Below are 109,516 nucleotides of genomic sequence, written 5' to 3'. Positions count from 1 at the left end.
ATTTTATAATTGAAGAAAGTACTCTAGAAAGCATTAAGCCTTATCACTAATGGAATTATTTTGAAAGTGAAAGTGACAGAATAATAATAATGATATTGTATTTATATTGAATAATTAACTGAAATTCGTTGGCTATGTCTAACTTTATCTATTTTGATAAATTAAGTATTGTTAACGTTTCCTATACATTGACTAAGGCTAATGATAAACAGTTATGCTGGTAGTAGACAATTACATACTAGACAATATATATATCAATAATTATCAATATAATGTCAACAGACATGTCTGTTGTCCAGAAATAAGATAGAATAACAAAATTAATATTCGAATTCGTCCATATCATAACTAATTTGAAAAAACACGGAGATGTTTTATATCATTTTAGAAAGAGGTATAAATCACCCCTGTCAGGGAGTACAGAGTTGTGTTTAATTCCTATCTAATAATCTTCCCAGTTTTAACGTCTCCGATTAACACTTAACAATGAAGTCATTTAACCTTACACAATGTCATTATCAATGAAATAGACATGTTCTAGAATTGAATATAAAATCGATAGTTTAATTACATTATGAATTAATGAAACAACTGTGAGAACATTTTACTTGACATATCGGGCGTCAGGTTTTGTCTTATACAAAGATTGCTTTCATATTGATGCTGAATACAATCTGACACGCGTTAATTTGTAATTTTAAAGAGTAAAGAGTTGTTGTTTCCAAGTAAGGCAAAATAATGCCAAAGAGATGTCATACTATTGTCACGTGATCTAAAATGTGTCCACGTGTCCTATTGTGACTGAGACGTATGCATGTGTCAATTCCATTTGTTTAGTATATGTCAATTAAGGAATATACGTGAAATAAAAACAAATATACATGCCAATCGTGTTTGAAATAATAAAGATATCCCCTCATCACTTATTTGTTGTTATGGCTACATCACTGCTCGCCCTATAGCAGGATAACTAATGGCTACATCACTGCTCGCCCTATAGCAGGATAACTAATGGCTACATCACTGCTCGCCCTATAGCAGGATAACTAATGGCTACATCACTGCTCGCCCTATAGCAGGATAACTAATGGCTACATCACTGCTCGCCCTATAGCAGGATAACTAATGGCTACATCACTGCTCGCCCTATAGCAGGATAACTAATGGCTACATCACTGCTCGCCCTATAGCAGGATAACTAATGGCTACATTACTGCTCACCCTATAGCAGGATAACTAATGGCTACATCACTGCTCGCCCTATAACAGGATAACTAATGCCTACATCACTGCTCGCCCTATAGCAGGATAACTAATGGCTACATCACTGCTCGCCCTATAGCAGGATAACTAATGGCTACATCACTGCTCGCCTTATAGCAGGATAACTATTTCACGAATTGTTAATGTCTGAAAATGTAAAATAATAATCCACCCAGATGTAAAGGTATTCAGGAAATGCAAACACACTCACTACTTCCTCTTGGTAGTTCTAGTGGTCTCTTAATTTCTTTTGTATGAACTATTCAATTAGTTATGCCATGTGGTGACACCGTATTCATATCAAAATGCGTCTCGATAATATATGTGTGTGTCTTAATGTGTTATTATTGTTCTGTACTTTGAGGGGGAAAAGTACCAAATAGACTTCAAATTATCAGGAAATAATCTATCACATCTTCATAGCGCTATCGCTAGCAATGACCTGTCACTTTGAAATTTATAATATTGTTGACATGCAAAGAGAACTGACCATTATGGGGAAATAAACCAACAAATCATCGCCATAGACCACTGCCCTATCAGTGCTGGCCTTGTGTAGGAGACTTTTCATAAGAGAATCCGTTTTACTAATTATTAAGATAAAATCATGTTATTGTTAGTGATCCAATAGTTAAAACTTAATTTGGTATGAATAGATCAATAATAATCATTATTAAATCGGTCAGGACGTATTTCATGTAATTCTAATCAGTGCAGATTATGGCGGAATCAATGATAGGCTTAGGTTTTAACAACCTGCAATCTTCATCAGTGAGGCGATATTGACGACGGGGAACAAGTCCTGTCCGATCTAATAACTATTGATATATTTGTACCAAATCAAATTTTAACTATTGGATCTAATAATAAAATCTGGTAACCAATTCATACGACATTAACATTCTAAAGCTAAACACGATAACTAAACTACTACCATATTTAGACCTGTTATGAATTAAGCTATATATATCTTCTTAATCAGGACGGCGAAAGAAAGTATCCGCATGAACTACTGTACGAAATGCACTCATTGGCCTCTCAATCCACTTATTCGCCACTCAATTCACTCATTGGCCACTCAATTCACTCATTGACCACTTCACCACTCATTGGCCACTCAATGCACTCATTGACCACTTCACCACTCATTGGCCACTCAATGCACTCATTGACCACTCCACCACTCATTGGCCTCTCAATCCACTTATTCGCCACTAAATTCACTCATTGGCCACTCAATTCACTCATTGACCACTTCACCACTCATTGGCCACTCAATGCACTCATTGACCACTTCACCACTCATTGGCCACTCAATGCACTCATTGACCACTCCACCACTCATTGGCCTCTCAATCCACTTATTCGCCACTCAATTCACTCATTGGCCACTCAATTCACTCATTGACCACTCCACCACTCATTGGCCTCTCAATCCACTTATTCGCCACTCAATCCACTTATTCGCCACTCAATTCACTCATTGGCCACTCAATTCACTCATTGACTACATAATCCACTCATTGACCACTCAATTCACGCATTGGCCACTCAATGCACTCATTGACCACTCCACCACTCATTGACCACTCCACCACTCATTGACCACTCCACCACTCATTGACCACTCCACCACTCATTGACCACTCCATCCACTCATTGACAACTCCATCCAATCTTTGACCACTCAATCCACTCCTTGTCCACTCAATCCAATCCAGGGAAATGATGGCGCGTGGCAAAATCGATTGTGGGCTGCAAAATAAAAATGAAACTGACTGTACTATGAGATTTAATGGCGACCATATAAAGCACGTCCAGTAGACAAGGCAGAGTCGGACGAATTAACTGTAAAACGGAGTTATATTTTCATTAATCCGCATATCAATTAATTTAATTCAATTTAATTAATTTAATCTATTAACTAATTCATGTTGAAAATCACGTGCATGTCTTCTTTACAATCATTTAACATCCATATGACACAACTTCACCTCTGAATATGGATATTCCCGAATTTCCTTATCATGAGACCTGCCGGAGGTGTAAAATACGTCGCTCGCAATCTCTTCGTAGACCTCACCATATATTTCATAACCTCATTTCTGCACGAGTAGGCCAACCTTATTTTGTTTGGAAATGTTCATGTCTGCGAGGGCAGCTTTGGAATAAATGACAATAGATTGATTCATGTTACTGCTTCTTAAAGCAAAATGCTCGAAATGAGTGTTTAATTATAAATCGGGGCAAACATGTCTGATTTGAACAAAACTGTTCTCCAGACAAAGGCAATGATATCAGAAGGAATTACGTGCCATTAGTAGAAAAATGATAGAATTAAATATATATATACATACATAAACAACAACAAAAACACAAGAATATGGTATATGGTATATACAATATATTGAAATAGGTTATTTAAGTGACAAAAGACAGAGTGGGTATAGACAGATATAAATCATACTGGAATATACTACACTTGCTAGGGGACCACATTGGGCACCATTTATTATACACAAGTATGTATATCTATGATTTAGCTGATTAGCTAGTCTCTAATGTAATCTAAATCATTGCTGCGGAAGAAACAAAAATGTATAATTGCTTTTGAAACAACCAAGTAGCTACTAAGTTCAATTTCTTAAAATAATGAAAAACAGAACTTCCCTCGAAATTATTCCGATCACAATACTGTTATCAATTCTACATTATGTATGGATTGAGAGAAACGCCTCATGCAATTAAGGAAGTAGTGCGTATTATCATAGATTCAACATGCAGAACTTGTCCTGTATTACAGAAATATCGGTGTTGTTACAATTAAAAGGCATTTGCATTAAACTTATTAACACAATAAGACTTTAAACAATGACTGTCTCTCACGTGAATTCTACTCAGCCACATGATTCACAATAGACTATGTTTACTGTACAACTGGGACCCACTCATACAACTGGAGTTCCTCCCCAAATTGTCCACAATGTCATCCGTTGCGGCTCCATAAATACAACCGATGTATCTTATACATATCACATATTTATGGTGGCTCGTTAGGGCCAAATATTAAATCTCGTATTCTCGCAATTTCAATCCTAGGTCGAAAACGCGAGAATGCTAAAACGCGACGGTGAGGGAGCGAAAACGCAAGAATACGAAAGAGCAAAAACTCGAGAATGCAAAAACTCGACGGCGAGAGTGTGAATACGCGACGGCAAAAACGTCGTCCCCGCACTCTCGCTTTCTCGCGTAAGAAGTCCTCTTATTTTCTGGAGGAAATTATTTATAGGAATACACAGTACGTTAGATATACATGTACATGTATATATACGCGAGGGAAGCCCAATCTCGCGTTCTCGTTGAAGTGGGAGATTAATCTCGCGTTTTCGCCGTCGCGTTTTCGCATTCTCGCGCTTTTAGCTCTTTCGCATTCTCCCGTTTTCTCTATCTCGCCGTGGCGTTTTGCGCATTCTCCCGTTTTCGACCTAATGTCGAAATTGCGAGAATGCGATATTTTATATTTTTTATCCCTTACGTGCCACCATACGTATTACATACAACGTATGTTATAGTTTATCTAGTATTTCTTACATTTAGCGATTACAACTCTTGATTTTCATCTCATGCCCGTTTTATCTACTTCTCATATTGTTTAAATGCATCATGGTTTCCTATGTATCATTATCCTCTCGACGGTGAGCACGGCGTTGTCCTGGATTGTTGACGCGATAGTAAAATTGATCTAACGTGAGGCAGTTGTTGTCGCCAAGGCCCTGCACTCAAATATCCACGGGGTTGAATATAAACACGAATATTTATCATAGAATATTGTCTTTCATGCAAACAAAGTCATTTCTGAATTATTCTGTTTCATTCTGTAGGCCATACAGTGTTGCTGTGGGATATATATGAAATGCATTTTGTAGACTTTGATCTTTCCAGCCAAGTTATTATTCAGATCAATTTTGCCATGTTTCCCTCTGTGGTAGTAATGGCTACAATATACTTTTGACCTTTTCTGTCCATTAGTCCATCTCTGATAGATAATAACGTGTTATACATACAAATACGATCATTAGAGGCTGTCGTGTTAGCTTGGTCAGCACTCTAATGTCACGTGTATGTCAGAGGGACGTCTACCTCTGACCACTGGAATCAACAATGACAGACTGATGATGTACATGGTAATTACTCCACGGTATCACACATATTCCGAATAGAAAAGACATCCTTGTATCCAAGCTTGTATTGTAGTAACCTCTATCTGTATCCACAGAACTGGTATCGACAGAACTAATATCCCTATACGGTCAATAACAATAAACTATATGACATGGTATTTACACTGGAGAATCTGTAATGATGATGACGACCCACGGTTTATGTTGATCCCGGACGATGTCTAAATAAACTCTGATGTTTCGAAATGACTTTGGCTCAATATTGGGCGGCGGCGGTTTTCTCGTAACTTTGATAAGAAGCCGTGGTGTTGTACCCACTACGAATGTCTAGCTGAGCAATCCTGATGCTAAACAGGATGTCTTACGGAGACTTCATCTCATTCCTCTAAATAAGGTTTTATAACATATCCCAATAATAGCCAACGCAGATTAACCTTGGTATGCAATCGCCAAGGATGACTCATCCCGAAATCCGTTGAAATACGTATAAATATTTCAATTATTTTGACAACTATGATTTTTCTTGCAATCCTCAGTGGATCCTCATGCATAGATACATGAGTAAAATTGGGTATTGTCAGGTACAGCACTTAGAGTTATAGAAAGAAACATAGCAGCAAAACATATTCAGCATGGAGGCTGTGAGGATATGTATAAAAAAAGACGTTCGAAATATAAGCTCCATAGGGTAGTCCTCAGATTGGGTTTGTTTACCATTCAGGGATAGAAAGACATCGTACACGTTGTTACACAGTCCAACAGATAGACAATGACTTAAAATGTAGATGTGTAACGACCAGGAGAATCAGAAGGGACTGAACAGCAAAACGAAAGGCTGTATGTACATCCTTAAATTACAAATCTATATTTTTCTTCTGGGACATTTTTGTGTAGCACCAGAGGTATGAAACTTCGCAAGGACGGTACAAACACTTTACATCACACAGCAACCGTCATTTAGAGTTCTGTAGGGAACTTTCTATGCTGGTTTTGAAGGAAAATAAGGATTAGGGACACAAAACGCTACAGCGTCAACACACAGATGATAAAACGGGGAGAGAAAAAGAACATAAAAGCTTAAAGAATCTAACTAATATCTGTATGAAATATTTTACACTATACAAATTTACCTTTCAATTTAGAAGAATGGTATTAGTATGCCATTTTATGGTTGCATATACCGGTATGTGTTACGATGTGTTTGTGTTGGCCTGTTTCTTATTTTGGCTTCCTCATATATATCACTGTTATATATGAGTGGTTATACATCAATGTCAGGTTACACTTGCTCATCTAAAGGTGATATATATAAACAGTGTAATTTATGTGATTTGTCATAATTATATCGAGTGTATGTTATGCCTGATCGTGCATAAGTTGATCAAGTATTTTGTTTATTTCTACTGGGATTCATTGTCATGGTACTGTATAGTCCCCCTCCCCGACTAACATCAGAGCTCCTGTCATAGTGAAAAGCTGTAAGGAGTGCTGGAAGAACGTAGCACAAACTTTTGACTTGATCAAGTACATTATGACCTTTCACAATGCTGTAGACAATCTCTTCTTGTTTCCTTTTCAGTTGATAATGATAGTTCTGACTTTCATGATCATGATGTCTTTTGCGATTTCCACCATATCTTTGGGTCTGCACAACATATTGGCAGAATACATTTGTTTTATTTTCTTATGCATTTCCGGCTTTTCTATTTTCAGCGTTAGGATTGACCTGTGTTACACGAGATCTCTTCAAGTCACGTGAGCGAGGTCATTACAAATATGACCGCAAAATGTATTGAAACTCGGACTTGCATTATATAATAGGTGGATTGACCTGTTAATGTGAAGTTAAATGTCGAAATATTACCAAGATCTGAGTACCAGGATATGTAATACAAAACTAATATCCAACACGGGTCAGGAGTTGAGCTTTACAAGAGAGGTTTCGTGTAATGATAATATTCTATTTTGACCGATGCATTACGTGTTTGCTTGATGTAATATCAATCTCTATCATGATACAAATGTAACTTCTTATCTATCTTAACCATTCAGAATACCACAATTCGTGCCGATCGAATTGACTGAAGCCAGTTTAATTGCAAATGGTCTGTAATTGAAAAATAGGAATTTTTCAACCAGTTTTGTGGTAAATGCGTTCACAAAGATTTGATACTTTTGTAAACTTCGGATGAATAAAACAATGTCTTAAATCACTTCCAAATAAGTGTTGAAAAGTCGTCTTATCCTTGTTTTATCTGATCACCATGTCCGATATTGCACCGTTTGCAGGGAAATAGTTCACGTTAGATCTTTATAGTCTTCTTTCAATCACGTTCTATTTCATGCTAGCAAAACATTAAAACTCGTTGGCGCTTTCGTAATCAATCCATCAATTTTGCGATAACAACTCTTGATTTTGTCACCGTTTCCATCTCATTTTGTCTCGTTTTATCTACTGTTTATATGATTTTAGTTCGCCACGATTCCCATTGCGTCCTTATCCTGTCGAAGGTGAGCTCCGGTGTTGTCATGGTTTGTCGATACGATTGCAATATTTATTTGACGTGATTTGTTGCACAAGGCCAGCGTTCATATATCCACGAGTTCGAATATAAATACGATTATTTGCCTTAGTATATTGCATTTTATGCAAACCAAGCCATTTCTGAACCATTCTGTTTCATTCTGTAGGCCATACAGTGTTCGTTGTTGTGGTTTATATAAAATGTATTTTATAGACTTTGATATTTCAAGCCAAGTTATTATTCAGATGAATTTTGTCATGTTTCCCTCTATGGTTATAATGACTACAATATACTTTTGACCTTTTCTGTCCATTAGACCATCTCTGATAGATAATAATGTGTTATACATACAAATACGATCATTAGAGGCTGTCGTGTTAGCTTGGTCAGCACTCTAATGCCACGTGTATGTCAGAGGGACGTCTACCTCTGACCACTGGTATCAACAATGACAGACTGATTATGTATGTGGTAAATACTCCAAGGTACAACACGAAAAGACATCCTTGTATCCAAGCTTTTATGGTAGTAACCTCTAACTGTATCCACAGAACCGGTACTGCTGCCATGGTCAGACAGATCTGGTATTTCTCTATGGTCAATAACAATAAACTATATGACATGGTCAGACAGATCTGGTATTTCTCTATGGTCAATAACAATAAACTATATGACATGGTCAGACAGATCTGGTATTTCTCTATGGTCAATAACAATAAACTATATGACATGGTCAGACAGATCTGGTATTTCTCTATGGTCAATAACAATAAACTATATGACATGGTCAGACAGATCTGGTATTTCTCTACGGCCAATATCAATAAACTATATGACATGGTCAGACAGATCTGGTATTTCTCTATGGTCAATAACAATGCACTGTATGTGTTTGCACTGTATAGTCATATATTGATGACGACACGCGATTACGATGTCTTAATACATTTTGTCGGCATTTCAAAATGACCATTTCTCAATAATGGATACTTGTGGTGCTTTAGTAGTTTTGACGAGAAGATTGTTGCGCAAACCACGAAAGTCTAAAAGGAAAATCCTGATGCTGAACACAATTTTGAAAGATTACCTAGAGCTCATCTCTCGCTGCCATGATAACCATGGAGGTACACACAAAACTATATGCAAAGCTGATCAATCGCTAAGGAAGACATTTTACGAAAAATCGAAATGTTTGCCGAACTAGAATTGATCTTGAAATGTTCAAAGTGGATCCGGTCCAACCATCCTGAAACATAGACACATGCGTAAATGGAGCTTTGGTCACGAACAGCACATCAAGCCATAGAAAAAAAAACATAGCAACAAAATATTCATTTTGTAGGCATGCTGTGGTAGTACGGATGACAAAAATTGGAGACGATCAACAAAATCGGTTCCAAAAACTGACGAAAGCGGAATGCACCAATTTAATGTTCCGATTTACCAAACGTCAAACTTCATCAAGGATTACAGTGGATTGTTCTGTTTTCAGGTGGTGTCTTATTTCTGTTGGCACTCAGGAATAGACGAATCGACCCTTACAGACATCGCAGACGTTGTCATACCGCCTAAACAGATATAACTCAATAACGATATACTGTACTGTACGTACGTAACGACCAGGAAGATGAGAAGGGGAAGAACATTTTACGAGAGCGAAATGCTTTGTACATTCTTTAATTAAAAATCGATATCTATTTCTCTACAGTGGTATATTTGTCTGGCACCAGAGGTATGAAATCTTCACAAGGACGGTACTAACACTTTACATCACACAACAAACGTCATTCTGTAGGGAACAATAATCGACTTCTTACAATGGGAAGGGCATTTCCATTGTTATTTTGAAGGGAATTGGGTCACATCATACTTTCGTGTTAACACACAGAAAATAAACACGTAAATCTACGTATTATGTATCGTCTATTTTATTGTATATTTATATTTGAGTTGATGTACTTGTCATTTTGGGTTGCTCATATATCGGTATTCAATATGAATGGTATGTATGTTTTCTCGCAAAGTAGTGTGTTTAATATGATTGGACATGCATCGTGCTCGCTCATAACTTCACTTCATCTTTTACCAGTTGGTAATATACTTTCCCACCTAGATCATAAACTTGTGCGGACTTATCCATCAGTATGTTAATTATTATGCTTACTGTCTGACGTATCGATATCAAGTACTGTTCTTGAGAAATTTATTTTTGTGACATACGAGAACGAATGAAAATGATATATATCTTCAATAATTCGATGCATTTCTATATATATGACAAATAAACCATATCTGCTCTGGCTCTGCTGAACTCCGTACATTATTATAGGAAGTGATCGTTGATGTCATCACTTTAACTTGACACCAACTGTCAGAAGATTTTGAGATTTTGTGACGTCCATGTTGATAGGAATCTAACATCGCGACACGGCAACGGTTAAACCCTTAAATGATCAAGGCATCACCATGTAAGACAAGACCTCGAATGTAGTGTAGCATATCCCACAGGCACAACAACTATCAATAAAACGAGAGAGTCTGTTTAAGTTTTAAACAATGGTTCAGAAAAAAAAATCAAAAAAATCTTGAATGCTGGTTTTATAAATAACGACGGGAAACTATGTTTTGTGCTTTAAGATGTACGCACTTTGGCTATATTCTAACATAAACATTTTCCTGATGAAAATGCACCACACAATATGTAGACAGATATATCTGTATAACAAACTCCTTCAAAGACAGCAATCGGATTGGCTAGATGATAGCTGGAAGATGAAACTGCTTTTCTCACGCTAGGAGTGATATTTACGTGAGAACTGGGATTTCAACTTTTCAAACTTCCTAACAAATATGCTTTATTCCTATCGATTCTCGTATGTATAAGATCACATAATTGGACTCCAGTGTTTTTATTAAAAATCCAAAATCATCCATTCCCGTGACACATACATCATTCATGCCTTGAGTCAGACTGCTGGGAATAGAACACATTCAATACGGCAACTGGAAGTGTAAGAGTTTACAGATGATGAAAGTTATTCCAAAGTAGTCCAGTAATATTTGATAACAAATGTAAACAGCTGTCAAAGACCAAATCAGAAGCCCGTTGTGAGAGTGTTGATACTGGTGTTACATCTGCATAAAAAACCCAAACAAACAAACATAGGGGTTTTTGCTTTCTACAGTGTATTTTAGAGGAGGCGTCCAATGTGGGACACTTTGTAGAATGAGGGGTCTTACTTTCTACAATGTATTTTGTTTAGAGGAAGAGTCCAATGTGGGAATTTTTGTAGAATGAAGGGTCTTACTTCAAGTTCCTACAGGGTATTTTTTTCTAGAGGAGGCGTCCAATGTGGGACACTTTGTAGAATGAAGGGTCTTACTTCAAGTTCCTACAGGGTATTTTTTTCTAGAGGAGGCGTCCAATGTGGGACACTTTGTAGAATGAAGGGTCTTACTTCAAGTTCCTACAGGGTATTTTTTTCTAGAGGAGGCGTCCAATGTGGGACACTTTGTAGAATGAGGGGTCTTACTTTCTACAATGTATTTTGTCTAGAGGAGGCGTCCAATGTGAGACACTTTGTAGAATGAAGGGTCTTACTTCCTACAGTGTATTTTGTCTAGAGGAGGCGTCCAATGTGGGACACTTTGTAGAATGAGATATTTTTACTTTCGACAGTGTATTTTGTCTAGAGGAGGCGTCCAGTGGGTGACACTTTGTAGAATGAGATATTTTTACTTTCGACAGTGCATTTTGTCTAGAGGAGGCGTCCAATGTGGGACACTTTCTAGGAAGAAATATTTTTACTTTCGACAGTGTATTTTGTCTAGGGGAGGCGTCCAGTGTGGGACACTTTGTAGAATGAGAGATTTTTACTTTCGACAGTGTATTTTGTCTAAAGGAGGCGTCCAGTGTGTGACACTTTGTAGAATGAGAGATTTTTACTTTCGACAGTGTATTTTGTCTAGAGGAGGCGTCCAATGTGGGACACTTTGTAGAATGAGAGATTTTTACTTTCGACAGTGTATTTTGTCTAGAGGAGGCGTCCAATGTGGGACACTTTGTAGAATGAGAGATTTTTACTTTCGACAGTGTATTTTGTCTAGAGGAGGCGTCCAATGTGGGACACTTTGTAGAATGAGAGATTTTTACTTTCGACAGTGTATTTTGTCTAAAGGGGGCGTCCAGTGTGGGACACTTTGCAAGTCCTTTCCATTGATTTCTTTCTTCTGTGCCAGTCTTAATATCAATGGACATATTCTATTTTCAAGTTTTATGACGTCATAACATGTACACAACACAACCCCGGTGCGAAGTCAATATTTACAATCAAACTTAGTAAGCTAGTTAATCTCGGTGCAACAGTAATCATTCTCGAGGTATCGTAGTCTTTTTCATTCTATAGAAACCCCATTGATTGTATATTATTTCAATGAATAGTTTCCCCCAAACCACGTCGGGTTTAATTTTCTTGTCTGTGTTTTTTTCTTTGAAGTAAAGCGATTGAATGTCACACTCTGATGGTGTATTCCTAACTCGTGATTATAACGAACAGTTTCAATACGAGTCATGGACTATCAATCATGATTGTCAACAGGTCGCTTTTAACACAAACTTGGAAATCTCAATAGTCAATATAATAAATAAAAAAAACGTCCTTAACTGACATAGCGAAGAGGGAGACTTCCATGGAGATGCAGAATAATTTACGTGTAATTAAAAGTAAACGATTTAATCGAGATTCGATTATTTTGTTACTGTTCCGAACAGACCTGTTACATAAGATGTCAGGTTTCTGCTCGTTTGTCACTAGTGTTACCAGTAACGTGCGAAAACCTTGGTCTCTTGGCCCTGGCACGTGTGAAACCCTTGGGCCCAAATATCGCTAGTAAGTCTAACGTGTGTATTCCATGGTAACATCCTAACCATTCATGTTTGTAAGTCACTGAAATGAAAACCTTAATCTGCAATCAACAACAACGCTGACATGGAGAGTGTTCTTGTCGCCCTGTCGGTCCGCGGGGAACACCAGGCACGGAATCTCGGCTTGTCGCCAAGTATTTGCAGCACCAGGGCTTGTCGTCTTCTTACGGGAGCCGGTTAGTGCCACATGAAGTCAACTTTTCATGTCGGAATTACGAGATAGCTAAGTCGTTATTACGACATACAAAGTCGTAATTACGACATAAACAGTTTGCTTCATGTGGCACTAACCGGTTTCCGTATCTTGTCATGTGATACCAGGGGAGCGTTGATGGCCATATCTACTCTACTAGCTCCTATTGTCTATAGGAACAGTTTAGCACGTGAAACAAAATAGCGATTGTGACGAATTTCGTTTCATTTTGTCTAATCGTTCCATTGATTCGTCTGACGTGGTGACGTTTAGAAGGTATGATGCAATGTAATTGCTAGATCACACCCCTCCCCTACTCCTATCATTCAGAATCGTCTCTCATTTACTGCTCAAGATTTCTATGTCACACCTAGAGTGTGTTTTAAAACACCTAGAGGGTATGACAGATCTCCAATGCCGGCAACAATACAGTGACTCCATGAAAACAATACAGTGACGTCACGGCAACAAAATAATGACGTCACGTTAAAACTGTGTTACATAACAATATATTTTGTTTATCTATCCTGAAACCGGGTACAACATTCAAATCTTAATATTTACATTTTCACTACGCTCGGCCACAATGAACATAGTAAACTCAGATCACTTCATTTCCCGTTGAAGATTTTGGGTCGAGTGCAAGCTTCTGTTCTGAGAGACGAATCACTTTCTTGCCGGCGTGTGGTCATTTACTGAGTTTACAATGGCGATCGAGTTATGTACCGCCTCAGACTTGAATGCACTTTCATTTTAGAATTGTGTAACATTGTTATAAACGTATATGAACACAAGTGGAATAGCCGCTTCATGTGCTAATAAAAATGCCAGTATAATGCAGACAATTTAGAAAACAGGATCTGACAGAACACTGACACTCCCAATAGCACCGAGCTCATGACCTACGTAGCGCAGTAGGTCTAACGTTAGCTGTATCTCGAATGCCATGCTTGATACAATTTTAGTGGTCACAGAAAAGAAACCTCAATTTTAACACTATTTAGCAACACAAAACAGACTGGTAGCAGCAGTATGCTATATCGAGCATAGGGACAAATTATTGTCGCAATTTGACTCAATCTAAAAATATGGAGGACACGAGTTTCCGGCCGTCGAATACCGCCAATTTTCAAATCAATATTTCTTTACTTACTATTATCAGAATGTACATCCCATAACGCCAATGCGACAATGAAATCCAATATTTCAAGAACACCATGTACATCATCAGCTAACCTGCGACTAAAATCCACTTTGTTACACTTTTACTCGAGCTCTGAATAGCCCGGCTATTAGACTGCATTACATACGGTAACAGGTTTTTTGTTTTTTTTAAGAATTGCCAAGCTAAATTCTAATACCAGGTTATCTGCCCCTAGTTTGAAACTCAGACATATCCTAGGGATCAAAATCATAAAGCTCAATTTTATTTATAATTTTAATATTCTAGAGACAGGGGCCCAGTCTAGGTAACAGGGGTTCGGCGTTAAGTTTTGAGTAACATATGACATCTATAAATAATCAAAAGACTAAAAACCCAACATTCATTCATATTATAAAACCTTACAAAATTTTTTCAATGCTTTAGAGAGTATATAAACACTGTTTTTAATGTTGTGATATTTCACTGAACTGTCGTCACGTTAACCTTGTGCTCTCTGTGTCTCGAGTGACCAAATCACACACATATTACACTGTATACTGTCAACACTGCACTTTAAATTCGTATTTATATGTGTATTGCTAAGTTTTTAATTTATAATATCATAAATATTTGTTATAAATGAATATTTTACCTTGAAAATATCGTATTTATGTGTATCAACATCGTAATAATCAAAACGTGTATGGGACTATATTTTGTGTTGCCTTGGCGACAAAAATAGCTGACTGTCTGCTGTTCCACTTCTGTGCACACATGTACGATAAGTATAACAATGTTACAAAGTGACGCACTTACTTCACACCGTTGCGATCGAATTTTGCAATCTGGTGGAGGGAAATGAACCTCGTGCAAATGGTACATGAACTGCGAAGCAGTTCACTTCATTTGCACGAGGTTCGCAGTTAACTTCATTTGCACGAGGTTCACTTCCCTTCATCAGTCCATGCAAACAACAAAATTGACAGTCCTTAAATGTCGTATGTCCTGCTACACAAAATTCAAAACCTGAATGTCGCATGTCGTATTCCGAGCTACACAACACTCAAAATCTGAATGACGTATGTCAAGCTACACAACACTCAAAATCTGAATGACGTATGCCGAGCTACACAACACTCAAAATCAGAATGACGTATGTCAAGCTACACAACATTCAAAATCTGAATGTCGCATTCCGTATGTCGCGCAACACAACATTCATTTCTGAATGTTGAATGTAGCTACAAGACACTCAAAATTTCCCTCGTTTGCTTGAAAAAACATCATAACCATGCTTCACGTGAAATTAACTCATTCCCTGACCTTGAGCTTTGACCAAGTTCCCTTGACATTTGATGTGGTCGAGTCAGCAATATTAATCGATTTCGCAGGGCGCGTTGAGTTACGAAATTTTAAACCATTTGTAACGGGGTCAGTTTTCAACGGGGTCCATATTCCACGAGGTCCATATTCCACGTGTCGGAGTGAAGAATGCGCTCCCGGCGGTTTGTCCAAATATGTAGTTCTTCTAGAAAATTTTCAATGAAAAACGCTTCACGTTATTGTGTCAGTTACAATAACAAACTGCTTTTTGCTAGTGAGATTTCCTGTCGAGGGCCTCATAATTGCGGAATAAACTGAAGAAATAACAAAGGTTTCTGCCACTAGGCCTACGGAGATCAACAAGATATCGAAAAATTATTCTGAGTGTGACAATGTCTGACCAGTCTATGCTGGTACGGATACAGATAAGGAGTTGGATATCAAAGCGGAAAATGAAAATGTGATGAATTGGATACAGAGGCGTTAGCGCGACGCTCCTGAACTCATCGATAAAATTGACAACAAGAGATCCCAGAGGGATCTTGGCGCCCACCATTGAATGATCTTCATAGGTTCCATGTCAGACTGATCTTTTCTCTACTTTTCCCTTCATTTTACTAATCTGTGCAAATTGAGACATCCATCCAGTACTTTTCAAACAAGGGAATCCTAGCTATATAAGAAATCTGAGATTGAACGATAATGGCTGTTTGTTTTCCAGGTTGTTTTCAGGACAGACTGGTCCAAAAATGCAATACAAAGGACCAAGGGGAACCTACTTATGAAATTTGAGAAAGATCCATTCAGTACTTTGAGAAATAGAGATAACAAACTTCAATTGTCAAAATTCAAGATGGCGGTCTGTCGGCCATATTGTTTTCCAATTGATCTCAAAATACAACAAGCATAATGAGGCACCAAGGGGAACCTCAAAATGAAATTTGAGAAAGATCCCTTCAGTATTTTCTCAGAAATAGCGATAACAAACTTCAATTGTCAAAATCCAAGATGGCTGCCTGTCGGCCATGTTATTTTCAGATTGGTCTCAAAATGCAATATGCATAACTAGGCACCAAGGGAAACTTACATATGAAGTTTCAGAAAGATCCATTAAGTACTTTCTCAGAAATAGTGATAACAAACTTCAATTGTCAAAATCCAAGATGGCTGCCTGTCGGCCATGTTGTTTTCAGATTGGTCTCAAAACGCAATATGCATAACAAGGCACCAAGGGAAACCTACATATGAAATTTCAGAAAGATCCATTCAGTACTTTCTCAGAAATAGCGATAACAAACTTCAATTGTCAAAATCCAAGATGGCTGCCTGTCGGCCATGTTGTTTTCAGATTGGTCTCAAAACACAATATGCATAACTAGGCACCAAGGGAAACCTACATATGAAATTTCAGAAAGATCCATTCAGTACTTTCTCAGAAATAGCGATAACAAACTTCAATTGTCAAAATCCAAGATGGCTGCCTGTCGGCCATGTTGTTTTCAGATTGGTCTCAAAACGCAATATGCATAACTAGGCACCAAGGGGAACCTGCATATGAAATTTGAGAATGATCCCTTAAGTACTTTCTCAGAAATAGCGATAACAAATTTCAATTGTCAAAATCCAAGATGGCTGCCTGTCGGCCATGTTGTTTTCAGATTGGTCTCAAAACGCAATATGCATAACTAGGCACCAAGGGAAACCTACATATGAAATTTAAGAAAGATCCATTCAGTGCTTTCTCAGAAATAGCGATAACAAACTTCAATTGTCAAAATCCAAGATGGCTGCCTGTCGGCCATGTTGTTTTCCAATTGGTCTCAAATCGCAATATGCATAACTAGACACCAAGGGGAACCTGCATATGAAATTTGAGAAAGATCCCTTCAGTACTTTCTCAGAAATAGCGATAACAAACTTCAATTGTCAAAATCCAAGATGGCTGCCTGTCGGCCATGTTGTTTTCAGATTGGTCTCAAAACGCAATATGCATAACTAGGCACCAAGGAGAACCTACATATGAAATTTGAGAAAGATCCCTTCAGTACTTTCTGAGAAATAGCGATAACAAGAATTGTTTACGGACGGAGGGACGGACGGACGGACGGACGGAGGGACGGACGGACGGACGGACGGAGGGACGGACGGACGACGGACCACGGACGCAGGGCGATTTGAACAGCCCACCATCTGATGATGGTGGGCTAAAAATGCTGACCGTTATCTACCTAATTCGGATGCTGACCGGTATCTACCTAATTTGGATGAATTGAAAATGGATGACAGAGGATCGGATCACTAAGATGAAGGAAATTTGCACAAACCGGCCTAATTATGCAGTCACGGTGGAGTCTGGTTTAGACAGAGCCCGCGGTAGTACTTTTTAATACTAGAAATAAGCAATATCTCCTCTCGACGACCAAATTCAGGTCCTTTTTACTTGCCTTCCGGATTTCCTTTCACGTTTTGGCCGGTCATCATAGTAGTTATCTGTTATATCCGTTTGTTCGGCTGCCCTAGCCATATATTACATCATAGAACCCAGACATGACGTAATGCCAATGGAGATCCCGTTACATGTATTTCTCAAAAATTACACACTCGGTTTTGTCATTGATACAGCACACAGGGGATTGAAAACTTCTAGCCAATAGCCATTCCTGACACTCAACACAGGGACTCGAAAACTCTGCACCCAGTGCTATCACTAACACTCCGCATAGGGACCTGAGGAATGTCAAACTTCTTTATCCTTGAAGATTGTTCAGTCATGGGACCTGAGGAATGTCAAACTTCTTTATCCTTGAAGATTGTTCAGTCATGGGACATGAGGAATGTCAAACTTCTTTATCCTTGACGATTGTTCAGTCATGGGACCTGAGGAATGTCAAACTTCTTTATCCTTGAAGATTGTTCAGTCATGTTAACGTTTTAAATGATCACCATTTAATTTTGTTCCTTATATTTTCGTAGATTGAGCTTCGAATAACGTGAAGTCTTCGGTACAGTATATTTCATCAAATTAATGACAGAGGTTTTATTTTTTCAAAGAAAGATTAAACATTTTTACAAAGAGATCTGAATTAGCTAATGACGAAGGTTTATGTGAAATAATGAGTGTAACCTCATAAATATTTCATGTTGAAAAGTCGGCTAATTGGTTTGATGGATTCCCCAGAGCTGCCCGGTCATTTGTACAGTCAATCTACGTTACAGTATACACGTGTATAGTGTGTATATAATACACTACACGATATCGCATAATCCCATCATATTATTAATTCAAGGGGTGCTGGCCAGATCTCATGTCTGGACCCAGGCTGCTCCGGTATGTCGATATTCGGGCCATAGATAACAAAACATACGTACAATGTACTTGTATAACTGAATTTCATGCAAATATATTTTCTAATTAAACAAAGGCACGATAAAAACAGATCCCAGGGGGATCTTGGCGCTTACCATATTGAATGATTCTACAATGTGTAGGTCGATCTTTCTCTACTTTCCCTTTCTTTTCTCCTTAATTTTTTTTATAACATAATCATATACAATCAACGTAAGGTTTAAGAAGAATCTGAGAAATAGCGATAACAATCTTCAACTGATAAAATTAAAAGGTGGTCGCCATTCGGCCATTTTGTTTTCCAGTCCAGACTCAAGGAAAACTTATATGTTTTGAAATTTGAGAAATATCCTACCAGAACTTTCTAATCCGATCGAAAACGATATTGCAGACATGCAGCCATCTTTGATTTGACAGTTGAACATGTCTTTCCCAAAAGGACAACATGCAAATGCGGGATAACTTTTGCATATGTTTTCCTCGCCAACAAAATGATTCGTGCTGTAAATGATGACAAACACTATTTCCATGAAATACATATGGTAAAAGGGTAAACAAGTGAGAAAAATAATTAAAAGAACAGCACACATACTTTATTGCTATTTTAAACATTTCATTCTTTCACACAATAGAACACTCCTTCCACTTGTACACGCTGCACAGCTGACCAGAAATAGAAGACGGGACGGTGTTTATCAATGGCGTCATTGATGACTCGTGTTCGGGATTTGTACGATCATGACTGGAATATGGGAATGGTGTAGGATATAATCACTGGTACTTCCCAGGAATGTCCGTCGAAATGTTCCCAGACCACGACTTCCGGTGACGATGTAATCCACTTCCTGTTCCCTGGCAGTACGCACGATTGCTTCACCTGACTCTCCAACGGCCCGGATTACCTGACCGTCCATCTGTCGGAAACATGTTTAAATTCTTTAACACGTAAGCCTGAGAGATGTATGACTAGGGATGTGTTTTGAATACGATTAGTAAACATTTCCATATATGTAAAGACAAAAACTGACAAAAGCCAAAACTAACTTACTACACAACCCCAGGTAGATTTAGGTTAACTACTCTGAAATAGACTATAATTCTTGTCACAACACTTCCCTCTTTATAGGATTTAGAATGTGGGCAAATGGAGATACAGTCTGAATGTAATGAAATGAAACCGAATACCACAGCTACTTTGGTATCCATCATGATTGCATGTAACAAATCTAAGAAAAACAAAATATCTTACAGGGATTTCAGCGCCCACCATCAAATGTCCCTTGTCTGGTATATTAAACATTTAACTTTATTTATTTCACAACCGTTGTGAAACAACTCATATCACCTATCATTATCAATCACTCTTGTTGGCGAATGGAGCGCGCCTTGGTGAAAGGAAAGTGTCATCACTGTCCCACCCGACAACTCATGTTTGTGAAAGTTTGGATTTTTTTTTTCTCTTCTGACAACCTATGACTATAAAAGGACAAACATGAACGTACACGTGATATTATAGAAGATAAATAACTATTTTATTGATAAATAAATGAGATAATGGTGGGCTAAAAGGAAGGATACGACAAAAGGGAAATAACTCCCAGGAAATCCCTGGATAATTACATAGTAGGTATATTATTATGTACCACATACCATAGACCGTTTGATCATCTCTGTAAATTTAGCCAGCATCAGTTTGATCCTGTTTTCTTCTTCCGAGATCATCCTCATTACAAGGTTCGTGTCCAGAGACATCACAGCTGTAAAACATGTAATTAACTTTAAGATTTTTTTTCAACATGGGATATTTATCGACAGTGTATCAGTTTTTATCTATAAATACACCAGAAATTGGAACTCAGATCAGTTGGAAATACTTGCCAGGACTACCTTTATCAATGTAGTCAATGACATTGTATTTCGTCATACAGTAGAGTTACAATCGAACGTTACTTTTCTGACATGGTTTATGTTACGTGTGAACCCTACCTTGTCAATGCCAAACTTTATTAGGTATTTTGTCTTACTTAGAAGTCAGTCGCATGATTTCGTATATGATGTCAAATTCTGTCTAATTTGATAAACCGTATATATGATGCCTATGTAATATATTACTATATCTAACATCCTGGTCACAGCACCAAATATGATCAAATGATCAAGTTTCTGGGTTTTTTTCCCTTTTTTTCTGGAGATTCTGAAGTGTGTAGTTTGAAGAACGGAGTCCAACCTTTATGTTGTACTTATATTGCGCGTGTAGACCTTACTAACGGGCCTTAGAGAACCGACAAAAACTCTTGACTTATATCTACAGTAAATTTGACAAGGAACACGTGACCTATTAAAAGAGGTAGACGACAACTGGTCAGACGGAGACGTTGCTGACCTTCGAGAATGTTACATGTGGTACTATAACACAGGTATATTAAATACCGTTACATGAAATGGCCATGTACACTTCACACGTAATCAATCTACATATTAAGCCATTGGGTATAAATTGCTATAAGGTCCTCGGTGATCTGGTCCAATATAAAGTAATTTTGCTTCGTGTACAATAAAACATGTTTAAAATGGAAACAACTATTTGTCAGAACAGTTAATGACTCTGTAATTATATGTCTAAAGATCAAGTTATTTATATGAGGATAAGAGACTTTACAACTCACGTGTATGGACGAGGCCCTTGTAGTCAGCCACATGGCAAAGGATGACGTGGTTACCTCCCTTGTGACAGAAGTCGACGTACCCTGTTAAAAAAAGTATCTTTAAATTGTGGCCAGAGAAATGTCAAATCTCGCTTTGGTTTAAGGTGTTTTATGAGACTCTTTTGTGTGACCTCCTTTATGTGCATTTAACAAAGTTTAACAAAACCATCAGCCGCCATGAACTCTAGTATACCAGTCTGCGCAGACAATAAAGTGCTTAGACACATTCAGATCTATCAGAGTTATTTCCCTTAGAGGTAGATATAGGTAGGTAGTAGGTAGATATAGGTCAGTAGTAGGTAGATATAGGTAGGTAGTAGGTAGATATAGGTAGGTAGTAGGTAGATATAGGTCAGTAGTAGGTAGATATAGGTAGTAGGTAGATATAGGTCAGGTAGTAGGTAGATATAGGTCAGTAGTAGGTAGATATAGGTATGTAGTAGGTAGATATAGGTAGGTAGTAGGTAGATATAGGTAGGTAGTAGGTAGATATAGGTAGGTAGTAGGTAGATATAGGTAGGTAGTAGGTAGATATAGGTAGGTAGTAGGTAGATATAGGTATGTAGTAGGTAGATATAGGTATGTAGTAGGTAGATATAGGTATGTAGTAGGTAGATATAGGTATGTAGTAGGTAGATATAGGTAGGTAGTAGGTAGATATAGGTAGGTAGTAGGTAGATATAGGTATGTAGTAGGTAGATATAGGTAGGTAGTAGGTAGATATAGGTCAGTAGTAGGTAGATATAGGTATGTAGTAGGTAGATATAGGTATGTAGTAGGTAGATATAGGTAGGTAGTAGGTAGATATAGGTATGTAGTAGGTAGATATAGGTATGTAGTAGGCAGATATAGGTATGTAGTAGGTAGATATAGGTCAGTAGTAGTTAGATATAGGTAGATAGTAGGTAGATATAGGTCAGTAGTAGGTAGATATAGGTCAGTAGTAGGTAGATATATGTCAGTAGTACATGTAGGTAGATATAGGTAGGTAGTAGGTAGATATAGGTAGGTAGTAGGTAGATATAGGTCAGTAGTAGGTAGATATAGGTATGTAGTATGTAGATATAGGTAGGTAGTAGGTAGATATAGGTAGATAGTAGGTAGATATAGGTAGGTAGTAGGTAGATCTAGTTAGGTAGTAGTAGATATAGGTCAGTAGTAGGTATATATAGGTAGGTAGTAGGTAGATATAGGTATGTAGTAGGTAGATATAGGTATGTAGTAGGTAGATATAGGTAGGTAGTAGGTAGATATAGGTATGTAGTAGGTAGATATAGGTAGGTAGTAGGTAGATATAGGTCAGTAGTAGGTAGATATAGGTATGTAGTAGGTAGATATAGGTAGGTAGTATGTAGATATAGGTCATAGTAGATGTAGGTATGTAGTAGGTAAGATCTAGGTATGTAGTAGGATAGATATAGGTATGTTAGAGGTAGATCTAGGTATAGTAGGTAGATATAGGTATGGTAGTAGGTAGATATAGGTCAGTAGTAGGTAGATATAGGTAGGTAGTAGGTAGATATAGGTATAGTAGGTAGATATAGGTAGGTAGTAGGTAGATATAGGTAGTAGGTACATGTAGATATAGGTAGGTTGTAAGTAGCTATAGGTATGTAGTATGTAGATATTTGTAGGTAGTAGGTAGTATTGTTACATAACTTTCATAAATTTCATTTTATTTTAAAATGCCCATGTTATTCTGATATTCGTAAGAAATATTTGCAAAAATTACTATTTTAAAAAACCAAGTATGTTAAAATTGATACAATTATTTAACGGGCAAAATACCAAGGAATTAGAAAAATTGGCCAAATACATCAAAGTGGCAAATGCCAAAAGAGCTTCTTTAACATAGTTATGCTCTCCGAGTATATTGTCTCTGGCACGAATTTATGTTTTTTGTGTGTTTTGTCTGATGTTGTCAAAGTTATGTAAAATTTGTATATTATGTATGTATATGATACTGATGAGTCAAAGTCAATAAAGAACTTGAACTTGAGAACTTGAACATAAAGTCTTATTGCTAGAAGAAAACAATTACGGATACATATTTGTTGATTTCCCTTCCCAAACTTGAGACATTTTAGTAACGTATAAAGTGTATTAAGTGAGGATAAATTATCATTAAGGAAAGTCTAAATACAATGTATATTGTTTTAGAAAACAGAAATGATATTTTTTAAGAGAATTAATAAATAAAACTGAACTTTTCCAGAGAACAGCGCCTTACTTTCCCACCGCTGCCTAATAAGGACAACCCTTTTAGCTAACCATAGACTTTATTTCAAACAAGCGATGGCAAAGGTGATTTAGAAAACATCCCGCTGTTTAAATGTCGACATTAGTATTGTTTGTTTTATAACCAGTGTAAACAAACTATTGTTTTCTTGTTTTTATTCTTAACAGTTGTTTGATATCAAAATAAGTATGAAAAATGTTCAGCAAAACTAGATTATATCTAAATTTTAAGTTGTCATACCAAAGTTTATCAAATCGAATTCTACAAGATTGTGATTATTTTACGAGGGGTTCTCATCCCGTTTGTCAGACTGATTCCCACGCGCAGTAACCGCTGACTTTGGCAGTTTACTGACAAGTATCTATAAATACATTTCGTCACGGTACAGAACGGAGAACTGAGTGACCAATATATGACTGACCTCCCTTCGTCCTGGCGCTTTTACTACCTGCCAATCCGATCAGATAATATTATTTTGTGTCATGTATGTTGTATAGGAAACGTAAGTGCTGTAGCAATATGTACAGTTTTAAATCGAAGGACCTTGCAGCATTTCGGGCTGAGTCGAAACCGAAAATGGCAATGGATGCGTTCGTGTATGTTATAGTTACCATGAGTGGAGGAGGTTTTACGTTTATGTATGTCATAGTTACCAGTTTATGTATGTTATAGTTACCATGAGTGGAGGAGGTTTTACGTTTATGTAAGTTATAGTTACCATGAGTGGAGGAGGTTTTACGTTTATGTATGGTATAGTTACCATGAGTGGAGGAGGTTTTATGTTTATGTATGTTATAGTTACCATGAGTGGAGGAGGTTTTACGTTTATGTATGTTATAGTTACCATGAGTGGAGGAGGTTTTACGTTTATGTATGTCATAGTTACCATGAGTGGAGGAGGTTTTACGTTTATGTATGTTATAGTTACCATGAGTGGAGGAGGTTTTACGTTTATGTAAGTTATAGTTACCATGAGTGGAGGAGGTTTTACGTTGATGTAAGTTATAGTTACCATGAGTGGGGGAGGTTTTACGTTTATGTATGTTATACTTACCATGAGTGGAGCAGGTTTTACGTTTAGGTATGTTATAGTTACCATGAGTGGAGGAGGTTTTACGTTTATGTATGTTATAGTTACCATGAGTGGAGGAGGTTTTACGTTTATGTATGTTATGTTATAGTTACCATGAGTGGAGGAGGTTTTACGTTTATGTATGTTATGTTATAGTTACCATGAGTGGGGGAGGTTTTATGTTTATGTATGTTATAGTTACCATGAGTGGAGCAGGTTTTACGTTTATGTATGTTATAGTTACCATGAGTGGAGGAGGTTTTACGTTTATGTATGTTATAGTTACCATGAGTGGGGGAGGTTTTACGTTTATGTATGTTATAGTTACCATGAGTGGAGGAGGTTTTATGTTTATGTATGTTATAGTTACCATGAGTGGAGCAGGTTTTACGTTTATGTATGTCATAGTTACCATGAGTGGAGGAGGTTTTACGTTTATGTATGTTATAGTTACCATCAGTGGAGCAGGTTTTACGTTTATGTATGTTATATTTACCATGAGTGGGGGAGGTTTTACGTTTATGTATGGTATAGTTACTATGAGTGGAGGAGGTTTTATGTTTATGTATGTTATAGTTACCATGAGTGGAGGAGGTTTTACGTTTATGTAAGTTATAGTTACCATGAGTGGAGGAGGTTTTACGTTGATGTAAGTTATAGTTACCATGAGTGGGGGAGGTTTTACGTTTATGTATGTTATACTTACCATGAGTGGAGCAGGTTTTACGTTTAGGTATGTTATAGTTACCATGAGTGGAGGAGGTTTTACGTTTATGTATGTTATGTTATAGTTACCATGAGTGGAGGAGGTTTTACGTTTATGTATGTTATAGTTACCATGAGTGGAGGTTTTATGTTTATGTATGTTATAGTTACCATGAGTGGAGGAGGTTTTACGTTTATGTATGTTATAGTTACCATGGGTGGAGCAGGTTTTACGTTTATGTATGTTATAGTTACGATGGGTGGAGCAGGTTTTACGTTTATGTATGTTATAGTTACCATGGGTGGAGCAGGTTTTACGTTTATGTATGTTATAGTTACCATGGGTGGAGCAGGTTTTACGTTTATGTATGTTATAGTTACCATGGGTGGAGCAGGTTTTACGTTTATGTATGTTATAGTTACCATGGGTGGAGCAGGTTTTACGTTTATGTATGTTATAGTTACCATGAGTGAAGGAGGTTTTACGTTTATGTAAGTTATAGATACCATGAGTGGAGGAGGTTTTACGTTTATGTATGTTATAGTTACCATGAGTGGAGCAGGTTTTACGTTTATGTAAGTTATAGTTACCATCAGTGGAGTAGGTTTTACGTTTATGTATGTTATAGTTACCATGAGTGGAGCAGGTTTTACGTTTATGTATGTTATAGTTACCATGGGTGGAGCAGGTTTTACGTTTATGTATGTTATAGTTACCATGGGTGGAGCAGGTTTTACGTTTATGTATGTTATAGTTACGATGGGTGGAGCAGGTTTTACGTTTATGTATGTTATAGTTACCATGGGTGGAGCAGGTTTTACGTTTATGTATGTTATAGTTACCATGAGTGGAGGAGGTTTTACGTTTATGTATGTTATAGTTACCATGAGTGGAGGAGGTTTTACGTTTATGTATGTTATAGTTACCATGAGTGGAGCAGGTTTTACGTTTATGTATGTTATAGTTACCATGAGTGGAGCAGGTTTTACGTTTATGTATGTTATAGTTACCATGAGTGGGGGAGGTTTTACGTTTATGTATGGTATAGTTACTATGAGTGGAGCAGGTTTTACGTTTATGTAAGTTATAGTTACCATGAGTGGAGGAGGTTTTACGTTTATGTATGGTATAGTTACCATGGGTGGAGCAGGTTTTACGTTTATGTATGTTATATTTACCATGAGTGGAGGAGGTTTTACGTTTATGTAAGTTATAGTTACCATGAGTGGAGCAGGTTTTACGTTTATGTAAGTTATAGTTACCATGAGTGGAGGAGGTTTTACGTTTATGTAAGTTATAGTTACCATGAGTGGAGGAGGTTTTACGTTTATGTATGGTATAGTTACCATGAGTGGAGCAGGTTTTACGTTTATGTATGTCATAGTTACCATGAGTGGAGGAGGTTTTACGTTTATGTATGTTATAGTTACCAGTTTATGTATGTTATAGATACCATGAGTGGGGCAGGTTTTACGTTTATGTATGTTATAGTTACCATGAGTGGAGCAGGTTTTACGTTTATGTATGTTATAGTTACCATGAGTGGAGCAGGTTTTACGTTTATGTATGTTATAGTTACCATGAGTGGGGGAGGTTTTACGTTTATGTATGGTATAGTTACTATGAGTGGAGCAGGTTTTACTTTTATGTAAGTTATAGTTACCATGAGTGGAGGAGGTTTTACGTTTATGTATGGTATAGTTACCATGGGTGGAGCAGGTTTTACGTTTATGTATGTTATATTTACCATGAGTGGGGGAGGTTTTACGTTTATGTAAGTTATAGTTACCATGAGTGGAGGAGGTTTTACGTTTATGTAAGTTATAGTTACCATGAGTGGAGCAGGTTTTACGTTTATGTAAGTTATAGTTACCATGAGTGGAGGAGGTTTTACGTTTATGTAAGTTATAGTTACCATGAGTGGAGGAGGTTTTACGTTTATGTATGGTATAGTTACCATGAGTGGAGCAGGTTTTACGTTTATGTATGTCATAGTTACCATGAGTGGAGGAGGTTTTACGTTTATGTATGTTATAGTTACCAGTTTATGTATGTTATAGATACCATGAGTGGGGCAGGTTTTACGTTTATGTATGGTATAGTTACCATGAGTGGAGCAGGTTTTACGTTTATGTATGTCATAGTTACCATGGGTGGAGCAGGTTTTACGTTTATGTATGTTATAGTTACCAGTTTATGTATGTTATAGTTACCATGAGTGGAGCAGGTTTTACGTTTATGTATGTTATAGTTACCATGAGTGGAGGAGGTTTTACGTATATGTATGTTATAGTTACCAGTTTATGTATGTTATAGTTACCATGAGTGGAGCAGGTTTTACGTTTATGTATGTTATAGTTACCATGAGTGGAGGAGGTTTTACGTTTATGTATGTTATAGTTACCATGAGTGGAGCAGGTTTTACGTTTATGTATGTTATAGTTACCAGTTTATGTATGTTATAGTTACCATGGGTGGAGCAGGTTTTACGTTTAGTGGTTTTTTGGAATTAAGCGGGACAGGCTAAACACATACATGAAGTTACGCGTAATTCTTGTTTTCCAAATTTACGTTGATATTGCTGTCATTAACTGGGTAGTGAAACCAGTTCCACCAGTTTCTAAGTAAAAACTTCTTTTAAAACAATTTGACTTGAGTGTCATGCTACCGTGTCAAAATTTGATATTTCAACATGATGACACTATAACATTGCCCTTCAATGTCCTCTATCATATCGGGAATAATCCGTGGTCGTCAACAAGCCACACCAGTGTGAAGATATACTTGGTGTACATGTATCTCTACAGCTTATTTCCGGGGCCAGATCTGTCATACCAAGACTGTATCTCACTACTTACAACACACTGTACTACACTCTGTGGTATACTAACACATTCAGAACAGTTTGCAGAGTCTGTGGGGCTCATTCTGAACTGTTTACCGGCCCTCGACCTAATACTATCCCAACAATTCGGTAAAAGGTCATGTTTCTGTTAGCTAAAATGTTACATTTGTGTTAATCTAACCTCCAAAGTGAAATAAAACTTTCTAGGCCTAATGATCACATGGCAGGCATAGTATGTCTGGTAATAAGGCTGTGTCTAAAATAGTATATGACGCGCTTAATATTACACTAGTGAGACGTCATAGATGACGTCACACGCTTGTATCGCTGTGTATGTAACATCAGAGCGGAGAATATAAAGGGTTTCACTTATTTTCTAACTGATATGTGAAAAACAAAATATTACAGTCGTAACAATTCGTTGTTGTATTTCTAAACCCAACAATCGACAAGCTATTGAACTCAATCAATATGATAGTGATATAATCCGCTTTATGGAGATCGCTTCAAATACACATAGACTGGATATACTCATTACGTCCATGTGATTCGACCATGTCGAAACACTCTTAAGGATATATTTGTCTTTCATGTGCGCCGCCTTTATCCCAATTCCTGAAATACACCCAACAAAATATTCTGAACGTTGAAATTTTGGATCATAAATCAGTTACCATGAAAAGAGTCTTAGATGTCTGTAATTTTGCGAGCCTTGGTAAGTAAAACATTGCACAAAAACTTTGAGTTGAGATTCATAAAATCCAATGTGAAGTGAAACTGACAAAAATTTGGTAGTTTTAAGAGTGAAAACGACGGTGACAAAATAAAACAGTCATTCCATCCACAACGTAACGTCATTGTTCATATTGTGACGTCACAATCAATGGCTGACTGGCGTGGCCAATGAATAACGCTCCATGTTACGTATATTACAGTGAAACAAAAAGTGGATAGCATTGATAATATTACTTATATCTTGGACAAACACGACTTTAAGTTAGAATGTTAAGTGATTTCTATCCGTAGCGAGGTTATTCCGTCTGCTGTGCGAATAACGCCCCACTGCACCACGGTGTGTAGTAAACCCACATTATTTTCGGAGAGGTTTATCTGTGTACTCCACTAGTCTCAAGGTAGACAGACACTTCCTTGTAATCTACAACTTTACATGGCTAGAAATAGAACGCTGTAAACACCGTGATATCAAAATACATGTATAGGTTATATAACGGATTTCGTCAAAACTACCAAGGCCCTAGGTTATAACGAATTCTCGGTCCTATCGGCTGTCGAATTTAGATCACTGAGTGGGTTATACATGTAGTACTACCGCCTTATTGTGTAAAACAAAGTTCTCCTGTGTTTGTATACACACACACACTACTAGTATGCATACATGTAAGAACACACGTACGTACAATTAAGGCTGACCAAATCAACGTTAGCATAATACTTCTAAACTCACAATTAAAAGCATACTCTGCATTTTCGCTGCCGTCCATGGCGATGAGAACTTTCTTAGGGCTTTCTGTAGTTTGTGTGGCCATGTTGTTGAAGAGTTCAGAAAACCATCTACAACTCTGAGGGTACCGTTGTGTACAGTATTAATGTTAATGACTGTGTTGATGCACAGTACGTCATCATAACGCGCCACAGTCTACGTCACCAAAACATGTGCATACAATGTTCTTCGTTTATCTATTTTTATCTATTAAAATGAACAGGGTAAATAAATGTACGGTACCAACTAAATGACACATCCTCTTCGTTACTTGGACGTTTAAGAAAAGTTTTCTTTCTTAGTTAAATAGCTTGTTGATCACGGCTTTACTTTATTTAAACTCTGGACATTATATCGAGGTTTTACTTTATTCAAACTTGGGACATTATATTGTGTATTTACTGTAAATAAACTAGGGACGCTGTATCGAAATTTTACTGTAAATAAACTCGGGACGTTATATCGAGATTTTACTGTAAATAAACTAGTGACATTATATCGACGTTTCACTTTATTTAAACTAGTGACATTATATCGATGTTTCACTTTATTTAAACTAGTGACATTATATCGAGATTTTAATGTAAATAAACTAGTGACATTATATCGACGTTTCACTTTATTTAAACTAGTGACATTATATCGAGATTTTAATGTAAATAAACTAGTGACATTATATCGATGCTTTACTTATTTAAACTAGTGACATTATATCGATGTTTTACTTATTTAAACTAGTGACATTATATCGAGATTTTAATGTAAATAAACTAGTGACATTATATCGATGTTTTGCTTATTTAAACTAGTGACATTATATCGATGTTTTGCTTTCTTTAAACTAGGGAGATTATATCGAGGTTTCGCTTTATTTAATCTTGGGGCGTTGTATCGAGGTTTTACTTTATTCAAACTAGTGACATTATATCGAGATTTTACTGTAAATAAACTAGTGACATTATATCGATGTTTTACTTTATTTAAACTAGAAACATTATATCGAGGTTTTACTTTATTTAATCTTGGGGTGTTATACGGAGGTTTTACTTTAAAGTATCGAAGTTCCACTGTATACAAACTAGGGACATTACATCTAGGTTTCGCTTTATTTAAATAAGGGACATTGTATCGAGGTTTCGCTTTCTTTAAAGTTCCACTGTATACAAACGAGGGAAATTTATCGGTATTTATTTAATCTAAACTATTTATATGAGGTTTAACTATACGTGGTGTCAACACGTCCTTAGTTAGTTATTGTTCCGGTTTATAAAATAGTTTTGTTCTCAGTCTTAAAGGTAAGATTGATGACACAGGTATTTAATTGAAAAACATTTAAGGCTTCAAGAGTGTGTTTATTGTGAGGGCAATGATTATAAAATTACTAGGTGATATTGTTCCTAATCTTATTTATTCGTTCGTTCGTTCGTTCGTTCCTTCGTTCGTTGGTTCGTTGATTCAGTCATTGAGGCATTGTTTAACTAGTTTTGTCGGGGACGTTTTCATTGTCTACCTTGAATTCTAATCTATCTTTGTGTTTTTGTGGTTTTGTTTATGTAGCTGTTTCTCGGATCAACACTAATCCTATAACTTTGTAGTAGCGTGTGTTCCTTCGGTAACAATTGTTTGACCATGTTACATGTTGTTATTACTGTATCTTCCTTCCTTTATGTTAATCATTAATATTATTTATGTCAGTGAAACTAGTCTTCCTGTTGAAATATCCTATGCAATATATATAAGACAACCTCGATCAGTTAAACTACATTATAGTTATAAAAATACTTAATTAGTTTAGAAACAATTAACAACTATGAATTGGACACGACTAAAGCGGTTAATTAATTGTTAGCGTCGCTCTTATCATAAAAATAAAACGTTACTAAAGACAGATAACGAAGTAGGTTCACCCTGTCTGATCCTCGTAATGTGTGTAAATTGGTGTGAAATGTATCATTTTCACTTTAATAGACGAATAACTACTTACATAGGAGATATGTTCGGGGGTTGGAATGACTACATTTTAACGTGGGGATGCGACTGATGAAAATCACTAATTAAACTCACATTTGAGCCGTAATGCAACGGTCAGCAGTCGCCCGGGTTAGACCCCCCGACCGCGAGGAGGAGACGGGAATTGACTACTAAAATTTATGGCTTTGGAATTGCCTTACACAAAACAATAGACGGGGCTATCTGTTGGTCACTATATCCCCAGATTTCGGCCAATCCCAGCCACTTGGCCATCTTAGACAGACAGGGAAACAGCATCCCTTCCTGGAGTAACATTGCCAGAAATCTGAAAAATTATCACGTTTACAGAAATGGAGATGGACCGGGTGAGTCGAGGTGTCCAAAGAGACATTGAAGACAAGAATGTATCGTTAGATAAAAACGATAAAGACGTCTTAGATGAAAGTGACGATGACGAACCTATCGATCTGACGATGGAGTGTATTAAAGAGGAACCGATATCGGAAACGGCACGGAGCACAGGTGAGCGATACAGGCGAAGGAAAGTGTGTGAGTTTCAAACTTCTAACCAAAAGTGTGTCGTCAGTGAGGAGACCAAGCGGAGAACAGCCAACATCCAGGAACGTCATCGTATGCAGAGAATGAGCTCGGCACTTCAAAACCTCAAAGACTGTCTTCCTGACGAGTTCAAATTATACAACAAGAAATTATCTAAGATCCGCACACTACGGGTAGCCATTGGGTATATTCGAGCTTTGGAATCAATGTTAAAGTCAGCCCCGACACCTGTAAAACAGGAGCAGCTTCCTATAGGGACCACGGGGGTCCCCGGACCTAATGCAGCGTACCTAGCAGCCCTTGGAACCTGTACCCCACTAGCCTACCCGACTCCCGGAACAAATGACGTCATGGAAGCTATGTACCCCAATCCTATCAGGTATACACCCTACTTTCCTGGTTCGCCATATTGGCTGACAGAGGGTCTACAATCCCCGGCTACCCGGATGCTGGCTCTTCCATCATGTTGCGAAACACCTATCTTCCCTACTCCAGATGAGACTCCGGGGCCTGCCACACCCAAGTTCACACCCATTTACAGCAAACTCCCGGTTCATAAATCGGACGCTGGATCACATCGTCTGTCCCATGTTGCTAAGAGACTTGTCCGTTCGTCCGTATACACTTCTCCATTCGGGGACGGACGCAACACTAATGAACTGAATACCAGTTTTCTGAGTGCCGGGAGTGAGGAAGTGGCGGAGTCGGATGAAGTTGCTGGACGGGATCGTTTTTCCGGTGATTGCTGTTTCGCCATGGAGGGTGTGTACCCACTTCCCCCAGACGATATCACACCCGACCATCACCAAACCGGATACACCAGACGTTGAATAGGTAATATAGTCTTGTAAAAGTTTATTGTGATGGTTTTACTAAATATTCTAATTTATCTTACTGCACATTTTTTTTTCATTTTTCAAAGAACATGCATTAATTATTTACGAGACATATTTCAATGTATAAAACAAACTAGGGCTCTCCCTTGCAAGATACAGTGTGTAAACGAACCGATACCTGTTAAAATGTTCATTGAAGACAGATTTGATCATTTGATTCAAAAATAAAATACAGTGAATCACTTTTTCTTTATTCTTGAACTAAAGAGAAACAAGACAATGTACATGAGTGATTAGATAAACTAACCCGATTTTTAAATATAAATATAATTCTTTGCTTCAGTATTTAGATCCATAACTATAACATTTTAAACGTTCGATTGATAAATGTACATATCTATGTTATTAATTATACAAAAAGAGTGTATGCTTGTTTTTCATTTCGAGATATCATCCTATACGTGCCTGACAGTATCTCCAAGACAAAATCCGTCTGACATTTTGTTTATCTAACTATGTGGACAGAATTAGTACACAGCAATTATATAGAGGAGAGTGTTCAAACGTTTTACATTTATATACAAACCTTAAGTAAAACGAAACAGCAATAATATACGATATATATGTATGATGTTTTTGTTGAAAGTTTTTTCTCAAACTACGAATTAATTGCGGTTAGATGCTGGTAGAATTAAGTATTCGGGACACTGGCTGAACACAGTTCTAGAATAGAGCCGGAACAGGGACGTTAAGCACCATCAATCGTACAAGTAATCACATACAGTCTGTACTATGACAGGGAAGACCTAGATTTGATTAATTAAGCATGGAGTTATCAAAAATATTTAAAAAAAAAAAAAAAAAAAAAAAAATAGTCTCCTATAAGTTGTCTAGCAATGCTTATAAATTAATGTACTAATTACATAAATTGGAAACACGAGTTTTAAATGGATAAATTATGTGAAAACTATATTTTTTTAACTTTGCATGTGTCATCTAGACGACAACTGTACTCCATGTTTAAGTCTAAATTTCAAATTAAAGAATGTAAGCGAACGAAAAATATTGTAAAAGTCCGTACATCAAATTTGCATTTGCTCTTAGAAACAGGACGACGGGCTAGGATATCGTAATGATCGAATCTGTCCTTTGTACTCCAATGGTGTTTGTGACGAGTATCATTATTCATTTATCTGTAAATATGAAATAGTATGCCAAATTAGAAATTTATACATTCCAAACTTTTATTGTGCATACCCTAATCTGACAAAACTGAACGTTTGTTGAAAGACTTGAAAACAAATTTTAGAGAGTGTATAAGATTTGTTGTGTTCCGCCATCTATTTGCTGTTTATGTTCGACCTCTTGTAACACACATGTGTATGTCTAAGTGATCAATAAAATCTCAAATCTTAAATGGAGACATTTCAATATGATACCGAGTCAAATAAACAACTAAAGCTCAGATATGTTGTAACTTTGTTTATTAAACACAACAAACAAGAAAACATGAAGTAGGATCATATGTATCACTGGGAGATAGCATTCATCTTATCTAAATATCTAGACAGAATATATCATATAAAACTGAATCTGTGAAACGGAAATTATTTAAAAACCTATATAAGTATTGAATTATTTGTTTTACCTGTCAGATGTAATGTAGAGTTGACAAGTTGTGTCAGGCCGACCTAGATCGCGGTATGAATTTCGCAGATAACATTTATACATTTGTGTAAATAAATTTGTTGAGTATTTATTTTTGAAATATATTTAATGACTGCGATTACAGCATTTCCAGCTTTACGGTATATCTGTGTATGTTAGTAGGATATTTGGTTTCCAGGCCGGTGTGTATGTTAGTCGGATGTTTGGTTTCCAGGCCGGTGTGTATATTAGTATGATGTTTGGTTTCCAGACCGGTTTGTAGGTTACTAGGATGTTCGGTTTTTGGTTTCCAGGCCGGTATATGTGTTAGTAGGATGTTTGGTTTCCAGGCCGGTGTATATTAGTAGGATGTTTGGTTTCCAGGCCGGTGTATATTAGTAGGATGTTTGGTTTCCAGGCCGGTGTATATTAGTAGGTGTTTGGTTTCCAGGCCGGTGTGTATGTTAGTAGGATGTTTGGTTTCCAGACCGGTGTGTATGTTAGTAGGATGTTTGGTTTCCAGGCCGGTGTATATTAGTAGGATGTTTGGTTTCCAGGCCGGTGTATATTAGTAGGATGTTTGGTTTCCAGGCCGGTGTATATTAGTAGGTGTTTGGTTTCCAGGCCGGTGTATATTAGTAGGATGTTTGGTTTCCAGGCCGGTGTATATGATAGTAGAATGTTTGGTTTCTAGACCGGTATATATTAGTAGGATGTTTGGTTTCCAGACCGGTGTATATTAGTAGGATGTTTGGTTTCCAGGCCGGTATATATTAGTCGGATGTTTGGTTTCCAGACCGATGTGTATATTAGTAGGATGTTTGGTTTCCAGGCCGGTGTATATTAGTAGGATGTTTGGTTTCCAGGCCGGTGTATATTAGTAGGATGTTTGGTTTCCAGGCCGGTGTATATTAGTAGGATGTTTGGTTTCCAGGCCGGTGTATATTAGTAGGTGTTTGGTTTCCAGGCCGGTGTATATTAGTAGGATGTTTGGTTTCCAGGCCGGTGTATATTAGTAGGATATTTGGTTTCCAGGCCGGTGTATATTAGTAGGATGTTTGGTTTCCAGGCCGGTGTATATTAGTAGGATGTTTGGTTTCCAGGCCGGTGTATATTAGTAGGATGTTTGGTTCCCAGGCCGGTATATATTAGTAGGATGTTTGGTTTCCAGGCCGGTGTATATTAGTAGGATGTTTGGTTTCCAGGCCGGTATGTATATGTTAGTAGGATGTTTGGTTTCCAGGCCGGTTTGTATGATAGTAGGAGGTTAACGTGCTGTCCAATATTGCGAAATCGCAAAAAAATATTTGAAACCACAAAATTATGACACATTGCAGCAGTAAACAGAAAAAAACAACATAAATTAGTCACTAAACTGTAATTGACAATTGTTTAAACACACCTACATTATTGTTTATCTCCGGGGATCATTTACCGATACTCACTGTTTTTAAGTGGTTTGTAGCTACGACGTGTCATTACATACCTATGTCGTGGGACAGTAAAACGCCAGCTTACATGTATTAACACTTTGTATCCCGCCCATGTTAATTTACAGTAATTTAGAAAATATTATAAAAACACTGACACATGGTGTTATAATATATGGTAGAAATATACTCGCTCAGTTTTACATTCTTAATTATTATTTGTATACAATTTTGATGGTAAATTTAATTTTAATTTTTTCGTAAAAAAAAGTTTAGATTATGTCAAATCTGCAATAAGGTTATGACGTATGACTATGAGAGTTCTTTTAGATATAATATTAGGTATATACCTGTATGTTTTTACCGTTAAGTTATAAGTTATCATTTTTGCGATTTGGACTCAAATAATGTAATTATCTTGAATTATGTTCAAGAGTGCCACAAATGTCTTGATAATTTAACTGTATATCGTTAGACCCCAATAACTGATTCTTAATTTTACAAGTGAACTGTTTTATTACAATATTTCGTGAATATAAGCTACAGCTAATAGTCTTAATTACCGTATGATCCCCGTGTCGTCTTGTTTGTCGATAACAGATTCCTCCCTCCGCGCTTCCGGCTATACCAATCACGCGTGCGCAAGTGGCGATTAATTAGCGATTTCACGCTAATGGCTCTCCTCACACTCTTCTGTGACTGTCTCAATCACTTAAGTGAATCCATCCATCTAACATCCCGTCCCCCGGGACGTCAAGCCTCCTGATTCCGGGACGATGAAATGATTGTTTAATTGGGGGTCATAAAATGATTAAGTTGGTCCCTGTTGGAGGGGGATCGTGAGAGATGTTATCCGGTAGTGTGATGGTGTGAGACTACGACTAATGAGGGTAGACAGGCCAGGACAGAGGTTGTCAGCTCGGTACTTTACATCTCTTGTCTAACTGTATTAGCGAACCTACGAAAATAAATGGATTTCTGCTCGTCTATTGTGTTTCTATTCTTTAAAGTTTTTATCAAACGCCTCCAATAAAGCACCGAACAGTTTAAGTTTCTGTGATCTTAAATAGCCCTTTCTTTAACTTTGAGAGGAAAAACAATTTGCTGTATTATTTATTGTTTTATTGTATATGTAGGAAACCACGGTATGGAAAAGTTCCGCTAGTCCTCTACTCACCGCTATTTACATTACAGTGGCACTGTCCATCTTTGAAATACTCAAATATAGTTGAAACTAAAAACTTTCGTGTTGTGTTTTGACGTTTAAAACTTTATTTTTCTCAAAACTTTTTTTTCACATCAATTTAAAGCATGTCATTTTCTTGAAGCGCACCTAAACACAAATAAAGGCGATTTGATACAGTTTTCAGTCGTCATGGCCGTCTAACTTAAAATTGAATTCCTCGTGCGTCTTGCGCTGTTGAGCGTAGACCACAGGGGTTTGTAATGCTTTTGTAATGATACTTATAAACCAAAGTGTGTAAAGAAAATGTATGCATTCATTTAATAGACCGGAATACGGTCGCTCAGCTCGTCCTAAAATTTAGCTTTCACTTTTGTACTGTTTGGCCACGGACATGTTGTTAGAGTAATTTTGACAGCCCATCGACGACTAAAATATGATTTAAAGTCAAATAAGAAACATGTAGTAGATGTCTAGATAGGCATGTGTTGAATCATGGAGCGTGCAGAACACTGACATCAAATTCTATCTTACAAATATATCATTGAAATGTACGAGTTATCTCCCATGGAACTCTCCTGAATTGTCGCCTCTTCAAACCCGTCCGTAATCGTTACAAATTGTTTCCTACCCCACGTCTGCTGACCTCACACCGTCACCATATATTTTATAATTATTTTGATAATACCATTGTTTTTTATCATCTTGATTTCTGTGTAAACTCTGTACAAGAGTTGTATTGTAGGGAAAGGTTTCGACTTGTACAACTTATACCAAATCCCGTCGTTAAAAACGCAATGGAATATGTTTATATCAGAACCACATTGATATGCATCATTATCTAATACAACATATCGTCGTTTATCTTTTGTTTGTGTGATATTTATTGTTTGAAGTATATTATATGTGTTCTTGTTTTGTTTACTCTAGTGGAAGCTGGAGATGTACGTCTGGCCAGCTGATCGGAGAGCAGAATCATCCGAAACTCATTGTTTGCGACCAGAAGTAGACTCTTTCCTTCAGGAACCAGTGGACTTCACTGAGAGGACAGTGCTACTAAATGTCAGATTTCCTTGTTTAAAGTCTTTTATGTAAATAAAATGTATGTAATTGTAATAGTAGTTTTCATTTATTACCCATTAGTCAGGGAAATTAATCAATTAATTAATTAATTAAAGAGCATAGATTAATTCATCAGTTAGATATCATGATCTTAGACTGTTTTTGTCGGGAGACATTTTGTTCTGTTTTTGTAAATCTTTGTTCACATATGACCCAACAACAATTTAAGTTCATAAGAAGTGTAACTTGTACATGACGGGACATTTCAGTAATTAGAATAATTTAGGACATAACGTTTTTACCCTGCCATATCTATAGTACAGTCATGCATTGTGAATTATCTCCAAGTGACCTGGTAGACAACAATAGTACACATATATACTACGCTTTATATTTATATATATATATCTGGTTACAAGTTCGCGTGCCGACCACCTATGTTAGATAGTAGCGAATATATATTAATGTAATCCTCGTGTTCAAGTCACGGGCGATTCAAATTTCTTTTGACATGACATACTTTGATACCGATGGATTGACCAGGTATATACGAGTAGCAAATTTAATGTAGAAATAAAATGGATTGATAATTTTATATCTACTTTCTTATTATCTTGAATGGTAAAAATATCAAAATCTAAAACGGTGTGTGGGGCTATTAGAACGAATATTCATATCCTGGCTACACCGCTCTCCGGCAGCTAGGATATATCTCGATTACCGACACACATATCTATTAGTGAACCATGTGCGTAAAACAATAAGAATATTTCTGTGAAAACGCCAATGGAATTGTTGTTTTACAAGTATCGAAGGACGGCCTTAATTTGAATTGATTCAATCTCAAAAATCGAGTAATCATTTGGTAAACATGACAGCAAAACCTGAAAAAATGAGAAAAAAATGTTACCTATTTGACGTCATCAAATCATGCTGGTTATCTCACATTAGGAGTAGGACAATGGAGTGGTACACCAGAGTAGGATGGGATACACGCGAGAGAAACAACTAGATTGTAGGGGTGGTGTTTAAAATCACGAAGTGATGGAGCCGAGTACCAAAATCCCAGAGTTCAGTGAGTGCAAAGAACGATAACTCGTGGTAGAAACTGGTTTTGTACACCCATACTATGCCGTTGTAACACCTTTTGTAATCTTAAATGTTAATATCCTGTATACATGGTAATACATGGTAATACATGGTAATACATGATATACATAGTAATTTATGGTATATATCTAACATTGCTGCTTGCTTACCAAACTCGTGGCTAGAGACTCGGAGAGCTGTTCAGTAATCTGTTTACATTGTACAATAGATATTTGGGCTATGTGAGTTATAATCTTACTGGTGGCTAAATCTAGGTCTAGACCTTGTTAGTGGTGAATGTATAAGATTCAGAGAGGCAACCTGCATCAAAAAGTTACTGACGCAGAACTAATCAGGGGGGATAACCACAGGCATACCGACCACTCGCTGTGAGCGACCTTGGAACACACAAAGGGTATTATAGTTTAATTGTGTATTCTCATTTGTATAGAATTTGAACTTTTCTGGTGACTGTTATTAAATACGATGATGAGGGAGTTTCCTTACAGCTTTGACCTGCTCAAACCAGTGTTTCCATCCAAAAATGTTGGGGTTTTTTTTTGGGGGGGGGGGGGGGGGGGGGGTTCTTTTTTTCTGTAGGAGAAAATTTCACACATTGAATAAAAATGGGATCAGATAGAACTTCAACGTAATAGACACAGCACATGGTTGCAATAAAAGCTAATTTTATCTATGTACCTGGATTGAGAATGTGTGTCTGTCCCTGTTGGGGTAACTACGCAGTTGTGCTTATAAAAATCTTATTCTTAAAAAAACATGGACAATATAGTACATCATTAAGATTTATGTAAATAAGTAAAAACTTAAAAAAAAAAAAACAAGAAAAAAAAACAACAAAAAAACACACACACACAACATAAAAAAAGGAGATTAATATAACTACAGTATTAATTGCACTTTGACATGAACTAAAATATCATATTACATCCAAGTTCGTATCATGATCCAATGTCAGGCGTCGGACAACCAGTAACAAACCTGTGAAAGGAATGTGACACATGTGATACGTGTTAAGATACAGCGAAGCATGACGTAGTACGTGTATCTGTACATAATAGACACGTGCACACTTACACTGACATTAACGGACAAGCGTTCACAGACACCGCAAGGTACATCTCGGGGGCGGTGTGTCAACTGGTGCAACATGTAGCAGTCATTTAAAACCTAATTTGAGATGTATGTTTTAGTTTTATTTTTATTTCTTATTTTTATTTTTTCAATTCTGCACCAAATTCTAAAAAAGTCGGCGGCGATGAACACTTTAAACCAGGAAATAGTTAGCGAGTGTAGAGAACACGACTGTTAGATGAGAGCTGATTTACAACCATTGTATGTGGTAACCGTGCCCAGATGTATGGTCATCACACATTTGTCACTTTAAAGAATTTCTCTTGTTAGTAGAGTACATACTAAAGTCATTGGATCTACGAAATTCACGTGAAAAATATATATGTCCTGTTTTCAGTAGACGACTCTCAGGATACAAACATAAAAAACAAAAACAAAAAACAACTTTTACATCGCTTTCGTTTAATTATAATAATCGTAATTAGTGAGATATTTGTTTAAACAATATTTTTGTTATTAACTTTCAAGTACACACATTACAATATATAAATCGGATATATTATAGGATAGGAAACCAAGCTAAAATCTTATACTAATTCCTTACCTATTGAGATATTGACGCTTGTTTTCCGTCAACTCAATATTATCGTACAGATGTGTACCTACCGATTTCCAACATAAAAACATACCACTTCTCCGTAAAACTGAAGGTAAAAGGAAGTCTCGTACGTTTTTTCTGTACTCCTAATACAGTTATATTAATTAAAACAGATGGTGTTTTTGTGTGACATATCGTATATCCTATTTGTATAAGTGTCGTATATAATAGGAGAGGGAAATGCTGGTAGAAAATGCAGAATGCACTTGCGGTAACCCTTACGAAAATGACTTTCATTTTTTCTTTGATTGTCCACATTATGATATACAGAGACGTTAACTTTCTTACATCTACATTTAGACACAATCATAATTATATTCAGAAATGTGCACATGTTTATAAAAACAAACAGCATATTAGATAATATATACAATTATTTTCTTCTGCACTTCCTTTGCCTTTGAATCTTCGGAGAACAATGTTAAAAAAAACATTTAATTGTTTGAACTTTTGTAATAACTTGGGAAAGGGCATTAATAATGTCCTATACCGTACTATACGGTCGCTCCGGACACTACACGGACGCTCCGAACACTACACGGACGCTCCGGACGCTCCGGACACTATACGGTCGCTCCGGACACTACACTGACGCTCCGGACACTACACGGACGCTCCGAACACTACACGGACGCTTCGGACACTATACGGACGCTCCGGACACTATACGGACGCTCCGAACACTACACGGACGCTCCGGACACTATACGGACGCTCCGGACACTATACGGACGCTCCAATCCAACCCAGCTAAGCTATGCATACAAATTGTTTACTTCCTCCTTCAACAAAGTTTTCGATGCCAGAACCTATACCACAATTTGTGGATGTGTGTTAAGGCCAAACAGACAAGGCCTAGAATTTTGACTGATTTAAACATATACAACGGATAGGTACAACTTATAACAGCTTAAAAGTATTCCTTTTATTTATAACAAGACGTCATTATATAAAGGGTTACTACAAGCACATGCGGCATTATTTCCAATCGAATTCGATTTTTGTTCTGAATTATTTTACATCACAAATGGACGTTAAACAATACATTTTTCTGATTTAGACAATACATTTTTCTGATTTAGACAATATAGACAATACATTTTTCTGACTTAGACAATAATTTTTTCTGGTGTCTCCCTTACAGGGTTTTCCTAGCCATTGTCTTTAGCTGCTGCGTAACCTGTCAACTTCCGGTTCTCATTTCCGAACCAGTGTTATTTTCTTCTGTGTCAATTTATGTGTGCTTTTGTTAAAATTAAATCTGATCTGCCAAACGTGAAAAAATTTGTTAATCTGGTTAGTGAAATATTGACACTTGTGATCTTTTATACAAAGCTGCCTGAGTACCATCACAACAAAGGGGTATTTATGATAATGTTTATGTACATTTCCGAGATGATATACACATCACCTGTGTTGACTCGATAAGTATAGTTTAGTACAAATGATCGTATGAATGACTTACAGATGATTAACCTCACAACAATACACACACTACTGCACACACATCTATTCTTAACGTGGTTTTTTATGAAGTGAACAATTTTCTGGGCACTTTCTCGGCCATGTAATCTAATCGACATATATTGACAGCCCCCTAAACGACATGTCGTGTTGCTGTACATTAACTCTAACAGGATGAGTCAACTGATATCTCTCGTTTTGGGGTTTTTTGTTCAGTTTTAAGTTTCCACATTTCATACGCCCCGCTGTGCTGACAACCTGTACCTCCTCCCCACCCCCGGGTGTACAGTCGTGTAGAAGTGTAGAGTGACCTGCTGTGACCGTACACCGACCTAGAATCAGTGAAGCTTGTCGTCACAGGTGCGAATCAGCACCGTCGGCACGCGATTACGGTACAGGGGCGGAGGGGGCGTACGACCGGGGACTATTGCTCGTCGGTTCGCTCTAACATGGAATTACATTTCTACTATCTAAGGCTCTGGCTCAAATAGGACCAGTCAGATTTCTATGGACAGAGGGGAAACTGTGTCTTTATTCGGAAATAATCCGGCATACCCTGGGTGTCCCTTGTTAAAGCTGCTGTAAGCTGGATTAATATGGATTTGTCATCCGAGAGCATTGGTAAACCGCTGAGGTAGCCTCAATTTAATCCAAGGACTTTATTTTGTCTACTTTCTTTTATACAATGTTTATGGATTGTTGAGATAATGTAAACATATGTATACCACACAGTCACAGGATACCCACTCGACAGGGAGGTGTGACTCGGACACCCTCTCCTACTGACCAGTGACCGGAGAGAACGCGCATATCCTCAGATACCAGGGGACAAACTTTCGGTATAGCAACAGTATATTTTCACGACTTCGTGGTGTGTTTTTTTTGTATTTGTTATACAAGATGTACGTTACGTCATCATGGATAATGTGTTTACTTTTGGTGTCCGTGGTGATTTCGGAAAAACATGAAATCCGAATTGTGGACAATGGGTACACTGGAATAAAAGTAGTCATTTCGGACAAGGTACCAGAGACTCCCGGACTGGTCAACGGAATTAAGGTAAAATGTAAACCCTTTCTGATTTTTTTAAAGTAATAACCACGTGGATATCATAGTAGAAACTATTAGATAATTATTTTATTGAAATTATACCAAATGGGATTGTCATATCTGAATTAATGAAAACATCAGGTACTAATCACACAAAAGCTAAACATTATATGTTGTATGTAGTAAGGACGTGCTAATGTCCGAATTTAACAATAGAAATATGACATTAAAGCTAAAACAAATGACACAGTTATCGTATGTGTGACCTCTGTCCGGATTAAAGAAAGAACCATAGAAAGGAAGGCGTGAAATCAGCTGTCGGGGGGGGGGGGGGGGGGGGGGGGGGAGTCCTTTTATTGACCTCCTTAATGACGTGCCGTTGATAATAATGGGGAATTACAGGGTTTAGGTTTTTCTAACATAATAACTAACCTAAATGTAGTTACATGTTAACATATTGTATGCATAATTGGTGTGAATTTAAACAAAACACGTCGCCAACTTACACAAGACAAGCATACCCAGCCCACGGTATAGGATACGCACCATTCGGTCGGAAATATGTGACAAGTCCCTTTGACATTGCAAACGTAACTAAATACTAGATTAGACAGACACAATGTTCTACAATATAGTATACAGCGTAAAGTATAGTATATACCATATACCGTAATATTGTATACAGTCTGTACCATAGTATACACCACATACTATAATATTGTATACAGTCTGTACCATAGTATACACCACATACTATAATATTGTATACAGTCTGTACCATAGTATAGTATACATCATATACCGTAATATTGTATACAGTCTGTACCATAGTATAGTATACACTATACACCGTAATATTGTATAGTCTACCATAGTATAGTATACACCATATACCGTAATATTGTATAGTCTGTACCATAGTATAGTATACACCATATACCGTAATATTGTATACAGTCTGTACCATAGTATAGTATACATCATATACCGTAATATTGTATACAGTCTGTACCATAGTATAGTATACACTATACACCGTAATATTGTATAGTCTACCATAGTATAGTATACATCATATACCGTAATATTGTATACAGTCTGTACCATAGTATTGTATACACCATATACCATAATATTGTATACAGTCTACCATAGTATAGTATACACCATATACCGTAATATTGTATACAGTCTGTACCATAGTATTGTATACACCATATACCGTAATATTGTATACAGTCTGTACCATAGTATAGTATACACCATATACCGTAATATTGTATACAGTCTGTACCATAGTATAGTATACACCATATACCGTAATATTGTATACAGTCTGTACCATAGTATAGTATACACCATATACCGTAATATTGTATACAGTCTGTACCATAGTATAGTATACACCATATACCGTAATATTGTATAGTCTGTACCATAGTATAGTATACACCATATACCGTAATATTGTATAGTCTACCATAGTATAGTATACATCATATACCGTAATATTGTATACAGTCTGTACCATAGTATAGTATACACTATACACCGTAATATTGTATAGTCTACCATAGTATAGTATACATCATATACCGTAATATTGTATAGTCTACCATAGTATAGTATACACCATATACCGTAATATTGTATACAGTCTGTACCATAGTATAGTATACACCATATACCGTAATATTGTATAGTCTACCATAGTATAGTATACATCATATACCGTAATATTGTATACAGTCTGTACCATAGTATAGTATACACCATATACAGTAATATTGTATACAGTCTGTACCATAGTATAGTATACACCATATACCGTAATATTGTATAGTCTACCATAGTATAGTATACACCATATCCCATAATATTGTATAGTCTGTACCATAGTATAGTATACACCATATACCGTAATATTGTATACAGTCTGTACCATAGTAAACACCATATATCGTAATATTGTATACAGTCTGTACCATAGTATACTATTTACCATTGTATGGCACTGCCACTATATAACCCTACCAATTCAGTTGCGAGTTCACCAGCCTATGAACTGCCAACAGGAAGTGATCTCTGCTACTGGTAAGCGCGGGAAATTTGAATTTGAAAATTTCAAAACAAAAATCGCATGACAAATAAAAAATCGCAGATGGTAAATATAAGAATTGAACGGCTTTCAGTTGGAATTCATAGTCAATATGAATTCCAACTGGACAGTTGGCATTCATATTGACTATGAATGCCAACTGAAAGCCGTTCAATGCTTAAATATACACCATATACCGTAATATTGTATACAGTCTGTACCATAGTATAGTATACACCATATACCGTAATATTGTATACAGTCTGTACCATAGTATAGTATACACCATATACCGTAATATTGTATACAGTCTGTACTATAGTATACACCATATACCGTAATATTGTATATTCTACCATAGTATAGTACACCATATACCGTAATATTGTATAGTCTACCATAGTATAGTATACACCATATACCGTAATATTGTATACAGTCTGTACCATAGTATACACCATATACCGTAATATTGTATACAGTCTGTACCATAGTATACACCATATACCGTAATATTGTATACAGTCTGTACCATAGTATAGTATACACCATATACCGTAATATTGTATACAGTCTGTACCGTAATATTGTATACAGTCTGTACCATAGTATAGTATACACCATATACCGTAATATTGTATACAGTCTGTACCATAGTATAGTATACACCATATACCGTAATATTGTACAGTCTACCATAGTATAGTATACACCATATACCGTAATATTGTATACAGTCTGTACCATAGTATAGTATACACCATATACCGTAATATTGTATACAGTCTGTACCATAGTATAGTATACACCATATACCGTAATATTGTATACAGTCTGTACCATAGTATAGTATACACCATATACCGTAATATTGTATACAGTCTGTACCATAGTATAGTATACACCATATACCGTAATATTGTATACAGTCTGTACCATAGTATAGTATACACCATATACCGTAATATTGTATAGAGTCTGTACCATAGTATAGTATACACCATATACCGTAATATTGTATACAGTCTGTACCATAGTATAGTAAACACCATATACCGTAATATTGTATACAGTCTGTACCATAGTATAGTATACATCATATACCGTAATATTGTATAGTCTACCATAGTATAGTATACACCATATACCGTAATACTGTATACAGTCTGTACCGTAATATTGTATACAGTCTGTACCATAGTATAGTATACACCATATACCGTAATATTGTATACAGTCTGTACCGTAATATTGTATACAGTCTGTACCATAGTATAGTATACACCATATACCGTAATATTGTACAGTCTACCATAGTATAGTATACACCATATACCGTAATATTGTATACAGTCTGTACCATAGTATACACCATATACCGTAATATTGTATACAGTCTGTACCATAGTATAGTATACATCATATACCGTAATATTGTATATAGTCTGTACCATAGTAAACACTATATACCATAATATTGTATACAGTCTATACCATAGTATAGTATGCACCATATACCGTAATATTGTATACAGTCTGTACCATAGTATACACCATATACCGTGATATTGTATAGTCTACCATAGTAAACACCATATACCGTAATATTGTATACAGTCTGTACCATAGTATACACCATATACCGTAATATTGTATACAGTCTGTACCATAGTATACACCATATACCGTAATATTGTATACAGTCTGTACCGTAATATTGCATACAGTCTGTACCATAGTATACACCATATACCGTAATATTGTATACAGTCTGTACCATAGTAAACACCATATACCGTAATATTGTATACAGTCTGTACCGTAATATTGTATACAGTCTGCACCATAGTATAGTATACACTATACACCGTAATATTGTATAGTCTACCATAGTATAGTATACACAATATACCGTAATATTGTATACAGTCTGTACCATAGTATAGTATACACCATATACCGTAATATTGTATACAGTCTGTACCATAGTATAGTATACACCATATACCGTTATATTGTATACAGTCTGTACCATAGTATAGTATACACCATATACCGTAATATTGTATACAGTCTGTACCATAGTATAGTATACACCATATACCGTAATATTGTATACAGTCTGTACCGTAATATTGTATACAGTCTGTACCATAGTATAGTATACACTATACACCGTAATATTGTACAGTCTACCATAGTATAGTATACACCATATACCGTAATATTGTATACAGTCTGTACCATAGTATAGTATACACCATATACCGTAATATTGTATACAGTCTGTACCATAGTATAGTATACACCATATACCGTAATATTGTCTACAGTCTACCATAGTATAGTATATACCATATACCGTAATATTGTATACAGTCTGTACCATAGTATAGTAAACACCATATACCGTAATATTGTATACAGTCTGTACCATAGTATACACCATATACCGTAATATTGTATACAGTCTGTACCATAGTATAGTATGCACCATATACCGTAATATTGTATACAGTCTGTACCATAGTATACACCATATACCGTAATATTGTATACAGTCTACCATAGTATAGTATATACCATATACCGTAATATTGTATACAGTCTGTACCATAGTATAGTATACACCATATACAGTAATATTGTATACAGTCTGTACCATAGTATAGTATACACCATATACCGTAATATTGTATACAGTCTGTACCATAGTATAGTATACACCATATACCGTAATATTGTATAGAGTCTGTACCATAGTATAGTATACACCATATACCGTAATATTGTATACAGTCTGTACCATAGTATACACCATATACCGTAATATTGTATACAGTCTGTACCATAGTATAGTATACACCATATACCGTAATATTGTATACAGTCTGTACCATAGTATACACCATATACCGTAATATTGTATACAGTCTGTACCATAGTATAGTATACACCATATACCGTAATATTGTATACAGTCTGTACCATAGTATAGTATACACCATATACCGTAATATTGTATACAGTCTGTACCATAGTATAGTATACACCATATACCGTAATATTGTATAGAGTCTGTACCATAGTATAGTATACACCATATACCGTAATATTGTATAGAGTCTGTACCATAGTATAGTATACACCATATACCGTAATATTGTATACAGTCTGTACCATAGTATAGTATGCACCATATACCGTAATATTGTACAGTCTACCATAGTATAGTATACACCATATACCGTAATATTGTATACAGTCTGTACCATAGTATAGTATACACCATATACCGTAATATTGTATACAGTCTGTACCATAGTATAGTATACACCATATACCGTAATATTTATACAGTCTGTACCATAGTATAGTATACACCATATACCGTAATATTGTATACAGTCTGTACCATAGTATAGTATACACCATATACCGTAATATTGTATACAGTCTGTACCATAGTATAGTATACACCATATACCGTAATATTGTATACAGTCTGTACCATAGTATAGTATACACCATATACCGTAATATTGTATACAGTCTGTACCATAGTATAGTACACCATATAACGTAATATTGTATACAGTCTGTACCATAGTATAGTATACATCATATACCGTAATATTGTATACAGTCTGTACCATAGTATACACCATATACAGTAATATTGTATACAGTCTGTACCATAGTATACACCATATACAGTAATATTGTATACAGTCTGTACCATAGTATAGTAAACACCATATACCGTAATATTGTATACAGTCTGTACCATAGTATAGTATACACCATATACCGTAATATTGTATAGAGTCTGTACTATAGTATACACCATATACCGTGATATTGTATACAGTCTGTACCATAGTATAGTATACACCATATACCGTGATATTGTATACAGTCTGTACCATAGTATAGTATACACCATATACCGTAATATTGTATACAGTCTGTACCATAGTATACACCATATACAGTAATATTGTATACAGTCTGTACCATAGTATAGTATACACCATATACCGTAATATTGTATACAGTCTGTACCATAGTATAGTATACACCATATACCATAATATTGTATACAGTCTGTACCATAGTATACACCATATACCGTAATATTGTATACAGTCTGTACCATAGTATAGTATACACCATATACCGTAATATTGTATACAGTCTGTACCATAGTATAGTATACATCATATACCGTAATATTGTATACAGTCTGTACCATAGTATACACCATATACCGTAATATTGTATACAGTCTGTACCATAGTATAGTATACACCATATACCATAATATTGTATACAGTCTGTACCATAGTATAGTATACACCATATACCGTAATATTGTATACAGTCTGTACCATAATATAGTATACACCATATACCGTAATATTGTATAGTCTACCATAGTATAGTATACACTATATACCGTAATATTGTATACAGTCTGTACCACAGTATAGTATACACCATATACCGTAATATTGTATACAGTCTGTACCATAGTATAGTATACACCATATACCGTAATATTGTATACAGTCTGTACCACAGTATAGTATACACCATATACCGTAATATTGTATACAGTCTGTACCATAGTATAGTATACACCATATACCGTAATATTGTATACAGTCTGTACCACAGTATAGTATACACCATATACCGTAATATTGTATACAGTCTGTACCACAGTATAGTATACACCATATACCGTAATATTGTATACAGTCTGTACCATAGTATTGTATACACCATATACCGTAATATTGTATAGTCTACCATAGTATAGTATACACCATATACCGTAATATTGTATACAGTCTGTACCATAGTATAGTATACACCATATACCGTAATATTGTATACAGTCTGTACCATAGTATAGTATACACCATATACCGTAATATTGTCTACAGTCTACCATAGTATAGTATATACCATATACCGTAATATTGTATACACTCTGTACCATAGTATAGTAAACACCATATACCGTAATATTGTATACAGTCTGTACCATAGTATACACCATATACCGTAATATTGTATACAGTCTACCATAGTATAGTATATACCATATACCGTAATATTGTATACAGTCTGTACCATAGTATAGTATACACCATATACAGTAATATTGTATACAGTCTGTACCATAGTATAGTATACACCATATACCGTAATATTGTATACAGTCTGTACCATAGTATAGTATACACCATATACCGTAATATTGTATACAGTCTGTACCATAGTATAGTATACACCATATACCGTAATATTGTATACAGTCTGTACCATAGTATACACCATATACCGTAATATTGTATACAGTCTGTACCATAGTATAGTATACACCATATACCGTAATATTGTATACAGTCTGTACCATAGTATACACCATATACCGTAATATTGTATACAGTCTGTACCATAGTATAGTATACACCATATACCGTAATATTGTATACAGTCTGTACCATAGTATAGTATACACCATATACCGTAATATTGTATACAGTCTGTACCATAGTATAGTATACACCATATACCGTAATATTGTATAGAGTCTGTACCATAGTATAGTATACACCATATACCGTAATATTGTATAGAGTCTGTACCATAGTATAGTATACACCATATACCGTAATATTGTATACAGTCTGTACCATAGTATAGTATGCACCATATACCGTAATATTGTACAGTCTACCATAGTATAGTATACACCATATACCGTAATTTTGTATACAGTCTGTACCATAGTATAGTATACACCATATACCGTAATATTGTATACAGTCTGTACCATAGTATAGTATACACCATATACCGTAATATTGTATACAGTCTGTACCATAGTATAGTATACACCATATACCGTAATATTGTATACAGTCTGTACCATAGTATAGTATACACCATATACCGTAATATTGTATACAGTCTGTACCATAGTATAGTATACACCATATACCGTAATATTGTATACAGTCTGTACCATAGTATAGTATACACCATATACCGTAATATTGTATACAGTCTGTACCATAGTATAGTACACCATATAACGTAATATTGTATACAGTCTGTACCATAGTATAGTATACATCATATACCGTAATATTGTATACAGTCTGTACCATAGTATACACCATATACAGTAATATTGTATACAGTCTGTACCATAGTATACACCATATACAGTAATATTGTATACAGTCTGTACCATAGTATAGTATACACCATATACCGTAATATTGTATACAGTCTGTACCATAGTATAGTATACACCATATACCGTAATATTGTATAGAGTCTGTACTATAGTATACACCATATACCGTGATATTGTATACAGTCTGTACCATAGTATAGTATACACCATATACCGTGATATTGTATACAGTCTGTACCATAGTATAGTATACACCATATACCGTAATATTGTATACAGTCTGTACCATAGTATACACCATATACAGTAATATTGTATACAGTCTGTACCATAGTATAGTATACACCATATACCGTAATATTGTATACAGTCTGTACCATAGTATAGTATACACCATATACCATAATATTGTATACAGTCTGTACCATAGTATACACCATATACCGTAATATTGTATACAGTCTGTACCATAGTATAGTATACACCATATACCGTAATATTGTATACAGTCTGTACCATAGTATAGTATACATCATATACCGTAATATTGTATACAGTCTGTACCATAGTATACACCATATACCGTAATATTGTATACAGTCTGTACCATAGTATAGTATACACCATATACCATAATATTGTATACAGTCTGTACCATAGTATAGTATACACCATATACCGTAATATTGTATACAGTCTGTACCATAATATAGTATACACCATATACCGTAATATTGTATAGTCTACCATAGTATAGTATACACTATATACCGTAATATTGTATACAGTCTGTACCACAGTATAGTATACACCATATACCGTAATATTGTATACAGTCTGTACCATAGTATAGTATACACCGCATACCGTAATATTGTATAGTCTACCATAGTATAGTATACACCATATACCGTAATATTGTATAGTCTGTACCATAGTATAGTATACATCATATACCGTAATATTGTATACAGTCTGTACCATAGTATAGTATACACCATATACCGTAATATTGTATAGTCTGTACCATAGTATAGTATACACCATATACAGTAATATTGTATAGTCTACCATAGTATAGTATACACCATATACCGTAATATTGTATAGTCTGTACCATAGTATAGTATACACCATATACCGTAATATTGTATAGTCTGTACCATAGTATAGTATACACCATATACAGTAATATTGTATAGTCTACCATAGTATAGTATACACCATATACCGTAATATTGTATACAGTCTGTACCATAGTATAGTATACATCATATACCGTAATATTGTATACAGTCTGTACCATAGTATACACCATATACCGTAACAGTGTATACAGTCTGTACCATAGTATAGTATACATCATATACCGTAACAGTGTATACAGTCTGTACCATAGTATACACCATATACCGTAACAGTGTATACAGTCTGTACCATAGTATAGTATACATCATATACCGTAATATTGTATACAGTCTGTACCATAGTATACACCATATACCGTAACAGTGTATACAGTCTACCATAGTATAGTAAACACCATATACCGTAATATTGTATACAGACTGTACCATAGTATAGTATACACCATATCCAGATAATATTGTATACAGTCTGTACCATAGTATACACCATATACCGTAATATTGTATACAGTCTGTACCATAGTAAAGTATACACCATATACCGTAATATTGTATACAGTCTACCATAGTATAGTATACACCATATACCGTAATATTGTATACAGTCTGTACCATAGTATAGTAAACACCATATACCGTAATATTGTATAGTCTGTACCATAGTATAGTATACACCATATACCGTAATATTGTATACAGTCTGTACCATAGTATAGTATACACCATATACCGTTATATTGTATACAGTCTGTACCATAGTATAGTATACACCATATACCGTAATATTGTATACAGTCTGTACCATAGTATTCACCAGATACCGTTATATTGTATACAGTCTGTACCATAGTATAGTATACACCATATACCGTAATATTGTATACAGTCTGTACCATAGTATACTATACACCATATACCGTAATATTGTATACAGTCTGTACCATAGTATACACCATATACCGTAATATTGTATACAGTCTGTACCATAGTATAGTATACACCATATACCGTAATATTGTATACAGTCTGTACCATAGTATTGTATACACCATATACCGTAATATTGTATACAGTCTGTACCATAGTATAGTATACACCGCATACCGTAATATTGTATTGTCTACCATAGTATAGTATACACCATATACCGTAATATTGTATACAGTCTGTACCATAGTAAACACCATATACCGTAATATTGTATACAGTCTGTACCATAGTATAGTATACACAATATACCATAATATTGTATAGTCTGTACCATAGTATAGTATACACCATATACCGTAATATTGTATACAGTCTGTACCGTAATATTTTATACAGTCTGTACCGTAATATTGTATACAGTCTTTACCATAGTAGAGTATACACCATATACCCTAATATTGTATACAGCCTGTACCATAGTATAGTAAACACCATATACCGTAATATTGTATACAGTCTGTACCATAGTATAGTATACACCATATACCGTAATATTGTATACAGTCTGTACCATAGTATAGTATACACCATATACCGTAATATTGTATAGTCTGTACCATAGTATAATAACATCATATACCGTAATATTGTATACAGTCTGTACCATTGTATAGTATACACCATATACCGTAATATTGTATACAGTCTGTACCATAGTATAGTATACACCATATACCGTAATATTGTATACAGTCTGTACCATAGTATAGTATACACCGCATACCGTAATATTGTATAGTCTACCATAGTATAGTATACACCATATACCGTAATATTGTATACAGTCTGTACCATAGTATAGTATACATCATATACCGTAATATTGTATACAGTCTGTACCATAGTATAGTATACACCATATACCGTAATATTGTATACAGTCTGTACCATAGTATAGTATACACCATATACCGTAATATTGTATACAGTCTGTACCATAGTATAGTATACACCATATACCGTAATATTGTATAGAGTCTGTACTATAGTATAGTATACACCATATACCGTAATATTGTATAGTCTACCATAGTATAGTATACACCATATACCATAATATTGTATAAAGTCTGTACCATAGTATAGTATACACCATATACCGTAATATTGTATAGAGTCTGTACCATAGTATAGTATACACCATATACCGTAATATTGTATACAGTCTGTACCATAGTATAGTATACACCATATACCGTAATATTGTATACAGTCTGTACCATAGTATAGTATACATCATATACCGTAATATTGTATAGTCTACCATAGTATAGTATACACCATATACCGTAATATTGTATAGTCTGTACCATAGTATAGTATACACCATATACCGTAATATTGTATAGTCTACCATAGTATAGTATACACCATATACCATAATATTGTATAAAGTCTGTACCATAGTATAGTATACACCATATACCGTAATATTGTATAGAGTCTGTACCATAGTATAGTATACACCATATACCGTAATATTGTATACAGTCTGTACCATAGTATAGTATACACCATATACCGTAATATTGTATAGTCTACCATAGTATAGTATACATCATATACCGTAATATTGTATACAGTCTGTACCATAGTATAGTATACACCATATACCGTAATATTGTATAGAGTCTGTACCATAGTATAGTATACACCATATACCGTAATATTGTATACAGTCTGTACCATAGTATAGTATACACCATATACCGTAATATTGTATAGAGTCTGTACCATAGTATAGTATACACCATATACCATAATATTGTATAAAGTCTGTACCATAGTATAGTATACACCATATACCGTAATATTGTATAGAGTCTGTACCATAGTATAGTATACACCATATACCGTAATATTGTATACAGTCTGTACCATAGTATAGTATACACCATATACCGTAATATTGTATACAGTCTGTACCATAGTATAGTATACACCATATACCGTAATATTGTATACAGTCTGTACCATAGTATAGTATACACCATATACCGTAATATTGTATACAGTCTGTACCATAGTATAGTATACACCATACACCGTAATATTGTATACAGTCTGTACCATAGTATAGTATACACCATATACCGTAATATTGTATACAGTCTGTACCATAGTATAGTATACACCATACACCGTAATATTGTATACAGTCTGTACCATAGTATAGTATACACCATATACCTTAATATTGTATACAGTCTGTACCATAGTATACACCATATACCGTAATATTGTATACAGTCTGTACCATAGTATACACCATATACCGTAATATTGTATACAATCTGTACCATAGTATACACCATATACCGTAATATTGTATACAGTCTGTACCATAGTATACACCATATACCGTAATATTGTATACAGTCTGTACCATAGTATACATCATATACCGTAATATTGTATACAGTCTGTAAGCTATTGTTTGATAACACAAATTCACATACACTTAAAGGTATGCTATAACGATAAACAAGAGACAAAATTATACCATCTCGTTTGAAAAGAGACATAGATTTTTTAACAATTATCTAGCTTTAATGAGCTGTTTCTATTCGTTAAATGTTGCACTGTAATTCAATATGTTTCCGCCCTTATAACTTTTAAACACGCGGATTCAAGCTAAATATCTCATTTAAATACGGGTACGGAGCAACTCCCTAACAGGTGTACAGTTTACTACATCCTGGTTCCTGTACTCGAGTATACTGTTACAGAGGCGAGGGAGCCTGTCCCTGTTTTATGGTTCTGTCCTTCCTGATGGTTCCTACATACCTATCCATACCATCTCCTGAAACTAAGCCAAGTATTTGTGGGTTCTAGTACTAACTGTTGGTCCGCCGGTTAGGTTTCCAACGCTACCCATTGTGTGACGTCAGTGATAAGCAAATTACACCTGGTGTAGAGATGAGGTGTGAAGTTTATCCAATCCCTTAGCATAGTCGTGCTGAAGTACGGAAGTTTACGTAAAATATACCTGAACCTGCTATTAAACAGCGCACGCAAATAAATAAAAACCCTGCGGAGGATAATAGGTAAAATTTCGTCCTTTCGACCGAAAAGGATGATTATCATCATTTTATAACTATTGTCCTTCTAAGCAGTAGTAAAAAACGTCAGTAATGCGAGAGAACGAGAATGTTACGTGAATAGACGAAAAGGCGACCAATGATCGAACTACTAGTCGGCATGGCTGAAGTTTTTCGTTACGTATTGTACAGAAATATTGTAATATTGTCCTTCGGCCAAACACTTATCGCCCTACGTCTACTCTTTGTTTACGTTTGAGTTTAAGGACCAGGTTTTCAGAGACAACGCACATGTTCAAAGTTATCAATTTTGAGAGCTTTATAAAATAACGAAAAATAAAATTTCTCTTTGCATAATCCTTTTTGATTCCTTTAAATCTATTTCAGGTTTTTTCATACTTGTAATTAGTTTTTATTTGTTGATTTGTTGTAAAGTTGATCTGGCCCAGATTTACGGTTATTTAGTTATACGTTGACAGCAACTAATCTGTCTCACATACGTAACATATGTGTGTATTGTTATTTCCCGAACCGGCAGATGTATACGATAAATTAAAATATGATTACGTAAACTTCATATTTTTTATGCTAACATGCTTCTTGAACACATTTCTATTTAACATAAACGACACAAAAATACGAACTGTATCATATCCGAACTTGGCATTGATTTCCTACACAGCTGATGGATGTTTATCATAGTTTTGTCTTATCAACAGACATGTACGTTGTGACGTGTGATCTGTGTGAGGTGAGACGAGACAAGTTAGGTGTTGTGGGAGGATCGAGACACGGAAGTCCTAGTTGTACATGTTTTACACCTGTATGATTCAGCTTATAACAGTAAACAGTCACAATAGGTTTTGTTGTCTGTAGGCATATCCTTCACACTATTACACGCGGTTTTTGTTTTGTTTTGTTTTGTTTTTGCGAGCCCGCAGTTAATTGACGAAATCATTTCACTGCTGTTGAGAAAGAGGTTCGGGATGGCTCTCCACGATGAGGGTGGAAAAAACTATATGTATGATGACGACATCGTAATCTCATGTTCTTAAGCTCCAACGAAACCCTGGAGCTTTTCAACTTTTGTGTAGATCTAAACAAACATACCTTTCCTTGGTAAGTGACATGGTGTATACACACGTACATATGTACATACTGTACCTACCTACACCGAGGTTCGAACTAAAGACCTATTGCTTTCTAAGCGAATTCACATCCTCTAGGGTAAAGGGAAATTCACCACGTGTGAAGCTGACAGTACATGTGGAATTGGGTCAAATAAGGCGTCACGCTAATATAGGGTCACTAACTGTTTTATAGACCATAATAAACATGATTTGTAAGTAAGTAATGGTTTGTTAACAGGTACACATTGTTAAATGTTTTATTAGTATTTATTTTCCGGACTTCGCCTGTGGTAACAATGATCGATTTCCTCGGTTACACCCACAGGGGCTTGGCACGATTTTCCAAATGATGGTCCATATATATATGTATTATAGTGTCCTTTAGGGAAATCGTGCCAAGCCCCTGTGGTTACACCGTCACCCTCTACTGGTTTGATATGAATTGAGCAACATTGACCTTTGTCTCCCACAGACGGCCTTCACCGACGCTTCCCGAATTCTGTACTCTGCCTCCAAGAACTTCGTCTACTTCAAAGAAATTACAATTGTTGTCCCCAAGTCATGGTCCTCATCTAATCAGTATACAACCATTTACGGTTCAGCGTCAAACAGCATGGACTTTCTGGTGGACACGGCAAGACCGGAAACCGGAAACACGCCTTATGTCCACGGACTGACAAAGTGTGGTGGACAAGGGTTGTATGCGCATGTCACACCGGAACTGATGCTCACCTCTCAATCAATAGGATATGGTCCAATAGGTAAGCAAGCACATTGACATGCTTTGGTAACATTGCGTGACTGGCAGTTCTCATATACTCCTATTTATATTTCATAAATTAATATACATGAATAGAACCAGCCATTTTGTTATAGCAATATAAATCGCAAGTGATATGGGAGATGTAAGTTTGATATAAGTTACCGGTCGATAATGTTTCCTCAAACACTCAAACTTCGTGATAACGATCGTCTAATTTTCTGTATAAAGTCGCCTCTATCCCGGTCTGTAGAGTATTTATGTGAAATCGTACACACTAATCGTCCGTATATACAGTACCTTTTCCACTCAATGTTCTGACAAATGACGCGGATATAAGTATTATTTTCTGTAAATCACCGGCAGCACAGCATTCCTCGTATAATTTATCGACTCTAATTTCCCAATAAAACTGTAACTTTATGTAAAAATAGTTTGATGATTCACTGTGATTAGAATCACCTATATGTACATAAAGAAGGGTTGTGAAATGAAGCGAGTAGCTTGATGAGGTTGTTACTGTGTCGGGACATTATTAGATTGGACCTGTAGTTTTCACCTCAGATGTTTCCTTTGTCCTGTGATTTGATGTTTCCTCCCTACTTTTCTTTATCTGCAGGAAAAAGGGCGTAAGATTGTATTTGCTGTCCCAATTGCACGATTCGTAAAGGGCGACTGAATGTGATATTCTCTCTTCTTTCTTCTGGGCATTTCCGGCGTTAGTATAATCATTGAAAAATATGGACGAAAGAAAAGTTTTGTAAATGTGGCATTTCATAAAATGGCAATATTAGACAACCACAAAGCTGACCTCGTTTGTGTAGGCATCATCGTTCTTACAAGACCATATTAATTGACAAGACGTTAAGCAAAAACAACCAACCCCTCCTTGTAAAACAAACCAGCCACCCCATCCTTGTAAAACAACCAGTCATCACCTCCTTGTAAACAACCAGTCATCACCTCCTTGTAAAACAACCAGTCACCCTCTCCTTGTAAAACAACCAGCCACTCTCTCCTTGTAAAACAACCAGTCACCCTCTCCTTGTAAAACAACCAGTCACCCTCTCCTTGTAAAACAACCAGCCACTCTCTCCTTGTAAAACAACCAGTCATCACCTCCTTGTAAAACAACCAGTCATCACCTCCTTGTAAAACAACCAGCCACTCTCTTCTTGTAAAACAACCAGTCACCCTCTCCTTGTAAAACAACCAGCCACTCTCTCCTTGTAAAACAACCAACCCCTCCTTGTAAAACAAACCAGCCACCCCATCCTTGTAAAACAACCAGTCATCACCTCCTTGTAAAACAACCAGTCATCACCTCCTTGTAAAACAACCAGTCATCACCTCCTTGTAAAACAACCAGCCACTCTCTCCTTGTAAAACAACCAGTCACCCTCTCCTTGTAAAACAACCAGCCACTCTCTCCTTGTAAAACAACCAGTCACTCTCTCCTTGTAAAACAACCAGCCACTCTCTCCTTGTAAAACAACCAGACATCACCTCCTTGTAAAAAACCAGTCATCACCTCCTTGTAAAACAAGCAGCCACTCTCTCCTTGTAAAACAACCAGTCACCCTCTCCTTGTAAAACAACCAGTCACCCTCTCCTTGTAAAACAACCAGCCACCCTCTCCTTGTAAAACAGCCAGTCATCCCCTCCTTGAAAAATGACGTCCCCTACTTTGAGGATGATTTTTTCATTCCTCCATGCAATCTTTGTCATAGTCTAGCCTTTCCATCTAACGTGATGTCTTTTCTATTACCGTAGTATTAGGACACTTGTGACCTATCTAAAACAACATTTTCCTCCTCCGTGTGATGTAGTTCACTCCTGGCGATATATCTCTTGTTTGTGTTCGTTGTATATTTTGTGTGTGCTGGTGTTTTCTACAGATAAGATCCTGGTTCACGAGTGGGCCCACTTAAGATGGGGAGTGTTTGATGAGTACCCTAGCGTGGAACAGCCAGATATAGATGAGATCGAGAAATTCTACAACGAGGACGGCACGTGGAAACCAATCATGTAAGGATCGAATGTGAAAAATCTTAATCGGTAAAGTGAAGATCCCAGTAGATTTCATCTGTACTCAATTTTACACTTTAAGGAAAACTTTACTAATTATTTGCTTCATAAACAAAGAAGCTGTCTAAAACATAGTTCATCTTTTCAAAATCAATTGTGTCACTGTAGGTGTACAGACAAGATTCTTGGCGTTAATTTGCGCGATTGTTCCAACTCCCGGTCCAGATGTTTTGTGGATCCCGACGGTAAACCAGAGCCGGACTGCCAGTTCTGTGTACAGTCTCCGAACATCGCACAGGCCTCCCTGATGGCCTTTCAGTGGATATCATCAGTAAGTTACAAATATTTAGATAGTCGTTCTATAGACATTGAAACATAACGAAACAAGTCTGGCAATACAGTCGACAAAACTGCTACGTTTGTCTAAGTGATTTACTACTTGGTTAATCTTTTGCCAATGTTATTCAAGAAACCATTTAGGGTGGTACAATGTAACTGTATGCTTTAGGTCGTGGAGTTTTGTGACGAGGACACATCGTCTGTGGACGAGGAATTACGTCACAATACACGTGCCCCTAATGACCAGAACCATTACTGTGGCCAACGAAGTGTTTGGGAGGTGATGCGGACACATTCAGACTTTAATGGTCAGTGAACATTAATATAATAACATTGCTAAATATGAGTTATATTACAATTACAGCTAATGTATTGCCCATCACATGTTTTATAACTTTAGTGGATAGCTATTACAGTCATGGTCCATCACATGTTTTATAGCTATAACAGTCATGGTCCATCACATGTTTTATACCTTTAGTGGATAGCTATTACAGTCATGGTCCATCACATGTTTTATACCTTTAGTAGATAGCTATAACTGTCATGGTCCATCACATGTTTTATAGCTATTACAGTCATGGTCCATCACATGTTTTATACCTTTAGTGGATAGCTATTACAGTCATGGTCCATCACATGTTTTATACCTTTAGTAAATAGCTATTACAGTCATGGTCCATCACATGTTTGATACCTTTAGTGGATAGCTATTACAGTCATGGTCCATCACATGTTTGATACCTTTAGTGGATAGCTATTACAGTCATGGTCCATCACATGTTTTATACTGTCAGTGGATAGCTATTACAGTCATGGTCCATCACATGTTTTATACCTTCAGTGGATAGCTATTACAGTCATTGTCCATCACATGTTTTATAGCTATTACAGTCATGGTCCATCACATGTTTTATACCTAAAGTGGATAGCCATTACAGTCATGGTCCATCACATGTTTTATACTGTCAGTGGATAGCTATTACAGTCATGGTCCATCACATGTTTTATACCTTTAGTGGATAGCTATTACAGTCATGGTCCATCACATGTTTTATACCTTCAGTGGATAGCTATTACAGTCATGGTCCATCACATGTTTTATAGCTATTACAGTCATGGTCCATCACATGTTTTATACCTTCAGTGGATAGCTATTACAGTCATGGTCCATCACATGTTTTATACCTTTAGTGGATAGCTATTACAGTCATGGTCCATCACATGTTTTATACTGTCAGTGGATAGCTATTACAGTCATGGTCCATCACATGTTTTATACCTTCAGTGGATAGCTATTACAGTCATTGTCCATCACATGTTTTATAGCTATTACAGTCATGGTCCATCACATGTTTTATACCTTCAGTGGATAGCTATTACAGTCATGGTCCATCACATGTTTTATACCTTTAGTGGATAGCTATTACAGTCATGGTCCATCACATGTTTTATACCTTTAGTGGATAGCTATTACAGTCATGGTCCATCACATGTTTTATAGCTATAACAGTCATGGTCCATCACATGTTTTATACCTTTAGTGGATAGCTATTACAGTCATGGTCCATCACATGTTTTATACCTTTAGTAGATAGCTATAACTGTCATGGTCCATCACATGTTTTATAGCTATTACAGTCATGGTCCATCACATGTTTTATACCTTTAGTGGATAGCTATTACAGTCATGGTCCATCACATGTTTTATACCTTTAGTAGATAGCTATTACAGTCATGGTCCATCACATGTTTGATACCTTTAGTGGATAGCTATTACAGTCATGGTCCATCACATGTTTTATACCTTCAGTGGATAGCTATTACAGTCATGGTCCATCACATGTTTTATACCTTTAGTGGATAGCTATTACAGTCATGGTCCATCACATGTTTTATAACTTTAGTGGATAGCTATTACAGTCATGGTCCATCACATGTTTTATAGCTATTACAGTCATGGTCCATCACATGTTTTATAGCCATTACAGTCATGGTCCATCACATGTTTTATACCTTCAGTGGATAGCCATTACAGTCATTGTCCATCACATGTTTTTTACGAATAACGAATCCGCTGCTAACTTCAGCCCGCTGAAATGTACGCACTTATCGAATTAAAGTTGAAAGACCATAGATACATTCTTTTATTGAAAAATGACATGATCTCTGTTTAGCGTCCAACACTGCCGGGTCTAGTTCGAGAGCTACCGATCCTGTGTTTACCGTGGTCCAGGAGGGGGAGATACGCCTGGCACTAGTTCTGGACATCTCCAACAGTATGAACGCCCGGATTGTCGGGGTACGTATACCGGTCTCAAAAACTCATCTCACTTCAACATGTGTCCCAAGCATAAGAACAAAACTCAACTCACTTCAACGTATGTCGTTCACGTATACAGAAAATAATTCAATTCACTTCAACTGTCAACATCTGTCTTCCACGTAGAAAAAAATATCTCACTAACGTCCGTCTTTCCGTCCTGTCGCACATCATCTTGTCCGGGCTCTATTTCCTATATTTTCCATATTGGCACTTCATACTTGGGCCATGGCTTTACCTAAATGAGGCAGTGTGTGGCGTAACAAAAGTAGTTCTCACTTTGACTTACATTTTGACCTTTGACCTACATCAAAGACACATGTTGTCCTGGCTCTATCTCCTACGCTTCTTAACACTGGCACTTCATACTATACTAGGGGCATAGGTTCATCTAAATGAGGCGGTGTGTCGAGTACAAAAAGTAGGTCACTCTGACATACATTGTGACCTTTGACCTACATCAAAGAAAAATGTTGTCCGGGCTCTATCTTCTACACTTTCTAACAACGGCACTTTATACTTGGGGACTAGGTTACCTAAATAAGGCGGTGTGTCGCGTACCAAAAGTGACCTTTGATCTCCATCAAAGAAAGACTTTAGAACTACTGTGATGGAGGCCATATACACGAAATTTCTAATTCAGGAATCCGTACCAACAGCATGCGTTAAAATTTGTAAAATACCAGATTTGAATAAGTTTTATTATGAGTTCAAATAAACATGGCTGATTGTACACCCTTGAATGTTTGGTTTTCACATCTGAATCCCGATATTAAATCAATAATATTACTTAAATTCTTGCGACCAAATTCAAATAGTGACTAGGTATCACTAGATCATTGTGACGACCTCTGTTGGTCTGCTGTTTCATGGCATATCTAGTACATTGTTGCTTCACCTATCAGAGTTGTACATTAGTGGCGCCCTCTGTTGGTCTAGTTCTTTAGCACCTGATGTGGGTTATGCATGTCATAGCTAGTATATTGTGGAGACCTGTGTTGATCTACTGCTTTGGTGTCTGATGGGGTTGTTAATTACATGTATAGTACATTGTGGCGTTCCCTGTTGGTCTAATCTATAGTGTCTGATGGGGTTATACATTACATATATAGTACATTGTGTCGTTCCCTGTTGGTCTAATCTATAGTGTCTGATGGGGTTTTACATTACATATATAGTACATTGTGGCGTTCCCTGTTGGTCTAATCTATAGTGTCTGATGGGGTTATACATTACATATATAGTACATTGTGTCGTTCCCTGTTGGTCTAATCTATAGTGTCTGATGGGGTTATACATTACATATATAGTACATTGTGGCGTTCTCTGTTGGAGTTGTACAGTGGTAAATGTTGGCACCTTTTTTTGGTACTACTTTTCCGAAGGTTGTGGCGCCCCTGTATTTAGGATATTGTAGTCTTTTCTCCTGTTGATATTTTTTTGTAGCATCCTTTTGGTTTTCTACGACAGCACACGTTGACGCTACCGTTTATGTTACATATATGATTTTAAATGGGGTTTTATTTGATATGAGATTAGATAAAGCAAACCTTCTAGCCTTTGCGAGAACAAGATTTAGTATGTTTAAATATTACCTGGGTGAATTCACTGCATGAATTCATATGCTGCTGCCTTCTGTTGGATCTTCTCTTAAGTATATGGTGCCCCCCTATTGGGGTTGTAATTTAATACATCATGTCGTCATTGCTGGTATTCTACTGAAATGCTGCTGCCCTCTGTTGGTATTTTTCTTTACTACAGGGTGACTCCCCTTGTTGGTGTTGTAACGCAATACATTATGTCGTCCTTGCTGGTATTCTACTGTAATACACATGCTGCTGCCCTCTGTTGGTACTTCTCTTTACTACATGGTGGCTCCTCCCCCTGTTGGTGCTGTAATGTAATACATCATTCTTTTGATATTCTAATCAACTGATCATGGTGTCGACTACTTCTGTATTGCAGCCATCCAGGCTGCAGTTGCTACAAGACATCGTTGGACATTTCCTCTCCTACACAGTTCCTGATAATTCTGACGTTGGAATTGTTACCTTCTCCTCCAGTGCCCAAATAGTAACGCCTATGACGACCGTGACGTCAGACTCCGTACGCGAGAGCCTCGTGCAGAGCCTGCCGTCTACGGCGTTTGGATATACAGCCTTAGGAGATGGTCTACTAAAAGGTCTAGAGGTAAGGAAACACAATGGTATTATTTAAAACACAGATGCTTACTTTAACAGTGGATATGTGTATTCTATCACTGGAGACAACATTGTCAGATAACATCATCTGTCTACTTTGGGCATGTGATGGACAACTTATCAACTTCTGTTCTTTTTTTTAACAATTTTTAACCCGCAAATATTGTGTTTACTTCAATCGTAAACAGGTGCTTAACACGACGGCAAGTATGAATGGCGCCATTATAGTACTGGTAACAGACGGGAAGGAGAATCGGCGACCCTTGGTAGCTGACGTGTTACCGACCCTTATCAGTTGCGGCGTCACGGTTCATTCACTGGCAATCAGCAGCGCTTCAGATAGTCAGCTGACATCCATCTCCCAGGAAACAGGCGGAAGGAGCTTCTTCTATTCTGAGAGTAGCACTTCTACGGTCCTACATGATGCATTTGGTGTGATCTTGGAAGCGTCTGGTGCTCCCATACAGGTACGATTCAAATGTGGGAAGAACATATCTTTTCAATATAGGTATGACTTAAAATCAACCCAAGAAACGCAAACTAACGAATTAAGCATACATGTATACACTGTTTTGTTAATACCGTATTTTTAATTATATGTGTATGCTGCGTTAGCAGAAAGAGTAGGTAACTGACGTGTAGGAATAATATGGCGTTGTTGTAGGTCGACGATATGTGTTTTGTAGTTAGTGTATCTACATGTTTACTATTTGTTCGAGGGTAGTATTGTTGTGAGTTGAAGTCTTACTTTGATTCCCAGATTGATAGCCAAGGTGTTACGGTACAGGGAGGTAGTCCTGTGACTGGACAGTTCTACATCGATTCCACAGTGGGACCAAAGACCATCCTTCAGGCTATGGTCAATGACACGTCAAGTGTGTCTGTCCGAGTAACAGGGCCGGACGGTACGACGTACACCGACACCAGCGGGCCTTCCGCCAACTCCATTAACCGAAATGTGGCCATTAGTGGCACAGCGGCCGTAAGTTACCACGAAAATTTAATCCTGAACATGATCATATGTTAAATGTAAATTATACCGAATTATAATCAAATACTAATCGTACATTTTGTTTTCGTCCTTCTTGGACTTTTATTGATACTACGGACCAAAAGTGACACCATATTCCACTTGTTTCTAATAATAGGCTGGTCGTTATACATACACAATAACGTCCGATACAGATCTGAAAGGCACAGTCAGCATACAGTCCGAACGAAAGGACAGTGGCTCGGACGGTCTTATTGTACGATCATGGACATCTAACCAACAGTACAGTTACGGACAAACCTCGACCTTCACTGTCCATGCCTCCGTGCTGAAGGACAAAACACCAGTGTTGAGATCGACAGTATCGGCCAATCTGGAGAACGAGGACGGCGTGGGTGTAGTTATTGTCCTCAGGGATGATGGCATCGGTACGTACTAAACACTTGTGCTTCATTGTTCATTTGATTGTCTTTATGTCTCTCTTCCCAGCATCACTTACAACCTACATACAACATTTAATTACACTAGGGAATTGCGATCGTTGATTATATTTTGAAATTTCCACGACAGGGTCTGACCTAATGGCTGATGACGGGGTGTACTCAGGCACTGTTCTTCCCAGGTACGTGACCCTTGATGGCCGTCTCAGTGTCAAGGTCACTGCTGTAAACACAGACGGAACAGCCAAGGTACTGACTTCTACTTCCGGGAGTGGTGCAGCGCCCATCAGTGGCAGTGGTAGGTAGTTCCTTTCATCTTTACACTGATATTCTTATTCATTCAATCATATTTTAATGAATATTTTTCAACGAGACCAAGCGCGAGGTCTTACAATTGTAGTAATCTTAAGGAGATATTGACGGTTGTTTTCCGCCAACCCATCATTTTCGTTCCGATTTTCAGCATACCAAAATCGCATTTCCCCCGTAATATTCAAGGAAAGAGAAAGTACCAGAGGTTTTTCATTGCATAGTAATATCAATAAAAACAGTTTTTATGAAATTATTCACGGATCTGGGTTTGATGCTTTTTGTTTACCATACGTTATTAATGTTTGTTTGTTTGCTGGGTTGATCTCCTCGTGAACAGCCAGGGTTATTTTAGGCGGGGTTTCCTTGTAGTAGTTGGTGACTACCTCACTGAAAAACATACTGGAGGTCCGTTGCATGCTATCCAAAACAATAAGGGTAAAGCGTCTTGCCCAAGGCCACAGCTACGATAGACCCGACCGCTTTGTTTCTCAGCTTCAATAGAAACACAAAACGTCACGGGTAGGGCGCGTGAAATCACGCACCTCGGATCTTCACCTTAGGTTACGTGGCCGACGCTCTTATCGACTGAGCTATCGCGGCCCCTACAATATATTGGCCATATAAACAAAAATAATAGATTATCTATTTTTATGTCTGACTACCTGGTTACAGATGTAATAAGGAATATTGCTATTATAGTCGACTTTTTTGTATAACTGTTCAATTGTCAGGTAACACGGTGACCCTTGGCAACCAGGAGAACTTCCAGCGCGTGTCCCAGACTGGCGAGGTGGTTGTTCAGGACTATGTTCCTGGGCCAATACCAGACGTTATATCCCCGGCCAAAATCACAACTCTCACGCTGACGTCAGTTGATGATGCTTCCGGTGTCATAAAAGTCACGTGGAAAGCTGTCGGTGATGACATAGATGATGGAACAGGTAACTTTAGTTGTAAAAACAATACCCCAAACCAGGAACGTTTTATTAAAGCGAACGTCCGTTTCTTCCAGATCCATTTGGATGATTGTCATTAATTGGAAAAGTTCATATAATATTGAATTCCCATCTACATGCAGCTATTGAAATGCAGTCTATATATTTTAACATTTTAAATCTTTCCGTTGAAAAGTACTACAATTAGCGATATTATTGTACGCATTGCATTTTCTGCATTAAACTAATCATAACATTTTGGTCTTTCAACAGTCAATATATTTTATCATAACGGTCATTTATAACTAATGCTTCTATAGCAACATATCTTTATTAGTTGATCGTTTCTATCTAGTAACATTGATACCGAGTGTTGTTGAACGTTTCCATCTAGTAACATTGATACCGAGTGTTGTTGAACGTTTCTATCTAGTAACATTGATACCGAGTGTTGTTGAACGTTTCTATCTAGTAACATTGATACCGAGTGTTGTTGAAAGTTTCTATCTAGTAACATTGATACCGAGTGTTGTTGAACGTTTCTATCTAGTAACATTGATACCGAAGTGTTGAACGTTTCTATCTAGTAACATTGATACCGAGTTTGTTGAACGTTTCTATCTAGTAACATTGATACCGAAGTGTTGAACGTTTCTATCTAGTAACATTGATACCGAGTGTTGAACCGTTTCTATCTAGTAACATTGATACCGAGTGTTGTTGAACGTTTCTATCTAGTAACATTGATACCGAGTGTTGTGAACGTTTCTATCTAGTAACATTGATACCGAGTGTGAACGTTTCTATCTAGTAACATTGATACCGAGTTGTTGAACGTTTCTATCTAGTAACATTGATACCGAGTGTTGTTGAACGTTTCTATCTAGTAACATTGATACCGAGTGTTGAACGTTTCTATCTAGTAACATTGATACCGAGTGTTGTTGAACATTTCTATCTAGTAACATTGATACCAAGTGTTGAACGTTTCTATCTAGTAACATTGATACCAAGTGTTGAACGTTTCTATCTAGTAACATTGATACCGAGTGTTGAACGTTTCTATCTAGTAACATTGATACCGAGTGTTGAACGTTTCTATCTAGTAACATTGATACCGAGTGTTGTTGAACGTTTCTATCTAGTAACATTGATACCGAGTGTTGAACGTTTCTATCTAGTAACATTGATACCGAGTGTTGAACGTTTCTATCTAGTAACATTGATACCGGGTGTTGAACGTTTCTATCTAGTAACATTGATACCGAGTGTTGTTGAACGTTTCTATCTAGTAACATTGATACCGAGTGTTGTTGAACGTTTCTATCTAGTAACATTGATACCGAGTGTTGTTGAACGTTTCTATCTAGTAACATTGATACCGAGTGTTGAACGTTTCTATCTAGTAACATTGATACCGAGTGTTGTTGAACGTTTCTATCTAGTAACATTGATACCGAGTGTTGAACGTTTCTATCTAGTAACATTGATACCGAGTGTTGAACGTTTCTATCTAGTAACATTAATACCGAGTGTTGAACGTTTCTATCTAGTAACATTGATACCGAGTGTTGAACGTTTCTATATAGTAACATTGATACCGAGTGTTGTTGAACGTTTCTATCTAGTAACATTGATACCGAGTGTTGTTGAACGTTTCTATCTAGTAACATTGATACCGAGTGTTGTTGAACGTTTCTATCTAGTAACATTGATACCGAGTGTTGAACGTTTCTATCTAGTAACATTGATACCGAGTGTTGTTGAACGTTTCTATCTAGTAACATTGATACCGAGTGTTGTTGAACGTTTCTATCTAGTAACATTGATACCGAGTGTTGAACGTTTCTATCTAGTAACATTGATACCGAGTGTTGAACGTTTCTATCTAGTAACATTGATACCGAGTGTTGAACGTTTCTATCTAGTAACATTGATACCGAGTGTTGTTGAACGTTTCTATCTAGTAACATTGATACCGAGTGTTGAACGTTTCTATCTAGTTACATTGATACCGGGTGTTGAACGTTTCTATCTAGTAACATTGATACCGAGTGTTGTTGAACGTTTCTATCTAGTAACATTGATACCAAGTGTTGAACGTTTCTATCTAGTAACATTGATACCGATTGTTGAACGTTTCTATCTAGTAACATTGATACCGAGTGTGTTTTACATATACAAACATATCATTGTTTCTCCTATTTATCTTTCTATCCACAGCCACAGTGTATGACGTTCGGTTGTCAACTGACTTTAACGCTCTTAGGACAATTCCAGGGGGCGCCACAAAACTGACATCTCAGGTACCTACTCCCAAAGCTTCAGGACAAACCGAAACATTTACATTTACACTTCCGTCCCTAACACGTGACAGTCGGACCTACTACCTGGCTATTCGCGCCACAGACAACAATCAAAATACCGGAGAACTCTCCAACATTGTATCCTTTTCTCTCCTGACTGACGTCAACTGGTTCCCCACCACCACAACACCTGTCCCGACCACAACCACAGTTACTACCGTCGTCCCCAGGGTGGAGCACACTTCTGACCAGTCTGTCCTGATTGGTCTCTCTACGGCAGCAGGCGTGGCTGCGATTGGACTAATTTTGTTTGGGTTAAGCATGTCTTGCTGGTTTGGAAAATGGAAGAGACCTCCGCCACGAAGACATTTTCACGATGACGTGGAGTCCGGGTACTCATCGTCAAGACGACACACGCGGAAGGGGCGTTCGAAACGAAAGAGACGTTACCATAATCATCATACAGAAGATATACGGGATTATAAACGCAGTCGACATAAACAAGATTATATGGATGTGTACTCGGTACCAGGTCCAGCACCGTACGACTATCCACACACAGGACAGAGTTCGTCCTATAGTAACAGTATACCATATACCATGTACCGCTAGTCCAACGTCACAGATGCCGTCTGTACTATATTTAATTGTGGTATGCTGAGGTGGTCTTGCAAAGTTCAATTTCATTGATCTCAATGTGAAATATTGCTCAGTTTTTGACAAATTGTTGTCAGCTGTTGAGAGAAAGAGCATTGTAAAATTACAGATGTAGAGGATATTTAACAGTGTCTTCAGTAATACCAAATATTTTTAACGCGCACTCGTGAGAAATATCAAAATATTAGCTACACGAGTGAAATATATTTGGTATTTCTGAAGATACTGTTAAATATTCTGTTTATTACATTTTATAGCAAAATATACCGATGCAGCTCAATCTCCTCTAGAATTCATTGCGGTCCCCTGCATGTCAACGGCTCACAAATTTACGCTAAATCGTGACGTTATGTATTCTTTATTGCATTATGACGTCATACAATGTATACTATGACGTTGAGTTATATGCAAATCTTGATTTTCCCCATTGTCGTTTATAAGCAGTGTTCTTATTGGTCAAATCAGAAAAAAATGATATTTTTCATTAGTGAAAAATATCACTTTTATAGAATGAATAATTTTCGATATTTCACTGGTAAAAATGTAATTAAATTTAGTTTGTAATTATCATGACTTCAGTAATACATGTATGCTAGGTATATGGTATTTGAATACATTCCAACAAAGTCAGTTCTTGATGTATGAGTATAGTAGTGCGGTATATGAACTACGAGAGACGGTCGAATGAACATTTAGTATTGTTAGATGTTTAATGTTCTTTTCATTATTTTATGAAAAAATAGCTATAAGAATGTCGATATACACGTAATGAAATAATGCTGTTGTTAACATAGGCATTAGTATCTGTCTACGTTTCTCACGTTCACGGTTGACAGTTGAGAGGGTGTTTCGACGAAGGCCCAAATTGAATCATAAAAATAGTCAGTTTGAAAAAAAAAATATAGTGTACAACTGACGTTCCTTTCGTGTCCAAAAGATAATTATAATATAACGATATGCTTGGAAATAATGACATACAACAAATGTACTCAAACGTTGATCCTGTATATATATGGGTACTGATCATGACATTTGGTGACGTCGGAGCGTCTATAAATAGCTCACATGAGCCTTGGGCTATAAATGTGCTATTTAGAAAAACGTCGGCATTCTATTCTCACACTAACGATAAATTATCTTATGCATCCTCTGTTTTTATCGGACGAATAAAATGTTAGTTTGATATCCGATTTGGGTACTGTTATGAGGATCATGTGGAAGATTAGCCTTTGGCTAAACATGTATTTTATTCTTAGAAAATGAAGTTAATTATCATTATTATCGTTAATTATGATAAAGATAATTGATATAATACCGGTAATATAATTTGTGTAATGAGTGAATGCTACCGATTCCTGTTGGTGTATCTGTACAAATGTCGTATCTGACGATATTCTATCATATCTATATAGTATATATATATATTTGCATCAATAAAATGTTATACTTTAATAGAACAATGCATAATATAGTTATTCCGAATATTTAATTAACCTCTGTGTTGTTATTTATCGTGGTAATATGTAGACAATAGTTCTCGGAGAAAAGGCCTGCTGCAATTCCACGACTACATGCATATTACATGTAGATGATCTCAAAACAGAATGTAAAAATTAACACAAATACCCCATGGATACAAATGTACATACCTCTAAACCAGGTTAACCACGTGTGGGCCAGCGTCACTCTATACCATTGACGACGATAAATCTGTAACATACACCAATACAGCCAATAAGCCGGTAGGCCTATGATCTCGTATTCCTGATCAGACAACTGTCATCCTACATCAGATGTGATTAAAGGGGAAAAACAACCTAAAAGTGTGAATAATCTTTCATTTGATTTTGAGAACTGTAATCTGCATTGTAACAGAAAAATACAATAATGTAATAAAAATGAAGCCATACTTTAATCGGATATTTGTAATATTCTGATTATTGGGGAGCCTGAAGTTGGTTCCGAGTTCCGAGTTCCGTTTAAGATAAACGGAACTAGGAACTAGTTCCGAGTTCCTATTAAGAAAAACTGAAATACTATGTATTGGCTTAATTGGTTTTGATCCCAGTTCCGAGTTCCATTTAAGAAAAACTGAAATACTATGTATTAACTTTATTGGTTTTGTCCCAGTTCCGAGTTCCGTTTAAGATAAACGGAACGCGGAACCAGTTCCGAGTTCCGTTTAAGAAAAATGGAACTAGGAACCAGTTCCGAGTTCCGTTTAAGAAAAACGGAACTGCAATGTATTAGCTTTACGAGTTTTGGTCCCAGTTCTGAGTTCCGTTAAAGAAAACTAGAATACTATGTATTAGCTTTATTGGTTTTGGTCCCAGTTCTGAGTTCCGTTTATGATAAACGGAACTAAGAACCAGTTTTACGGGACTTGGTCCTAGTTTTCAGTTCCGTGGAAGAAAACCGAAAATTGGAACCAGTTCCGAGTTCCTTTTAAGAAAATATTTTATGTACTTTATCTCAATATGAGACCCGAATCTGAAGAAGAAAAACTACATGTGTCAAATGGATGCAAAGTTATTTATGAGTCACGTATGAATTTTCCGGGACTTGGTCCTAGTTTTCAGTTCCATTGAAGAAAATCGAAACTCGGAACCAGAGTTCCGTTTAACCAGTTCCATACAAATCTAGGTCAAATCGACGACACCCGTCATACAAATCTAGGTCAAATCGACGACACCCGTCATACAAATCTAGGTTAAATCGACGACACCGTCATAAAAATCTAGGTCAAATCGACGACACCGTCATGAAAATCTAGGTCAAATCGACGACACCCGTCATACAAATCTAGATCAAATCGACGACACCCGTCATACAAATTTAGGTCAAATCGACGACACCCGTCATACAAATCTAGGTCAAATCGACGACACCCGTCATACAAATCTAGGTCAAATCGACGACACCGTCATACAAATCTAGGTCAAATCGACGACACCCGTCATACAAATCTAGGTCAAATCGACGACACCCGTCATACAAATCTAGGTCAAATCGACGACACCCGTCATACAAATTTAGGTCAAATCGACGACACCCGTCAGACAAATCTAGGTCAAATCGACGACACCCGTCATACAAATCTAGGTCAAATCGACGACACCGTCATACAAATCTAGGTCAAATCGACGACACCCGTCATACAAATCTAGGTCAAATCGACGACACCCGTCATACAAATCTAGGTTAAGTCGACGACACCCGTCATACAAATCTAGGTCAAATCGAAGACACCCCGTCATACAAATCTAGGTCAAATCGAAGACACCCGTCATACAAATCTAGGTCAAATCGACGACACCCGTCATACAAATCTAGGTCAAATCGAAGACACCCGTCATACAAATCTAGGTCAAATCGACGACACCCGTCATACAAATCTAGGTCAAATCGACGACACCGTCATACAAATCTAGGTCAAATCGACGACACCTGCCATACAAATCTAGGTCAAATCCGGGTTAAGCCACAATCTCAAAATCAATAAAAAAAAATATTGACATAATAACGAAACGAAACAATAATTCAAGCTCGAAATCGAAGAAATGAGGACAAAATATTTAACAAATATAGATTTGCACGGAGATGCTTGAAAAAGTATAAAGAGAACAAGTTCGGGTGTTCCAGAAGAGTAAGCGTCCTCTGCTTTATCGATGACACACGCCATATAAATCTAGGTCACGACGACACCCGCCATACAAATCTAGGTCACGACGACACCCGCCATACAAATCTAGGTCACGACGACACCCGTCATACAAATCTAGGTCACGACGACACCCACCATACAAATCTAGGTCAAATCCCAGATAAGTCACAATCTCAAATGAGAGTTAGTGTGGTGACAACGGAAGCACTGGGCATATTAACAAGCATCAAACTCGGCTGACTTCATATGGTATTAGGAAATGCACTGCATGGAATAATTTCGAATTAGATAATGCATGATGCCGGTGTTACGTTGAAAATGGACCCCCGTTGAAAATTGACTTGAAGCGAGTTTTCTTGTTTGAATATGTACCATGGGTCAGTTTTCAACGTTGACTATGGACCATGAATACCGTTGAAAAAGGGTTGTGTCGTTGAAAAATGACAGATTAAAAGGTCAATTTTCAACGGATGGTCTGTTGAAAATTGACCGATCTACTCCGTTTGAAATAAAATGCATGGGTTCTTTGATCGCCTCTCTCCCTTGCAAGTGCCCTCTTTTTAGTAGGTATTGGAATTAAATATGGTCCCAATTCATCGTCATATAGTAATGTTTTGCCCGTTTCTACACAAATTTTGTTACCGCGGATCCTTCTGATGTTTAAGCACACTCTCAGGCCATAGGATATTCAGGCTAGATTGTTTGATACTGGTATTATGAGATAGTGAATATGACGTAGAATTAAGTTATTTGAGTACGATATTCCCACCAAAACAAGTCAGAGGGGCATATGCAACTTGTTCCTTTTCCATGAGTACTGTTGGAAGATCTGGTTACCAAACCCGTAAAAATGTTGTCGGTCATAAATTCAATTATTCTCGCGATTTCACGACCAATGTATTTGCTATGGGATCAAGGCGTATGTTAAACAAAATACTCCCCCGTGTATAGTTCAAAACTATGCATTTACGAAGTCGTTCATATTTCTTGGAAAAAATTAAAGCTCTGGTAAACTTACCATAAAACAAACAATTGGCGTATCGGACGTCCCAGTTGTTCGTTGGGGACAATTCCTGGCCAATTGGCGTTGGCGATGTTGCCGAGACATCTGTTTAGAAATGTCTGGAGCTTGTTGGTGATGATCTTTGTTATACACGCCATTTTCTGAACCATAAGGGAAGACTGGCACTAAAAGTCAAATTATTATATCTAGCAGTATATAGATAAATGAATTGAAGATAGGATCGTGAAAGCAAGGCCCACGCGACAACACTGCTGTGAAAGTGCTCCGGTGAAATAAAACTATTTCTGATGACCCAATGCTTATGAAGCGGGATAAAGCATCACCTTTCAGCCAGCCGTGACAAGTATGAACAGCGTGCACGTTCCTAAACACACAGGTAATAGTGGCTACCAGTGCGGTGATACATAAATCCCATGAAGAACTATGAGCCACATTTTCACCCACATCTAGAGTATAACCCTCCTATATCCTCATCTCCTTCTAGAACATCTATAGGCGTGACTCCGCAAAATAGCCAGGTGTCCTGTCACGCTCCTCTATAGGTAGTACCAACCCCCGGCGACAAACCTCACGCTCCTCTATAGGTAGTACCAACCCCCGGCGACAAACCTCACGCTCCTCTATAGGTAGTACCAACCCCCGGCGACAAACCTCACGCTCCTCTATAGGTAGTACCAACCCCCGGCGACAAACCTCACGCTCCTCTATAGGTAGTACCAACCCCCGGCGACAAACCACACCAGTCTCTCCCTCCTCCGGTCAGGGTTACGGATCCAGTTATTGTTGACAATAATCTGCCAAAGCTTGACATTCTTGATCATATCAATCACATGCTGAGTGCGTTAGTGGAATAGAAGATAGAATTAGTACCATAGAAACCGAGAGAGATATGGTAATAAACGGTTATATAGAGTTGGATGAATGTGTACTAGAAGTCCAAACTAGATCGATGAAGGACATTTTGATTATCGGTGGTAACAGTGACGACAATGATCCAAACGAGGATACCGAAAAGTGTGTACAAACCTTCATCAACGACGAACTCGGAATTAAAGACGTTATACCGTTTCGAGTAGCCCAAAGGCTTAGACGTCGGTATGGCGGTCATCTTCGCTAGCCAAGGCTTCTGATTACGTTACACTCCACGAACCCTTGGCAGATATAGGCGTCAGTTCTGGCCCTCTAGCGGTGATTTGAAATTACCACCCTTCACGCATGAAATTTTCGACCAATCAAAACAAGCGTTACCGATTTACTTCATCGGTGATGTTTACAAACACACATCGAGGTTTGGTGTCATTTCGATGAGATATGTGATCAATGACTTATATGAATTGATCAAACACTGCGAATGTTCCCCCAAAGATTGTGATTTTTGTATTTAGGTAAAATGCCATGACATAGTCGGCAATGTAGCTCTGTACTGGGTGCCGCATTTTTTGTTTACTGCGAAACCAAGCCAGAATGTAAAACGCGATTTGATTGGGTGCCCTGGGATTCCAGGGCGCGACGGTTTGAACACGACTATATCCGCCAAGGGTTCGTGGAGTGTAACGTAATCAGAAGCCTTGGCTAGCGAAGATGTATGGCGGTAAGCCGAGCTCCATCGCAGTCCCGAAGAAATCACGCGGGAAAGCTCAGATTAGTGTTAGCGTCCTTTTATATACATCCCAGATTTGACAATTAGAATTTGGTTGAATATTCCATTGAACAAGATTTGAACGAAGACATCTTGATACCCAACAGGTCAAACAATATATCCGACATTTTACGAAATTTTAATTTGTCCCAGACTGTAAACGAACCCACTCGTACTACAGAAACTACCCGGAGGTTGATAGATATAGAAATGGTCTGTAAACATATACAAGTTCTTACTTTAGGAGAACTTGAGCCCTTATGTAGTGAGCACTGCCCAGTCTTTGTCACATTAACAAGATTCGAATATCCTTGCCACTCATACAAAAGAATGATATGGAAGTACAACGAGGGAAATTATGTAAATTACAGACAGGCTATTACTGACAGTGATTAGGACATGAACAATTCACTCACTAGTAACACCATACATGCAGCAGAATCACACATTCCAAACAAGGTTGTTACTATACGCTCCAGCGATAAACCCTGGATGCACAATGGCGTTCGTAGACAGATAAGAATTCGAAATCGATTGCACAAATCTGCAAAATCTTCAAACAATCCTGAACAGTGGGCTGAATTCAGGCACAAGGGAAACGAAGTAACGTTATTAATTCGTAAAAAAAAGATCTTATACATGAATAAATCTTGGTGATAAACTAAATGATAATAGAATATAAGCCTACGTGACTGGTGGAAAATACATCTCACACCTTCTGAAGTTGAAGACGCCCTGAAATTAATCAATACTAACAAATCCTGTGGCCCTGACTTACTGCATCCCAAACTCTTAAAAGTAAGCCAGTACTGAACTGACAGGGCCTTTATTATCAAATATATTTAATAAATCAATAGCACTATATACATAAGTTTGAAGAAATTTGGAAAACTGCAAATGGGATTCCAGTCTACGAGAAGGGAGATAACTCCTTTTACTACTTACAAACTATAGACCACTCTCCCTTTTGAGTTGTATAGCAAAGGCTTTTGAAAAGTGTATCTTTAAATATAGCTATAAATTTCTTAGGGAAAATAAACGTATTCCACCATTTCAATCTGTTCTTAACCCGAAAGATTCGCAGCACTTCAATTAACTGACGTAGTAAATACGTTTTTCAAAGCAGTTGATAATGGCGAGGAGGTTCGGGTTGTGTTTTGTGATATCAGTAAAGCATTTGATAGGGTGTGGCACAGAGGCCTAATACATAAACTTCAACAGGCTTGTATTTTTGGTACATTACATTATTAGCCTGGACGTTCGGGTTGTGTTTTGTGATATCAGTTAAGTATTTGATAGTGGCCAGGACGTTCGGGTTGTGTTTTGTGATATCAGTAAAGGATTTGATAGGGTGTGCCACAAGGCTCTATATTAGGCCCTCTTCTTTATATTATCTATATAAAGACATTGTCAATAGTATACATTCTGATATTCGTTTATTTGCTGACGATACGTTATTTTGTGTTATAGTTGAAAATCCAGTTCATTCAGCAGAAATATTAAATTCTTATCTTGCTGCTATATAAGTACTTGGGCAAGGCAATGGCTACTTAACTTCAACTCAAATAAAACTGAAAGTATGATTCTATCTAAAAAAAAAAAACATGCTAAAATAAATCCTCCTCCATTATTAATGAACAACACCCCTATACAACAAGTAAAAAGTCATATTCACCTTGGTCTAACTGTCGAAGAGAGCTGTTCTTGGCAATTACATGTTGATAACGTACTTGAAAAGCATGGAAAAGAATTGTTATTCTTAGAGCATTAAAATTCTAATTATATCGAAAATCTCTTAAAACTATGTATTTTACTTATATCAGACCAATTTTGGAATATGCTGATATTGTGTGTGTGAGGGAACTGTAATCATCAGCAAACTTTAGACCTAGGAAAGGTTCAAACGGAAGTACAATATTGTCCGTAGACTATCACCGCCATATCTGCAAAATATTCTGCCCCAAGTGGCTAGTTACACGCAAGGTAATAATTTAAGATCAAACTTGGGTATGCATCCCTCACGAAGCAAAATTAATATTCATTTATCTTCCTTTTTATACACCCGCCGCGAAGGCGGGGCGTATATTGGCGTCACCCTGTCCGTTCGGCTGCTCGTACGTCAACATTTACATTGTCCGGAGGATTCCCGTCAAAGTACTGAATGCATTTCAATGAAACTTCATACAGATGTTCCTTGCAACAAGTTCTGGAGACGAGTTGAATTTCAAGGTCGTGGTTTGCGAATCTAGGTCACTGTTACTATTTTTAGAAATCTTCTATAACTTTCATTGTCCGGAGATTTCCCGTCAAAGTACTGAATGGATTTCGATGAAACTTCATACAGCTGTTCTTTGCAACAAGTTCTGGAGACAAGTCGAATTTCAAGGTCGTGGTTTGCGAATCATTCTTGAAGTTTACTACTCCCCACACAAAGCCATTTGGATAGCTCTTGGTAAATAAAGGTAACCACAGTGTATCCAACAACAATTGATTTTATTCCATTTCAGCTTGCACAAACAATCAATTCATTGTACATCTGCATGTATACTCTTATACCTGCATATTATAATCACGTACTAACCTTGCGCCACTAATATTCCTTTTTCACACCCAATTGTGCATGCTTATACAGTAGTTAATTCTTTCCTTCAAATGAACTGTGCGTCGATTTTCATGGCGGGCGTATTATGTACCGTTCATGGTACTCTTGTTTCAAACAGCCATCTATGAGTGGAACTTGATACCAGATCACATTAGAAATAATCAAGCTAAGTCTTTATTTCTCTCCTATCTTAATAGAAACAAATCCAACATTCCCAATTTATATTATTTCGGCCAACGGCGTGCCCAGGTACTTCACACAAGACTCCGACTCGGGTAGCTCATCAAACTGGTAGTATAGAGACCTCCTAAGATTATGTGGATGTAGGAAATATGATACAGTTTGGGCTGAAACAATAGCAAGGGTAGGTATAAACTTGGACATCAGGACATTGTTACATGGTGACCTAAGCTTACCATATGATGAAAACAAAAATATTTTAACCATCAGAATTTAAGCCATGTATTGTAAAGATTTTGGTAATAAATATTTTTTAAACCAATAACTAGAAAGACATTTGAAACATAAAATCTAAATTTCAAACACAAATTTGTAATATATATATATATATATATTATTATATGTCAAGTAGTAATAACGACAGTACAGACAAGTAAATTGACAATTTACTTGTCTGTACTGTCGTTATTACTACTTGACATATATCTATTTCTAGTAATACGCATCCAACATTTGTTTGTTAGGATCCAGTACCTATATTGGTTTATACCGTCGTTATTACTTACTAGACCCTATATATATTATTATATATATAATTGTATATTGTAAAATTACTGAAAAAATATGTTCCAAAACATACATATATGAAGAGTTACACAATATACTAAGCCTACAGTATGTTAAATTATAAGTAATATTGTATAATTCTGTTGTTATTTTTGTTGACCACTTGTTGCACCAGTAGTGTGTCTGAGTGGTAATAAAAATCTCAAAAGTATGACAACTAGTATATATATAACCATGTGTTAAGTTTTATCTAGAAGAGAGAGAAAAAGGAGATTGTTTAACCAGATGTGTCCGGCGACTTTAAATAATTTTTTGGATGATCTGAATATAACTGTATATAACCCTCATCACGCCCCTCTCTCCAACAGATCCATGCTAAATTAATGTAATCGTCATTTTTGACGGAATTAGCAAATCATAAAGAAGAAACTTAGTAAATTACCACACAACTGTACTGTATACGTAATTTTATTTACAACTTAACTTTGATGTGGATAATCATTGGTTCATTTTGAATATTGCATATAATTTAAACAATACAAAAATGTGCACTTGTAATTAAAAAACGAAGTCGTTTAATATTATGGTGACAGCGCTAGCGTGTACGCCACTGCCAATGTGAAATCCGGAATTTGGATCTGCGTCAGTTCCTGTTTTCCAGTTTATAGTTTATTTTCAGTGATAAACGTCATTAGTATTTGTGTACACACACGCATGTTGCAACATCCCCACCATGGATGATGGTAAAACTGAAAACTTGGTAAATGGTAAGTTATCTTATTATCTTTACAATTTTTTACTTTCACTTAGTCTTTTTGTGTTTTATTATACTTGAATGAGTATGAAAATCGTGCTGTTCTTAAGGTACATTTTCGGAATACTGCTAAATAGGAGGCCATCTGGCAGTCGCAGAGTGAACAAAATTACAGCTGAATTAGGCTTGTCACTATCTAGCACGACGACATATTTTTGACAAGTTTGAAGTCAACATAGTGATATCAGATTAAAATTAGAGCGATTTTTTACACAATGCAAACACTTACTGACCCAGATAAGTGTTCTACAGCACATGTACACATCCCCCAATTTTTCGGCACTTTGCATTGACTAGGCGGTAATCGTAATGATTGATAGGAGCATTCCGTCTGCGTCATGGATGAGTTAGCACTAAACGATATTCAGTAGCCGAACTGCCCAACACACACAATATTCCCGTTATCTTCCTGTCTTCAGTCTGATCTGTTCGTCATATTGTAGCCTGAAGCGTATTAGGGATGGTACGCGATATGAACAAAATAATTGTATCTTGTAGAGTATAATTTGGATAGAGTATGTGTTTTGCGGATACATATTTCAAATTAGTGATCTCTTTACAACTAAAACTAAGTAGAGGAATTATTGCAGAGAAGAAAAAAAGTGTTTATGCATGCCATTTGTTAAGGTAGACTATATCTATATAATGGCAGTTAGAAGTTGGCTTTTCAGTGTCAGCCATTGTTTTTAGGGTATTCGTAATTTTCTGTCCTGTACTCTTATCTGATTGTAAAACTTCGTTCGTGCTAAGTATACATCTGTTTACATGTATAGCCATGTCAATATACAGGGTAATCAAAATTTAGCCAGTAAAAACATTTTTTAAAAGCGGTTGCTAAGGGTTGTTAAAAAAGTAGGTACCTATTTAGCTGTGATGTTTTCTTATGAATAGTGAAATGAGATACATTATATATGAATATTTATCATAAAAAATGTTTTATGAGTATATGTCTATGGGCTTTAAAACACTATTTACCTTGGGTGATGTTTGTAAACAATGCTGCAACAAGAAAACTTCTATGGACAGTATTTTCCAAAAGTGATTAATCTATAATCCCTTACCTTGAAACAATAAAATCCTTTTAAGTTAATGCTGGCAGGTGGTATATATGCTATTATGCATAGTCAAGCACTTCAATTCAACAAATTTTAGTCCATCATCAAAATATTGGTAGTTCTTGAGGTTTTGAAAATAAAAATGTATACACAGGTTAGATTTGCACATTTATCATATCAGTAGTGGTCAAGGATGAATTCTTGTCATTGAAGAATTACCAGCACAAGAATTAGCTGCACATGGAGATGCTGGCCTTGTTATAGAATCTCAAAAGGATAAAACAGCGGTCCCTAATGTGGAATTGGAACAGGACACAAAGCCTCTACCACAGGAACCAGAAGATGCAGTAGAAAGCGAATTTTCAGATTGGGAAGGTCAGATTTGATTTTTTTTTTACAATTTTTACTTCACTGGTGAATATTGTAACTTTCCAGGTGTTTTTTCTCTCTAATTAATTAGGGCCCCGCATCGAGGTGCCCTAGTAATCAAGAATCCCTTCTGTCTGTCCACTTGCACTTATTATTTTGGTGATTATCTCGGAACCCAGAATATAAACTTTCTGAAACTTGACATATTGTTATATAAATAACTACACTGTGCAGATGTGCAATAGGGGAAAAGTTCCTAAGGTTAAGGTCAAGTACCCACATGTACACACTGCTTCTAAAAATAGAACTGAGTATACTGTCAAAATACATCATATTAGGCCCTTATAAAGGTCAAACTTTCTGAAAATTCTCATGATGATAAACTGTGAAATGATAAACTGTGAAATGCAGATGTGCATTAGGGGTCTAAAAAGGCACGAAGACATCAATGTTAATGAAAAATTAAAGAGCCAATGCAAACTTTCTGAAATTTCATGTGGTAATACATTTTGATATGTTGTGAAATGTAGACATACAATAGGTGTATATAAAGCTCAATATCGTAAGATGCAAATTAAAGGTCAAGGTCAAATTTGCTATATATTTTTTACTGATGGACATTTTCTTGATGATTATTAGGGATATGTAAAGCCTCATGCTAGGGCCCTTGTTGACCTGTCAGTGTTCTAATTTCAAATAAATAACAACAGTCGGAACAGATTACACATCTGCTGTTTCTTCTACAACCAACTAATTCAAACTACGTGAAAGCTGCTAACAAAATTAGATGCCTGCATTTAACCTTGACTAATGAATAAGTCAAGAGGCAAACACTTAGAATATATATATTGTATACTGGCATCAATTCCAGAGGACCATATATATGTTTTGATAGCATATAGATATACATACAGTAAATGGTACGTATCACAACTTCATGACATATTGATATAATGTACATCGTACAGCTCAGCAGTAATGACGTACCCTTATAAAGATTACCATATAATTTCAGCTAACTATGTATCACAACAAGTTGTATCTCACAAAATAATATTTACATTTACACTGCAGCCCCACTTTATAACTTTATCAAGCTAACTTGAAGGTTACGAGTCTATAACTTCCAAACCTTTTAGTTTATTATGACTTCATTATTATCGTGACCTCATAATTGTCATGTCGGCTATAATGAAAGATATGGCTGTTGTAAAGGCTGATCCATCTTTGATGATAATAATTTGTTCATTTATTGTAGGAGGGAAATTCCTGGATCAAGACTTTAAAAACAACATAACATACACAATGCAATGGCCATCACACCATTGTATCTCACATAATATACACAATACCATGGCCATCACACCATTGTATCTCACATAATATACACAATACCATGGCCATCACACCATTGTATCTCACATAATATACACAATACCATCACACCATTGTATCTCACATAATATACACAATACCATGGCCATCACACCATTGTATCTCACATAATATACACAATACATTCACACCATTCTATCTCACAACATAATATACACAATACCATGGCCATCACACCATTGTATCTCACATAATATACACAATACCATGGCCATCACACCATTGTATCTCACATAATATACACAATACCATGGCCATTACACCATTGTATCTCACATAATATACACAATACCATGGCCATCACACCATTGTATCTCACAACATAATATACACAATACCATGGCCATCACACCATTGTATCTCACATAATATACACAATACCATCACATCATTGTATCTCACAACATAATATACACAATACCATCACACCATTGTATCTCACAACATAATATACACAATACCATGGCCAACACAACATTGTATCTCACATAATATACACAATACCATGGCCATCACATCATTGTATCTCATAACATAATATACACAATACCATCACACCATTGTATCTCACAACATAATATACACAATACCATCACACCATTGTATCTCACATAATATACACAATACCATGGCCATCACACCATTGTATCTCACATAATATACACAATACCATGGCCATCACACCATTGTATCTCACATAATATACACAATACCATGGCCATCACACCATTGTATCTCACAACATAATATACACAATACCATCACATCATTGTATCTCATATTATGAATTTAATGCATTGCCAAGATTATACCATACTTGGATGTTGTTCAATTGCAAGTTACCATTAAATTTGTCTTAAAATTTCTTACTATTTATATAATTAAATGATCATAAATATGACTTTGGTAAAGTCCAGAAAACCTTAAAAGATGTGTATGTGGTAATCATCATCTTGTTTGTGGTTTAGAAAAAAATATGCAAGGCAGATTAATTTGAGATGATTTCAGTGATTGTGTAATATACATTGTATAAGAACTTATATTTAAAAATATTTATGATGAGATAGAATGTGATGAAAAAATTTAAAAAAAAAAAAAAAAAAAGACTAGAAAATGTCTGTAAGACCTAAATACCCCAACTGCCACATGACACCCAGAAAAAGAGCTTGGATGATCGAATCAGCAGTTCATAAGATTTGCTAGTTACATTGCATAGGGAAGGTAAGGACATGGACAACACTATATGCCAAGAAGGGGGGGGGGGGGCAATTTCTTATTTAGGTCTGTTTACCTGTCGTTCATACATTATTGAGTGGAAGAAAATAAGGGAGGTAATAACAGTGATCTCTAGCCTCTAGCATGACATCTACAACAGTTGTTACAACTTCTTTATACATGTGTACATGTCATATAGAATATAGTTATATACATCTGTAAGGCTAAGAAAGGTACAGGCTAGATCTCATACTCATTCACTAGATGTACACTAAATTTAATGTATGAAGTTGAATCTCACTGATGTTCCTTTGCTATCTAAATTGTTTTAGTGGTTTTGTTTTCTTCTTCTTAACACATTTAGCTGGTTATTAAGCTTAAGGTATACTATGAAGACATTTTTTTTATTCTGATGAACTTTTATTTGAAGGATTCATGCTTAAAACACTTACAAAATACATTTATAGGTCTTTCAGGAGAAAGAAATGAAAAATGCAAGCAGCGTTGCAGTAAACAGCTTCGTGCCGGTCACGTGGTTGCATGGAATCCCTGTACTCCTACTTTTGTATTGAATTTCCTTATTTTAAAAATATCAACTGGTATCCATGTACTGTACAATATATGACTAATTCCACAATGGTTTGTGTTACTGTGGTATATATACATGCAATATGAATAATTCCACAACGGTTTGTGTTACTGTGCTGTCTCTACACTAGAGGGCTATCTTATCACATTTGAAAATTTGTTTATGTTGCCACCAGATGATGAAGGCGAGGATGGAGAGGATACTGGGGATGAGAGTGATATCGAGGACAATGATGAGGATGAGGCGATCCGAGCTGGTAGGGACCCTAATCCTACACTTCCTGGCACTGTAACTGTTCTCTCAAACAACTGTGAAACCAAAGTCTACCTTGTGGGCACTGCCCACTTCAGTCATGAGAGCCAGGCAGATGTTGCCGAGGTAAGGGTCACACCATACACACCAACAGTGTCTTAAGGGAGGAATGGTTGCGGCGAGGAGGCAGGTGTGGGGGCAAAGAGGCAGGGGTGGGGGCAAGGAGGCAGGGGTGGAGGGAGGAGGCAGGGTCAAGGCAACCAGAATTATATATATTACAAATTTTACAAATCTCCAGCTGAGCTCACTCCCCACCAAACATATAACCTAATAATCTTAACTCATCCGACAATAACTTCTAATAGAATCAATTTACTGTAGCATGTTTGTAATTCATATAAAAGTGTTCATTAATTATTTTTATACTGATTAATCAGATTGGTCTTAAATTTACACTTCAACAAACCAGACACCCTTTTATCTTTATCTATGTTCACTGTTAACCCCAGTAAGGAAGGCTTTGCTTCCTTTCTTCCAAGACATAACAGAGCCTTACTCTCTACCTAATGTTAAGCAATTTAGAAGTGTTACACTTTTTTATATTGTAAGTATAAATGTGGCTGGGGGTGGTATTCTGCTGGGTTTCTTCAGTGAAGTAGCACTATAAAGTTGACATCAGTCCCACACAAAGAAACTCACCTGTGAGACCATATCACAGCCTTCTAAAAAACTTAGCATGCGTGGGAGCTAGAGGCCATCTTAAAATGGCAAGACTGAAGACTCTGTTCGAGTCTGTTAGTATATACAAAATTTTGAACTACATGTATCTGAAAGTTATTGGTCTTTATCACAAGATTTGAGTAACCATAGCCACGTTTTGATTTTAAACTGATTGTGATCATGAGTGTACCAATATATATCTGTATTTTTATATGTTTTGTTTTTTTATGTCATTTTGTCTCTAGCCCTTTTTGCTCGTATTTTTAATCGCTTTTTTTGGCCCTTATGCCCTTTATAGTGTTGATGGGCCGTTAAGCATTTTAACTAACTAACTAACTAACTTTAAATGATCATTGTTATTAAAAGGGTGTTAAAGCCTCTCTATGTTTTTGATTTGTTTTTGTGAAACTTAATCAAACTCAACTTTATAATCCCTTATGGAATTATCTTCATGTAATTCCCTTCAAATATGCTCAGTTACATCAACTAGTCTTCAGTAATGTATGTAATAAACATCTGAAATTAGATCGTGATTCAAACCTGCACACATCTTGTTATATCCCCCGAACAGAAAAGCATGGGTTGTTATTCCAATGCTAAGAAGTTTAACTGCGAATTCATGGTGGTTTGTCTGACCGACTCATGTTGACTCTGTAAGTCGTAGATGTGATTTTACCAAATTCTTTTCTTTGTCTTTTTGGTAGCAACCAGTGCATTTGATTGAATTTGTGCTTCTTTTTTTTTCTTTGTGTTGCCAGTTCACCAGCTTGACATACGTGCATGACATATTTTCCGCAGCTAATTTACATATAAAGAGTGGAGATTCCCCATAACCAGTGTGTAGTTTCCTGGTTTTAATTGCAGTTATGAAGATAAAAAGACAATAATTCTTACATATGACATAACATAATGAAAAATAACCACAAACTAACTCCGAACCATTGTTGATAGAGTTTGATTAATCTGTCAATATATATATGCTTATCTCCCTGTCAGACTATACAGAAGACTCAACCAGACGTTGTTATTGTTGAGCTTTGTGATAGTCGGGTACACATGCTTCACCTTGATGAGAAACTTTTGTTGGAGGAGGCAAAGAACATCAACTTCCAGAAAATAAAGGAGACCATCAGTAAGGTACAGTATCCTATTGTATAGTATATTATTGTACAGTATCTATTGTACAGTATCCTATTGTACAGTATCCTGTGGTACAATATCCTATTGTACAGTTTCCTGTTGTACAATATCTTATTGTACAGTATCCTATTGTACAGTGTCCTATTGTACAGTATCCTGTTGTACAACATCCTATTGTATAGTATCTAGTGTACAGTGTCTATTTACAGTATCTATTGTACAATATCCTATTGTACAGTATCCTGTTGTACAGTATCCTATTGTACAGTATCCTGTTGTACAACATCCTATTGTACAGTATCTATTGTACAGTATCCTGTTGTACAGTATCCTGTTGTACAGTATCTATTTACAGTATCTATTGTACAGTATCTATTGTACTGTATCTATTGTACAGTATCCTGTTGTACAATATCTGTTGTACAGTTTTGAAGGGTGGATATTTTCCCATTGTTAATTTATCTCATATTACAGAAACCTCACCCTTGACTCAGTAAACATTGTGATGTCTATAGCTAGCAGCAACCAATTAAACTGGGTAAATAAGGAAATGAACTGAAACGTATATTTGGCTCATCAAAGGACATAATTCATATAACATATTGTGTATCAGAATACGGTGACTCATTATTTCATTTGGTGTATTGGTAACTAAACAAAAAGATTCAAAGAAAAACAACAACAGATTGATTTAATGGTTATATATATACAGAAGACTGCTCTCAGCTTAAGGACAACTAAATTATCTTAAATCAAATACATGATCTTTTGTTACTGTATATAGAAATCTCATTCTGTAAGGGCTGTAAATTTGATGTCACTGTGAAAACAAAGGAAAATTATAGATTTTGATTTATTATAAGATGTATATCCCTTCAGCTTTACTATGTTTTAAAGTCCTGGTTACATTTTGTTTTAAAATAAATGATTATGATGAACTATGTTTTTTTTTATTACAGATAGGATATGTACAGGGTATAGCCTACCTTCTACTGCTCAGGATGTCTGCACACATTGCCAAGGAGCTGGGCATGGCTCCTGGAGGGGAGTTCCGCCAGGCCTTTAGAGAGGTCAGTAAGAGATATGGTGACAGATACAATCTTGTGGACTACAAAACTTTGTGAAAATTACATTTTTAGCTCACTTTCCCAAAAGGCGATCGTCATCTGTCTGTCCATCCTGTGTTAACATTTCCATTGAAACAACTTGTTAATAACGAAGAGGCCCTGAGACTGATCATGAGCCTGTAGCATGCTGGGATAAAGGGCTACCAAGTTTGTTTCAATAGATGATGTTGACCTATCTTCAAGGTCACATGTGTCATGTTGGCTAAAATTTTTAAACAACTTCTTCTCAATAACCAAGAGGCCCAGGGACTTGATATTGAGTAGGTAGCATGCTTGGGTAAAACGCTACTTAGTTTGCTCAAATGAATTATGTTGACCCACATTCAAGGACACAGGGGTCAAATAGGCTAAAATCTTTAAACAACTTCTTCTCAATAACCAAGGGGCCCAGGGGCTTGATATTGAGTAGGTAGCATGCTTGGGTAAAACGCTACTTAGTTTGCTCAAATGAATTATGTTGACCCACATTCAAGGACACTGGGGTCAAATAGGCTAAAATCTTTAAACAAATTCTTTTCAATAACCAAGATGCCCAAGGAGTTAATATTGGGTCTGTAGCATGCTGGGGTAAAGGGCTACCAATATTTTTTTCAAATGAATGTCATTGACCTATATTATTCAGGTAGCAGTGTACAGTAAAAATGCCCAATTCTAAAAAATAAGGCACATGTTTTAGATATACATAGCCATTTAATCCTACATATTTCCTCTACAAAATATATATATTTGTAATCTATACAACATTTGCAATTTCGATACAGCCCTCGGAAGGATAATTCAACTGATTTTTTCTATGTTTTTCAGACCTATAAATACCAGGGTAGTCACTTCAAATAAACTTCAAAATTACAAAATATCATGATATTTGACCCAAAATGACATTTTTTTTCTGAAACCTATTTGAAATTAAATATCTCTTTCCCAAAGACAGATTTTATCTTGTTTTAACATATGTTGATAATTAAGGTTTTCTGCAATATAACCTTGGCTTTGAGGTACCTTTTTTTGTGGTAGAGCAAAACTAAATTTCCTGTGTAAACACACTTTCGAAAAATCCAGAAATTTATTTCATTTAGTTTTAAAAAAATGTGAAGCTTGTATATACTACTTCATAATGAATATACCAATCATAGTATACATTTATTTTTTCATTTTTTACGCATATCATAATACATGATACATGAGTCAAGGTCATAGGGGTGAAATAGGCTAAAATTTAAGAGGCCCAGGGAGTTGATACTGGGTCTGTAACATAAAATGTCTCTACTGTTTTATTTTAGATCACAACTGAAATAGCGTTGTAAATATTTACTGTGAAAAAAATTGGATGAATAGTTACAAGTAGCACAGAATAATGCCATGCATGGTATGTCATTTACACAGTATGCTATGCTATTTCAGGCCAAGAAGATACAGGTGTGTAAAATGATAAAGCTAGGGGACCGTCCCATACAGATCACAATGAGACGAGTGCTTGCCTCCCTGTCCTTCTGGCAGAAACTTAGGCTGGTATGGCACCTGCTATTCTGTATAGATTATAAATTCAGGTAAGAAAAATGGTGAGGTTTGTAAATAGAACAAAGAGGAGATGAGTCTTTCTGTTTTGGGTTGTGAAGAGAGTTCCTGCTGTTTGTAATTTGTGGCAAAAATCATATAACTCCCATTTTGGGTTGTGGAGAGAATTCCTGTTGATTTTAATATCTAGGAAGAAAACATTTCCTACTGTTTGATTATTGTATAAAGAAAGAAAAGTATCATACTGATGTATATTACATTAAAGAAAAAATAACCTAGTAATAATGCAGTGTAATTTGTATGATACAATAAGGACAAATCCTTATGTTTAAGGCAGTAAAGAGCAGATAACTCCCTCTGACTGAATTGTAGTGAAAAGAAATAAGAAATCTTCCTGTTTCCTGTAGTTACGGGAGATGACTCCCAATATTTGTTGTAGTAAGAGGAGGTAACTCTTGCTGTAATAAAGAAGGAATCCTTTTTGACTCCTGTTGGTCAAATATAGTAATCATGGATCAGCCATAGTGATACATGTGTGACGTTTTTGTTTGTTACAGTAAGGAAGACATAGAGAAGTGTAAGGACCGAGACTTACTAGAACAGATGCTGAAGGACATGGCCGGAGAGTTCCCAGCTTTGGCCAAGGTTGTTGTCGAAGAGAGAGACACCTACCTTGCATTCAGTCTAAAGAATGCTGCTGTCACCTTCAGAGAGTATCAGCGGAAGCAATGTAGAGACAGGAACACAGGTACATGTAAGTACCCTTCAGGGGGAGGACTTTAGATTGTTAAGACGTCATTCACAATTATCAAAGGGCAGGTAAATGTCTGAATGTGGATAGAGATCATAATCCTTTCAACAGTCGCTGTTGGCGATTAATATATTAGAAATTTATAAACAGTGTTTGTTATTCTTTATACAACATGCAATTTACAGTTCATTACTCAAAATGAACTATATTCAAGTTTATAGGGATGAAATAGGCTAATTTCTTTTCACGACTTCTTCTCAATAACCTTGTGTTCTCGGGAGTTGATATTGGGCATGTAGTTTTCTGGGATGAAAGGCTTCCAAGTTTGTTCAAATTAATGAACTTGCCCTACGTTGAAAGTCCCAGAGGTTAAATGTGTTAAAATCTTTAAGCATTGATTTCCCAATAGCTAAGAGACTCCCAATAAAGTGGTAATCATCTTAGTATCTGCATAAATGGCCTAGACCAGCTTCAAAGTTGGTCTACAAGCAGGTGAGCAAAACAAGCCCATTGGGCCTCTTGTTGTCATTGAGTTATAATAAAGGAAGGAAGAAAATGTTTCATACAGTTTCAACATCCAGGAAAATATTTGTATTAGCTCTATGCTGATTATTAAGTGTTACAGTGGGTTTAATCGGTCTATTTTTGTTTCAGCTCACCCTGTAGTAGTTGTCGGCGTTGTGGGAATAGGACACGTGCCCGGTATAATAGACAACTGGGAACAGTACAGACACAACCTCAAAGAAATTACTACGTAAGTCAAACACAATTACTATCTTCCATTTTATATTGTTCATACTCTTCCCTTTTTAGAAAATTAAAATTTGTCATTTCTGGTTATCAACAAAAATGCAGTTTTTGTTTTTTGTTAATATTTTCTCACAAATTGTGCTATAAAGAGAAGATAAAGCGGTGGTTCACGATGGATTGATAATCATTTTGATTGTACATGTACTGTATAATATTAATATATTCGAATACACCTTGAAAACAGACAGCATAACTAATTTAAACAAAACATGAATAAATAGTTCCTGCTGATATAGTTCACACAATATAGGCCTATTATAGTCTGTTGTTGAAAAAAATTCTAAAACAGGCTGTCGCAAATCAGTAAATCAACATGAAATCCTAATACATGTACATTTAAAGTGTTGCATAAAAAAGGTAATGTCACAAAGGTTTTGAGAATGATACAGAATAAAATTTGATAAAACTGCTTGTTTTTGTTGTAGAGTACCTGATCAGCCTATGTCTATAATCTGGCGAACGTTTGGCTGGGCGTTCAGGATATCATTGGTAGGAGCTGTGGGGATGGGCTGTTATAAGTTGTGTCGGTGGACACTTCCTATGGTACTATGACTGGACCTAGACAACCAATTCAGTGTGTCCTAATTCCTCATAGTTGTACAGTTTGATTGGGCATTTCAAACTCAGCAGTTTTCGTCCAAAGGCATGTGAAGTCCTTTAGTTCCTAGTCAAAGTATAAATGCCCAATGGTACTGTCTGCCTGGTGGAGAAATCATGATATTTGCGATATTCTATTTTCACTCACTTTCATTAATTGAATCATGTTATTATCTTTCAGACACAAATGAATAATGTATCTGAATATTTTTATGATTTATTTCAAAAATGAAACTCACATCAGGTGATGATGTACATTTTTGTCAAAATATAATTGACTTTTAAACTTGTATGTCTACACAAAGTCCTGTTTGAGAGAAACTTTTAAACAAGCTTCATAGTCAAAGCTTTAATGTTTTAAGTGCAGGCTTTAATTATCTGTGAGTTGGTTAACTTGAAATTGAAGCTGAAAAAATATGGTCAAGCATATATTATTTAATAAAAATTAATTATAGTGAAAAGGTGATATTAAATCAAACAATGTCATAGGGTATTTCATTTCAGAATTCATGTATATAATATTAACCCTATAGAAGCCCTCTCTTTAATGTTATGAACAGTATACATGCATCATGTTATAGTAAAAGTATTTTGACTGATATGACAGATATGTCAGAAATTGTGTTGTTTGGCTGCTCAGTTAACTATAGATAACATCTCCAATATCATTGACTATGTGGAAGTAAAGTCTTTTGTCGAAATAATTACTCTTCTCATATTTATTTGCACTTACCAATAAGCTAACTGGGGAAGTGATGTATTTTCAAGCAGTTGTTCAGTTGAATTCAGAGTTTGTAAGACATTTCTTGGGTGAAGGCATTCTTACAGCTTAACGTGGCAGAAAAGGGAGATAATTCGTCTGAAGCTTAATGTGGCAGTAAAGGGAGATAAATTATCTGTAGCTTAATGTGGCAGTAAAGGGAGATAATTTATCTGTAACTTAACATGGCAGAAAAGGGAGATAATTCGTCTGAAGCTTAATGTGGCAGTAAAGGGAGATAATTTATCTGTAGCTTAATATGGCAGTAAAGGGAGATAATTTATCTGTAGCTTAACGCGGCAGTAAAGGGAGATAATTTATTTGTAAGTGTTGTGGTAAACTAATTACAGGAGTGTTGTGACTAGACAGCTAATACATGTTTGGTCAAAGGTGATATTATTGGTGCTATTCTCATGGTGTTGTATATATTCTAATGTGTTTGTAGATTTATGATTATGAAAGTGATGTGATGAAAGTTGTTTATTGATGACGTATGTTGTGCCATTATCATAACCAGTTATAATATCTCATTCATTTTACGCTTTCTTGTTGACATTGACTTTACATATTGTCAAACCTTATCTTCATTGCATAATGTTGTTTAAATATAGCTATTCTCTCTTTTGTAGAATTCCTCTACTATGTATTTAAGAGTTACTGAGAGTTTATATATCATTTGTCTGATAACTTGTTAAGGTGAAATGGTTTATACATTATTTGCAGAAACTTTTTATCTACCAATGATATTTTTCTATATTACCCCTTTTTCACTGAAAGCTTTAAATACTTTAATATTTTTAATTGTATACTTTTGTGCAAACTTGTTTATATAATACTGATAATGAAAAAAGACGCAACTTTAAATTTTTAAAAGTGAGATTGTTCAGCCTTGCCCAAATCGTGTGAGCACACTTAAAACTACGATATCATATCTAGTTCTTGGTTGCACCGAGTTCATAAGGTCACCCATTCAGTGAATTGACTGAAGTATCTTAAGTTATGGCAGTTGTAAATTCTTGTCTAGTTTCTCATAAAAATAAAATGGCACATCAGATAATCATGACAATAATTTTAAAAGATGTGATGATGTGTGGCAATATCACTGTCAATGATTTCATCCTGTTGAATGTTTATACATCTACATTAATCAAATAATATGTAAATTTAAATTGAGTCATAAGAAATATTCAACTTTTAAAAATCTTTTACCTTGTTTGTGATTAATTGAATGAAAAATACATACGTTTTCCAAGCAAGGTATTTTGATATTTTAATATTTTGTTTTCAAGATTATTTAGGGTTAAAGGAAGGTTGATATACGGTAATGGATATTTAATATAAATGCATATCAAATTTTAAAGTTGCCATTTTCTTTGTTTCATTAAAACTGAAAAGCTTTGAATTTTGCACAATGGTAGTGGTAATGAGAACTGTACATGAGTTACATTATGAATTAGAAAATGTATTTGGTGAAGGGAATAAACTTTTAAACCACATTTGTTATTTAGAATAAAATACATGTATGAAATAAAATTATACCAAACTAACTTTAATACTACAGAAATGTACGCATTATTTATGGGCTATTACGGCACTGCCTTAAGTTGTTTGTTCAATTCCTATGAATTCTGATGAAATGTAATCAGAATGACATGTACATTGCACTAACTAGGCTCTTGTATCTGATAATTAACATCCACAGTTAAAATAAAAAAAAAATAATATCCTTGATATATACTATACACAGATATTGGATCTTAACTCTGGGTGTTATTTACCCCATGCAAGTACCTTTGGTTGATTCCAAGATATTTTGTTTTATAACAATGTGTTCTATTTAAAGTAATACTTGGGATACCTGCTACCTTACTGTCATATCATATGTCAAATATAGTCTCTTAGAACAAAGAAAGACTAGTGAATCGATTATTGATGTTATTGAATCAGTGATATCATTGTTTGATTGAGGTAATGGATAATCAAAGTTACTATAATAACTCAAGTTAATTCATTTGTAACTGAGGATAATGGCTATGTAACTAAGGTTACTGAAATTATAACCATGGTTAATGAATCAGTAACTGAGGTTAAGAATATTTAACTGAGGTCTGGTTAATCTGTAACTATGCCTTATGAATCCATTACAGCGATAAGTGGATCTGTAAGTAAGGTTAGTGAATCTAAAACTGAGGTTTATGAATCTGTTACCGAGTTAAATGAATAACTCAGACTTGATTGAAGATAATGAATCTATAACCAAGGTTAAGGAATCATTGATAGAGGTGAACGATTAAAAAATGGAGGTTTACCTGAAGATAATGAATCTATAACTGAAGTTAATGATTCTATAACCAAGATTGATGAATCTATATATGAAGTTAATTAATCAAAGAAAGAGGTTTACTAATCCAACATTATGAATCAATTATAGAGGTTAATTAATCAATGAACAGTCTGAGTAACTAAAAGTAAAACATTATGAACTTAAAATCCAGCAGTAATTATTGAGTAAGTTAGCATAAGGAATGAGGCATTTCTTTACGTTTGTTTGAAGATACGTGAATACACAGGGATATCTACGTCTATATAAATATATATCATAAATAGTGTTATACCCTGTACATGTAAGTGGTTGACATGTTAGTGAATCTTGTGTTTCCAGCGTGTTTTGACCGGTTTGTAATTGTTGACAATTTGAGTAGATATTTAATTGATATGCATAATTTCATGTTTAAAAAGTTATATGCTTTTATGTGTGTATAAAAGTACAACACGCTGACTCTTTTAAACATGTCAAAGGATTTTAAGTTTGAAGAAATATTAATTCAAAAGAGTAATTATAACTCTGTTTTTGATAAGAACTTTTGAATAGAATCTTGATTATACAATATACTGTGTTAAGACTTAACATTGAAGTTTTTTATATTAATAGATAACATTATCACTGTGTTTTTTTCTTCAAAAGAATGTTCACTATATCAGAAATAAGATAACCATTGTTTTATTTATCAACAGAACTTTCGCTGTATTAGAGATAATGTTATCGCTGATACGATTATTGCTTTTTTTTCAACAGAATGTTCCTATATTAGAAATTAGATTATCATTCTGGTTTTGTTCAACATAAACAATAAAATGTGGTAATTGTTTGTCATGCAGTTGAGTAGTCATGCTTTTTTGGTTTCTCTACTGTTGCCCATAGATCCAGCAGATCCAGGTACCTTTGACTGACTTTTTAGGTCACCTGAGACAAAGTCTCAAAGACCTATTCTAATCGCCTTTTGTCTGTCGTCGTCCGTCCGTAAACAATTTACATTTTCAACTTCTTCTCCAAAACCACTGAACCAAATTCAATGAAATTTGGCAGGGAGCTTCTATGGCTAAAGGTCAACTAATTGTGAATTATATGGTCCCCATCCCCCAGGGGGCGGGGCCAAAAAGGGTCAAATTGACTAAAACTTCAAAAATCTTCTTCTCTATTCTCAGATAAGGTAGAATCAAACACTCTTCTTAGATGAAATGGTCATAAGGTGCTTTACCAAAATTGTGAATTTCATGACCCTGGGATCTCACGTTTGCCCCTGGGGAGGGGGTAAACTTTACTATATAGTTTATATAGGGAAATCACATTTTTGACTACTATTTGTTGGATTTCTATTGGAATTCATTCTAACTTGGTTCAAATTATCAGTATGAGATGACAGTTTGATGGTATGCACATATTGGCCCTGGTTAACCCCAGGGGCTGATGGGCGGGGCCAAAAAGGGTCAAATTGACTGAAATTTCAAAAATCTTCTTTTCTACTCTCAGATATGGTAGAATCAAATACTTTTCATAGATGGAAGGGTCTTAAGTTGCTTTACCAAAATTGTGAATTTCATGACCCTGGGGTCTCACGTTTGCCCCTGGGGAGGGGGTAAATTTTACTATAGTTTATATAGGGAAATCACATTTTTGACTATTATTTGTTGAATTTTTATTGGAATTCATTCTAACTTGGTTAACATTATCAGCTTGGGATGACAGTTTGATGGTATGTACATGTTGGCCCTGACTGACCCCCAGGGGCTGATGGGCGGGGCCAAAAAGGGTCAAATTAACTGAAATTTTAAAAATCTTCTTCTTACAACCCAAATAAGGTAGAATTAAATACTCTTCACAGATGGAAGGGTCTTAAGGTGCTTTACCATAATTGTGAATTTCCTAGCCCTGGGGTCTCACGTTTGCCCCATGGGAGGGGATAAACTTGACTATAGTTATAGGGAAATCACATTTTTGACTATCATTTGTTTAAGTTGTTTTGAAATTCATTCTAAATTTGTTAACATTATCAGCATGGGATGACTGCTTAATGGTATGCACATGTTGGCCCTGACAGATCCCAAAAGGTGTCAATCAAATTTACTGAAATATTTCAAAAATCAGGTGACCGTTAAGGCCCATGGGCCTCTTGTTTAAAATGATTTAGAAGTTTCCAGAGTCATGATATCAGGTATGGTATAAAGGAGATCAGAAAACAAAACAACATTGTGTTTGGATTTTTTTTTCAAATTTTGTCATTTATTCTTTTAAAAAACGATGAATGAAAATATCAGAATTATGAATGGGATATTAAATAAAAACAGTGAAAGAAAATGTCAAATTTTTAAATGGTATAAAAAATAAAAAGAGGAAAACAAAACAGTGTAAATAAAACCCTTACTTAAATATGTAGCTTCATGTAAGTACGACGTGAGTGTCCATATCACATTGTTATTTTCACATTATTCTGAGAAATGTTCACACTTTAGATGGTTCAAATTATGGTGTATTTATTTTGTATAGCAAAGTAACTGTTAATACCTTTTATCCCAACTCAATGATTTTAATTGTACAAACAAGTATTTGTGTGTAATGTGCAGACAAACATCCCACTATGGATACACAACATCATAGTTAATGTTTACCCAACGTGGTAAAAGTTTCAATATCAAGGTACGTCGTCCAATCATCGCATTTGTTTTAAAAAAACAACAAGCGAAGATAACAGCAACAATTATGTTAGTACTTCACTATGCCAAAGGTCCACTAAGTATGAAGTAGTACTTCACTATGCCAAAGGTCCACTCAGTATGAAGTGGTACTTCACTATGCCAAAGGTCCACTCAGTATGAAGTAGTACTTCACTATGCTAATGGTCCACTCAGTATGAAGTGGTCCTTCACTATGCCAAAAGTCCACTCAGTATGAAGTGGTACTTCACTATGCTAATGGTCCACTCAGTATGAAGTAGTACTTCACTATGCCAAAGGTCCACTCAGTATGAAGTCCGTCCGTGTGTCCATCCGCCCATCGTGCGTCAACATTTGCTTTAAATCACTAGTAATAAAACATCAAATGGATTTTAACCAAATTCGTTAGAAACACCCTTGAGGGAAGGGGAACAGATTTTGCATGAATGGTGACTCTGAGCCCCAAGGGGCCAGAGGAGTGGCACCCCATAGGGGAAACAGAGGTAATGCCTTTAAATCGCTACTTGTCATATAGTTATGAATGTTTTTGAACCCAATTTGGTCAGAAACATCCCTGGGGTAAGGGGAATAGATATTGTATAAATGGTGACTCGATATCTCACCCCCAAAGGGCCAGAGGGGCGGGACCCACTAGGGGAAATAGAGGTTATATTTTTAAATCGCTACTAGTCATAAGGTTATTGATAGATTTGAACCCAATATGATCAGAAGCATCCTTGGGGGAAGGGAAACAAATTTTGCATAAATGAAGAATCTGACCTTGGGGCCACAGGGGCGGGACCCATAGGGAAAATTGACTCGGAGGTAAATTCTTTTAATGCCTACAAGCACTAAATGACAAAATGGATTTTGATGAAATTTAGTCTGTAGCATTATTGTGCTAAGGAGATCTGATGTATACATGGAGGGTTTGGGTCCCTTAGGGCTGGAGAGAGTGGGCCTTATTGGGGAAATGTTGCAAAATAGAAAAGGAAGAAAGATACAAACTTTAAACCATAATTGGAAGATACAGCAAAAAAGGTGGAAATAATTGTAATGTAACTTAAAAAATATTTTGCCATGATTACTGAAATATCCAGTGATGCAGGCCCTCTGGGCCTCTTGTTATGAATAGGTGTTATTGATTTTGTAAGTGTTTGATTTCTGGTCGATACTCTTTGACTAATTATCAAGTTAGATGTTGGTCCAGTGGCACAGTGGTAACACGCACACCCAGGCGACTGTAGTTGACGTGCCCGACATTGTGGGTTTTCCCGGGCTACTCCAATTTCCTCCCAAAGATCCTTGCTCACTTCCATTTGGACCAACAAGCAGGATTAATATAAGATGACATAACTTGTTTTGAAATTGTTGTAAAATCGAGTAATTGTCAAATCTAATAAATACTGATGTAGCTACCAATGATCACAGATTTAGCGGTCATATTCAAGAACTGGACTTAGCTAATCCATACAGACAGGTAGGCGATACAGTCTCTTGGGCTTCTTTTTTGTTCTTGTTAGAATACAGTGTAGATAGGGTAATGATTTAGTTTAATATAAAAATCATTATTTGTAGCTGGAGTGCTGTATTGATTGACATTTACCCATGCCGCTTGCTGGGTCTAAGTAATACATTACCAGTTCTGGTTAATACAGCAGATATCTAACGCATCCAGTTGTAGCCACTAACAATGTTTGTCACATGAATATTTGCATGAATTTGTTTTAAATTAGTACTGATATATATATATATATGTATATGGAATACTTGTATTTTGGTAGTGTTTTAAACCACAGCTACTTTAACATTCAATGTCTGTTAAACAATCCTTTTTAATGCATTTCATATGTCAGAAACTAATTCATATCATTGTGGTATTCATTGGGTTATTTCTAGTATCATTGGGGTATTTCTAGTATCATTGGGGGTATTTCTAGTATCATTGGGGGTATTTCTAGTATCATTGGGGTATTTCTAGCATCATTGGGGTATTTCTAGTATCATTGGGGGTATTTCTAGTATCATTGGGGTATTTCTAGTATCATTGGAGTATTTCTAGTATCATTGGGGGTATTTCTAGTATCATTGGGGTATTTCCAGTATCATTGGGGGTATTTCTAGTATCATTGGGGTATTTCTAGTATCATTGGGGGTATTTCTAGTATCATTGGGGTATTTCTAGTATCATTGGGGGTATTTCTAGTATCATTGGGGGTATTTCTAGTATCATTGGGGGTATTTCTAGTATAATTGGGGGTATTTCTAGTATCATTGGGGTATTTCTAGTATCATTGGGGTATTTCTAGTATCATTGGGGTATTTCTAGACTGATCTATCGAAGTGTTTTATTTTAATGTGTCAATTATATCCTAGCCGCAGTTTCATCAATATTCCATAAGTTAAGGAAACTCTTATTGGGGATTTTATGTTAATATACACTGTATTCCATGGGGGAATTTAAGTTAACGTGTTCCATGGGGGAATTAAGTTAACGTGTTCCATGGGGGAATTTAAGTTGATGTGTTCCATGGGGGAATTTAAGTTTAAGTGTTCCATGGGGGAATTTAAATTAATTCGTTCTATGGGGGAATTTAAATTAATGTGTTCTATGGGGGAATTTAAATTAATTCGTTCTATGGGGGAATTTAAGTTAATGTGTTCCATGGGGGAATTTAAGTTAACGTCTTCCATGGGGGAATTTAATTTAACGTCTTCCATGGGGGAATTTAAGTTAACATGTTCCATGGGGGAATTTAAGTTAACGTGTTCCATGGGGGAATTTAAGTTAATGTGTTCCATAGGGGAATTTAAGTTAGTGTGTTCCAGGGGGGAATTTAAGTTAATGTGTTCCCTGAAGATAAGGAACATTGATGAAACCAGGCCTTGGAAATAGTACAGAAATTTCATTTTTCAGTTTTAAAAAACATCGGTATGAAACTGGCAGGCCAATGAACTGTAACGGAATATCTTTATGTGGCGTGTATTCCCCAAAGTTCAATAAAATATCCTCGTCAACATCTAGTAATTATTCCGTTCATGTTATTTAAAAGGGGTTAGATTAGCCTACGTCATATGTTCCCTGATGTAAAATAACGTTGCCATACACGGTTGTGGACTGTGCATAGCGTTATAGCTAATTATATAATCCTATAGCGTCAATATGTTCAAGGTTTGATCAAATGTTATTTTCAATACTGTCACGGCATGTTGTTTGTCTCACTCAGGTTAGGACAGGCTGTGTTATGGCCTTGGTACCGTACTATATGGCAATGTCTTCAGGCTTGTCATACTGTTTAAATATTTACTTAAATTCCATGCATTAGTAAAAGAAATCAATACACAGCTTGTTTTGGAAAAAAAAAATACATTATAAACTAATATAAATGGGTGATTCCTATCATGCGGACTGATGTAGCGAAATTGATGTCACGGATCACGAACGAAAATGACATCAGATAAAATAAATGATTCATTTAAATATTATCTTCTGTTAAGTTATATGTATATATCCAGTTATTTATTGCCTATAGCGTGGCGCCGTTTGCAGCGATCTGATTTCGTTTATACAGTAGTCTACACTTTTATCTTGATCTATATGTAATACATACCTCGTACTTCTACCTATACCGTAAAATAATTTGAAAATAATTTGATGATATCATCATTGGTGTAGTTTAAAGGTCTTAATGTCTTCTCATAGACTTTCTCCTTCACGGGTGGGAATATACTAAAACGTCAGTGATTATATTATCAGAAGTTATGGATTCTGACATCACGTTTTAAGATTTGTGTACACGTGTTGGGATTATGACATCACGTGTTAGGATTTGTGTACACGTGTTGGTATTATGACATCAATTTTTAGGATTTGTGTACACGTGTTCACTATTGGGATAGTTATGTCATCAGTTTTAAGGATTTGTGTACACTTATTTGGATTATGACATCACATGTTCACTGTTGGGATAACGTTACCACGTGTTTTGGTTATGACATCACGTGTTCACTGTTGGGATAACATTACCACGTGTTTTGGTTATGGCATCACGTGTTCACTGTTGGGATAACGTTACTACATGTTTTGGTTATGACATCACGTGTTCACTGTTGGAATAAGATTACCACGTGTTTTGGTTATGACATCACGTGTTCAATGTTGGGATAACATTACCACGTGTTTTGGTTATGACATCACGTGTTCACTGTAGGAATACATTACCACGTGTTTTGGTTATGACATCACATGTTCACTGTTGGGATAACATTACCACGTGATTGGTTATGACATCACGTGTTCACTGTTGGGATAACATTACCACATGTTTTGGTTATGACATCACGTGTTCACTGTTGGGATAACATTACTACGTGTTTTGGTTATGACATCACGTGTTCACTGTTGGGATAACATTACCACGTGTTTTGGTTATGACATCACATGTTCACTGTTGGGATAACATTACCACGTGTTTTGGTTATGACATCACGTGTTCACTGTAGGAATAACATTACCACGTGTTTTGGTTATGACATCTTATGTTCACTGTTGGAATAACGTTACCACGTGTTTTGGTTATGACATCACGTGTTCACTGTAGGGATAACGTTACCACGTGTTTTGGTAATGACATCACATGTTCACTGTAGGAATAACATTACCACGTGTTTTGGTTATGACATCACGTGTTCACTGTTGGGATAACGTTATCACGTGTTTTGGTTATGACATCACCTGTTCACTGTTGGGATAACGTTACCACGTGTTTTGGTAATGACATCACATGTTCACTGTAGGAATAACGTTACCACGTGTTTTGGTTATGACATCACGTGTTCACTGTAGGAATAACGTTACCACGTGCTTTGGTTATGACATCACGTGTTCACTGTTGGGATAAAATTACCACGTGTTTTGGTTATGACATCACATGTTCACTGTAGGAATAACATTACCACGTGCTTGGGTTATGACATCACGTGTTCACTGTTGGGATAACGTTACCACGTTTTGGTTATGACATCACGTGTTCACTGTTGGAATAACGTTACCACGTGTTTGGGTTATGACATCACGTGTTCACTGTTGGAATAACGTTACCGCGTGTTTTGGTTATGACATCACGTGTTCACTGTAGGAATAACGTTACCACGTGTTTGGGTTATAACATCACGTGTTGGGATTTGTTACCTTGTTTTTGTGTTATGTCATCACGTATTATTAATTTGTTTCCACGAGTATCCAGAGACAACAACTATTCTGTTTTTAGCCCACCATCATCAGATGGTGGGCTATTCAAATCGCCCTGCGTCCGTGGTCCGTCGTCCGTCCGTCCGTCCCTCCGTCCGTCCGTCCCTCCGTCCGTCCGTAAACAATTCTTGTTATCGCTATTTCTGAGAAAGTACTGAAGGGATCTTTCTCAAATTTCATATGTTGGTTCCCCTTGGTGCCTAGTTATGCATAATGCATTTTGGGACCGATCGGAAAACAACATGGCCGACAGGCAGCCATCTTGGATTTTGACCATTGAAGTTTGTTATCGCTATTTCTGAGAAAGTACTGAAGGGATCTTTCTCAAATTTCATATGTAGGTTCCCCTTGGTGCCTAGTTACGCATATTGCATTTTGGGACCGATCAGAAAACAAAATGGCCGACAGGCAGCCATCTTGGATTTTGACCATAGAAGTTTGTTATCGCTATTTCTGAGAAAGTACTTAAGGGATCTTTCTCAAATTTCATATGTAGGTTCCCCTTGGTGCCTAGTTATGCATATTGCATTTTGGGACCGATCGGAAAACAACATGGCCGACAGGCAGCCATCTTGGATTTTGACCATTGAAGTTTGTTATCGCTATTTCTGAGAAAGTACTGAAGGGATCTTTCTCAAATTTCATATGTAGGTTCCCCTTGGTGCCTAGTTATGCATATTGCATTTTGGGACCGATCAGAAAACAAAATGGCCGACAGGCAGCCATCTTGGATTTTGACCATAGAAGTTTGTTATCGCTATTTCTGAGAAAGTACTGAGGGGATCTTTCTCAAATTTCATATGTGGGTTCCCCTTGGTGCCTAGTTATGCACATTGCATTTTGGGACCGATCGGAAAACAAGATGGCCGTTTGGCAGCCATCTTGGATTTTGACCATAGAAGTTTGTTATCGCTATTTCTGAGAAAGTACATAAGGGATCTTTCTCAAATTTCATATGTAGGTTCCCCTTGGTGCCTAGTTACGCATATTGCATTTTGGGACCGATCGGAAAACAACATGGCCGACAGGCAGCCATCTTGGATTTTGACCATTGAAGTTTGTTATCGCTATTTCTGAGAAAGTACTGAGGGGATCTTTCTCAAATTTCATATGTGGGTTCCCCTTGGTGCTTAGTTATGCATATTGCATTTTGGGACCGATCGGAAAACAAGATGGCCGACAGGCAGCCATCTTGGATTTTGACAATTGAAGTTTGTTATCGCTATTTTTGAGCAAGTACTGAAGGGATCTTTCTCAAATTTCATACGTAGATTCCCCTTGGTGCCTTGTTTTGCATGTTATATTTTTGGACCGATCGGAAAACAACATGGCCGACAGGCAGCCATCTTGGATTTTGACCTTTGAAGTTTGTTATCGCTATTTCTGAGAAAGTACTGAAGGGATCCTTCTCAAATTTCATATGTAGGTTCTCCTTGGTGCCTAGTTATGCATATTGCATTTTGGGACCGATCAGAAAACAAAATGGCCGACAGGCAGCCATCTTGGATTTTGACCATTGAAGATTGTTATCGCTATTTCTGAGAAAGTACTGAGGGGATCTTTCTCAAATTTCATATGTGGGTTCCCCTTGGTGCCTAGTTATGCATATTGCATTTTGGGACCGATCGGAAAACAAGATGGCCGTTAGGCAGCCATCTTGGATTTTGACAATTGAAGTTTGTTATCGCTATTTTTGAGCAAGTACTGAAGGGATCTTTCTCAAATTTCATACGTAGATTCCCCTTGGTGCCTTGTTATGCATGTTATATTTTTGGACCGATCGGAAAACAACATGGCCGACAGGCAGCCATCTTGGATTTTGACCTTTGAAGTTTGTTATCGCTATTTCTGAGAAAGTACTGAAGGGATCCTTCTCAAATTTCATATGTAGGTTCTCCTTGGTGCCTAGTTATGCATATTGCATTTTGGGACCGATCAGAAAACAACATGGCCGACAGGCAGCCATCTTGGATTTTGACCATAGAAGTTTGTTATCGCTATTTCTGAAAAAGTACTGAAGGGATCTTTTTCAATTTTCATATGTAGGTTCTCCTTGGTCCGTCGTATTGCATTTTTTGGACCAATCTGAAAACATTGTCGACAGACAACCATTATCGCTTAATCTCAAATTTCATATATAAGTTTAATTTCCCTTGTTTAAAAAGTACTGGAGGGATATTTCTCAATTTATACAGATTAGTAAAATGAAGGGAAAAGTAGAGAAAAGATCAATCTGACATGGAACCTATGAAGATCATTCAATGGTGGGCACCAAGATCCCTCTGGGATCTCTTGTTTAAGGTAGTTTTATATACGGAAATTAACAGGAATTCAAATTGTTTATTATTGTGGTGTTACAAATACATAAATAATTATATATATATCCATGTTAATCATATCAGATTAAAACAGTTATTAGTTTAAATTACGTAATAAATAATGTCACGCAATATTGAGTCTCTAGTTTTGCAATTAAAACTTAATTGAGGAACGTTTCATTCATAAACACGAAGGATGACGAAGCCTCAATGTAACTGACCTATTCTAATCGCCTTTGTCCGTCGTCGTGCGTCCGTAAACAATTTTTCGACTTCTCAGAAAAGCCTGAACCAATTTCAATAATTGTTTTTGAAGAAACCTTCCGTGGTCAAAGGTCAACTAACATTGTAAATTATATGTTCCCCACCCCCAGGGGACTGAGGGAAAGGGCAAAAAGGGGTCAAATGGAGTGAAATTCTAAAATCTTCTAAAGACTCGGATAAAGTAGAATAAAATACTCTTTGTAGATGGAAAAGTCTTTAAAATTGTGAATTTCACGAACCCGGGGTCTCAAGTTTGCCCTGGGGAGGGTAAACTTCACAGACGTTTTTGTGTTTAGCACAATTTCTTAAAAAGTGTCAATGTTATTTCAACCAAACCTGGGATAACTGTAGCTGCATTGTAGTATGCCTTGCCGGGGATTGATTCCCGATCGGACATGAAAAGGTCTGGGGGTACCTGTCTGACCACGTGGGTTTAAATTGTTTCGCATTTGTTGTAAAAATGAATAAAGTTTACTTTAAAGCAGTAGTGAAAAATGCTGTATACTTCGGACCACCTCGAACGATAGTGTGTCACTGCTTACACCACATAAATATTTTTTTTCAGAAAAGAAGAAGAAAAGCTGTATCATAACTATAAAACCACAATATTACACCCTGAACAAAAACAACAATGGATAAAGTACCGAATGGTAAATAAAACTGTTACTCTTACCCCAAAGATAAAAAAGCGAAGACGAAACATGAACAAACGTTTAATTGAAAAAAAGGAAGAATTGTAAGAACAAGAATAAAACCATATGTTCCGGAAGTGCAAGTGTCTTCTGCCTTAATGTAATAAAAAGTCCAGAAGTACATCTAGTTCATTCACCAATATTAACTTTCATTCCAATACTAAGACACTTCACCGTGCTATTCATAGATATTTTAGGACCCCAAAATTACACAGTTGCTTAGAGGTTCTGTAACGTTTACAACGTTGTGTAACGTCGGTGTACCCAGATTGAAAGTGATCACGTTTTTACCTTAACAAGGAGGTTGCGTCCGCATCGTCCGAATGGTGTTTATTGAAAATTTATGTCAGGAATGCAGTTCAAGAACAATGGCTTCCCACCTGATTAACCCGTTGTATGTACTGACCAAACACTGATTTGCCTGGCGACTTTATAATTGATACATGTACTGGGATTGATGTTCTGAACTTCACACACTACAATATAACGTTTTAGTTAACGACCTTCTATGTTCTGTCACACAAAGTCAAAGAACTGTCCTCGTCGTTCCTATATTACCCTGACTGTTGTGAGCACATCAGATAATAATAAAAGAGATGTAGGTATACCTTGGTATCGCCTACAGTTAGAACCGTTGTACTACTGTATTTGATGAAGCCCGATTCGCTGTGGTAAACGACACTTACTGCTAATTCAGACGTGCTTATTTTGGAGATAGTAGCGGCCTCCTTTGCTTCTTACGCGTAGATGCAAAGTTGTGATATCGTATTTTTTCTTTAGCGCTTTTTATGTCATTTTTATTTATTTTTTAGTCGCTTGCATTTTCATATATTTACATTTACACTGCAGCCCCACTATATAACTTTACCAAGCTCACTTGAGTCCATAACTTCCAAATCTTTATTATGACGTCATTATTATAGTGACGTCATAATTGTAACGTCGGCGATAACGAAAGATGGCTGTTGAAAAGGCTGTTCCGTCTTTGACGATAATAATTTGTTTATTCATTATCAGAGTAAAATTCCTGGATAGAGTCTTTCAAATTCGTTGTCAAATGTAAATATAAGCATTGAACTGCTTATATTTGGAAGTTATGGGCTGATGAATGCCAACTGGACAAAGGCAAATTCAACATGAAGCGCTAGCGCGCTTCATTAAATTTGCCTTCGTCCAGTTGGCATTCATCAGCCCATAACTTCCAAATGAAAGCAGTTCAATGCTTAAATGACAATGTCAGCGACGCTTTCTAATCGATGGCGTTCTGATGCCAATGCAAGTGACACTTTGC

The 109,516-nt window shown here is 36.4% G+C and overlaps 4 protein-coding genes across 5 annotated transcripts; 3 read left to right on the top strand and 1 right to left on the bottom strand.

Moving 5' to 3' along the window:
* Positions 1-18,934: 18,934 nt before the first annotated feature.
* LOC117331660 (universal stress protein YxiE-like) lies at positions 18,935-30,131 on the bottom strand. The gene is made up of 4 exons (XM_033890487.1): positions 29,932-30,131; positions 21,566-21,646; positions 20,550-20,656; positions 18,935-19,813 (listed from the first exon to the last, which is right to left on the bottom strand). Exons 1-4 carry the CDS (start codon positions 30,011-30,013, stop codon positions 19,604-19,606), a joined length of 480 nt encoding a protein of 159 aa, XP_033746378.1. The 5' UTR covers positions 30,014-30,131; the 3' UTR covers positions 18,935-19,603.
* Positions 30,132-32,166: 2,035 nt separating this feature from the next.
* Positions 32,167-38,702, top strand: LOC117330490. The gene is made up of 2 exons (XM_033888796.1): positions 32,167-33,330; positions 38,523-38,702. Exon 1 carries the CDS (start codon positions 32,289-32,291, stop codon positions 33,324-33,326), a length of 1,038 nt encoding a protein of 345 aa, XP_033744687.1. The 5' UTR covers positions 32,167-32,288; the 3' UTR covers positions 33,327-33,330; positions 38,523-38,702.
* Positions 38,703-43,443: 4,741 nt separating this feature from the next.
* On the top strand, positions 43,444-73,416 carry LOC117331659 (calcium-activated chloride channel regulator 1-like). Its single transcript, XM_033890486.1, has 13 exons — positions 43,444-44,016; positions 59,104-59,392; positions 61,290-61,419; positions 61,588-61,750; positions 61,928-62,066; positions 63,936-64,060; positions 66,047-66,271; positions 66,471-66,749; positions 67,043-67,264; positions 67,431-67,701; positions 67,844-68,011; positions 68,757-68,966; positions 71,184-73,416. Exons 1-13 carry the CDS (start codon positions 43,858-43,860, stop codon positions 71,876-71,878), a joined length of 3,075 nt encoding a protein of 1,024 aa, XP_033746377.1. The 5' UTR covers positions 43,444-43,857; the 3' UTR covers positions 71,879-73,416.
* An 8,868-nt stretch (positions 73,417-82,284) lies between these two features.
* On the top strand, positions 82,285-97,857 carry LOC117331658 (traB domain-containing protein-like). 2 transcript variants are annotated; one of them, XM_033890485.1, is made up of 9 exons: positions 82,285-82,366; positions 83,682-83,843; positions 87,212-87,414; positions 89,005-89,145; positions 90,108-90,218; positions 91,677-91,822; positions 92,348-92,538; positions 93,196-93,295; positions 93,777-97,857. In XM_033890485.1, exons 1-9 carry the CDS (start codon positions 82,333-82,335, stop codon positions 93,901-93,903), a joined length of 1,215 nt encoding a protein of 404 aa, XP_033746376.1. In that variant the 5' UTR covers positions 82,285-82,332; the 3' UTR covers positions 93,904-97,857. The 2 variants fall into 2 exon arrangements, with proteins under 2 accessions (XP_033746376.1, XP_033746375.1); XM_033890484.1 differs by having other exon boundaries at positions 92,348-92,544.
* Positions 97,858-109,516: the final 11,659 nt, after the last annotated feature.

Source organism: Pecten maximus, chromosome 7, assembly GCF_902652985.1.
Source record: "Pecten maximus chromosome 7, xPecMax1.1, whole genome shotgun sequence".
Classification (NCBI taxonomy): domain Eukaryota; kingdom Metazoa; phylum Mollusca; class Bivalvia; order Pectinida; family Pectinidae; genus Pecten; species Pecten maximus.
This window is presented reverse-complemented; position numbering and strand designations above follow the sequence as displayed.

Coding starts and splice junctions, on each gene's coding strand:
- LOC117331658 (XM_033890484.1), top strand. CDS start 82,333: ATGGATGATGGTAAAACTGAAAACTTGGTAAATG. Junction 83,844..87,211: donor CGAATTTTCAGATTGGGAAG/GTCAGATTTGAT, acceptor TGTTGCCACCAG/ATGATGAAGGCGAGGATGGA. Junction 87,415..89,004: donor GCCAGGCAGATGTTGCCGAG/GTAAGGGTCACA, acceptor TCTCCCTGTCAG/ACTATACAGAAGACTCAACC.
- LOC117330490 (XM_033888796.1), top strand. CDS start 32,289: ATGGAGATGGACCGGGTGAGTCGAGGTGTCCAAAGAGACATTGAAGAC.
- LOC117331660 (XM_033890487.1), bottom strand. CDS start 30,013: ATGGCCACACAAACTACAGAAAGCCCTAAGAAAGTTCTCATCGCCATG. Junction 21,647..29,931: donor TGCAGAGTATGCTTTTAATT/GTGAGTTTAGAA, acceptor TTTTTTTAACAG/GGTACGTCGACTTCTGTCAC. Junction 19,814..20,549: donor AGATGATCAAACGGTCTATG/GTATGTGGTACA, acceptor TGTTTCCGACAG/ATGGACGGTCAGGTAATCCG.
- LOC117331659 (XM_033890486.1), top strand. CDS start 43,858: ATGTACGTTACGTCATCATGGATAATGTGTTTACTTTTGGTGTCCGTG. Junction 62,067..63,935: donor GACACATTCAGACTTTAATG/GTCAGTGAACAT, acceptor ATCTCTGTTTAG/CGTCCAACACTGCCGGGTCT. Junction 67,265..67,430: donor CCATTAGTGGCACAGCGGCC/GTAAGTTACCAC, acceptor TTCTAATAATAG/GCTGGTCGTTATACATACAC.